The following is a 144,179-nucleotide window of genomic DNA, read 5'->3' on the forward strand; positions in this document are numbered from 1 at the left end:
TTGGCAAGTCACATCAGCTCTATGTTCACAGACGAAAAAATGAAGCTTTCAAAGAAAAGAACACCATACCTACAGTGAAACATGGAGGAGGCTCGGTTATGTTTTGGGGCTGCTTTGCTGCGCCTAGCACAGGGTGCCTTGAATCTGTGCAGGGCACAATGAAATCTCAAGACTATCAAGGCATTCTGGAGCAAAACGTACTGCCCAGTGTCAGAAAGCTCTGTCTCAGTCGCAGGTCATGGGTCCTCCAACAGGATAATGACCCAAAACACACAGCTAAAAGCACCCAAGAATGGATAAGAACAAAACATTGGACTATTCTGAAGTAGCCTTCTATGAGTCCTGATCTGAATCCTATCGAACATCTATGGAAAGAGCTGAAACTTGCAGTCTGGAGAAGGCACCCATCAAACCTGAAACAACTGGAGCAGTTTGCTCAGGAAGAGTGGGCCAAACTACCTGTTAACAGGTGCAGAAGTCTCATTGAGAGCTACAGAAAACGTTTGATTGCAGTGATTGCCTCTAAAGGTTGTGCAACAAAATATTAGGTTAGCGGTCCCATCATTTTTGTCCATGCCATTTTCATTTGTTTTCTTATTTACAATATTATGTTGAATAAAAAATCAAAAGCAAAGTCTGATTTCTATTAAATATGGAATAAACAATGGTGGATGCCAATTACTTTTGTCAGTTTCAAGTTATTTCAGAGAAAATTGTGCATTCTTCGTTTTTTGTGGAGGGGTACCAACAAATTTGAGCACGTTTGTATATAATATAAAGAAACCTACAAGAAAGATAGTTATTCACATCACGTGGAGTTGCAGCGCCTAACTATTTCCTCCTTCCTTTAGATTTTTGGTTTTGTAACACATGCATCATTCTAAAGCAGGCAATCTCCACTCCCAAACATTTGAATCAATTAAGTTGCCTTTGAATGTAATTATAATCTGGTACTCTACATGTGTGCTTTTTTGATATTTCACAGGAAGTTTTGAATGAAAATAATTAAAAAATAAATCCAAGCTTCACATATTCTTAGCAAACCACTGATTTAGCTAATCGGCTTCTTACAAAATGTCACTTTGAGTAATACGCTGTATGTGTTTCCAAGCTGCTTATGCAATTAAACTAAACAAAACTTAGTGTATCTGTGTGTATGCAGAATGTTTCCATTGTCCCAGAAACCGTGCTTTCTGATGTGTGAAATTAGTTCATGATATGGAAAATGAAAGTTGATGGCTCCCCAATGAATTTTGTCAAGGTTAAAAGAGGTGACTCTGTGGTGGGATTGAAGAATATGAACTTGGACCCCTTTCACACGGGATAGCCCAAACATCAAAACGTTTACATACACTTCATACAGTGCGTGTGCTTGTATATAACCTGCAGTTCATCTGTAAAGTGCAGTCAGATGTTATTTAACATGACACAGTATTCCAGGTCTGACTGCAGAACAGTTTCCATGTCTTACTTGTGCCCCAACGTTGTCCCTTTTTTGTTCAGTTCAGTACAGTGAAATCTATTCACAGATCATTGTTGTTGCTTACAGTATGCATATGCCCTACAGCTGACTGACTGGCCATAGATAAATGTACAGACAGAGACTCTCTGTGTTAGGATCTCACAACACGAGTAACCGTTTCAGCAATGTGCAAATAGCGCACAAAGCGCTTTACTGTTGTGGGAAGGACAGCCAGGTCGCTTTCAATGCTGATCTTGTATTTACTGTGAATCCTGTTATAGAATTTAAAGATACTGTATACTTAAAACACTGCAGTGTTTATTTCTTTATGTATTTAATTGATTTGGCAGACACCTTTATCCAGACAGCTGTTACAGGGGTTACAATGCAAAATCAAGATTTAAATACAGTATAGTTTACAGTAAGTGCAAATTATACTGCTTTATTCATCCTTACAAAACACTCATATTGCCATAGATTATATGAAATGTAGTCAAGCAGACAAATTATTTCATTTAGGACTGGACTTAAGACTGGGTTTGTTAATTATATTTTATTAGACTTACAAATCAGAGGTTAGAACATCTAGTTCCATCACAACTGGATGAGCAAATAAAAATCAAGTGTGACATCCATCCATACATCCATACAGGTGGTATTTTATTGCTCTCTCATGACACAGACACAGTGAGGCAATATAGAACGCAATAGTAATAACACTCATTTTAAGGGCACTGGCAAGCTTTGCAATTCCAAAGTCCTTTTCACACTCCCATGTAGGGGTGGTCTTTATGCAACATGGCTAGGTACAGAATAGATAAAGGTGTAAAGGTGACACAACCAAGCTTATCTGTATATACTGCATATACAGTAGAATACAACCCTGCCTCTAAAACAAATCTGCCTCAGTACTTGCTGCCCCTCTCAACAGTTCAGTTTCTCTACAAGCTCTGTGTTCCCACCTACACAGCATCAGTCTGCAGCCACTAAGCACTGTAGTTTTAACTGCAGAATTCATATAGTGCAGGGAGTCAGAGAGCCATAGTAAACCCAACAGCACGGGCCGGGAAGTTAGAACAGCAAAGATACCGAGAGACCAAATAAGGGTCAGCTTGTCTGCATAGCCCTCACAACAAGAAGGAGAACAAAGGGTTGGAAGGTGGATATGTACAGAATCATTCTTTTAGATGATTCCTTAATAGTATTGTAACATGCACTGGGTCACATGGCTTAGTCATTCTGGCCCTACATGCAAACTGTATTTGTTTTTAAGCAATAGAAATGCAAATATATTAAACTAGCAGTGAAGACTTGAATTTCAATTCATGTGGGCTATTCAAACTTAAGCAGCGAGACCGGTTTTCTATCTCACTTAAAATCAGCACAAGTCCAATACCTAATAATTCATGTCTAATAATACACCATCTATACACAGCGTCAGTGTCACCTCCACAATCTCCAGGAACTGGGCCCAGCACATTTAGGGTTAGGGTTAATCTGCATTGCCCTTTAGATTAATGATGGCTGTGGGGCTGTTCATGTCCCTTCCCCTTGTGTGAATGGTGGTCTCCATGGTGATGGTGCTGGATGTTTTTAACTGGGGGCTCCCTGTCCGGGTGGTGGTGTTGTCCAGTTGTGTTTGTGTGCCCAATCTCTGTGGCTCCCTGGGCCACTGGAGAATCTGTGGCAGCAGCATTTATGGAAGTAACATTTGTCCCATTCGGTCCTGCAGTTAGAGTTGAGTTTAAATGAAACTGGAAAAGAAAAAGCACGACCTTTAGATAAAAGTGAAAAAGACCCTTAGGGTGCACATTATAGCATTATAATCACCTTTCAGCTGATAGGACCAGAGTGTCAGCCAAGCAGGCACAGTCTTTGTATGTTTTCTATACTCTATTATAAACAATCAGGTTTCTCATTTCGATAAAGAAAAGCTCTTCTGGGTCTATGTGTTGCCTAAAGCCAGCATTTGTATTAAGAGTTTCAGCTCTGGTACTTACACTGCAGTTTCCACAGATGTCCTTGTGGTAGGTGGCAAGGACAGCAGCCTCGATGTAGGGGCGGTGAAGGAAGCTGTAAGGCAGTGGAATGTGGAACGTCAGCTTACCACACCTGCGGAAAACAAATTAAATAAAAGGGTGATTTCAAAGAGAATACATAGCATTTATTAAAGGAGGTATTTATTTAAAGCCTATTTAAAACATGCAGCATTGTTGTAAGGCCCTGGGTGCCAGGGTGCAGGGAAGTCTTTAAAATGCTTCTGTCTCCACGATTTTGATAATTGGAAGCACGCTTGTTTTGATAGAAGCCTGTCACTGGGGTCGGGAGGTCGAGGTACCCTTGCTGGTATCAGTGCATGCTAGTTGTTGTGAAAGATCAATGTCAACTTCAGCAAATATTATCACCAGTTCCCGTACTGAGCAATCTTTGTTATACAAAGATTACTCAATAAACAAGCGAGATATTCCAAAGTTTAACTTATACCTTATAGACCCAAGTTTTTTATTTACATTTTTTTTTACATTTTAAAACAGTCTTTGTGAACTCCATGGAATTCGAGAAGTCTCAGTCTCAGTCTCTCTCTCTCTCTCTCTCTCTCTCTCTCTCTCTCTCTCTCTCTCTCTCTCTCTCTCTCTCTCTCTCTCATACATACAGTGCCTTGCGAAAGTATTCGGCCCCCTTGAACTTTGCGACCTTTTGCCACATTTCAGGCTTCAAACATAAAGATATGAAACTGTAATTTTTTGTGAAGAATCAACAACAAGTGGGACACAATCATGAAGTGGAACGAAATTTATTGGATATTTCAAACTCTTTTAACAAATAAAAAACTGAAAAATTGGGCGTGCAAAATTATTCAGCCCCTTTACTTTCAGTGCAGCAAACTCTCTCCAGAAGTTCAGTGAGGATCTCTGAATGATCCAATGTTGACCTAAATGACTAATGATGATAAATAGAATCCACCTGTGTGTAATCAAGTCTCCGTATAAATGCACCTGCACTGTGATAGTCTCAGAGGTCCGTTTAAAGCGCAGAGAGCATCATGAAGAACAAGGAACACACCAGGCAGGTCCGAGATACTGTTGTGGAGAAGTTTAAAGTCGGATTTGGATACAAAAAGATTTCCCAAGCTTTAAACATCCCAAGGAGCACTGTGCAAGCGATAATATTGAAATGGAAGGAGTATCAGACCACTGCAAATCTACCAAGACCTGGCCGTCCCTCTAAACTTTCAGCTCATACAAGGAGAAGACTGATCAGAGATGCAGCCAAGAGGCCCATGATCACTCTGGATGAACTGCAGAGATCTACAGCTGAGGTGGGAGACTCTGTCCATAGGACAACAATCAGTCGTATACTGCACAAATCTGGCCTTTATGGAAGAGTGGCAAGAAGAAAGCCATTTCTTAAAGATATCCATAAAAAGTGTCGTTTACAGTTTGCCACAAGCCACCTGGGAGACACACCAAACATGTGGAAGAAGGTGCTCTGGTCAGATGAAACCAAAATCGAACTTTTTGGCAACAATGCAAAACGTTATGTTTGGCGTAAAAGCAACACAGCTCATCACCCTGAACACACCATCCCCACTGTCAAACATGGTGGTGGCAGCATCATGGTTTGGGCCTGCTTTTCTTCAGCAGGGACAGGGAAGATGGTTAAAATTGATGGAAAGATGGATGGAGCCAAATACAGGACCATTCTGGAAGAAAACCTGATGGAGTCTGCAAAAGACCTGAGACTGGGACGGAGATTTGTCTTCCAACAAGACAATGATCCAAAACATAAAGCAAAATCTACAATGGAATGGTTCACAAATAAACATATCCAGGTGTTAGAATGGCCAAGTCAAAGTCCAGACCTGAATCCAATCGAGAATCTGTGGAAAGAACTGAAAACTGCTGTTCACAAATGCTCTCCATCCAACCTCACTGAGCTCGAGCTGTTTTGCAAGGAGGAATGGGCAAAAATTTCAGTCTCTCGATGTGCAAAACTGATAGAGACATACCCCAAGCGACTTACAGCTGTAATCGCAGCAAAAGGTGGCGCTACAAAGTATTAACTTAAGGGGGCTGAATAATTTTGCACGCCCAATTTTTCAGTTTTTTATTTGTTAAAAAAGTTTGAAATATCCAATAAATTTCGTTCCACTTCATGATTGTGTCCCACTTGTTGTTGATTCTTCACAAAAAATTACAGTTTCATATCTTTATGTTTGAAGCCTGAAATGTGGCAAAAGGTCGCAAAGTTCAAGGGGGCCGAATACTTTCGCAAGGCACTGTATATATAATCTCTATATCTATATGTGTGTATTTTATTGACAAGCGTTGGCAGTTCATGGATTTGGGCTTGTGCTTTACCTGTCGTAAATGAGGAAGTCATCCTTGTCCCCTCCCAGGGTCTCCCACACGTCCTGCTGCAGGGGGTCCTGCTGGTACACAGGAACCCCCATGGGCGCTCTCTTCTTTAGCTCCCAGTACATGGCTCTGGCCTGGGGCTCCTTCTCATTGACGATCAAGAATCCCACCTCCGAGAGCCCTCTCCTGGACAGCTTGGCACGCAGACCTCCCAGCCTGACCGGGCACACGTAATCAAAAAGGCATTAACTAAGACAACTCGAACTGCAGCAGGAAATAAGCAGTCTTGTAATGTGATACCGCCAATACAGACTTGGCTAAATCATGCAACGGTACACTGTGTAACCGGAGTCAATAGGCAGCCAGGATCTGTGGTCACACCATCAGTGAGGAAAGGGTCAGGAAGTTCAGTGTTAATCATATACCCCATATTTCCTCAGGGAAAATCGTGTGCAAGCAGGGGCAAACACTAGTTTTTGAGATGCATGGCTGTCTTTGGCATTACCACCAGGGGGCAATGTTGCAATAGATCGCAAGGATGCTCACTGCTTCATGCAAACCAACACACATAATCGGTGCGTGTGCGTCCATGGTTGCTTGAATGTGGCAAATTAAAGTATGGGTTGACAGTAGTGACAATTATGGTGAAAGGTTGAGAGACGAGGTATGTGAAATGGTTGAAGATGTACCTGGAAGCCTGCGTGAGACAGAACTGTCAGCTGGCTTTCAGCAGTGCTACCACAGTCACCCTGCCCAGCTGGTCCTGCATGGGCGAATACCCATCGATCTCCCAGTTAGGCGCAGGCTGACAGATCCGCGAGACGCCCTCCTCGTCAGAAGCTGCTACAGACAGCCCGAGGAACGCCGCAAACACGGCGGTCGACAGACGCATCTTTACAGATCCAGCGCACCTGGGAAGATGACAAAATGCTTGTCCTTTAAATAGAAATAGCCAGACGAATTACATGGTAGTGGCAGATCGCCAACCTGAGAAGGTATTTTTAACTGAGATCGACCAATAATTAATTACACCAAAACCCCAAAATAGAACCTGGCCCAATACTTGGAAAAATGAGTGCCCTCAAAAGACTTTCCATTGCATCTAACTTCAGTTTCTTAAACATTTCACACACATACAATAAATACAACCAGTTTAAGGTCTGGCATTCTACTGCACTACAAATAGGCTAATTAGGACGACAGCAAAGCAAGCCTTTGTCTCGACTGCGTTTTTAAAAACTTCTCCATACATTCCTAATCGTCACACGCACCAAATTAGATATGCATTAGCATAGGATAAACACGGGAGTGATAAATATTAGCACCACCGTTGTAATCAGTAGCTGAGTTTCTTTAAAAATAGAAAAAAAGTTACCAAACATTAAAAAATATAATAAACTAAATAATAATTGTATTACGTTTTGTTCCCCTTGTACAGTATTTCCTCATAAGTCTACTAATATTAATGTTTTTGTTTTTTATAAATACCTTTCTACTCAATCGTAAAAGTTCTCTTCGGTCCTGTTAGTTTGATCTTCTGTCTTTGTGTTTTGATCGATTCTGTCTTTAAAGGGAGAGCACCTCCCAACCGGGACCCGCAGCGGCGAATCACAGCAGAACGGGTTTTACAGCCGCAGTATGAAAAACACATTCCACCAGTAAGAACATTCAGTAGAATTCTAGTACCACTTCTTAACTAGATTAAAAGCAAGTGCATCATTTGGATTCCCAAAAACATATAACGCTTTCATATATTGTGATTTTAAAAGAACCAGACACTGTACCTGACTCTCAACAACTTCTGAAATAGAGCGTACTCTGCACTGCGCATTCATATGTAACTTTACAGGCTCATTTTTTGTATGTTGGTTTCCTACAATTCGTTTAACTTTCTCGTTCAATAAGCCCCTAACCCCGCGACTGCATTGTTAGGATATATAGTGCACTTTGTGGTGCGAGAGGGATAAAGAAGCCATTGTAATTGCAATAATAAACACTGACACTTCGCTCTGGACTCGGCCACTTTGTTGCCCTCTAGTTCACACCCCTAAATCTCAACACAGTCATGGGTTATTAATGTTGACAAGGAGATATACTACATCAAAATACGCGAATAAATAAAAACAAGATATTTCATTTACTCGAATTTACAGTGACAAATATACATCACACTTTACAAATTTTACAAGTTTGTAAACTATTTTGCAAACAAACAGCAAGGCCATTGGACCTGTTTGGGGAATTGAGGTTTCACAAATGAATAAACTTGGAATGTTTACTTTCAGCCTCTTATTTGGCTCTCACTAAAGATACATAACTGCATGTGTTTGAGGGTATGCATGCATGTATGTATGTATGTATGTATGTATGTATGTATGTATATTAATGCCATATCTATCAAAAATATTACAGACAGACCTTAAATTAGTTATTTAAGCAGAATGCAATATTGCATCTAACTGTCTCCACAGATCTAACAAGCTATCTGGTCGAGATTTCTGCTGTATCTAGAAACACATTTTAGATTTGGTGTGTTCCAGCTCTCTGTTGAACAAACCTGTGTTCCGAAGGTAAAGTCCATTGGACAGAATTGCTACTGCTGATTTTAATTGTATGCTCCCTAACAGATTATAGTCCGCTGTCACTCAGAATGCAATGTACAACATTTCAACGCTCTCTTACCCAGATCAAATCAGTTATTTTTAATTGTCCCAACCATAATTTGTGTTTTTTTTTTATTTAATTCTTGTTAAGAAGTTCTGTACTTTCAGGTTGACAAACTAGCGTGAATAGTGTTTTATACAGGTAATGAAGATACCCAGGGTAGTTTTTCAAAGCTCACCCCCAGAGATAAGTCACCCGTCTCCCATGGCCTTTGTCTCCACGTACAAATGGAGGTGACATGGTTGCTAAGCCACAGACTAGGCGAGGCAAGAGCCTGACAATAAAGCGCTCTCCCTCTACAGATGCCATTCCCTTGACAATGAGAATTAAGAGGTTAACACTAACCCTGACGACAAAACTGACCAAGGCTTTGAGATGAAGGCTTCCATTGTTTTTTATTATTCCTGTTTATTAAATCAAGTGACGCAACCACCACGCACTCCCCCGACCCCCACACCCAATCCAGGCCTCGGCAAGACCACTGGTGATGTGAAACCTGGATCACCCAGAACCACGAAGACAAAAAGCATTAGTAGCAACCTACTACTTGCAGCACCATCATATCACAAATATTTATTTATTTTTACAAAATACATGTTTTCATAAAATACTGTTCAGGGTACAGATATAATATAATTATGACTTTTTTGTGTGCATTTTTTTTTTTACAGCTTTTGTATTACCCAGTTACAATTTCCAGTCCCTCAATAAAGCAGTTCTTAGTACCAACCTCTAATGGCTGATTAGTCAAGGCTAGTGAAGAACTGAACACAAGTTCAGTCAAACCAACCCAATCCCAGACAGCAAGATATGTTTTGATCTGTGCTGTTTTGCCATGTTTTGGTTTGGTTGAATCTTGTGGAGTTAATGCCTACAAGTCTCTTAACTGTAGCAGTTTTGTCCTTCCCATCCCCATATTTTAAAATTGTTGACTTACTTGACCGAACACATGGGTCACAATGTGAGAACGGTTCTCTAAGAACAAGCACAATATTTAAGAAATGTATACTCAATTATTTTGTTTTTGTTTAATATAATTGTACATTTGTTTCTTATTAAAATGCCAACAAACATCACCATGATAGCAATCACCACTGTGGTGTCACTGCTAACCATCAGTTAACAGTGCCATTTGTTCTAGGCTTTGTAGTTACTGATCTGCTGGGTGACCATGGTGACTGGAAAAGTGGATAGAAACTCCCAACCCCCACCCTGAAAACAGGATACTATATCTTAGTTTCTTTTGGGGTGAACAATTTCAAAGTGAATGAAAAACATGTTAAACATTTGCATTTCAGGTACAGCCACCCTGAAAACAGGATACTATATCTTAGTTTCTTTTGGGGTGAACGATTTCAAAGTGAATGAAAAACATGTTAAACATTTGCATTTCAGGTACAGCCTTGATATAAAAGTCACAGTTGCTGTTGTGTGTGCAGAATCGTAACCAAGGTGCAGTATAGTGAACAGATGATTGCTGATACAGGGCAATACATTGGAGGCATCAAAACGGATGGTTCCTGAGGCAAGTGGGCAATGAAATCCCAATTAGGTTCACAACTACAGATCCCTGTGGCAGTGACCAGCCAAGATGATTTAAGGTCAACTCAGGACCCGTTGTTTTATTTCACCTTTGTTATACTTGCTGTTTTTCTTGGGGACCTGAAAGGAATAATTCATTAGCACTGACAAACAGGGCAATGTACACTTTAAATGAAAACTGGACAGTACAATGATTATGAGAACAGTGAAAATGCTACTGACAATGCAAACAGGAGATAATAATTGTTTGATTAGTTTGTTTGCAATTTGTACCTCTGCCTAGAAAGAAGCAAAACAAAAATAATAATTAATCTGTAATACCTCTTTCCGCAACCTACCACTTTAAGTTGACTGGCAGTGTTGTATTTGCTACCAAGTGGCTTTCAATGCGAACCGTGTGCAATATGGGAAACAGACCATGTATTTTGTTGCAGGGAAACAAGCAGGAGGCACTAAAAATGCATGGTGACCCTGAAATGATTCAAACAGCTATAAAGCAAAAGTGTTTTACACAACGTACCTTCTTCATGGCTGTGGACACGGCTGACTGCTGGAACACAGCCTTCGTTACCCAGAGGGTGGTAGGTGCTTCACTCTCTTTCAGCACCACACCTGTGGGGTCGGACAGGCTGCAGCGATATACCACATAAGTCTGGTGTTTGTTGGAACAAAAATGTACAGCTATTGCAGCTCCCACCTCTCCAATGTGTTACAGGGCCCCCAGGCTGCCTGGGTCTCCCAGTACCCTCTGAACCTGGGCCAGCACAGCCTCTTTCTGCTTTCTATCAGAGAAGCCCCCCTCCTCCAGGGGCAGGCTGGGACAGATTCGGACTCCATGCTGGTAATACTGTATAGAATGAAACTTCAACCAGACACAATTCTATCAAGAACTAGCAAAAAAAAAAAAAAAAAAAAAAGCATCCGGCATCCACATTAGTTTCTGTACAGAAATAATGAAGGGATGTTTCCCATTATTACTTTTTGAATAGACCAAGGTTGTTTCAGAAACAAGATAATTCAAGACCATTTGAAATATTGCCTAATTAGCTCATAAACCGCAAGAATAATAGCAGTACAAACTACCGTACGTGTGAAAAGTCTCCTAGTCCCCTCCTGCTAAGCTGCCTTTATCTGTGCTGGGTCTCTGTACAATGAGGTATTCGGCCTCTCTGCCGTCACCCCTCCTGTACAGTACAGAGGCCAGGGTCCGCACCATCTATGTCTGCTTCTTCACAGGCTTCCTGGGGATGTTCATCACCCCCAGGCCGCTATCCCACAGTTCCCCAGGAGGGAGGCACAGAAAGTAACAGCCTGCAGAGGCTGGGAGTGGAGTGGAGTAGTGGTTAGGGCTCTGGACTCCTGACTGGAGGGTTGTGGGTTGCTGTACACTTGAGCAAGGTACTTTACCTAGATTGCTCCAGTAAAAGCCCAGCTGTATAAATGGGTAATTGTATGTAAAAATAATGTGATATCTTGTAATAATTGTAAGTTGCCCTGGATAAGGGTGTCTGCTAAGAAATGTAATAATAATAATAATAATAATAATAATAATAATAATAATAATAATGGCTTAATTAGGCCAACTTTTCCTCTCTGCTTTCCCTAAGTGGCTCACTGTATACCCTGGAATGGCTCAAACTATTCTATGCAATGGGAGCATTACTTCAACCCTGGTTGTGGATTATGATAGCATAGCAGATTTTTTTTTACTTGGCCTGACTTGGGTTCAATATTCACAGGATGGTGACTTTTAACTACCACAAGCTCCAGGTGTGGTATGTAAATGTACTGCTTTGTTAGTTGTGACTCAATGTGTTTCACTGTGTTACACTTCTCAAGTCGAATCAAAAGATTGCACACCTCTACTGTGTCCAAAACGAGTCTCAGTAATGAAATGGTGTATTACTGAGTAACAAACATGTTCTTTTCCCCCCATATTGGATATTAAAATGGTAAAATAGGAGCTAAAATATACTTGCTTGGCGGTGTTCAGTTTGCAAAGAATGCTCTATGGATTGTACAATGTCAGTGTCAATATTTGAATAACCTATCAGTTATTTAGAAATTCTTCTTAGTTTATCATTGATAGGAAGGTTAAGGCATGGCCAAATCGTATCTCCTGCTTCTGCCCCACCCAAAACACTGGACACAAGATACAGACTACTGGTAACTGTGGCGGACTGGAAACAATCCGGTTTAATTTATATATATTTATATGTACAACAAATTAAAGAGTGAATGGCAGCCAACAATGAAAATAACTTTGCTCACCACATTCTTCAATATCCGGAACAGAACTAGATTGCAGTGTGGATTTACCCAGAAGCCTTTCTGATGCCAAATCAAGCTGGATCTCAACCTGCAGAGACCAGAGCAAACATTATTTCACTCCCCTCCTCATCAGACACTGTACCTACATGCCAGTAAAACAGATTTACATTGTACTAAGCAAATTATATTCCTTCAGAGCTTTTGAATCAACTGCCTGAGTGACAGCGCTTCTAAAATCTAAAACAGAATATCCAAAATACTGGTAGGGGAACAACAGGCCTTTGCCAATTAAATGACATAGACCACCAACATGACCTGTTCAGGTTCATGTTTATTACAGTGAGGTTAATATTGAATTCTTAACATGCTGCTGAATGCATACAGCAAGGCGGAATTTATGCATTATTAATAATGTACAACTGTAAGTACAGTGACTGTAATGTGCTACCATTGTATTTGAACTTTTCCTGCTTTTAGTCTTTACAACTGTGCTGCTGACTCTCAGGGCTCTGCTCTGCTGGCAAAACAGTGTCTCCCAATCTTGTTTTGTCTGTCCTTATCCATGCTGAAAGATACCACTGTTTTGTTCCCTTTCAATACCGGAGACCAGTGCTGTGCAGGGAGACATCAAAACATGCAAGGCAGCACTGCCCCCTAGTGTGCAAAACACAGTAGGCATGGCCTTTAGTCACATAATCTGGAAAGAATGGAACAGACTAGCTCAATCTACCTCATGTATCAACTGCGGTCACTAGACCGTCTATATGAATGAATCGTCAGTGCAATTCCTGTACCTGCTTATAGGCCCTGCAGTGTGTCTGAATAGGGCCAAGCACAGGGGCGCTTTTGGGGTGTACACAGTGGCACCCAGCTCCATCATAGCCTGATTGAAGTCTCTTGCTCGCTTGGGGTCTACCAAGGTATTGGCTAGACTCCTGAAACCAAACACAAAACATGTCATACGCCCTTCGGACGATTTAAACTATGATATAATAAGGCAAAATGACTTCTTATTATCCCTAGAAAATGAATCTCACCAGAGAGAATCTGTGACAGAGGGGCTAGTGCAGTCAGCTCCTACAGTTAAAAAGGACCCCACTGTTGCATATTTACAGAGTGTATAATGTAAGTGAGAGGTTCACCAAGGAGATTACATTTTAGACATAACAAACTCTCAGTGGTATCAATCAATCAATCAATCAATCAATCAATCAATCAATCAATCACAAACAGCATGGAGGGCTTTACAGAAACAGCTACGATCCAACGACAACGCTGCAGCATTTTACACAGCATCTTGCTGTAAATCGCCATTTCAATCTCTAAAGATCCCCCCAAGTTTAATAATAAAAAACAAAACAAACAAACCATTGTGGAGCCTCTTTCCTCAAGAGTAGAAGCCCAGCCCCCCCCACATCTCATTCACATCCTGCATTAATAACGAGGGAATAAATTCAGCCGAATGTTCCGTAGGATTTCACATATCATCCATGCACTGAGAAGTGCTCATTGGGAAAAGAAACAGATTCACATACTTTATACAGTACTGGCATCTATATCTAAAACATAGCTGAAAACGGGGCCTGTATATTTGGTCTGCGTGTCAACTATACTATTCTTATTTTCACTATTTTTGTCTCCAGGGCTTGTTTTAAAATTCTTCCAGGACGTTTTATTCCCTCAGCCATGGCTGAGGTAAGTATCAGGAATCTCACTTTATTCTCCTGTCCCCAGCCTTTTTTAAAATGACCTCACCTCTAAAGTAGCTGCAGCAAAATCCTGTGCTGTTGGCCACCTCTGAAATAACACAAAAACAAAACACTTAAATAATATGCTGTCAATTACAGCAGCAAAAGACATCCCGACACACACACCTTGGGATTCTAAAGAGTGTGGTGAAAGCATGAAAAAAATAAGAGAACTTTAAGAATAGAAAGCATTAATGCACCTACTTTCATCCATGAAATATTCACCAGCTCAGCAGTCACTAAGTTATTGTGTGAGGTATGGGTTTTGTAACTTTCCTCAGTTATCTCAGCAGCATTCATTGTATGAACATTAATATCTAGGTACCTGCGTAGAGCCTTTTGTTTACATCAGGTTATGTTGCAGCCTGCAAACAAATGAAAAACAAATTAAGGAACGACTCATATTACTAAACACTGCAATAATCTGGGGCTGTTGAATTTCTATTAAATTGTGTGGTGCACAGTAGGGTTAAATGTTTTCCGGTCCACGTTGCTCTCTTGATCTTCCGGAGAGTTGTAGACTGAACTGTTATGCACTGAATAAAAAGTGTAAAGTCACAGGTGAACATTACTTCTGAAATACTGTGAAACTTGAGTTACCTGAAGGGACACAAGGTCCTCCAGGGAAGTTCCCTTTTGCACTCATCATACCACCAGAGCAGCTGCTTTCTAAAGGAACTGATGTCACCTGGGTCTTTGAAATAGTGGTAAGTGGAATTCTGGGAAGGAACAGGACTTAGGGGTTCTGCCAAGAGGGACAGAAGTGCAAGTTATTAGTTAGCAAAAAAAATATGTTTGATTCTTTTTTCAAACAGGTACAGTACCCATCCCTATCAGGGTTCTGGTAGGAGAGTCTAAATGCCTAGGGAGCACACCGCAGTTGCTTTCCGTATCTTATTACACATATGGTTTGTGTAAAACAATATTTTCAGTAATGTAGGTTTGTGCTACATGGACCAAGTGCATCTTGAAGTGAGCAAGCTCCCCCTGCTCTGAGAGGGAGAGTAAAGTGGCATCGAGTGATTTATTATGATACAGAATTCAGTAGTGCTGTGGTTGTGTAATCATGCTCATTTGTACCTTCTTTGATCGCTTGGGAAGATTTTACTTTCTTTCTTGGAGATCTCTTTGGCTTTTCAAGAGTCTCCTGGGCTGCTGTTCTTCCATTTTTCACAGTTGATCTCAACTGCCTCATTGTAAAACGCTGTTGCTTTCCCCTGTCATGTGGAGGAAAGAGAAACAATAGAAAGCCAACAAGCATTCTGTATTATGTAAGCAGTAAGACCCAACAGGGTGGGTGGTATCAGGCAATACTGGACCGCCTAAAGGCATAATGAGCGGCGTTGGGCCTTATAGCCCCTGGAAGGGGGAAGGTCTGGTATTTCCCAATAACGCCCACCCTGGAGGGTCTTATTGCGCTTAGAAAATGGGAAACTGTTACGAAAAAAAAAAGACAGAAAATAGTTTTGTGGTTTAGAACTTTATGAGTAGGTGGCTCAAGGATACCTGTCCAGGTGAAAAGGCACGTATGCCCATAGTTTTTTATTTCCTGGTCATCTATTGAAAGATAATGCAGTACTAGCCAATGAGATGCCAGGAAATAAAAAGCCCATTTTCTAATGAAAGATAGCGTACCGTCCTATCCCAAAGCCTACGGGTACTACGTTTTTAGTTGTATTTGTTTAACAACAAAAAACTTAATGAGATCAGAAATCTCATTTACAATGACATCCCGCATGAGAGCAGTTCATTTCAATAGTTACTGAACGTATTTACTTCTGCCAAAATTGCGGTGGTGCCATAAACAAACACTGTCGAAGATCATTTAACCTCCAAGATTCGTACAGTATTTATGTTGGGAATCAAAACACATCCCAGCACACATGCATTACCGATAAGAATTAGACTAGGTACATACAGAGCACATTAACACTGCTTGAACAAAAATATACCCGGTACGGTGCTACTCGTATCGTAGTCGATATGCTAAAAACCCTCATTGAAGTCAATCTAAAATAACGTGTATCTAATTAAGAACAACAATGATTTCCCATACTGAGGTCACCGAGTCACTGGTTCTCCCGCGGTCTGCTGTTTCCAGGGAGGTACAGCAATACCCAATTCGGAGTTTTGGAAGCTGCAGAAAGTCTCTGCTAGGAGAGATGCGAATCTGCTAGCCAGTAAAGTTACATCTCACTTTTAGAACCTTTATTCTACTTGCTTTGTAAATGTATACCCTTCAGTGATATATTCTAATATGCCAGTTGGTGCAAGTACCGGTATTTAACGTGGCACAGTGTTCAAAGATTATTTAATTTTTTTTTTTCTTTTAAACCTGTTTAATTTCTATAAACAAACCTCCAACAAATATTGCCTCAGCAACGTGTGCCTACATTGTGCAGTGATGTCAAGTCATTTCGCTAAGAAAATGTACCATTGAAAAAAGACCACACAAAGCCTTCCTGAATAGGTGCCAAGTGACCAAAGAGTTTATTATAACAGAATGGACATGCAAGTAATGATTCACAAACACATAGGACAAAACCACACTTCCCCTCAATGACAAGTTTATTTTCCAGTGTGTGTATATATATATATATATAAGAGAATGACATGTGTCTTACATAGCATAGTTTTAACACCCATCAGGTATATTACTTGATATTACACACATTGCAGAATATATTTTTTTCCATATCTCATCATTTCAAGATACACAATTTTTCATAGTAAGGTGGACTGTGTAATCCATCTTATATACCTTAGTTTCCACATTTTTTTTATACTGAATATTTTGTGACAGAACAGGCCATAACAGACACAGACAATTGTACATATTAACGTATAGCCAGCTAAGCTTTAAACATCCTCAGCCATTTACAGAAGCCAAAATGTGACAGTAATAAAAAAAAAAAAAGGTTGGCATAAAAGCATGAGCAGCAGTGATGGCTGAACTGGCGAAGTCTCAGCAACAGCAGAACATTACAGTTGCACTTTTTATTTTCTCTTTGTAACCCTTGAAGTCCCAAGCTTTTTAAATAGTTAAAATGGCTAGTCACCACTATTTCTAGACATTTTCCAATTGTTATCGATATAAACTGCCATGTCATAACTAAACATATTTTAAACATTGTTGGATTTAGATTTAAAAAGTACCCCACTCTAGTCATACTATGATTAAGGTATAATTTACATTGCTTGATATGAGGAAAATATACTAAATTACATTTCCAGCTCTGAAAGCGGTGCTCAACAGCCTCAAGTCTGAAACGTATTGACTTTAAAACTAACATTTAGTTTTTTGTATTATTTATTTATTTATTTATTTTTTAACAAAGACTATTTTTATAAATGCTCTCCATGGCTAACAGTGTTTGGAAACAGAAGAATAAACTACAGCTTCTTTGAAACAGACAAGAATGTTAATCAAAAACCTTATTTTCTTAATCAAAACTGCCTTTCAAAAAAAAAAAAGTTTTCAACAAATACTGCTCATGAATAGGGCTCTATGTCCAAATTGAATGTATCATCCTACCATCTCTAACTCCCAAAAACAGTAGCAGGGCTAGAACTTGGCAGGAGAGCAAGAGCAAATTTTTCCTGAGTTTCAGCGCAAATCTCTGCTATCTCTTCTAGAACTGCAGGTGGAGCGACAATAGTTGGTTCAACTCTGTTACACAGAGTCCTGTATGAAGGGAGTGGATAGCCTAATTCTCTTAAAAACTCATAACCTTTCCCCCCTACGGCAGCTCTGATCCGTCGAGCAGATTGTACAGTGTTCTGTGACCACACAGCACGCCTGGAACGCTTTGTTAGCGAGAGGGCACGTATCTGATCTTCAAACAGAAAATTTTGCAGGCTTTTTTCTATTTTATTCAGTTTATTTAGTTTTTTCTTCATTTCTTCAACCTAATACACAAGCAGGAAAGAAAGAGAGGAAAATATTGTGATTAGTAAAGAAATGGGATATTGTAAACTTTATCTGCCTTTAAAATTAAAGTTTTAAATTATCATCACCTATTACTTGATTTTGAAGGGGATGGTTAAATGGAATAGTACTTGAAAATTGAAATTCAAAGCCAAGTAAAAAATACCTTGTCTGTGTTGTGTTCTTCTAGAACAGCTCATTTCTACTGGTCAACATTTACAAATATCCAGATGTAGTTTATAAGAGCGTATCATTGAAAACCATTTAACTAGGATTGCCATGATACTGTATGTACTCCTGTCTTTACTATTAGTATATCTATACATGGTAATAATCATGTTTGTGTGAACACTTTATCCTACAACTAACCTGTCTTTGCAATATAGCATTGTTCAGATATTGTTGTTCCAAATGCGCCTTGAACCGATCACACTCCCTACAGCTGTAATCTTCTTTATTGTTCTCCTCATTGTTTTCAGGCTCTCCGGTTTCACTGCATAGTTGCTTCCGAGCATAACCATGATCGCCACGGGTCCTCTTACCAGCTGCATACATTACAAAGAAGAGTTAGGTTAGTTGAATGTACATATTTAGGTGAATGAAAAATATGTACCTTTTCTTAGTGTAATGGGTGGCTATACTAGTACAGTAGTGCCCTTTTTTATTTCTGCTGTGAAAAAAAAGCCCAAAACTAACTTGAAGGATGATACAGGAGTTGAGTGTTGCTGTGAAAATTCTGTATTAAGCCCATTTAGAGTTGTGAGCTACAGTACCCTTAAGGAGACTTGGTGGTATCTGTATAATAACTTCTCACTTCAAATGGTACCTTCTCCTGTCACCAGTAATATTAATAAACAAATAAACAGGAGGCTCCACCATGTTTTCAGATACATGAGCCTTAGCTTACCATAGTCCAATTTTATTTTCACTTCTTTCATAAGGATGGGTGAAGGTGGATCAGGCACATCAAACACTGTAGGGATAGCATTTGGCTTTAGCTTCTTTCCTCCTGCAGGAGATCTTGCGATTTCTTCAAACTGGCTCGGCTCAAAGTGATCCTATACAATTAAGAACCAACTCAGTATTAAGACAGAAAATTACCCTAGACTTACAATTTCTACGAAGTGTTTGGGAAAACACTGCAGTACAACAAATACTAGTTGACTAGCTTTACATCATGTCTAAAACAATGCGTTTTGTTTCACGTTTGTAACTAAACAAAGAATCAATATACTGTCCTAATACTGTGACATAGTAAAAAGTTTACAGATCACAAAGACTTTCACAATATATAAAAGAAATATCCACTATAAACGAACACATTTTTAAAAACGTCAGTTTTAATGCTTTTATAGCTCAGCCCACCTTACACAGCCATATTTACTTAAAAAAAAAACAAAACCCAACAAACAAAACAAAAAAACCCGACTGCTTGAACCTAGGTTTCCCCACACACCGGTACCTTCAATAAATAAAACTTGCCTCGCATAACCTGGAGCATGTGGTAGGTATAAAATCTCGCCGACAATTAATCACCCATTTTTTCATTCTTACTGGGTCTTTGGGAAAACGAAATAACTGTTTTCCAATCGTCGTTGAATTTGAGCAATTCGGTGCCGAGCATCCTCCCATGTTTTTACCTGATCCTACTTAACTAAAACACACAAGTTAGAAAGTGTTATCCGCTATATTAATTAAAAAAAAATGCAAATCAATATCCAGTATCACCAATATTAGACATAGAGTGTGTCACAATAGGATATTAAAAGAAATAATATAAAAAGTAAGGTAACGTTTATAAACCATGCAAAAGCTAGAACTTAGCTTTGAGCCAAAATGGCGACTATGCTTCTTCAGAGCCCCGTTTAGATGACGTATATATAAACTGCCTGCTCATGTGCCAGAGTAAAAAAACAACAACATGCATATTAAAAAATACGTAAAATATTTTATATGTATTTATTAATAATAATAAAAAATCACCTTTTTCTTGGTTTTGTGCAACTTTACTGACACTTTATTGTGCGGGCTGTTTTTGTTAAAGCGCCACACTTTTCCACATGAATGAGGACCCCAACCAAAACAGACACAGTTACTTAAAAGCATGGAGTATACAGCGTGCGAGGTACGAAATGCCGTGTTTTGGTCATATAAACCTGAATGATATAAAAAAAAATTAAAAGCCTAAAAGTCAGATTTATCTATACGCAGAATGGAACACTGCCATTTCATTAAATGAGTGTGGATTTACTAGGGTTGAGTTGCTTGACACTGGACTGGTTTTAACTTCAAATTCAATCCGTCTGTTACGTCAACTAAGACAGTGAATTGAAAAGTTCACATTGAAAAGTTTCAATACAGCCTATATCATACTAACAGAAAAATAATGTTCGACGTGTGAATTTTAAAAAGATGTAATAACTGATAGTTTTTTTGGGTGGTTGGGTCTGATCTTTTGAGATCAGAAATCTGCGTATAGTATACCTTTTTTGTAAAAGAGTGCATTTGATTTGGTAAACTTTTTTTTCTTCTCAATTTCCAGATATAATAACGGTTTGATTTCATATCCACTATCAACGAACCACCAACGAATTAAAGTACTTTCTTTTTTAGTGAGTTATCAGTCTGACAAATTGTATTTGCCTTAAACAAGATTTTTAATTTCCCGGGATTACTAGTAGAAAGTAGAATTAATTAATAAAGGTCAGGTAATTTGTGGGATATTGAAATTACTGTATATGATTAATTTCACTGAGAGATTTGGGGTGGGTGGCTATGTTAGGTAAAGGACTGTAATTCAGGGTTAACGTAGTGATTTTGTACAATGTGCAGAATTATTCAGATGCAGCTTTAATTGCAAAGGCACGATGTTCCACAGGTACGCTGACCCGCCCCTTGCATCTCAGCACTGAAAAAACCTCTAAGGATGTCTTCCATGATCGTCCCTGTAATCGATGTCCAAAATGACAACTTTAAAGAGCTCTGGCCAGCATTGGTGTTGGCGATCAAAACATCATCTTTCATAGCGCTGGATACTGTGAGTGTACAACACACCCTTCATTATGTTCTCTCATTAGGCTAAATGGATTCATACCTTTCACTTTGTACACAATTGAAATAGAGTAGTTCTCATCTAGGTCATGTTAGATTGAACACGTTGAGACTGTAGTTACTCTAGCCAGGTTAGAATAACAAGTTTAGAAAAAACTACTGTGACTCAACATGTATGTACAGGACCAGACTTTTGGACAAATAGGCATTGCCACAGCTACAGTATTCCACAGACATCATATACAACAAACTGAACTTGTATACTGTATATTTGTTTTACCCCTAGGAATTAAGTGGTCTTGGATCAAGAAAGGATTTACTGGCACAGTGAGTATTGTGATGGGTTTGTTACTGACTATTATTGTTATACTGTCTGCAAAGCAAGTACTTGTGAATAGGGGAAAAACTGAAATATGCCCTCCCCCAAACAAAAAGCCAAAACAAACACCTTGCTACAAGTCAGTTGATACAAAAAAATGTTGCTTATTGCTTTTTATATGCATGATCAAATGTGAATTTTCTGCAGATACCCAGTTATCACTTTCACATGTGCATATTCAAAATGCAAATTCATCATTAATCTTTAGATTTATTTCATTATAGATGCATTGAAGAACGGTACAAAGCCATTTGCAGTACTGCACGGACACGCTCTATTTTGTCCTTGGGAATCGCCTGTTTCAAAAAGCTTCCTGACAAGGTAAATGATACTGGGTTTATACAAAACCAGTGCAACTGTTTCCATAGATATTTTCCTTGGCTGAACTGAACTATTGGGTTGTATTTAGATCAGCTAGTATTCAGAGGTTATACCTGGTATTTTTACACTAACATTTTCTTTACTGTTGGTTTCAGGCTCCTCACACTTACCTGGTGCAGGTGTACAACCTGACCCTGCTTTGCATGCAGGAGTATGTGATCGAGCCACAGTCAGTGCAGTTCCTGGTGCAGCATGGCTTCGACTTTAACAAGCAGTATGCCCAGGGCATCCCATACCATAAAGGAAACGACAAGGTGAGTCCTCGCAGTGAGCCCGTAAGTGTAATTAGTTGTTATGGCTAAGGTCACACTGTAAATCTACTACTGATTGCAAGGGTTTTAGTAGGCAACTTTTGCAAGTTAAACTGTTCTACACTACTATTAAATGTTTGCTATTGCATTCTGCTTTAATTTATTGGGTTCCTTTTGTCTGCCAACTACTTTTTGTAAAGCGTTTTGACGGGTTCCATCATGATGTTATTTTTAAGGTTTTATTGCCTATGAGAGACACTATATAAATGTAAGTAATCAGTGGTATTGTCATGCAGGAGGATAGAGCTGATGTCTTTAAAGCCAAGTTGTTGCATCTCGATGGAATATAATCCTGGTTGAACATTTCAAATAAATACTGTTCTTCTCTTATTGGCAGGGCGGTGATCTGCAGAGCCAGAGCATGCGAGCGCTTTTCCTGGAGGTGATTCAAGCACGGAAGCCCCTGGTCCTTCACAATGGACTCATAGACCTGGTCTTTCTCTACCAGTGTTTCTACGCTTGGCTCCCAGATCGACTGGGAACCTTCACTGCAGACCTATCTGAGATCTTCCCTGCTGGCATCTTCGACACCAAACATGCTGCAGAGTTTGAAGTGCGCTTCATGGCCTCCTATCTGGAATACGCCTACAAGAAGTGGTGGGTCTCGCAGCCTTTACAGAGAATAATGTTACTGTTGTATGCCAAGAAACTAAAACAGGATAGTTATGAATATATTACTCGTAATATATTGTACACAGTATTCTTTTTTTCTGTCTTCCAGACTACATTTATTTTATTATTCCTAATTTAATGTTAAAAATTAATTTAAAAAAAAAATCATTATTATTGCAGTGATACAACCGATCAGTTAAAGTTGCTACGTGTTATTACGTAGTAGAACAGAAGATGCATGTGTTTTTTTTTTTTTAAAGTAAGCGAGAAAATTTCAAATCAGTAGAAGCGGGTGGACCTGGCCCCCACCTCTCCTTGGAGTTCTGCAACTACGCAGAGAGGCTGTGCACCTACATTGACTTCCGACAGTGCACAGAGGGGGGTGGGGAGAGAGAGACTGGTGAGGAGGGACCCCCTGCCATCTGTATGAGGTTCTCTGTGAGTATACATTCTACTGACCTACAGTGTCAGGGTCCAGTGGACCCCAGAAGTCTACTAACTAGGGATAGTGGCCAACAAAGAAGGGTGTTTAATAAAGACTGCCTTGTTAAGGTTTTAAAATACAGTACATGTGGAACAAAAATCCAACAGAGATGAGTGAATAAAATGACAAATTGTCAACATTATTTATCGTATTAGGGTGTAATCAAACAGTGCTGTTTTGAAGTAAGAAATTACATCACACTTACAAATAATGTTAGCAGCGAGCTAGATTGCCGGAATCTTCATGGCTGTTTATATGTAACACTAAATCTGCACTGGTTTCTGTTGTGCATCTACTCCACAGGCATATGGCTGGTGCCCCAACGGATCGCAGTGCACTCTGTCTCACAATACAGACCTTATCATAGAGCAAGATGAGCAGAGTAAGGATCATAAGAGAAGGAGAAAGAACAAGAGGAAATTCAAAGCTGCTCAGGAGGAGTCCAGGGCCCCCAATGAGCCTGATCGAGTTGAGCATGAAAGCAGCCCGCCAAACAAACATCTCTGTGTGGAGGATGATAAAATGCAGAAAGATCGGGGATCTGTGAAGGAGACAGCCTCTGCTGATGTGGTGGACAGCATGAAGGATGCACTTCTAGCGGAAGAAGTGGAGAGGAAGGATATGAGTGATGAGCAAGTGGTTGAGGAAGCACAGCGTTCAAATGGGACAGAAAACAAGTGTGAGCCGCAAGTGATCTTAGGAAATGGGACTGGAGATCAGAATGATGTGGTGATACCTCAAGGAGAAAAAGAAGGCAGCAAGGGCAAAGAGAAGCAGAAGATGGCAGAGGGGGGTACGCATAGAGCTGGGTTTGATGCTTTCATGACGGGATACATCTTTGCATACGTCACTACATTGAAGGCAGGAGCAGAAACTGACCCAAGTTCAGGGGCATGCCTGCCAGACTGCCTGAACAAAGTGTACCTCAGTGGGAAATCTGTCCCCCTGCAGATTGTAAAAAGCAGCTTTTCGAAGTCTTCAAAAGCCCACACTCTGAAAATGGAGTCAGTCTGGGGCAAGATTTGATCAAAATATGGTGGACAGAAACTGCCATACCTATATGTTTGAAACACAATGATTACCTTTTTAGCAGGAGTCGGTCCATGAGGTTTATTCTTGATCTTATTTTTGTGCAGGATGTCCTAGTTTTTCATTTTAAATATATTTAGGATATAATCTTTCCAGTGTACAGACAGTGACACATTTATCTAATGTGCATTTGAGTTTTGGATTTGTTAATACTCCAGTCTGAGGTTCATTTATCTTTTGTTAAATTGATGTCAGCAGCTTTGAGTACATATGTCTATTAAATAAATACTGGTCTAGTACTTTTGAACTAGGAATGTTTTGATTTGATTGTATTCTGCCACTAGGGGTCATTTAGACAAAGGAGAAAATGAATTCCAAATTGCAGGTAATGTTAGACCATGTCATTGTAAATTGAGTTAAGTTAGTCCAAGGTTAGAGCTAGTCCAGGGGACGGTTTTACAACATTTTTAAGATGGGTAAGTGATCGAATTTACAAAAAAAAAAAAATGTAATCCAGCAGTGATTTTTCTGAAAAACCACATCAAAACAATCCAGATAAAAGTAATCTCGATAACAAAATATAGGATTACAAAATCCAGATTACAAGTTTGGAAAAACCGACCCCAGGACGATGAAACCCTTCTGTTGACTTCCCTGGTGTTTGTTGATAAGTGAATGTACAAAGCACCCAGAGAGCAAGATTAAGTTTCATATATTCTTCATTTGAAGAATTGAACACAACAGTTTTCCTAGTGTTGGACAAAAAAAGTGTGTTGTATTATAAATAAATAATAATAAAAAAAATTAAATACATTTTAAAAACATTATTTTTAAAATGATTGGGAAAACATTTGTGTAAAAAACTCTTCATAAAAAGACAATTATGAAAATATTTAAACCCTGGCTGTTGTCTTTGGTTTAAAATGTAGATTTTTGCAGTTATGGTACAAAATAAATCAAATCTATCCTCAAAGACACCATCCTGGCTTGACAATAACACATTAACACCAAAATGCAAAGATTGTAATAAAATACAGAACAAGAAGGAGTGGAAAAATCAGAAAGGGGTATTTATTAACAGCAAAGAATTCAAATATTTTACAAGTTAGCAACAGAAGTATTTTAAACTCCAAGCATTTATTTACAAAATCAAAATATTAAGACATGGCAAAAACCCTTCATAAATATCAAAATAGATTTAAAAAGATGTAGAAGTTATTTTTTATTGCATAGAACTGTAGTGACACTAGAACAGCATTATTCAACAAATGCAAATGAGAGCAGGCTATACATATACATGTGATTTTCCGTTAACAAACATGAACAATGCAGTCAGCTAAAGTATCAGTCAGGGGTGGGCAATATTGGGTTTTTTCCAGTCAAGGTGTTCTAACCATGTTCTAGTTCATTTAAACCAATTAAATCTTTATATCAAGGTCCTAAATTATTAGCCTAGAGGGAACGACCCAACAGCATCAGAACTGTCCACCCTCTGGGAGACTAAATATTTAGCATTGTGGGGATGAGAAGAGCTTGTTTACTTGCCTTACAAAAATAATAATCTTTCAGGGATCTCACTTGTTGGCTGCATTTCCCAGATTTTCACAGGGGTCATGACAGTGGCATGTCAGGGTAACTAATTGTCTTTAAGGTGTGATGGAAGAGCCTGCAGCTCCATCCCTCCCAAAAGCCACTGAAATGGGAGGAGTCCCATGAAATGGCAACTTTTGTAAATCCTAACCCCTTTTAAAAAAACACATCCTATGAATATCAAACACCCTCGGCGTTACAACAGGAAACCCTTCTAGTCATGGGGTAGTAGCTGTTCATTAAAACTGTTTATTGCAATATCATTTTTTTTTTTTATAAAGAAAACACCAGACAGCACTTTCTGGCTGCAGTATTTTAACATTTATATTGGTGTTTACTAAACAAGGCAATTAAAAATGTATTAGAATTTCAAATATATATCCCCAACCCCACCTTGCCTAAAACTTTTACAATCACTATTTGTGACCTTGGTAGAGTAGCATAATAATACTGACAATGCTGATAATCATATACAGTACACAGTGCTGCTCAGCTTGTCTTCTAAATGACTGGAATTGAGACTTTCTGAAAATACAGACAGCTGTCCAACCCCTTTCTGGTTCAGAAGGCAGTGGGCATTAAGTTATTATATATAGATTTTTTTTTTTTTAGGTATGATTTCTTGTTTATTACCTGGGCTTCGCCAGACAATGTAAACAGCTTTGCTTTATTTGTTATGGGTCTTAAAAATGAGCACATTATGCTATTAGATATTGCTTAAGACATTTGTTGTTTTTTTCTTTTTTACCTTCACTTGAACACATCTGCAAGCCCTGTTTTTCAACTTTTAGGAAAAGCTACAGCTGCACAACAAAGAACTTGAGGTCTCTGCTGATGTAGGGAGTGTAAACTCATTTGTGTGTCGAACTATCTATCGCAAATTCTCAAGGAAGCAAATTTTTCATTCATTGTTTGAAACAGATGTTCAGAAGCTAGAATGCATTTATACGTCTGTGGGTTCCAAATTACATTGTCACCCTCTGCATTTGTTTTATTCATATTAGACACTGTATACACATACTTTACGTATAACCATGACCAAAACAAACCATTGGTGACTGTTTTACGATACAACACAGCCATTTAGTTAATTTCTTAATTAAAAAAAAAAAAAAAAAAAAACATTTTGCACTTATGGTATTTTTGTTCTTAGTTTTTTTACATGTTATAAAAAATAATATTGCCATTAGCTAGGTTTCAAAGAAATGTGCATTTGTGTGTGCATGCACATCAGTGTATTGTGTTAATATACTGTGTTTGTGTGCGTTATTAATATTTATCTAAAAGTTAAATCTGCTATTGTGTCATTCCACATACTTTCCAAGAACATGCAATATCAAACATGATCTGAATCTTCAAAATCTGTGCAGTCTCAGGGATAGTTGAGGGTTTCAGGTTTGATTTAACTGCACATACCTGTCAAAATGAAACTAGCCAGAGCTAGTTTTATTATGTATACTAACTTGATTATGATGGTCAGTATTTAAAATAATGGACCATGATTCCAAAGTGGATCCCTCACTTATTTAGGAACTCCTCATGTACAAACAATACAAAACAACTTCTCTGGAACTGCTATAGTTGTTTATATTAAATATTAATTATACCAACAACAATAATTAAAAAAAAAAAAAAAACGCCTGTCTGCCATCATCAATTAAACTACACACTTTTCTTCCTTAACATTTGGGATGAAAAAAGTTATAGTTTTTTCCTTCTCAATTTCTTTTTTAAATGTCACATTTGGACTGGATGTCTGGAGGTCTAGACACCACGCAGGGGGCTAGTACGATGGGGCCAAAGCTTTCCTCAGAGGAGAGAAGAGACTCCCCGTCAGAGTCAGGCTCCACAGAGATGCTGAGGCTGAAGGAAGCCTTGGCGCTGCCTATGGTTGGAGTCTGTGCCCCTAACCCCGTCAGTCCGGGCTCAGGGATGGCCAGATTGGACATATCCCTCTGCATCTCCTCCTCGTTCTCTGCCTCCATATCCTCACAGACAGAGTTCCTACACGAAGTGCCGTTCTCATCTTGTCCAGAACTCACTGGGGGGCTTAACCTGTCCACAGCAGGGTAGAACTCACAATCATCCTCCCCCGGTTCTTCTGGTCCCCCCTGGCTGTCTGAGCAATCCATTGCCTCGCCCCGATCAGACTGAGAAGCAGCCGCCTGGTGGCGATGAGGAGACCAACTTTCACCATCCTCACTATCACCCCCCTCTACTTCCTCCTCAAATTCCTCCGACTTGGACCTGGGACGAAAGGGTGGAATCTCCATCACAGAATATTTGCTTACACTGCTTAGCACCTTCTGTCGCACCTCGTTGCCCAGCACCACAGGGTCGCACTTGCAGATAGTGGAGGACAGCCCGCCGCCCCCGATTCCGAAGCACTCTTTGGGTAACAACACAGGAGAAACAGGCAGCGATCGACAGCGCCTGCCTGGAAATAGGGAAGGGTCCTGCCAGTAATCAACCCCCACCGCACCCACACAGCCCTGTCTGAACTGTCGCTGGGAGGTGATCACACCGCTCTGGGGGGAGTGCAGGTCAAACACCAGCGAGATAACAGACTTGCTAGGCATGTCAAAAAACTTGGTCTTGCCACCCTTGAGGTCCTCCCGGGCATTGAAGGGGTTGATCTTGCGGCCGCCAGCCCCGCCTCGTGTTGGGTGGTAGTAGGGGTCCTGAACGTTGATCTTGCGACTTGACTTCCGAGCGAAAATGTCCGACTGGCTCCGTGAAAGTAAGATGTTCCGTCTTGGCCTGGGAGACTTGGGAGGGATCTTGCCGTCCTGAAGTCCCATCGGGTTTGAGCGTTTAACTCCCTGTATCTTATCACCTGGACCTTGGTTAAAAAAAAAAAAAAATATATATATATATATATATATATATATATATATATATATATATATATATATATATATATATATATATATGTTAGAAATGTATTTATGTATTTGAGTGAATGTAAATTTTCATGGGAATAACAACCAACCTATGATATATAGATTGGACATAGCTTTTGGTCGGCATGAAGGGAAGATAACATGGATGATAAAATCTAAATTCTCAGTTCAACCACAAACTAATGTGCTTCTAGATCTCGACCGTCAACAATTTTGGTTCTAATTGACACATTCATAATCTGGTATAGTTGGGAACATAAGCAGGGGAAGGAGGAGACTGACACTTTGAGGCCATTTATCTGCAACAATTTAAAAAAGAACAAACTTTAGGATTCAAATTTAGAGCGATCATATAATACAGCTACTGTATGTATCATATATGAATTAGCTTGCAATTGGTATTACAATTTTAACCCCATTATTTATTAAAATGATACTCTATTAAATCTCTGTTTGACCTGGATGCCCATGGATACTGCTCTGGATGTACAGTAGCAATGACCTTTGTCTGACAGGGAACATTCAGTTTTCAATGACAGTGTTCCTGCTGTTTCTCTTGCCTCAGGCCCTTCCAGCACAGGAGCGATTGCGTGCTTACAACAATGGTGGAAATAACAGGGAGCTGTATTCTTATCTGAAGCTAGCGAGCCATACTGACTAGTGCTGCAGTTCAATGCTCCAGTTTGCAAAACAAGCTGACCCCTGGAATTCAGGATAATGACAACATACACTTTAGTCCCTCTCCTTTGAGATATTAAATGTTGCAATTCCCCCCAACTGGAGACAATATGTTAAACCTCCTTTCTGATTAACTAAAAACATCTGCTGCTGCAATAAACTAGACGATGGATTCTCCTTCAAATCATATCTGACCATTTCACCCATGGGTAGTACCTTTGGGAATTGTCTTCCTGTCGATGCTCTCCACACTGAGGTGTAGCCTCTCTCTCTCCGACTCCTCGGCTCTCAGCCGGTTCAGGATCTCCTCCAGTGTCTTCACGATCTCTGGGAAGGAAGGACGGAGCTTGGGGTCCATCTGAAACAGTGAGACAGATGAACAAATGTTATTGTCAAGGGGTGGTCTAATGAGAAGTACAATGGTTTAAGGCCACAAGTAATATGGACAAAGAAAAAAAATACTCACATTACAGCAGTTAAAAGCCAGTTGGAGGAAGTCAGGTGGGCAGTCTCCAACCATATGCTGAAAAGCATGGTAGTCCAAACCAAAATTCTAGCAGGAGAGTAAAGAAAAAAGATGCAACTTTCAATACCAGAGTAACTGTACCATTTATAACTGGCCCACCTTGGCAACCTCTTACATGATAAAAAGGTAGTTTAAATGATTCAATTCCTCCCTTCTGTGATTTCTAGAGGATCTGTAAATCCTGCGTTACAAGTTGGGTAACCCTTATTTAAAACAAATTGAAAAAGACTCTTACCTCTGTGCGCGGGAGATAATCTGGATCAGCCTGTATCCTGGCTATAATCTCACAGAGTACGATACCATAGGAGAAGACATCCGCCTGGAAAAGAGAGAAATGCACCTTTAGACCCTGCTATATTCAAATCCCCCACCTCGTGAAAATATATCACTTGAGCCAGAAGCCAAGGGTCCACTACAACTGAAATGCAATCAGAACAGAAGCAATTTGTACAGAGTTACTCTCCTTTAGCACCAAATCAGTGATTGTGCTAATTTTTCATACCGGATGGTAATGAAAGAAGATTATTATACTCAAGTCTGGGTCTGGTGCACTGCAGTCTCTCACCTTCTCATTGTATTGCTCATCTCTGAGGACCTCGGGCGCCATCCAAAACGGGGAGCCGACCACTGACAACTTCTCACTTTCAACACTGTAACAGACAAAGAAGAATTGGGTAATTCCACGCAAAATTAAGCATGTTCCTGGCTCAACCACACCTCAAGTGAGGTTACTCTGGAAGTATTTTAAGAAGAATCCTAAAATATTATTTGGAATTATGTCCCTAACAGGGCTAGCATGGAGTGGGGGCTAATCCTATGATGGCTGGCAATATTATACTGCTTACCAAGACTTCTCTTACCTGTAATCAGGGATTTTCTCAGCAAGGCCAAAATCTCCCACCACCCCTGTGTAACCGTCTTCCTCACATTTTATCAAACAGTTCTGTGGAGAGATGAACACATACCTTTAAAGCCAAATGAGTCGCAGGACTCTTTTCAACAGTGATTCCCTTTGAAATATGGAATACTCAATTTCTAGATGTTCAATTTGGGATTGTCCTCGGGCGAGATAGTTCCCTACGCACACACACCTTGGATGTCAGGTCTCTGTGGAAGATTCCCTTGGAGTGCAGGTAGCTCAGACCCATGGCAATGTCATGTGCCAGCTTGACTCGAGCTGACCAGCTCAGGTGCTTGTTGCCATCAAGAAGTTGTTCCAAATTACCACCGTTGATGTACTGTAAAAAAAACCAAAAAAAAAAAACACATACAAAATCATATCAACCAAAGTATCAACAGGCAGATCATTACATCCTTTCTGACTACTTATTTAGGATAGGCCCACAAAGGAACACCTCGTTTTCATGGTGGTGGTGTTGGTGGGATGTGGGGGTGGTGGTTTCAGTGTTAGAATGACACCATTAATTATTACTAAAAGGTTGCTCATACATGTGTGTATTCATGTTGCCCAACCAGGGCTAGCACTGTACCCTGTCCTTGCCAAGTCACAGGCACCCCAGAATGCTGCTGAGAAATTGGGTTCAACAGACGGAAGAGATGTGATCACATTACTGCAGCTCCTTCTATCCTGCACTGGCTGCAAACTGATGAACAGATTGATTACAAAACCCGATCTGATGAGCATGCTAGTTTACTGAAGTGGCTATGCAGTACACGTCTTAGGATCCTTCTTTTTAATGTTATTCTTTGGTCGCAGTGTACTGCAAGTGGAGGTGTAAATAAGCTGTTCTTGAACTCTGAATTCACAGATAAAACCCTTCGGCTCAGATTCTAACCCAGTTTTAGCAACACTTGGAAATGCCTTGATTGTTCATCTGTAGTGTTGGTTTGTTGTTTTAGATTCACTGAACTGTGTCAAACAATTGGGGTCAGCAGTGACAGTACTGACACTATCCTCTTTAGCTTAAGACCCATCTGTCCCTTCCCCCCTACTCCCCTTATCCACAACCGACTGGATTGCATTCCCAGGCATACCTAAGACAACAAGAAATGATTCATGGTTTCTATATTAAAAGACGCCAATACATATTCAACTCCATCATCACAAACTACCACGAGCAGGACAGAGTGGGTGTGTGCATTTCATTTTCCTGCACACACAAAACAAACACTCAAGTGGGGCTGGAAAAGAAAGAAAGAAAGAAAAAGAAAAAAAAGGAAAGAAAGAAAGAAAGAAAGAGACACATGAAACCAAGTAGCAATGGCAATCCCATTTACATGCACACTAATGTATTCTTGAACTATACAAAACTACTGAATTTCCCAAAGGAGATTTCAGACAAACTGATTAAAATGGTACAATCACAGTTAAGTTAGAGTTCCCTTAAACAGTATAGCCCTGCATTAACATGATGTACTATTAGGTGTGTTAAACACCAAATATACATTCTCATTTTTCTTTCCTTTTAAAATTACTGAACAAGAAGTTCTCTTGGGATATTCAAACGGCATTCATCCTCAGATACATATTGCTTTACACATGAAGCACTGCAACAGGAGACCCAGCTTTTGGTATGTCACTAAAAAGATAATGTATATCATTTGACACAGTCTATGCATTTTCATTACACAGGGTGGTTAAAAATAACCTGACCACTTCCTTCAGGTAATGCAAAGGAAATATTCAACACTGCGATAGACTGTAGCAGCACCAGTACATGATGGGGTGCTCTGTAACCAATAAATAGGAGTGCTTATCTTGAACAGGGTTTCTTTCTTTCTTTGGAACTGAAGGGGTCTCAACTTCCCTGGTTCCACTGCTCCCCCCGTTCCACAAAGGTCAGAGGAGGTTAACAGAAGTGTTATTTGTATGGCTCACAGGGGAGAAATGTCTTGATTGACAAGCATTTTTAGTTCCCAGCATGATTAACCTTGCCTCAATTTATAATTACACAGCTGGAATAAAGATCAATGGATGACGAACATTATTTGCCATCAGTCGAACAGCGTGTTTAACCAGTTTGATACAGGGAAGGCTTAAACCAATGTCTTGTACAAAATAAGACAGGATTTACTTCAGAAATGATTGTTTTTGAAAGCCTGCTACATATACTGCAAGTATGAGGAAGCAGCCAGAAACACAGTAATTATTAAAAAAAATAAATAAATAAATAAATAAATAAATAAATAAATCTCACACATCACAATAAGCCTAAAGTTTTACTACTACTTTGCTTTTTTATTTTATTTTAAAAGGATGTAAATATCTCAAATTGAAAAGATGCTAAAATCCCAATAGTTCTTAAATATATAAGTGTATTACTATATAAAATTACATTTCTAATTGTTGTATTTGTTATTGGCAAGGATATCCTTGTAGCACGCGCACACACACCCCTCAAATTCTGTCATGCTGATCTTGCAATAGTTTCATGATTAGAAAATACAATGTTGCTTAAAGTACAAAATAATAAATACATAAAAAAGGGTCTTTCTAGCAATATGTAAAACCGTGATAACTACTCTGCATTGTGTTGTGCTTATAAGAGCAATGTCTCAGAACGAATAAGGAGATTCAGAGAAGATTTTGAGAAAGCGGGGTGTTCCAAACTATCTATCCCATCTGAGCCGTTGGAATTGTGAAACATGTTCACTCCACTTTAAAATGTTTTTTTTTTATTGCTCTTGTTAAAGATGCTTAAAATTAGACGCCATATACTGTAACGTTGAAGGATGAACAGTTAAACTGTTGTGTTGCGTAGCACACAATATGTTACAAGTAGATAAGATACAAATTACAACCGGTTCAACTCATAATGTACTTTAAAGTTTACTGCATGCTGTCATTTTATTACAACAATAAATTAAAGCAGAACAGAAAGCCTTATCTTCATAACAGCAAGGAGTTGCCCAATTCCCCATGTGATTTATTAAATACAAAAAGGAAAAGCTTTCATCAGATCTGACATTTACAAATCAGCAATGACCTTGTTTAAACCCCCCCAAAAACAAGTCACCCAATTGTTTGTGCCAAGGATATTTTTCACCTGCCCATCTTTATTCCTTCCCTCTGGGAGGAGTGACAGGAAACCATGAAAGTCTGCCTGAGCAGCACTCTGCTCCATACAGGCATACTGTAGTTTTCCCATTAATAGTTCCTCACAGCAGGGTCAATTCAGTGTGTGGCAGGGGGGGGGTGACTGGTACCACACCTCACGTTGGAGCCAGAGTGCACTGGGTATGAATAGAGTCCGTCCCCACTGTGTTTTTAATGACCTCACCCACTTAAAAATAGAAACACTAAAAGATCCTTAGTTCTTTAAAAATAAACATTCCCGCAAATACAATCCCTGTGGCTCTGGAGAATAAGAAGTCCTGCGACCAAGACAAACTTGCGCTTTTCACTGAGGTTAACAAGAAGTGGCAATTAAAAATCAACACAAGACTGATCTTGAAAGGTAGCTCTGTTAACAGAATCAACAAAGTCTGAAAGTGTATCAGGGTACAATCAGGTCTGTTTCCTGAGGTTAGATCCATAAAAACAAACATGAAACAACACGTTTAAAACACAGGCCAGATAACCCTTTCCTTGCTTTTAAATGGTTTTGGGTTTATTTATTTAAAAATTATTTTCCAGGAACCCCCCACCAAGAATTTTCCAAGCAATGTATCAGCAACAATAGTTCCACCCAGTTATCATTTAGGTTAAACGTGAACACCAATACCAGGATTTATTTTTGATTGTGTAGCCACAAATGAAAGATAACCAATAAAAAACATGTTTTATTATTCCAATTGAAGCTATTATTTTTATTACATTGATTATTAATCATTATCACATTAGAAATATTATATATTTTATATTACAATATAACATTAATTTTTTGAAAATGCTGGGCAATCTTCAGAAAAAAAATAAATAAGAGAAATTTAATTAATCTGAAGTCTTTAACTTCAGGGCAGTACTAATTAAAAGAAATTAAACGAACAAAAACAACACACTTCCTCAGAATTCCTCAGGAGTCAAGACGCCTGGAGTCGGATCTATTAATAAAGCTACCACACGAAACCACAGCACAGGAATACAGGCTATATATACTGTAAAGATGTTTATCTAGAGCAAAACTCAAAACACAACTAGCAACGGATTACCAGTGTTGCAACCAAACATACATCCTCGTAGCGAAATAATGACATGGAACCTTACACACAGATAGTCACACTACACTACTCAGTGCAAAAGATAACTTCCAATTTTCACCAAAACACAGAATCCTATCCAAACTTTACCAAGTATTGTTGGGATTATGAGGACCTTCCATATGTGTATGCATGTAAAACCTTTCGTTAGTGAACATCTACAGATCATTTTAAACATATAAAAACTTTCAGAAAATCTCTTCATAAAGTTTAGATTCTACAGGAAATCTGTTTTTAGATAACATCATATCACACTGTAGATGTTCCCCATTTTTAATCCCACAAAAGGAACTGCTTCTTAGTCAAGTTTCCGGTTCTTAAGTAGCTGCAGTATAGGCTTGCTTGAGGAGTTCCTTCAGCAAGTCCTGCATAATGTAAGATGAACAAAGCCAAGGCAACAGCACTGCAATGCAAACTGCAGCCTGTTCCGCAATAGGGGAGTGCCTTTATTCCTATTACTTCAAGATGAGACCAATGGGTCCAAATGTCATAAAACAAGATGCCTGTTGCAAACTGCAGGAAATAAAACTGGTGTCTAAACTTGTGTGCAATTACCAATGAGTCAATTTTTATTCCAACACATACCTATATGGTTATTATTTTGTGTAGATAGTGGGCTGGAAGATAAGAGTACACTGTGGAAGTTTACATTTTACACCAGGTCACTAACATGACAAGACTGTAAACCAGTTATGTACAACCGATATGAATACTGCATATTTGAAAAATACACACAGGAGTTGAAAAGCCAAAGGGAGAGGCAATACAGTGCCCACACAGTATTATGGGATTGTTGGGAGAAAGCTGGAGGTGGAGTACTCAGCTTTGCTAACATGATCAAGCTACAGCTTCATGATTCTAGCAATAGAAATAATTTAAAATACAACCAACATTTTCAAGACAAAAGTTTAGTAAGGGTGTTTGTTAGAGATGTTAATGGCAGCACTATTTAGAGATCTTGAAGACAGAAGACACAGTTAAGATTAAAAGACTGACTTCTCTGTATTAATTAAAAAAAAACAAAAACAAACAAAAAAAACACACACACCTGCAGCCCATTCCCACAGGATAACCTTCACCATGGGTCATGTGAATTCAACAATATGCCTTCTGTCATCAACTTTAAAGACTGCACTTAAACAAGTGAACCTTAATTGCACTGCGTATAAATCAAAACCCACCCCACCCTATTTATAAAGACACTTAATGATACTCTCCCTTGTCACAGCTATTTGACATACATGAAGCCCTAGAGTTCCTTCAACAATGCAACATTTTCATCTGACCAACAGCACAAGGGAGACCCTGACATCTACAATGACAAATTTATATATATTAAAAAACACACAAAAACAAAAAATCACTAGGCAACTTTATTGGAGAACACTGTGTTTTATTATGCCCCATACCAATAAAAGAGAAATCTACTCACAGGGCTTGTTAAGCAGTCAGTATTACACTTTGCCTAGGAGGAGGACCCAGATTTTACAAGCCAAAACTTGCAAAGCTGAGGGTGGGCCTGTATAGCCAAGGCAGTGACTGAACACAAGAGCTTTGTATAATAGTTCAGTGCTCAAACCTCTGAGCTTCTTACTCTACAGCATGCAGGGATACCAAGTTTAATTGAAAAACACACTCCTACAGTACTGAATGCCAGAGGCAGGTTTATTTTTAGTTAACAACACAACCTCTCTTTAGAGATACTGTCGGGAGAGAGTTCAAAACAGCAAACAAATGGAAAAGTGCAGCCGCAGATGTGCGGCTCTCCCCCGAGACAGTTAATTATTGATTAGCTCAACTGTCATATAGCAAGCGAAGCACAACCTATATTAAATGGAGACAGAGCCAGTTTAGCTTAGGAAATAATGGAATAATCAACATCAGCCTCAGTGGTTTTCAAGGGTTAAACAGTTTACTCTATAAAGAGTGTTGATAGCTCACAAACTCACTTGGGGTTACTGGGTATAAATAATACAGTTTTGGGTGGGTGGGTTGCATGTCCTTTGTAGTGGGATGTAGATCCACATTACAAATAAGAGATTCCTTCATAAAACCATTACCCTAATCTCTTTGAAAACTAGCATGCTTAACAGAACTCAGGATTGTGTTTCCAGCATTTGTTGCCTTTTAATTGAAGACTGTCTGATCAATCCTTTATGTAATTAAAAGAGGAGAACAAAATAGACATTATACTATTTTATATAGTAATGAATCTCCCCATTTGATAAAACACTCCACTATATAATGCATCTTCTTTCTACCTTTTAAAGAAATTAAAAAACACACTATATGTACAGACCATTATATCCTATCTAGTTGCCTTGACAAGCTGTTTGGACCATGTGCAGAGTAGTGGCACTGCCAATTTCTGTAATGAATCTCTTACCTCGGTCAGTGCATGGAGCTGGCCTTCGTGAACACAAACGCCCATAAACCTAGATGAACAGATACAAGAAGTATTTGGATTAGAGTAGCATGTACTGAAACAAATCCAGGTCTGTTAGTAACACAATGACTTAATATTCACCCCACAATTCACAGGCAGTTTAAAGGAGTGCTAACCAATGTTTTAAAAATCAAACTTTATTAACATTGGTTCAAATATGCCCGCCAGGCCCAGGAGACCATTTTATAGGGCCCTTTAGCAGTTAACAGATTATTTATTCTGCCATGACATTACTTATTTCTCAAGTAATCTTTTTGCTATGATAAGCATATGGCAAGTCTAAAGTACCTTTTTCAAAACATGGAAGACCGATCCAAGGGCACTCATTATTTTACATGGTTAATTGTATGTTAACATGCTTTTTGTAGCAAATATTTCTGAGCTATGCATTATGAACCCTAATAAAACAAATCTACTATGAAATGTTTAGTGGATTTTGTGGCCCTCTACTACCTCAAAATTTGCCCATCCCTGGAACATGCCATCAAAACCTGGAACTCCACTACTATAGCACACCTTTTAAACAATAAGTCAATTAATTACCATTATTAAGTCAGCACTAATAGAGCAAATCAATCACATGTTCCACTGAAAAGGAAAAGCACTGAAGGTAGCATTACCTCCTTTTAATAAGTGAAGTGTTTAGAGGCTATTGATCGTTTTTCAAGAAAGCATGTATTGCTTCTGCTTACTCTATCTTTTCTTAAACTATGTACATTGTACATTTATGAACCGACAGACAGAGATACAGTAATTAATCATTACCGTTTAGCTAGTCCAATAAAAGGTACCACATCTCCTTCTCTTTGTCTATCATCTCTGGACTGATACGCCTACCATTTCACCTACCATGAACTGATAAATTAAATGTTATCTTTATTGATGAATTTCACTTTTGACCTTTGCCACTGCATATTTCCATGTGGAAGGTGACAATCGTGGACTCCAATGCAGAAAGCAGTCTATATTATATAAGACACAAGCACAGGATCTACTGTAGGCTATCATTTAAAAGTATTCTAATGCTCAATTGCATTGTTATTGCAAAGCATTCTACACAACAATGATCAGACAATAATATTAAAACACCAAGATCCATGTCTTCACATTAAATAAAAAGAAAACACTCTATTTTACCCCAAACTTGACTGACATATTGTACCCTATATGTATAGACATAAATAGACAATTTATATATATAGGCACACACACATATATTTACATACATATTATTTATATATATATATATATATATATATATATATATATATATATATATATATATATATATATATATATATTATATTATATTATATATCACACACACACACACACACACTTTCATCCTTTCAGCTATCTTAGTCTGTAACATGGCTGTAAACCCAGTACACTGGTATCGTGAATTTGAAGCTACAGCATACTGGAAGCCTTGTAAAAATACAATTCACAGTCTACTAGAAGCCAGCATGTGGGCCCCATGCATTTTACCCATAAACCTGCTACCAACAATGGGCTGTTTGTAATTATTATTATTATTATTATTATTTATTTCTGAGCAGACGCCCTTATCCAGGGCGACTTACAATCGTAAGCAAAAACATTTCAAGCGTTACAATACAAGTAATACAATAAGAGCAAGAAATACAATAACTTTTGTTCAAGTAAAGTACAAGTTTGACAAACCACAATTCAATAATACAGCAGGTAATAGTGATAGTTACATCAGGATATGATTAAATAGTGATAGTTACATCAGGATGTGATTAAATACAAAGTACTACAGGTTAAAAACTTGGCAGATTACAGTATTCTGAAGTACAGGATTAAATGCAGTAAAATAGGGGCTGATAAGAGCAAAATAAAGCACATTTACATGAAGGGTGATAGTGTCCCAGGATACAAACAGAGGAGTTCTACAGGTGCTCTTTGAAGAGGTGAGTCTTAAGGAGGCGCCGGAATGTGGTCAGGGACTGGGCAGTATAAACACACTGCTCTTACCAAATCAAATAATCAATAAAGCTCCACACACACACTGCTTGTTTTACTCAATCTCAAATACAAAAACAGATATTCATTTACTTAAGCTCAATGGTGTCATTTAATTCGGTATGCACTTTTTGGCTTTTGTACTCCTGAAGAGAGTACCAACTTGTCTCTCTATATACACCGAGAGAATTCGGGTTTCACACGGACGCCAAACTTTTCTGCTTGTTTGGAGTAAGTGCTGCATCTAGTGTGACCTCCGATGTTGCCACCTCTCAGAAAGCAAGTTACAGTAATAGCCTGCAGAAACACTGAGGAGGAAGTTAAGAGCTTGAAACTACTGTACAGTATGTGGTCATCCCATCTGTAATAAGGAAACAACAGTATTCTGCCCGTAGACAGAGACAACAGAAGATTGGGAAAACAAGAAATTGAGCTCTAGGGTGGGTGGGGTTCCTATGGAGGGGAAGCGGGGACTTCAAATAAAATCACTGAGTACTTTATCTATAGCACTGTAACAAATGTAGTTAGTGAGTAATACTGAAAGGTCAAGCAGATAATTAAACAAGATTTTCAAAGTTCACAGTACCTCTGTTGTATATTTTCTTATAAGCTATCAGTTTTGAGAAAAAGAGCCGAGTTTCTTAGCAGATGCCTTGTAACAGCTGGCCCTGGCCCTGTAAGCATACTGCAGCAATGAGGTACTACCTGAGGATGTTGGGGTGCGAGAGTCTGTTCATGAGCTGCACCTCCCTCAACATGTTAGCTCTGTTGCTGCTCATCATGTTCATCTTTAGGGCCATCACCTGGTCAGAGGTCCGGTGTCGCACCTGGAACACAGACAATACAGAGAGTAGGCATGGGAACCCCTTGAGCTAGACTTACTAAACTTTGGCTATAGTGCAAAATATATACCACTTCTTTTTCAAAGAGGAAAAATATAAGCCTTTCAGAAATCTTACAGTGTTAATGCACCAACAATAAGGGGGCGAAGCTGGAAATTGTTACAGACTTTGGGCACTACAGTAATTTTGTACCGAGACAGACAAAACACAGAAGCTATCTGATGGGTTTAGCTATTGCAACACAGGAGTTAACAGTCACAACTGTTATGTAGTAAGACTGTAATTGTGGCCTTGTCTGGTCTACTTTCAGAATTTTTTATTAACTTCTAACAGAGAACACAAACTTCATCACATCTTTTAAGATGCCACATTTCAAACTCTTAAGCATCCGATTCAAAACATGCAGGCTTAAATATTTATTCAAATAGGACAGGTCATAAGGATTTAGGGTCCTCCCTAAAGAGAAAATAACCACGGTATTGACATGTGGGGAACTACTTATTCAGAAAATACTGTATGAGCCCCACAGTCAACAAACACTGAGTGGCAAAAAAGGTGGATTTCAACAGTTATGGGAGTGAAAACATTTTTGTTTTTTGTGGCATGGGACTTTTAATGAAGGCCTGACAATCAACTAGTGGTGATGCCAAGATAAATAACACAGTGTTATGCACATCCCATCATTTCATAGCATCTTGTACATTTACTTCTTGTTTCAAGCTGCTGTCACAAGTGTTTTTGTACTGCATTCTTGAAGCAGCATATTAGAACAAGTACTCTATTGTAGTATTTTTTAGCTGAACTTTGTATTGCATGAACATGATGGAAAGTTGTAATAAAAACCTAAAACATTCATGCACTCTTCTTAACCTTTAACTGCCCTGGATCAATGTTCACTTGCTGGAGCCAGCATACTTTTACTAGCCTCCCTAAAGTACAAAGAACATTAGTTATGAAGTTCTGAAAAACACACCGACCATAAGACAGCTCAATTATTTTAAAAATTATAGATTCATTAAATCATTTCATTTAAAAAAAAAAGTTTGACCCAGAATTTCACATACAGTGGAAACTGTTTGATAGATCCCGGGTGACTGAAAAAATGGCCCTACTCTCCAGTATGCATAGGGTCAGATGGTTTATAAATATTTAGTTTTAAATTTGAGAAGCTATCACTCTGTTTGCTACAAGATTGCATTGGAAGAAAAAATAAATAAAAATCAGCAGCATGCTTGCTTAAAGACTTATCATGCTCTTGCACAAAAAAGATCAATTAATGATCAGTGTGTTAAAACTTGCACACCAAAAAAACAAAGAAAACAAAAACAAAAATACATAGAACACTGCCAGAGACCTCTCCACAAGACAAATAAATAAGGGCATTTTTAATTATGTAAATAGACAAATAAAATAATACAAAACCCCAAATTCCTCCAAATGTTTTCAAAATAATTTCTTAAAGTAGATTACTGTATCAATAAAAAATATTTAAAACGTGTTAGGGTGTTTTCACTGTTATTTCTCAAATAAAAACATCAAGACAACCCACAGAAGTTAAACTATCTCTAGAAGCTTCACAGTGCGGTCATTCATCCCGTTATGGACAACCACACAAGCACATCCTAATGGAGAAGTACTTTGAATAGGTGGCAATAGTTTTTAAATTACAGAGAAAACAATTTAAAACACCTTCTGCAGTGGAATCAAATGTGTACATACTGCTATGTGATGTGTGTCGAAAGCAGGTTTTAGTCATATTTGAATAAACGTATGTAACGGCCCATGAGAGTGGCAAAGTAACCTAGAAACAGGGATTTGTTTTCAAGGAAGACCAATTGCTGAAGGCTAGTAAACTTGACAAAGGGTCACACAATTCCCAGCCACAGCACCCAACCTAACAACCAGGGGTTAGACTGATAGGAATGTATGCAGTTAATGATTAAACATACTATTATATAAAATTTGTTTAGTTCCCATCACCAGCAGTGTTTACTGAACACTAAGGTAACTTCCAATAATACATTCTTCAGTACAGCTTTCATGCTGGATTACAAGGATATATAGTTTAATGCAGCATGTGCGAGTGGGTTTTGTATACATTTCCCTTAACTTTGTATTGTCTTCAGAGACTACAGACTGGAAAGACCATAGCTCCAATAGCGTTCTGCTCACAGGTATGCTGGATTGTATTACTTCACTACCCGTAATGATCACATTGGAGCCTATCTCAAACCATTTCATACTCCACAATACAAGAAATTGTCCAGCACCTCATCTTTCTGCCTAAGTTTACCATGGTCAGGCAGACGTTCTGGGCGAAATTCTTTACCTTTCACAAATGTAAAATGGGCACAGAATTATTATTCATTTCTTTTATAAACTACCACAAAATCTGAAGAAAAAGCACTTGCCTTGTAAACTTCGGAGAAGAAGCCGGTGCCGATTCTCTCACAGATGAAGTCGTCGAGGCGTGTGAGGCAGGAGAAGGCGCTGATGAGGGCTCGATAGGAGGAGGAGCAGAACCGGCCCACCTGGGGGGCACCTGCCTCCCCCCCGCCCCCTCCCTCTCCTTCATGATCCTCAAACCGATCTGGCCTGGACGGGAACCCCGCTATCGAATTCCGCTTGTTCCGATCCATCACACCTCCCCCCCCCACACCCCACCTTAACAGGTTAACAGTACTACTACTTTTTAAAAAAATAAAATAAAAAAAAAAGATGAAAATGTCGTTTCACATTTTTGGCATCTGTATGGAACTCCAAATCTCTTGAGCACAAATCTAAAGAGACAAAAAAAATAAAAATAAAATATATAATACTAAATTAGAAATTGCATAACAGGATTAAACAATCTTATTATTATTATTATTATTATTATTATTATTATTATTATTATGATGCCTATAATTTCATTTTAGAGGAGTACTGTTCTCACAAAGGGTTGGAGTGTCCTTGATTGGTTTAAACTGGGGAGAAAGACTCCCTTTTAGAAAACTGATGACAGGTATACAAGACTAATTATAAAACCTTTAGGCAGAGCCACCCCAGTCCAAAGACAATAACAGTTTGCTAACTAACTCTTAACCTACTTCAGTCAAAAAGTTGTATTGCCGTGGTGCACAGTGAGGGCCATTCTAGCCTTGGTACTATATTTCTTACACCCATACACTTAAATATTTAATTGAACCAATTACACCTCTATTCAGGTATTAAATCAATGAATTGGTAACCTGTGAAACCTGACGTGGAATACCCCTTGAGGACTGGAGCCTTATTGTATTAAATACAACTGCAATAGCCACAGGGGGTGTCCGTGTACACAAGCTTCAATCCAGGAAACAATTTCACCCTACAGTACAATACAAATACTGCTGGGCAAAATACACATCACCAATACTTCCCACCTTTAATTGCACCTCTAATTACAGTATAAAGATTTTATCGGTGAAAAATTAGCCCTTTATTTTTTTACTTGGAAAGCAAAACATGTATTTTTTCATCCTGCAGTTGTCTCGCCAGTTGCTGTAGTTTCATGGTCTTTGTTATACAAGTATGCCAAGGATGGAGACCGCTGATCTTTTACACAGAAAGATTCAGTCATCTCTATACAGCAGCACAGCTTACTGCGAAATTCATTTTATACAGAGTGGTACACAGTAAACTACTGAAACTAAGAATATTAACAGCATGAATACAAACAAAACAGGTCGATGGAGGTGGCTTGACAACATTTGAATTTTTCTTCACATCAACTAATCTAAAATTGGCTGGAGGTGTAAATTATTACTGTAGACTGACTTTAGCTTGCCCTGAAAGAAAAAAAAAAAATCTATTTTTAAACGTTATTTTGTCAGGGGTACTGTATTACAAACAATTCTTAAGAATACTACTTTGTTACATTATTGATGAACTAAAGTGATTATCAGACTAATTAGACCATCCTTTATTTGGTGGCTGTATTGTAAATGAATATGCCTGTCTTTTCAAACAGATCAGCCACCGTGACCCAAGTCTGTTTGTTTTCTCATCAAGCAGATCTGTTTATAATTTTGCACATAGCCCTTAGCTTAACACACTTTAATCTTCAACAGTACCTTCTGCACAGTTTGGCTATCAAGCTCATTTTATTACAGCGCTTCAATTCATACTGTGGATTGTTATATCCTTTGTATTCCTTTTACAAATGTACTGTTCAATAGTTAAGAAATCACACACTATTTATGCACAGCACCAGTTTCTAATAAATGAATGCAAATGAATGATCACCTGAATTTACAATAAATGTCATGACTTGCCATGCGCTAAAATAATAACTTTCATTATAAAGCAAAGATACTCAGAACAAATGTTTGTCTGTTAGCTGCTCCTTGTGCTTTTCAGGAGCTACTGGTATTGTACACTGTGGGGTGTGCACAAGCAAAAAGGAAGATCTTTCTAACAATCTAAGCTAGGTAAGGAAAGCTTGGATACATATCCCTCTGATACAGTACAAATGGTAGACTGCCAATCTAGTGAACAAAAAATGTTTTGGAAAGAAACAATGAAGACAAAAACATCTACCGATTGCCATGAGTACATAGAGAATTAATCTGGAAAGAACTTTACCAGTCCCAAGAGAAAACTAATTTGCATTTTTAGCTTTTAAAACACCTTACGCTTTATTATTTGGGGACTGTACTTCTTCCAATTAAATAGTAATCTCAGAATAAACAAGGTTGTCCTTTGTTTCCTTCCAGTACAAGGCTTTGCAACAAAATCTTATCAATACAATAAATGGTCTGTTGACATTAGTTGCCCTTCTCAAAGAGTTGTGTATGATTCTGGCTGAACAAATAAGCAGTTACCACACTTAATTACGGGCCAAAGGGTAGGCATTTGGACAGCCTAGATGTAACCCACCTGGCTGCACCCCAGTATGGCTTGTATACTTGGGGGGAGGGATGCTGTGTTATTACAGGAAATGCCTATGAAACTGAAGTGAATGTGTAATTTGTTGATTTTAAGTGTCACTTAAGTGGGGGTACTGAATCAACTGTGCCTTAATGTTAAAAACGTTCTACTCAAAACAAGCAGATCCCAAACACCAGAATTATTGTTCCCAGCATATTCTGGGGGCTAAAGTGGCGATACATTTATACAAAGTTTAAGATCTGAATACAGGTAACAGAATACAGCGGTTGTTCAGACCATTATAATCTAACATTCCTAGCATCTTATTATTTTTAAAAGATTTAACTTGTGATGTTACATTTTGGATTGATTTTCATAACCTTGGTATATAAATGGCTCTATTTTAATTATGTAAACTATTTAGATCAATTGAATAGACACCAAGCTTAATCCCTTAATAGGCACCTACAATAACTACCATTCAATAGAATCCTGACTGAGTGCCATGAACAGCCTTACGCATAAGAACATAAGGTTACAAACGAGAGGAGGCCATTCAGCCCATCTTGCTAGTTTGGTTGTTAGTAGCTTATTGATCCCAGAATCTCATCAAGCAGCTTCTTGAAGGATCCCAGGGTGTCAGCTTCAGCAACATTACCGGGGAGTTGGTTCCAGACTCCCACAATTTTTTGTGTAAAAAAGTACCTTCTATTTTCTGTTTTAAATGCCCCTTTATCTAATCTCCATTTGTGACTCCTGGTCGTCTTTTTTCAGGTCAAAAAAAGTCTCCTGGGTCGACATTGTGAATACCTTTTAAAATTTTGAATGCTTGAATCAGATCGCTGTGTAGTTTTCTTTGTTGAAGACTGAATAGATCCAATTATTTTAGCCTGTTTGCATATGCCATGCCTTTTAAACCCGGGATAATTCTGGTCGCTCTTCTTTGCACTCTTTCTAGAGCAGCCATATCCTTTTTGTAGCAAGGTGACCAGAACCGAACACAATATTCTAAATGAGGTCTTACTAATGCATTGTAAAGTTTTAACATTACTTCCCTTGATTTAAATTCAACATTTTTTACTATATATCCGAGCATTTTGTTGGCCTTTTTTTTTTTTTTATTTTTTTTAAGCTTCCCCACATTGTTTAGATGAAGACATTTCTGAGTCAACTTAAACTCCTAGATCTTTCTCACAGATTCCTTCTTCAATTTCAGTGTCTCCCATATGGTATTTATAATGGACATATTTATTGCCTGCGTGCAGTACCTTACACTTTTCTATATTAAATGTAATTTGCCATGTGTCTACCCAGTTCTGAATGCTGTCTATATCATTTTGAATGACCTTTGCGCTGCAACAGTGTTTGCCACTCCTCCTATTTTTGTGTCGTTTGCAAATTTAACAAGTTTGCTTACTATACCAGAATCTAAGCTATTAATGTAGATTAGGAAGAGTAGTACTAGTTACCTCACTCCGTTTTGAGGTTTCTCCTCTAATCAGTACTTTCTGTTTTCTACATGTTAACCACTCCCTAATCCATGTGCATGCATTTCCTTGAATCCCTACTGCGTTCAGTAGTGATGTTTTCAAAAATGCTATTTAATAAAGTAGTAGCCTACAGTTAGTTTGGAATGTGTTCAGTTTAGGCTGAACTCCAGACTGAGGACAGTACCTTCAGGGGGGAGAAACCTAAATGTACTACTGTAAACAAATTTCACTCTTTCTAGGAATATGCAACAGAATATACAGGCATTCTTCAAATCAACACAAATTACAATTTAAACTGTAGGCACATTCTGTCCTTCACATTCTGCAATGCCCTGTAGGCCTAATTCCAGAGGGATTTACTGGGGCAGAACATTCAACCCAAGTGAGCATTCTGAACATGTTCACTGTATTTGTGCATGAGAAACATACAGAAATACACTTAATCTAAGACAAACATTGCATGTCAAGCACGATGTGGTACTGAAGAAAAACAAAAAAAACAAAAAAAACTGTAGGACAAACACACTCCTCCACAAGGAAAGCTGGAGAATTTAACATGCTACTCCATTTGTTTCCTTTCTGAGCTACTACACTCCTAAGACAAGGAGATACAATTCAGAAATAGTTTACCCAACAACAATGGTTTAAAAAACGCTTCAGTCAGTGCAGCAGCTATATGTAATTTCAGGATATTTTTAAACGGTCGAATCATGTGCTTTAAGATAAATTAAGTAGAAATGTCTAAATAAGGTTTCCCATCCCCACTAATAATTGTAGATTAATTGATAGGCCAACTGTCATGGCTTTCACTTTAAATTTACATTAATGCTGCTGAGTGGAGGTGAAAAAGAATCTCCATATTCCAATAATGCACAAGAACTTCCGGTTCCACTGCAAGGTACTTGATGCAGTAGATTCCAGGTTTATTCTGTAATGTACTTTAAATAGTTCCCAACTCACATCACTTTATTATGCAAACTACATAACCTTCCTGAAACACTGACATATATACAGTAACCAGAGCTATGTCTAATATTGCTGTGCTGTAGTGAACAGTTCCATATAGATGAGGTGTGGTACCCAAATAGTATTGGATTGTTGATTCTTTGAATCACTGAATATATTCCCTTATCCTAACCACATCAAGGAATTTCTGTTACAGGATTTTAATTATAAGCTACAAACAGTTCAGTAATGCCTAAAGCAGTAGAGCAGCTTTTTATTAACAAGTTTAAATAACTTTTCTACAAATCTTACAATGGTATATCATTAGGTAATAAATACTGTACTGTAATTACATCTGACAGGTAAACAGTTAAACTATCTACAATTGGTAAGCATACTGTGCGGTACATCTGACATTGCAAAACCTTGGACGTACATTATGTATTTTAAAGCATTTAGTATAATAGACACATTAGTATTTGTGGTTGTTTACAGTACAAAAGACCATAAGGAGTACTATCTGCAGTACGCTATCGCTGCAGATGATTTGTAATAGACACATGAATAGAAAACTTCTGGACAGCTTGATGTAATGTAATGAAAAAAAAAACCTGATTTGAATACATGTTTGCAAAGTAATATAATTCTTACACCATTGCAATCCAAGTTATTGTTTCTGCATTCAAACACATCAGATTACGACAATGCGAAATAAAACTCAATACATCAGTAGTTATTTTTCTGAATGCACGCAGCAGTGGTTACTTGTTTTATTTTTAAATATAAATTAATTATACACTTAAAGTTACTGCTAAACAAAACACGCATTCGTGTTTTCCAGGACTCTAGCAAGGACGCTAATGTTTGTATTTGTGTTAGAAAAGAAAACACCCACATAACTATCATGTTTGTTTACATTAATGTAACTTACAGTAAAAAGTTACAATATGCTTAAATGGGAGTTGATTGATTAAATAGGAAGACAAATAGTAACACATACAACACTAATCAAATGTGTCATTTTTTTAAATAGACAAAACAATAACTTAAAAAAAGTTTAAATAATAAACAATAACTTACCTGGTCGTGCCTCAAGCCGATGCAGTCGTTATCAGGCCTGGGACCTCGGGCCTTAAGCTTCTCATTTCAGCCACTGTGATGTAAACACAACTAAAATGTAAACGCAAAGCCTATCGTCTCAAATCTTTAAAAACGACAGACACACAAGGTAGAAATGGAAAAGGGGCTAGTCGTTCATTTACTTTCAAATCTACAGAAAAACATGCCAAAATGCTTGTAAAAATAATAATAATGCAATATATATATAATTTTTGTGATCAAAGAAAAAGCTGCGTAAAAACTGTCTATCGTTTACATATTTTTGTTTCACCGCCCAGTATTTATTTACTCCACGTTAAACCACGAAGAATAGCCAATATTTTGCAAACTATTACCAGCAGGTCCTGTCTTTTTCCTGCGCACAGTAAAACTCCCCCTACGTACGCTTTACTTGTCTTGAGTTAACAGTAGTCACAGCCCCGTTTTTTGTATATGCTTAATTGACCGTTTTTCAAATTTCACCTCCCCTTTTCTCAGCCTGTCTGACCAAATCTTCCAAACACTACTGCTTTCCTTTGGAGTCAAGTATTCGTTTCTCCCCACAAACCGAACTCGAAACCTGAACCCTCAGCTCGTTTTCTTTTTTGATTGACAACACTAAGAGCCACACAGACAAAATAAAAGAGAGTGATCGACACCAATCTTCACCATTTTTTGCCGAATGAAATAAGAAGGGCGTGTAACATAGACAGGGCGTGTAAGTTAGAGGACGGGTTTAAAAACAATAATAATGACAAAAAAAAACACAGTCCTTTCATGTGATCGATGTCCATCCTAACGAATCCATAGCAAGGCAGCTGTGTTCTGGCCAACCAGCACGTTGCACTTGATGCCGTGTGGTACCGTATAACCACGCAAACGGGCGCACCATATACTTGGGTATGCACTTATTTTTATGAAAGTAAAGTTATCCCTTTGGTTTATTAACCCATGGACCTCAAAGTAGATTGAAACATGCAAGCACAATGTAGGATCAACTTGAGTTTCACACCTTGAACCACACATTACTTTAATACCATTGGCCGTAGTTAATCCAAGCCTGTAACAACAGTTATGTTGATTAAGCTACATCTGGAATATGTTTCAGGATTTCTGCTGCTGCAATCAGGGAAACAGAAATACACCAAAACAACCATGACTGCAGCAGATTTACTGAATACTGTCCCTTACAACGACTAGAATTCCTTTATTTTAACAAGGATTTTATATGGTGTGCTTCCAATATCAAACTCATACATGTTTTTTACATGGTATCAAATAATAGATGGGCAGCAGTTAATTACTGTACCAAGAAAATAATTCTGTAAGGGTATCTGTGAGATCACTGTGAGCAGGTTGAACATATCAGTGCCAGGCTCACCGGTTCAGTTTTGGGACAGTTCAAGAATGCATTCAGTGAGCTTTTACTGTCTTTTTTTGTTGAAATACAATTTTAAAGCTTAATTGAAGAAGTACTGTATGGTAAGTCCATACACTAACTATCTGATAAATATTGAGAAACCAAAGTTCTACAAGCTTGTACACTTGAATAACTATATTTTAACCATGTGTTGGCAAATGCTGTTTTCAAGCAATTAATACAATAATGCTTTGTTTTTACTGTAATATGTTTCAAATGTTGGTTCTTGAATTTAATTTATAGTCATATTACAACAACAAAAAATAAGCAACATTTTTTAAAAAAATATATGGTTAAACATCAAACCAAAACCATTCAAAACAGTACATCTTTGACAAACTTAACAATAAATACTTTTAAATTTGTATACTCTTCCACTGCATTGACAGTGATGTCATTCAGAGACTTCATGAACTGAAAGAAAAAAACACACCATATTTAGACAAAAGATTAACATTATGGATAAACACTGACAAAGACACATTATTGAGAGGACAAAATAGGGTGCATATTATAAGTACAGGGACAAAATGTTCAATTTCTTCTCTTTAACATTGACTTGAACGGTGTAAAAACAGACTGTTGTAGCTGCAGGGACCCACTAGTTTGTCAGTGTGGAAATCACCAAGGTAGTTTAATTGTTGTGCTGCCAGGACATATCTTTGGGAAGCAATGTGCTCTTACCTCCAGCAATGTTGATTTTGTTTGAAGCCAGAATATCTGCTTGAATTACATCCATCTTCATATATAAAACCTCAGAATTGTCCTGTAAATTTAAATACAATGTAAATCGTGGCAGGTTAAATTATTCTGTTTTTCAGTTTATGCTTTTTATTTCTGAAATCCGAGCGTATTACGATATGTATAAGGCACATGCAAAAGATCAGAATATTATACCAGAAATCACGTTTCCTTCTGCATTGTTTTATTTTTATTTTGTATACCAATGTTGCATGCTGTAACCTGTTCTTACTACAGGAGTTTTTCATAGGTTGTATTAATGTGATTTATTGTAACAGATTTACCTGGACCTTATACTGTTTATGTAAACATTAGTAAGGCCAAGCAACTCTGTTACTATACCTCCGCTTCAGAACTACTCAAGGCTACCCTTCCCTTTAGAGACTGTCATAAAAACCTGCTTAGAAGCACTCCATGTGAAACTCACACAATAGTCATTGGGACACAGTACATGGAGAATAGCATGCTGTCATATCCAGCTGATCTTTAAGTAGTACTTAGCCTCCAAATTGGAAATAGTCAAAATGAGCCCAGAGGAGGAACTTACCAGGAAGAGCTCAAAAAGGCTTTCTCCCATTGCTTTCTTCACATGCTCTTCCACAACAGGGAAGATACGGACAAAATACTAAAACAGGACACAGAAATAATTACAATAATGTTGAAACTGATATATAATATTTAAAAAAGCTATATGTTTTTGCTTAGTTTTATAAACAAGATTACAACTCATTATCTCTCAATGTTTTTTTTTTTAATATAAACTCTATAGACGCCAATTTATTTAATTAATTATATACAGTAGCGGGCATGCTAAAGTTAATTGATGACTTAACCTAACTTCGATGGAAAAGAAGGGTAGATAAAGGGTAAAATAAAGCAGATATCAGCTATCATTCAGGCTAAAGTATAAAACTACACCACTTTGGCTTTGAGAATTTGAACTTTCTCTTGGTTATGTCTGAATTCTGGAATCTAACTAAAAAACTGCAGTCCCTCCCTATCTGTTTCAGTCACTAACTTCATTTAACCTTTCCTTTCAGCATAAAACAGATGCAAGCATCTGGCTTTGAGAAGTATAACCCATTGTCTCTTGTCTGACCCTCAGTCCATGTATAAAATAGATTATGCTGACCTCCAGGGCCAGGCTGGCTTCGCGCTGGCTGTCTGCGTGGTCCTGGTTGCCCATGGCACATAGCAGGTGGTGCACTACTCTCAGGTTGATTAGCTCCTCCATGAACTCAGGCGACTCCCTCGCCAAGATCCTACAGGGGATCATGAGGGGGATGCCTCAATTCCAGTGAACACAGTTTGTAACGCTACATGATCAGTTAATACAATATATAGATAATATTTGTTAAACAATCAATGTATACACAGTATAGCAATATATTACATATAGCTGACCAGGATATGGATTCAATGAATGCATTATAATGCAGGAGCTGGTACGGACTTGGAAGACTGTGCTGCTCTTTATGTTACAGTTTCTTGACTTACCCAATGGCCTTCGCTGCAGCAGCTTGCTGAACAAACACTGGCAGGGATTCATTTAGTTTCTGCATTACTGGAACTGATTGAACAAAACACAAAAACAAAACTCAGTCAGCAGCCTAGTGACCTCAAAGTCTTAATCACACCTTTAAACACAATTATTATACTTTTAGAATATAATACTCTGACTGCTCTCATGCATCATGAAGTATTATAGAACACAAAAGGTTCATGTCATTTTTAAATGTGTATTTTCTCGTTGATATTTCAACCCAGATCAAACTGCTGCTACATAGAGATATACCGATCGACATGTGTTGGTCTGCCTCTGGAGGTGCAATATGTTCCTGAACTACAGCTGGTTTAACAATGCAAGTGGACCTCCAAAACAAAGCTACAGTATGCATTACTTACAAGGATAAAACCAAGAGATGAATATCATTAAAACATGCAAATTAGTTTCAACTGTGACGAACAAACAAGTTTGTGTTCCGAATAGAAAAGAAGACATAATTAACAGGCCACGCACTAACAGGCACAAGCAGTGAATTTTATTAAAACCGCTCTATTTTAGGCAGACCAGCTGTCTTTCAGTAGGATGCCAATGATTGTGGTCACAGCACCTGGGGGTGACCCTACTTTTAGAGCTTGCTTCTTTCCAGCATAACCACATGCTAAATAATGTATACTAGAAGCACAGTGGGGGGTTTCATGCTATCTTTGGGGTTTTACTGACATCTTGTGGTTTTAAGTTGTAATAACATTTAAAGCAGGGGTTCAAACATAAGGTCATGTGGTGAATGCTATCCTTGTCAGCTTGGATTGCCTCTCATTTACTATGAAATCAACTGGGAGAGAATGCATAATAGCAGATGGACATTAGAGGCATCCAATGAAATCTCACACTGGGATCAGATTATTTAAAAACCTGAATAGATGTTGCCTTCAAATGAATACGGTGTGAATACATTATGAAATAATGGAGTTAGTTAATAAATTACATTCTAAATATTAATTTACCATAAATTACATTTTACTATACATGATTATATGGGTATAAAATTATATGCAACATTGACTAGTGTTTTTGATTAATCCAGAAAAAATATTTCAGTGTTGTATTTTCAGTATTTGTGAAAAGCTTCTGATATTAATTTTTAATCTCAACTAATTTTAGGTTGTCTCAAGAAATGTGGGGTACCAACCATCTGTAGCTGTGAATTCTAAACATTAAGCTGAAACTACATAGAAAAAATATATTTTTGACACAGAAAAAAGCAGATGAGTCCTGCCTACCGTTCAAAATTTGAGGTTTGTTAATTCCCTCTCTGGATGGCTTGAGCAAAGCAACAAGGCCTTTTAGCAATGCTGGTCTTACTTCATATTGCATCAGCTCTCTGATCAGCTCAATTGCTGCAACAAACAATTAACACAGAAACGTGAATGAAAACATTAGACCACCTGGTCAGCAAGGTTACAATCCTTATCAAATAAAACACAATCATAATGGCCAACAGTGGCAGGGTGCTAAACAAATGTTAAAAGACAAAACATATTTTAACAAAACAATAACTCCATAAGCACTTAGGAACAATAATTATATTATATAAACACAATAACATGCATCTGAATAATATAGTGAGGTTCTCATCCTCACAGTGTCCAAAGGCAACATGCTTTATATCACTTTATGTTAAATACTTTACATCATGGAATTACAGAAATAGTTAGGATGTGCTATCAAGAATTCATAGTTACCTTCATATTGCACTTCAAGGTGCAATGATCTCAGCAAATTCAGAAGAGGTTCCACAATACTTGGATGGGCTGTCTTTACAATTACCTGGTAAATAAAATAAGCAAATATTATGCAGATTCCTGCCATAATCAACCGTCATGTTTGTAGGACCCTACTCAAACACAATACTTATCACCATAGAAAAAACATATTAAAATAACAACATTACTGTGTTAGACTTAAACACAAGAATTCTGGGAGAAATGCCTTGCTACCTGTGCAATCCGGAGTGTTTGCAAGGCCAGCTGCTGTGCTTTGGGGGAGGTGCAAGGTAGCAGTGCTATTAGCCCCTTGTACACCTGGTTCTGGTACTTGGGGTTTCCGTGGGCCAGTGACTCCAGAAGGAAGCGGGCCTGGTCCTGGGACTCCTCAGTCTTCGACAGGGCTAAGCATTCAGCGATGACTCGCACACCTTCAATGGACAACGAATTTAGAAATATAATATGAGTTTACACATTGTTTTTTACTTTGTTGTTCTAACACTTTCTTTGGCACGTAACAGAACAGTATGGACTATGATCATGTAGATATGCGAGTACAGTTTGTTGCTCTGGACCTATTGATTGTGAGTTGAAAATTCATACAGTTAACCAGTTCTTTATTCCAACATTACAGTTACAGCATCACATGCTATGGTACTGCAGCAAGAGCTCAATCACACCATGCAATGATAAAGCTATCAGAGGTTGATAGAAAACAAGTTTTGCAGTATTAGCTGTTTAATTTTCATTTTAAAACAGCCTTTGCAAATCCACATTTAAGAGTCCAGGAAATGTCTTTTCAATAGAATCTGCATGATTTTGTAAGGCACCTTAACCACATGGTACACAACTAGCCCAGTATAAAATGTCTTATTGTGTACCCCTGCTGTGTTCCTTTTACCATTCTGTTATGTAAGTTAGGAAACACACTACTAGAGTAGCTGATTGGTCCACTCAAGGTGAAATGCTAAAAATGCCACCTACCATAGCTTTCACAAATGAGCTCTTTGTACTTCCTCCCAGCGTTGGCAACAGTCTGAAGTAACTTTAAAGTTTCCACTTGTATCTCTTCCCTTGACTGCTTCTGTCCTAGGATCTCTAAAAGGGTTAAAACACCTCCGACTTCCAAAAACTCAATCAGGAAGTGATGGCTGAAAAAGATTATGTGCATGGCATTACCACATGAAACTCAACAAGAGCCTTTTCATCCAGCAATTTCTACACAAGGTACTCAGTTTATGCTATTACTAGTACACTGCTAAAACGGTATACTTACTTGCTTGCTGCAGAAAGAAAAACACCTATAGCCTGTAATTGCTGGTCTAAATATGTACCTGTCAAGTATCTGGAATATTACAAGTTAAGAAAATATCAATGACAATGAAGATATAATACAACTTTGACTTTGTATCATCGTAACTGCACGATGTAAATACGAGGACCAAGGAACTGACTCTCACTGTGTCAGCTCAAGCAAACCAGTTAATGGATTTACTAAAGCCACCAGAAGAAGGTTAATGTTAACAAATCGAAATCTCTGTTTTTACAGAACCAAATTTCTGCTGCTTGTCTATGAAAGGATACGTTAGTCTTAGCCAGGATGTCAGTCTGGCCAAAAACAGGCTGGCAGCCTGTGCAAATTCCAGCTCCAACTCTGGGCCGGTTTTACCGCTGTGCTGGTTTATAAAATCGGACAGCATCCGGCTGCGGACCGCCTTGCTCCCCTGGTCCCAGTCCTGGAGGAAAGCCATCACCCTGCTGATAGCTGCCTGCTCTTTGCAGAAAGACATCTTCAACTCTTTGTTCTACTCACACCACAGCCCCTGGCACAGCAAACCAAACATGATGGAATATTAAAACTACAAGAATTCCCCTTTAAACCACCCAGTATTTCTGGACCCCTTACTTTTAATGTGGACTGTATCAATTACCTTATAAAACAAACAAAAAAAAACCTTAGTGTATCATTAAAACAGTAGGCTAGTCATTTTTTTTTTTGTTTTTTTTTTTATTTTACTGCCACATAACACATTTCTATGAACAGAATTGACTGCGAATGTGCCTGACCAATATATTGCAGCTTCGTATACAGATGCAAACTGAGACAAATTATAAACTAGCAAACAATTAGGCTTTACGTTAACTCCTAAATAACTGAGACAAAAAAGCAAACCCTCATTCAACGTAACTCATACAAATGATCACACCGTATGGTACAAAATAGAATACACCACAGAGTAAGATAACACAAATAAACAGAATGACCTAAAACCCCCTCCTAAAAGATTATTTGAATTAATTGAACTGTTAAAAAAATGCAAAAAAAAAAAAAAAAAAACCAACATAAAACGAAGCTTATTCATAAACTTACTTACTTCTATTGCTGACACGCCCCGTATTTTGATTGACAGTGTTTCTTTCCAATACCGGCCCAGTAAGTTGACCAAGTAACCAATAGGAGGCCTGAGTGACTGAAAAGGGTGGAACCTATGCAATTGTTTGTACATTTTGACGGTTGCTAAGGGAGCTCTCGGTTGCTAGGTATTTACGTAAAGACGTGTGTCTGCTTAACAGCGTTTGGTTGATCAGGGCTTCCGGTGTCAGTTACGTAGGTCAGGGTGGTAGAAGTCTACTAGAGTGAAAAGTGCATTTGCAATTTCAGATGCAGTTTAATTTTTCTGATTGCGTGACGTTCATTTAACACGATTAATATTTAACAAGCTAATAAATAAATACAAAAATAAAACAGCATGGGAGATGCCGACTTGGATTACAACATTGTGTTTCCCGAACCTCATCTCGCTGGTGAGTCCAAACAGATTTTGATTACGGTATAGGCCATTGGTTCTAAATGTAATAAATAATACTAATATTAAGTGTTTTGTAAAAATCCCAAACTGTCATTAACGTTGTAAACGCAATGACAATGTTAAACTTCTGATGCATTGCTCGCTATAACTCCAGAGATGAGACTTTTGTTTCGAAGTTGTTTTTTTTTTTTTTTTTTTTTTTTTTTGTGCTATAGAACCACATCACACAAGAATGCTACTGCCCAGTACCGGGAAATGTGTGTGTGTCACACATATGTTTGCAATTGGCTCATAGAAAAGTTAATGATATTTTTAAACTGTCAGGCACAGAAGACAAACAGCTGCAGCAGCTTTACATCAAAATATTCTTATTCCTTGTTGTTTCTGTTTACTGCAGCCTTCCACAATTTAACCTTATATCCACTTCACTTACTTTTCGATATCAGAAGGCTTGGTGTTGACAATCATGTTTATGTTATGTACAACTAGTTTTAGTTGCTGGAAAACAAGCTTTCCCCTTTGCAACTGCTTGCTATTACCAATATTTCACTAAGAGTATTCTCTTTTCATTTCAGAAAGCCACTGGCATGGGCAGAAGGAACCGGTGGTGATTCTCTTGGGCTGGGCTGGCTGTAAGGACAAGCATCTAGCCAAATACAGTTCGATTTATAATGAGCAGGTTAGTGCAAAGATGGTTCCCCAGGAAGATGAGTGAAAAGTGAAAGTAAAAGTAAGAGTGCCACAATTTACTACATTCAGCCTTGAACAAGCTGTGTTTTTAACTGCCACAAACCTCATTCTGAAACACCTTTCTCGATGAACACACAATCCAGTGATTACTCAGTGTGGAGTAGTGGTTAGGGCTCTGGACTCTTGACCGGAGGGTTGTGGGTTCAGTCCCCAGTGGGGTACACTGCTGTTGTACCCTTGAGCAAGGTACTTTACCTAGATTGCTCCAGTAAAAACCCAACTGTATAAATGGGTAATTGTATGTAAAAATAATGTGATATCTGTATAATGTGAAATAATGTATAATGTGATATCTTGTAACAATTGTAAGTCGCCCTGGATAAGGGCGTCTGCTAAGAAATAAATAATAATAATAATAATACTCCCCTCTCTGTCTCTGCAAGCAGGTATGCTCAGGCCTTAGCAAAGTGTTTCTAAAAGCAGTCTTAGGTCAGGCTGAGTGAGATCACACATGGCTCAAAACAAGGAAAGATGTCATAGCATTGGCAAGGGGAAATTTAGATTGCATCTGCTAACTCTTTGCTTTTTTTGCACCTTCCCACTTTTAGGGATGTATCACCATTCGATACACCGCCCCATGGAAGGCAGTGTTCTTCTCTGAGGCTTTTGGCAGCAAGGAGCTGCTTGAAATAGCTCGGAAGCTGCTGGATCTTCTCTATGATTATGAAGTGGAGAGCAACCCTATATTGTTCCACATGTTCAGCAACGGGGGCTTCATGCTGTACCGTTATATAATTGAGCACTTACAAAGAGAGGAACAGCTCCGTGCCTTGGGGGTGGTAGGCACGATCTTGGACAGCGCACCAGGGAACCAGAATGTGATCGGTTCAGTACGGGCGCTTAATGCCACTTTGGGACCAGAGACTCACACTGTGCTGCGATACCCAATCCTAGCGGTTTTTACCTGCATGGTCTTTCTGTTACGGGTGTTGCTTTACTCCTTGACCAAGTATATCCACAAAAATCACTATGATGCCATGCTTGATGACCCCACTAGCTGGCCACAGCTGTACCTGTATTCCAGAGCTGACAAAGTGATTGCCCACAGGGATGTGGAGCTGATGGTCAGAGCTAGAAAGCAGCGGGGGGTGCGGGTGGAAAGTGTGGACTTCATCAACTCCGACCACGTCAGCCACAACCGGCTGTTCCCGGAGGAATACTCTGTCAGGTGTGTTACTTTCTTGGAGTATTGCCTGAAAAACTCTACTGGGATAAAGAGGAAGCATGTTTCTATGTAGTAAAATAAATGAATAAATAAAAGTGTGTTTTAAAAAAACAACTTTATTGCAATATGACTTTAATAAAGAAGTGAATGCTGCTGCAACAAATGAAAGACAATGATAGGGCAACCATATCATTTATGTGCAAGAAATAATTATTTATTGTGTGGCTTTGAGCATTGTTGAGTCTTTTCTAACAAGGCAAACTTATAACCTTGCTTGTCTGTGTTGGTCTGTACTTGGTAATGTGCATCTGGAAGGGACTTGTTCCAAGGTGAATGCTTCAAACAAGCCTGCTTCTGCTAAGTGTTTTGAACGCCTCCAGTTTTGTGCTTTGTGCATTTACAACCCTACCAAAGAAACAATAAAACACAACATGCAATTTGTCTCACCTGACTAATACTGATTAATACTTATTAAATTCAGTATCATTTTATTTTTTTTAACTTTACTAACGTTTTTTTTATGTTTTTAACTGATTAACCAAAGGCATTATGAACAAACTAGAAACTTACACAATTAAAATAATTGAATAATTTATTTTGAGCGTGTGCATTTTTGGTGTGAGAATGTAATACCTAAGTAAATGTAGATGCTGTGTACAACAAATGTGTCATAACACACATAAATAAACAAAATACTCAATATTCCTTCCTTCAGGTGTGCTATGTAATTTGTGTGTATTTTATTTGTTATCAAGTCATTGTACCTTTTGGAAGTATACCAGGTGTCTGCGTTATCCTCCCCGCTGTTTATGGTATTTGGGGTGTAATATGCATATTTTTATTTTACCCCATTAATACCTTCTAAATATCTTGGTATCCCTAAATAGACAACCAACCCCTTTTTTGTTACATACACCCTACAAGTGCAGTGGTGTTCCAGATGTTATCCAATTATAACGGGGTACGACATTCAATGACTTAAGGGAACTATTTTTCTACAGCCAGATATAAAATCCACAATAAAGTGCTATATGTTCACACATATTAGAAACAGTATGCTTCACATCAGAAATTTCCAGTTACAAAATGGACCGTAATTTCCAGTATTGTTAAATAAACTCAATCGCATAATGAAGAACATGTGCCACGCTGATTTTAAAGTGAAATATTAAGAACTACAATTCCCAGAGTTCACCCGTGTGCTGTTCTGAAATAACTAAAGGATTCGAGGGAGGCGATGTTAATTAACAACTACGACTCCCAGAATCCCTATCGGTATTGTTGCTACCTCATTGATTTTTGGGAAGACTGTATCGTATGAGAGCGGTATTTGGAAAGATTTATGATTATATTATTACTTTTTAATTAAATAAAAAAGCGTGACCCGAGGACAGGTGTGAGAAGTAAGTGTAGTGTCTCATAGATATATTTTTAGACATTTAAAATGTTCAATAATTCATTTTAAGTGCGCGCGCCGTTCTGAGGCCTGTGCATTTTATAATCCTTGATGTGTTTACATTGAGTTACAGTACACCATTAGTTAGCTGTAGACAGTACGTAGTAACTGTCTTATAATATATATTTATATCAGGTTTCATTTTTAATTAACGTGTTGAGCAAAATATTTTCCACATGGAAACATAATGATGAGTGAGAGAAACGTTTTTTTTTTTTTTTCTACCGGTGTAAGAGTATTCTTCCCATATTTTTTGGTATTGTCTCTTAAGTGTGATGACTGATCATCGTGTTGTTTTTATTGAAAGTAATTTCAAGCTACTGTTAAGAGTTGTATAATTGCGCATAATTTGTAATTCAGTTTATTATTATATGTCTTATTTATTTTGTGTTTTGTAAAAAATGAATTTTGCAGATTCCACTGTCGATGTGTTTTTTTCATTTGGTGACCGGGTTGGGCATCAGGTACGGTCAATTATATCATTAGTGCAAACTGGTGTCTCTGTTGAAAAACCGTTCAATTTAATTGAAAAGTAAATAGTAGTCGCAGTTTATACAAAGCGCAGCACACACTACACTCTCTTGGGATTACGTTTTTAGAACTGTCGCAGCATTACATTCAGCAGAGTGGAAAGTGACATACATCCTTTCTGATTCGCGTGTTCCACACAAAATCAGATTTCTGTTCTGAAGTGAGTATATGCTGTAATAATTTATTCAAGTTACAATAACTGCTGTTAGGGGGGACCGCCTCACGTTCACCGAATTTAAATACAGAACATCTCAGCCCTGCTTTGTACTAAAAGAGTAATGTTTTTTTCTATCCAAACGACTAAACTCAGATCTTAATGTTACTTTTTTACAGGTGAAAATGACGACAGGGGCAGATGTTCGAGATATACTGGAGCTGGGGGGTGGAGAAGTGGATGCTGGACCAATCAGTAAAAAAGACATTATCAACTCAGATAAGGTAAGACAAGTCTCAAGGTTTACCTGTGAAACTCATGGTTTTTCACAATTGAGTCTCACAGCAGTGCACATTCACTGTTAAATGTCAATTTAACTATTTCTATTTTATTTATTTAAAAGGAGCAAAAGCAGACAGTATTTTCTTTTCCTGACTAGTTACAGTTGTGTTTATATATATATATATATATATATATATATATATATATAAAAATAAATGTACTCGTGCTGTATTTGTGTCGTTTGCTTCGCTCCCAGTGTGCATAGCCCTTAAATCTAGGGCAGTGGCGTAGCTGTCAGCCATGTGCAAAAATCTTGATCTGTCACCAGCAACCCGCTTTGTTTGGTTTTACAAAATTGTAGAGGTGGGTACAGTAAGTTAAATGCTTGTCAAAACAGCTTTAGGATGTCAATTATGGATTAATACTGTATTCTTGTTACCATACTGTTGCCAGCAAATATCGAATTATCCTCATCCTCACTACCTTTCTGCCTGTTGGGCTGAAATTTCACCTCTGGGCAGACAAATGAAGCCTTTACCTTCTCCTAGAGACAGGCACTGTGTGGGCAGCAGGGCTTGAAATTGTTAAGAGCTAAAAGGAAAGCTGCTTAGTAAATGTCTCTTAGACTCACATTTGACATTAGGGAGCATTTGTGTCTGGTACTTCATATATCATTTACAGAGACTCCCTTTAGAGAAGAAAAAAATATAAATGTATATAGGCAGCTTATCAGACTGCACATTATCTGCTTGCATTCACTGCTTTTTTATTGAGGGGTCTGAATTGCTGTCAGAATTCTGGGTACTGCTACTCAAATATGTTGGAACTTAACAGCTATAACAAAATAAAATCAGTCGGCTGGGAATTACAGCTAATTATGTATGTATGTATGTATGTATGTATGTATGCACATTTTTATGTAACTTAATTGAACGTCCTTGGGATCAGGGTAACTTTTCTGGAGCCACTTGAATTAAAGTTTAGTGTTCTGCCAAATATATATTTGGTATTTTAAAATGGCAAGAATAGAGGGAGCAATCTCATTGCCTAACATGTGTTCCTACTAGGGATGTGCACGACAAATATTTTGACTATCGATAATTCCACAGCTGTTGAGGTCGACTAATCGAATAGTCGCCCCCCCCCCGCCCCGCCTCCCATTCAAAATGAGACGTACATTAAATGCGAAATAATGCAAAGTGACAATTATTGCAATTGCAATAAATTCTGAACTTTATTTTAAAATACTTAGCTAACTTTGTTAAATAAACATTAGGCTATGTAAAAAATACCTTCCTATTAGGAAACATACAGAAATGCCATAACAGCAGCAATAACATAAGCATACCGTCAACTCTCGTGTGAGACTCTCGTATTTTGCAAGCAAGTGTTATTTTTTTTACCGATATTGTCACAAGCTTTTCCGTTAATTACAATTTCAAATGAACTATAAAGGTTGTGACAATTAAAAAAAAAAAAAAAAGAGTATAATTTTTATTCAATTATTAATTTAATTTTCATTCAATAATAGTTTAGCAATGTGAGCTGCGAGGCAAATGCCTTAACATTAGCATCCTTGTGGCAATAATGTTTTCTGGTCATAACAGCGAAATACAAAATGCATTAGACTATCTAGCTAGCTAATTTATACAATCCACTTAACTAAACCACACACAACATATAGACTACCGGTCTACGTTAAATCAAATCGGCAACATACCTGTGCGTTCGAGTTCCAGTGAATAAAAAATAAATAGCCTGTATAGGCAATAGCTTGCTATGTATGTAGCTAGCTTAATAATATTAATAAATAAATGAATGAACAAAAAGGCCTGAGTGGCATTAACGCACTAGCCTTCCATGGAAGCAAAAAAAAAATCCTAACTAAAACTTTAGGAATAGTTAGGCTAGCAATGTCCATTATTATCATCATGTTCACTTATTCTTGTTTAATCAGCATGTCCATCAGGTCCGGCAATACTGCAGCAGACGGTGCTCAGGCAGAGTTTGTTGTTTTTGTTTCAACTTCAGAGCCTCAGTAGCTATTGCACTGTGATGAAAATGCGACACAAGACGGCTGGCCGCACCGACTACATTATGTATGGCACCAAGTTTAAAGCCATCGTTGAAGGCGAGCTGCAGAGTGTGCAAAGCACAAATTCGAGTCCCATTCAGCAAACTCCGAAGGTGATGTTGCTGGCATTGTCGTGAACACAGGCAGTGATCCCCCCCCTAGTTAAACCCGAATGGTCTACAGCGGTGTTTAACACATTTGCGAGATTCTCTGCTGTATGCTTCTGGGAAGCATGTCCTTTGCCACCATATTAGCAATAAGGGCTGATGTTTTTCAGCACGTACGACGTTGTCACACTGACAAGGCCTCACCGCAAAGGATGCAATGGCGGTTTGTTGCGGTCCTCTTTTCTGTCGTTGCTAGCGTCACAGAACGGTGTTTGGCTTTTAGGTGGGTTAACATACCAGTTGTAGATTTGTGGTAGTTTAATTGCACTGCACATATTTTACACTTAACAGTGTTTTCATTTACTTTGTCAGGAGTATTTCTATGCAGAACTTTTCTGTGAGTAAGCCATCGTTAGCCGAGGTACGTTCTAGTTTAGCCAATCACAGACAAGAAATAACAAATCCCACCCTCCAGTCAATCTTCATTACCGCTACATAGAGAGCCAATCAGCAGTACAGCCTTTAAAATAAAATCAATATATACATTTTTTTTTTTTTAGCTTTCGAATGTTGGATTCACTTGTCGATAGGTGCCATCGTTATCGAATGTTCGAATGTTCGACTATTCGGTCTCACCCCTATTATTATTATTATTATTTATTTCTTAGCAGACGCCCTTATCCAGGGCGACTTACAATTGTTAGAAGATATCACATTATACATTATTTCACATTATACAGATATCACATTATTTTTACATACAATTACCCATTTATACAGTTGGGTTTTTACTGGAGCAATCTAGGTAAAGTACCTTGCTCAAGGGTACAACAGCAGTTCCTACCTGTGCAGATAGGCCCCAGTACCAGCACAGTTTGGAACTTTTTTAGGACCACTTACTTGACAACCAATTCACTTTTGGAGGGGTGGGATTTTATAAATGCAATAACACACTCCAGGGTATTCAAGTATGGTCCAGAACTGGCAGGCCTAGGCTGTTTAACAGAACCACACCTATAAGCATGTAGATGTTGGACCATATTTGAGAACAACCTTTGATTTCTGTGATGTACTGTACATAGACACAAATAACCCAAGTAAACAAAACAAACAAACACAAAGAGAAACAACTTGGTGACCTAGGTACAAATACTATTTAACAAACTTCCACCAATAATAAACGCTTAAGATTCTGAGCTGCATCCTAAATGGCCACTTGGTGTCACTCTTGTTCCACACCTGTTTTTAAAAGCCAACTGTTCAGAAAACAAATTATCCAGACCCTCTAATGAAGATTTTCCTTATAACTACCATTTAATCAATATTTTTATTAACAATATATATGTTTTTTTTTTTTTCTGCACAGTAATCACATTATGATGCTGACGTTACTCTTAGATTCCTTCCGCCTCAGGAGATGGTAGTGTTTGGAGAGCTTTTGAAATTCTTCTTCTGCCAGTCACTGAAGCACTTGTTGTGAGACGGTCTGCCTGTTGTTTGTGACATCTTGGATGTTCATTCCCACGCTGTGACCCTTTCTTTTTATTTTAAAAGAAAAGTAAAAAAAATCATGAGCCTTTAACTGCACATCCCTTGTCTAAAAGAGTCACAGTCTTGCTATTTTAAAAGGTTAGCGCTATAGAATGATAATGAGATTATTTTCTTGAACAATGGCTGAGCAAATCGTTCGTGTTCTTTCATTGAAATCACTATCATACTTATAAGGTTTTGTTTTGTTTTTGTTTTCTGCTCCTTAGAAAAAGTCCAAGAAATCTGCAGAAACTTTGACGTTTAAAAGACCTGAGGGGATGCACAGAGAGGTCTACGCACTACTCTACTCTGACAAAAAGTATGTTTTCGTTAAAACAGGACAGCCCAACATTTACATTTTTACTTCTAAATAAATATTGTTTTTTTGGTAAGTAACTTGATTTTGTAATCTGTTAGTTTGGTGAATTTATTTGGTTGTCTTTTGGGAAAAACAAGGTGTAATCAATCCCAGCCGATGGTAAAAAAAAGAGAAACAAAATGATCAGGCACATTTCAAAGAGGAAACAAATAATAATTTTAAAGCAAAAACCTCATGTTACTAATATACCCCAAGTGCGGCTGTGTTAACAACTAGGCAGAGAGTATATGTTTAACTGCTGAGTGCAGTAGACACCAATAACTAATCGGAGTGTCCTGTTTCACTGGGGAAACCACAGGGAAAATGCTGACACCAAAAAGTTGAGCTTTTTTTTTTTTTTTTTTTAGAAACAGATGCATTACACAATCTCTCATCCTGGAACAATGTGACTAGCATTGTGCACATTTCCGAGGATTCTTTTAGAGATTCAAAATTCTTTTAGTTGGCTCTGTTTACAACATGAGCAGTAAAATGTGACACTGTGTTGCCAATCTTCAATTAAACCCCACAGAAGGATTATACATAATTAAATGACTATTGATTTAAACACACACAATTAGAATATGTTCTTCTTTATTTATTTATGTTCTCATTTCAGAGATGCCCCCCCATTACTGCCCAGTGACACGACTCAGGGTTATCGGACAGTCAAAGCCAAGCTGGGCTGTAAGAAGGTGCGCCCCTGGAAATGGATGCCTTTCACAAACCCGGCCAGGAGGGATGGAGCCATATTTTACCACTGGAGGCGCATGGCAGAGGAAGGCAAGGATTATCCCTTTGCCAGGTTTAATAAGGTAATTTGTATGGGCACAGTTGCATGTTGTCCTATGTTCAACTGGAATAGTCTGTTTTTTATGATATTTCCAATGTGTGTGCCCTTCATGCAGAATTGTGTTCATTTCAAAACTATAACTAGTGCACCTGTTTGTATGATTTTGCTGATTGTCAATATTTTATTGTTGCCTTCTTGTTGGACATGCAACTATGTCAATGGTTGTAGTTTAACAGGTTATGTAAGCTAAAGCAGTATTAAATAATACATTGTTCAGCATTTTCATTCTTGTCTTCACATGTTAATAATACTATTTATTATTTTTAGACAGTGCAGGTGCCTGTGTACTCTGAGCAGGAGTATCAGATGTACCTTCCTGATGAAGGATGGACTAAAGCTGAAACGGATCACCTCTTTGACCTCTGCAAGCGTTTTGATCTGCGGTTCATTGTCATCCATGACCGCTATGACCACCAGCAGTTCAGGGTGAGCAGAGGGGAAGAGATGAGATTAGTGTCTGCATCATTACCAACATGCTGCAGTTCACCAGGATATGTGTTAGGAGCAGTATCAAAACAGCCCCCCCCCCCCCCCCCCCCCATCCAATAGCGTCACATTTTGTGTGTCCATGATGCACTATAAACGCATTTGAGTCTTTAAGTTTTCTTCTCCCTTCTATTTATTAGTCTCAGCTTGTTAAGTGGCGTCATTCAAGATCCAATTTACTCACTTCTAATAATCTTTGTATTTTTTTATTTAAATATATTTTATATTGTAAATGATCTTTCTATTTAGTTCCTTATGTTACGTTATGCTAAGTAATGTAAGTGGAAAAGTATATTTTTGTGAAATTCATTCGTTTTCTGAGCTGCTCCTCTTCTGTTGGTGTTATTTGAAATAAGTAGCTTGATTTGACTTGAATCTTTCAGTTTGCTATTCATTGTAATCTTAAGGTATACATGATCCTCAGTCCTCTTTTGAAGGTTGCTTATCAAGAGTGTTTGCTATCTAGTTTAGCTTTCTTGTTGTGGTTGTATAAAGTTCCATCAGCATATCTGCAGCTTAAATTCTTAATAAACCTACAAAAATGGCATCTATAAAGAGCACAATTAGTTGTGGTCAAAGTACATGTCTCCTGGTGTCTGTTACATTAATCTGTTTCAGTAGATCATTTTCCACATAATTAGTACACTGTATACTACCTTTGCAATAATTAGGTAACATCTAAAAAGTCTGCTTATTTTTTTTTTTTTTTTGCTCAATCTATTTAGAAACGCTCAGTTGAAGACCTGAAGGAACGCTACTACAATATCTGTGCCAAACTCACCAAGATACGTGCTCCTTCCGGAACTGACCCCAAAATCTACGTGTTCGACGCTGGCCATGAGAGACGGAGGAAAGATCAGTTGGAAAGACTGTACAACCGCACACCTGAACAGGTAAGTAATGACTTAACACAAGTCAGAACACTTCACAGGTATAAAAGCAAAGAAATATTCTGTCTTCTGTGAGTTGCCTTTGCCCTCAGACCACCAGATGGCACCTTTTCCTTATCATTTCCAACACTTGCAATATTAAACCAGCTAGTTTTACCTCCGCTCAGCTCAATCCCCAGCCTGGATGTAGGACTTGTAATGAGAATGAGAGGAGCTATGAGATCATAGTCCCAACTTAATTTTGTAATCATGTGCGTTCTTGTTTCTTGGCTCTTGAAGAGAGCTACACGTCAACCGCTAACCTATTTTCCTTTTTAGATTTTCTACGTCAGTTAAACTCTAGAACAAGAGATATTAAAATTAACCCAATGCTGGATGTTGGCAGGGATTTTGGGGGAGCCAGATGCAGTCTAGTTCTATAAGGATTATTTTCAGTCAGTAGCCTGAGAAATTTGTCAGGGCAGCAGTGTGGAGTAGTGGTTAGGGCTCTGGCCTCTTGACCGGAGGGTCGTGGGTTCAATCCCCGGTGGGGACACTGCTGCGTACCCTTGAGCAAGGTACTTTACCTAGATTGCTCCAGTAAAAACACAACTGTATAAATGGGTAATTGTATATAAAAATAATGTGATATCTTGTAACAATTGTAAGTCGCCCTGGATAAGGGTGTCAGCTAATAAATAAATAATAATAATAAATGCTTAATTTGTTCAAGACCATTTCACAAAAAAAAACAATTAAGACATGGTAAAATACTTCTTGTTCCCTTAGTGGATTAAGGGAACCTACAAAACATTCCAAAATCTGTGGTAACTTATTTTCTATTGATTTCAATGTATTCGGCTTTGTTTAGTAATTGACATTTTAATATCCAGTCGTTGCCACTTATTTAGTGAAATTACCTTTGGATTGATATCTTTTAATGTGGTAGAAGAGAGGGTGAGGTGACAAAGGGGTGTATTCTCCAATATTTCAGATTTGTCCTGAAGGGAAACATCAGTAAATTATTTATGTGGTTAAGCAGGGAGAATCTGGTGTATAATAATAATCTTGGGTCTTCACTGATTTGACTTGACACCAAAGGTTTACATTAAAAAATGTATTCTATTTTTGACATGTAAAGCGCTGTTTAACAAGCTGTCTACTTCATCAGGTATTCCAGTACATGTTTTTTTTTTGGGGGGGGGGGGGGCCTCTGCATTACCGTAATACTGCTAGCTGTTCGTCACATTTATTCTAGTGTGTCTTTGCTGTTCGTATGGCCTCACCATGGTGTTGCTATTCCTTGCCCTGTTCTGCAGGTGACAGAAGAGGAGTATCTGATACAGGAGTTGCGGAAGATTGAAACCAGGAAGAAGGAGAGGGAGAAGAAAGCTCAGGATCTGCAGAAACTCATCACAGCCGCTGACAGCACCACTGAGATGCGTCGGGCAGAACGCAAAGCCACCAAGAAGAAACTTCCACAAAAACGAGAAACTGAAAAACCGGTGAGTCCTCTTGGAGATGACAGTACCTTACCATCCAACCATGGTGATTGTAATATTCTTGCTGCGGTTAAGCATATAAACAGAAGTTACCAGCTCTGTATATATTTAGTTAGGGCTGTATTCCTCTCCCACTGTGTCTCTACAAACACCACTCAAAAGTGACATCTGCTGTTCAATAAATAGGCTGGAGCTGCTACAGTGCCCTGACAAAAAAAAAAGACATAAATAAGAAAAAGAAGTCTTGCATATTATTGCAACTTGCATTTGTCAAAGAGATCATCCTGCATATTAACATTACAGTTTCTGGTTTGTTTTTGTATTAGACGTACGAAAGGCCAAAAACATGAAATCAAAGGTCATGCATATGGTGGAGCTGATTTAGCATTGTTTCCAGTCAACACATATTTTTGGCTTTTTGTAGCTCCAGACTGGTTGCCTAGATTATGATTGTCCATAACTGAAACCTCTATCATACATTCTGAGGAAGTCAAGTTATCAAACATCTTTGAAAAGCATTAGCCAATTTTAACAAGATGCCCAGTCCCTGCTGATGAGAAGCATCCCCACAGCATGATGCTGCCACCACCATACTTCACTGTAGGGATGGTGTGTCTTGAGGCATGGGCAGTGTTAGGTTTGCGCTACATTTGTATTACTTTATCTCTAACTTCTGTAGAATGCTCTTTGGTCAGATTCACAGCCTGACCAATGATCCTTCAACAGTGGGGTTTTTATCCAGAAAATGTGACAGCAACTTTAATGGTTCACAGGTGGTGGCCAATTGTAAGGTAATTGTGTCCTCGTTAGGGCAATTTCTTTCATCGGTGTAAACTGGGAGCTTCCACAGCACAGGGGTTGAATACTTATGCAAGCAAGATATTTCAATTTTTTATTTTTCTTAAAAATATTTCCCAACATAAAACCAATGTCACCTTACAATAATTGATTTTGAGTTTCAGTGTTTTAGAATAAAATATCAAACAGAACGAAATTTCAATGTACCATTTGTAATTCAGTAATATGAGAGAATTGGTCAGGGGTCTGAATACTTTTGCAAGGCACTAATATATATATATATATATATATATATATATATATATATATATATATATATATATATATATATACAATATAAATAAATATAAAAGCACTGTGTGAAATGTGCATGTGAATAATATAGCAACACCCAAAACACCCTGTCTTTCGAACACAGTTTTATTTTCTATAACACTAAAAGATTTGAAACTTTTTGACTAAAGAATAGAATAGAATATTAGACCCTTGTGTTCTTTCCCCACCCCAAAGAAAAGAAAGGAAAAAAACTCTCTGCATGTGAACAGGACCTCTTAAGAAGCCAGCATGTTCAAAGAGCCACCCTGTATAAATATCTTCAAATAAATATATTCATCCCAGCTGAGGAGTCGCATCTGGCACAGTGGGATCCTGACAAGTTCTACAAATTAGCAGGACCATACGATGTACAAAACAAACACTGCATGTCACAGCTACAGCAGTGTGATATTTGTATACCCACACCATTTTTGATTAAGTGTTTAATCTTGTTGGGAGCCAAGGTGCTGTAGCTTTGCATGAACAGTGGCATTATGAAAGAGAGCCCTTCTAATGAGGGTGGTATGTGGTAGGGTATCTGTCAGTTAAAGGTTTTGTGAAACACATTCCCGCTATGATGCATGCGGCAGAATTGAGGAGGCTGCTTTTGATACAAGAGGCGTCTGAGCTCCTTTTTATTTTTAAGCTCTGATTTTTTTCTGATGGTAATGCAGGCACTTGTATTGAAGACTCGAGTTTCTTCCTGAAGCCTGATTTAACACTTTGCTTCTAAATGACAAGTGACAACCATACATCATTCTATAAATGTCATGTGGATTATCTTTAAATCTAAGCATAGAAATCTGCATCTGATTTAAAGTTGTTTCTATTACATTACAATATGATTCAGATAAACATGTATTTGTAATTGTGATGGTAGACAATTTAATTTCTCACCCTTTTGAATGTCAAGGTGACTTAATTTGTTCATTTCACAAAAAAGCTGCCCTAAGAAAAGATAAATCAGGCCACTTATCACTGACCATTATTGCATACTCGAAGGAGCAGCCACTGTTTGTAGTTAATCAGAAGCCTGTATCAGCAATCCAAAACACTGTTTTTGGGTAGCTTCCAAGAACGGAGATGTCACCGCTGATTGAAATGAAGCCTTGCATTGTGCTGTTTGTGTTCTAACTTCCTGTGCCCTCTCTCCTCTTACAGTCTGTTCCTGAGACCGCAGGCATCAAGTTCCCAGACTTCAAATCGGCAGGTGTCACTTTGCGAAGCCAAAGGGTAGGGGTGACTAGTTTTCTTGAATATTATATTTAATTTAATTTTTTAATTTTTTTTTTAATAGGTTTAAACCTTGTTGTGTTACAGCAAATTCCAGAACTGTTTTGAAATTGATTTACATTGAATGCGGTAACTAACAGACAGCAGTTGGCATTATCACTATGCTGCAGTTCAGTTTGTTACTTATTAATTTAGTGTCATACACAAGCAAGGGAAGGTGGTTGAGTGCATTTAGAGTCTAAATTTCACTCCAGCTGAATTTCAGATGGAGTGTTTTCAAATTCTTCAACAAATCTCTTTTTATAGATGAATTCATTTCTGTGTTTCCTACTTCCTTGGTTATTTTTAGTTGAAGGATGGGGGGGGGGGGTTGGGGGTTGAGGTTTGGGGTTGGTTATTCCTAAAGAGGTCTATACACTGCTTCTTATCTCTACCTTTAAAAAAAAAAAAAAAAAAAAAAAGTCAAAAGACTTAATAAAAAAATGACAGCTGACTTGGTTAATTACATTCTAATGATTACACATCCTGTACAGTTAAAGAGGTTTAAAACGATCTGGCCTTTACTGTGAAAACAAAAGAATCAGGAAATAATTGCTAGATGCTTAAGAAGCGGTGTGTTTTACTTTACTCTCATTAGTAAAATGTTATGATTTATGCAGCTGCCGCCAGACTAATATCTTTAAAATTTAGCCAAGGAAGCCGATTTATCTTTAAGACTGATGAGAGGAGATTGCTCTCTATGCAAAACGCATTAAAGCTAAATGAGGAGTCTATTACTCAAATATGGCTGATAATCCGTTAGCTAGACTCCACTAACTAAACAGATTTAGATGTGTCACTATAGTGACAACCTCATCTCTGAAGTGCATTACATCGGAATTAACTTTGATAAGTGTTTTGTGGGTTTTTTTCTACGTTTTTCCTAACATTCTTCTAATTTTAAGACCAGCTCTTTCATAGAATGAATTTGCATTTGCTTTCAATCCAGCTTTTATTACCCTATGCCTCTTTTACTTATTCTTGTGTGCATGTTGTTTTGTGTTCATCTTCCTTTGCAAAGACATGAATTCAAATAGGCTGGTATTTGTTTCAACTCTTTCTCTGTAAATGGTGTTTTTCCTTTAAGAAAAATAAAGCTAATTAATTTTTTGTTTTTAATTTGTAAAACATGGAAGTCATGTCAGTTGAAAACTGGTTAGCACATTTAAATTCATATCAGCTTTATTTAGCTCTAAAGAAAAATAAGGCTGGACGTGAAACAATAAAAAATAATTTATTTTTGTATTTGTTAACATTTTATTTATAAAATTTGTAACAAATGTCTGGTTTGTTTGCCTACACAGTCAAATAATTATATTGGAGGACTTCTATATTTACAGCAAAATTATATTTAGTAGCACAACAATAAAAACAGGTAGGGGTAATTGACGGTTTATGTATAAAATAATGCTGTCAGAGTGGTCGGCTGGAAAAAGACTGTACATTGCAAGTTCATTTTATTTATTTTAGGCTGAATGAAGGAGCAGCAGTATTTTATGGTATGGTAGTTGTTTGCTGTCTGCTTTCCAACACTGGAACCCAGCTATATATATTCTGCTTAAATAGGGGAAGTAATGCAATACTAACTTAAAACTGAGAGATACTTGAAATATCACCTTTGTGTCCATATCCACTACCTAGGGTAAATGTATGTACACTGTTTGTTAATCTATCTATATATCTATATAATTATTTTTTTTTTTGCTCTTGTGTGATGTAGATGAAACTGCCAAGCTCTGTGGGACAGAAGAAGATTAAAGCCATCGAGCAGATTCTAACAGAACAGGCAGTCGGTGAGTATAGACAGCGAGGGTGAGAGAGAGAGAGAGTGTGTAAGAGACTGAGGCACAGACGGGCACTTTTGCTTTGTAGACATTTTCGAACCTTTTCTGCTTGACTCTCACTGTGTGCTGTTGAACACAGCGAGATGTCACTCGGGCGTGTTACAAAGAACGAGTCCTGGCTTTGATTAATCACCAGGGATGTCATCCCGCGTCTGAGAGAAGATGTTCCTCCTTTTTGTTGTTTAATTGAAAGAGGTTAAGGGGGAGGGGGGGGTTGTGGGACACAGACCCTAAAATAACATAATTAGGGTTTTGATTTTTAAACCGCTGGCACAAGCAAGCTTGCTCTCATTTGAATTTGAAAAATGAATCAGTTCTGTCTTCATCCACTAATAATGTCAATTCAGTAAGACACTATATCCAATTCATTATTTTTGGGAAATAAAAATAATACGATAGTGGTAGATTGTCTTTACTAATTAGTAGTGAAAAAAAACTATAGACTAAATTGAAAGTAATATACTTTTTTTCCGTGAAGTAAGATTTTTCGATTTTATTTGATTTAAAATAAGTACCTAAATAATTAGCTGCAGTGCACCTTTCCTAGCTGTACATTAAAAAATAAACCCTGTTGTCAGTGTGGGGGGCTGCTGCTGTATTCATGGTGAAGTACAGCATGTGCAGATTCCATTTTTTTGCCATTTGAACTGTCAGCTTAACATTTTGAATTGTTCTGTGTGATTCCTGTTCTCTAAATTTACCTGCTACATTATCCTTCCTAAAGTCATACAAGTATTCAAATTAGTTAAAGCAATGCCAGTTCTTGTACTATACTATTACTGGTCAAAATTGTATTAATATTTACTACTGAATATTTCAAAAATAAAATTAGACCCGGTAATTCTGACAAGAATTAATAAACATTGTCTGGTTTCTCTGTATATCAGTTAGGAGGCCGCTCCCCTCTGCCTTTTTCTGGTGCCCTGCCCTCTTTTATTTTATTTTTTTTCAACACATTGCCCCTTTTTTCCTTGGGCCTCTTTACACTCAAACTAAATTACGTCACACCTGACCTATAAGAAATTATTTTACACCTGCAAAGAACATGTTACTATGAAGGATAAAATTGTTTGTGCTGTTTGGACTGGATTTGTTTCCAATGTCCTTCATAAGGCCCAAGGATTTAAATACAATGTAAATGGAAACATATCTCCCTGCCAGGGCTGTTTCCCCTTCCGCAATTTTATTTATTGATTTATAATAAATGTCAGGGTAAGAGTGACACTAACATGTTTGTTTGGTCTGATCTGTCACTGGCGTGTGCCATATTGTTGCTAGTCAGGGCAACAACAACCCCTAATAATCTACAATAGGTGTTGAAAACTCCATGAGCCTGCAGTGAATGCCAGAGAGTGAATTAACTGGATATACACAGAGAAAAGCTGCACAAATATGTGACCCTTGCTATGCAGATCTTATTTTCAAGAACCACCATTGCTAATTAATGGACTAAAACTAATTTCTGGATTGAATTAAACATGAGTGCATAAATTAAACATGGGTGTTCCATCAAGGTAAAGTATAGAAACAGAGAGCAAAATATTTCAAACGTTATGACTGAGGCTGCTATTCAGAGGTAATACATTACATACCACACTTCACTTAATCCCAGCCTCCAAGTCATTTGCTACCTGTACTGTTGCCAGTAGGTTTCTCCGGTGTAGTGTACACTGAGCAAGATTGCTTCAGCAGACAAAAGGAAATTCGCAGTAATGAAGCCCCGTTCCTTCCATTACACTAAATCATCTTTTTCTGGCGTTGGTCGCTGCCAGTGCACATTTCTAAATGCTAAGAATATCATTTAAATAATAAACATGAAGTAAAACTACTGAAATTTATAATATATGAACTATCTGTAAATTATTTTGGCAAAAACATATATGGCCTAAAAATAGTTTTACAGACTGATCTCCATGTTATTCCAATTTAATCAATCCAAAAATTATTCTTTACTGTTTTGTTTGCTTATTGGTTTCCATAGTTGCTGAATCATCTAACCTCCAGTTTAAAACCCATTTTTTTAAATCTTAAAAGCTGTAATTTTTTTATTTGTGGCTACTGATAAAATATACTGTTTTTTACAAAATGAAAAACCCTCTTACTCTTATGTGTTTATTGCCTTATTGTAATTACCATTATGTGTTGAATGTTAGTGTTATCTAAAGAAGTACCCAGTTTGTAAATGAGCTGGTCCTTTACAGTTACTGCTATTGGTTCTTGCAGTCTACCCCAAAGGGAGTACATTGCTGCAAGGTGCATGTTGACAGAGCAGGTGTATTAACCTCTAGTTCCCTGTTGTGCATTTCCTTCAAGAATATTCACTTTTTAAACCCCTTTGTGCCATTTGGAAATGACCACCATTACTCAGGAAAGGCTGACTAGTACCTTGTGAAAGAAAAAAAAAATGTCAAAAAAGATCTGCTTTAATATTCACCCCCTCCTCTGTTTCATTGCCTGCAAGCCAGATATTTTTTATAGTCCCTGTGTCAAATTAATTAACACCAGAACGGTAAAGTCTTGTTAAAAAAATAAGTAGGGGGGAGATTAAGGAATAATGGAGAAGGTGGCAGCTTTGTTTCTAAATTATTTTATTTCTATACAACGCAAAGTTCATCAGCACAACAGGGCCCCTCAGGGATCTTGTGCATGTACCACATCAATTAAATCCAATACAAATGCAAAACTGACTCGCGGAGAGACAGAGAACAAGCTTCGGTGAAAGGGGCTATCATTGTTGCAAAACACATTTGTGTCAAGAGGCTTAGGCTTTCATTTTTCCCTCCAAGATGGAGATCCCTAATGGTCACTGATCTCTGCAGGGTAGGATTTTTCTCAAACTGGGGAACCTTCAACAGGTTATTTCTTTTAAATGGTTATTGTAATTATTTTAGGAAACTATTCCGAAGGATGAATGGAGAGGTCTCTTGGTGGCTTTTAATTGTCTGTTGTTTGTGTTCATATATCTTGTACCATCACTTGCATATAATTAATATATAATATACATTTTTTTCTTTGAAAATGTCTCCATTGCTTGTCTCTGATCTTCAGCCATTTGATGTTGTTGAAAATATTTTATATATAATATATATATATATATATATAAGGGGATGTTTGCAGGTAGCTATTTATTTTTTTCTAATTTGCATGATTCTTTCCCTCTGTCCCCCTGTAGATCTGAACCCGATGCCAACAGAGGAGATTGTGCAGATGTTCAACGAGCTGCGCAGCGACCTGGTGCTGGTTTACGAGCTAAAGCAGGCCCATGCCAACTGCGAGTACGAGCAACAGATGCTGAGGCACCGTTACGATGCACTGGTCAAGGCGGGCGGGGCCAGCACAGCAACCGGGGATAGCCTTGGGGCTGATGGACAGCTGGGGGTGGGGCCTGATGACATCAAGGGGGAGGGTAAAGATCAAATCATCGATGTGGTGGGGGCGCCGCTGACTCCAAATTCGGTGAGTGTGTAAAAATACCTCCAAATACCTGCTTCAGAAGGCAGGAACCCTGTTGCTGAATATGTATTACATATATACGTAGATCAGACATAATTAGGCACAATTCACTAGGAAAGTATTGACTTCACTTCCTTCTTACAGACCTGTTGTTGTAAAGTACTGTATGATTTTATGGTGCTGCTTTTTTAGTCTTTAATGAAAATTAACCATAAGTATAAAATACTTAATAGTGCTAAATTTAGAAATACTAAAGTAAACTTCAATGATAAATGTTTCTTTCTCATTTTCTATTTTACTGAAAATCAACCTTGGAAAGAAACCTGTCATAAATCATGTTGAAAGTTAATGGTGAATAGCAGCTGACAGCCAATTTGTAGAATGCCCTGTGGTGATGTAACACTTTCAAGTTTGGAATGGTTATCAATTGTGTAACCAGGTCATCTGTATCGGTTTTAAAAACTGTTCTGAAATGGACTAAACCCTTGAAATCGTCACATTTTTACTGGATTAATGTGCGTAGGTTTAGAGAAACCTTACATCTATAGTAACAGTGAATGAAGCTGCTGGTAAGGCACTTAAATAAAACAAAAAATCCAAATGTTTTCCTAGTAAGTGCAATCTGGAGGACAAAATGGATTATGCTTTCACTCAGCTTTTCATAACAAACCCTTTTGTGTGTTGGTCATAAATTTGCTTTCATTTTATACCAACTATAAAAAAAAGGGTTTTATATAAATACATTTTATTTACTTCAGTGGCAATATTTCAGTCTTGTATTGCAGTATGAGATGATTTTATTAAAGTGCTGTTTTTTTGAAGATGGTATATTCAGAACTAGCTCATTTTTAGAAGGGAACAGTGTACTGGGGATGTTCTGTCTTCATGCCATACAGGCTGGAAGTTCTTTGTTTCTGTAGCTGAAAGACGAAATCAAGAGACCTGATCCCACTTTCCAATTGCTTCCAAAGAAGTCAAATGCCAGTAGGTTTGAGATGCCTCTAATACATTCCTTTTGCGAAATGAACCACCTGGGGTTCTTGGCTTCACAGCCAGGCTCAGTGACATCCAAGGATTAAAAGCCAAGTCTTTGCACGGGTGACATGTGAATGAAACATAATAAAGGTATACTGCAAGGCAAATTCCATAGCTAAAGGGTTCCTATGTTAAGTACCGCACTGACCTTTACTGGCTGATTACACAAAGACGATACAATTGGATTAGTCCAGAGAAGAAAGGTCAAGCGCATTCACAGTTGTGACCATTTTACTCTACCTGGAAAGATTATTTAGAAACGCATCCTAAATTCCCCTTTGGGTGAGGGAGGGGAATGAGTTAGCTTTTCAGTCCACGACTGCTTCTTTTGTACCAAATGGGACCTCAAAAGGGCAAGATGTGTGAGCATGTTTTTCTATGCTTTTTAAATCTTACAAGTGTTTATTGTGCATTGTGTGTTTAAAAAAAAAAAAAAAAAGTATATATTTATATATATATATATATATATATATATATATATATATATATATATATATATATATATAATTTTGTGTTATTATTATTGAGTGAAAGATGTCTGGATAGTCAGTTTTGCTAAAAGGGTATTGTATAATTTAATAACACATCGGTGCACAATTATTAATATGCTTTTTTATATATATAAATAGTTTTGTGAAATCAGGGAAATTGATAAGAAAAGATAAACTAAATCTATTCTTTTTTTTCTCAGCGGAAAAGAAGAGAATCAGCTTCCAGTTCCTCCTCCATAAAGAAAGCCAAGAAACTGTGATTCAGAGTTTTATTTGGGGAGGATCAGGCGGATCCAGGGGCAGGAACCAGACAGGTTGTGGCTCAAGCATTGAAACCTGTGACCCCCAGTCTTCTTGCAGCTGTGTCGGGGCACCCCATCCACCAAGAAGAGGGCAAGGTGAGGAACACAGTGATACCCCACTGGGGAGCCAGCTGCTGCCCCACCCGCCCGCCTGCCTCCAGTCTGAGAGGAAGAGCTGACCAGGACTCATGACTCTGCTGAAACGGACACTGTCTGCACTTCCTGAACCGATCAAACCAGGAGAGCAGCAGCCAAGAGACTCCGAAGCCAGATGTGCACTGACTGACACAGCTGTCTATTTTTTTTCCATTCACACAAGCGTCTGGATGAACAGTAGACAACTTGGAAGCCTATTGCAACATCCCTTTTTTCTTTTTTAAAACAGCAAATTGGGTAGATAACTAAATGGTCAAGTTTGCAGGTGATACAGATATTTGTAGCTATTTACATGGGCCCACCTTCTATTACAGCATTCCGCATACCCTCCTGGAGCAGCTATGGGTTTACCACAATCTGTTGGTTCTAGATTTAGGATAATATTTGGATGATGTACGCATTATTTAACCATAAACTAGTTTCACAACTATTGTTGAGACCAGGATGTGACTTTCTCAGTATGCAAGTGTGTGGTTTATGTAGGATTCAGTCTGCTCCTTTGTGTCCAGACAAAATTACTTCCTGTTAAATAATCTACACATTTACTTGTTTTTTTACACCCCTTCCCTTTACCATTGTAAAAGTATGATAAAAGATTTTGCATATTAATGTGTTCATTCTTTCTCCAGCTCTGTTGTTGGAGGAACTATCATGTGAAGGCATTCTTAATCTTTGCTGTTGGAAACAAACAAAAAAAAACATATCTAATTAAATGTGCATGGCTGTATTTAAGGTTGTTTTTATTTAAAATGGCTGGAATTTGAATCAACATTATTTTTCTTACTGGAGTTTTTTGAGCTAGTAAATATAGGTTTATACATGAGAGGTCACCAAGAACTTGCAGAATCTGCGTAATTCAAGACACTTTCTCCATAGACAGGAAATAAGTAACTGGAATGGTTTTCGTGCATAATGTCCCGTGCCAAGCATATTGCTTCCCTATATTCAGAGAATATAGATTGTGACCTATCTGGAATTTGCTATACTCAATAACAAAAGCCTGGTGTACACTAGTTCATACTGTAAGTTTTTAAAACCTGGGGGACAAATATATTTACGGAAAGCAAAAGAAAATGTTTTTCATTATGTGTATTGAACTCTTCTGGTTTCCTGTACAATATGCCCTTGTGTGAAGTCTGCTCTTCAGTGGTGTGCTGAAAATTATATTTTGACTGAAGTTTGGCACCCTAGAGGAAGTATGTGCTATGCAGAAATACATTTCAGCCGTAATGTTTACTTTTGTACCTCATTTTTTTTGTGTGTATTTCAAAATACCCAAAAAATACATTGAGCGATGTACTAGCGTATACAGAAAACTAAAATGTGCTGATTAATTGGATGTTATCTGGGTTTATCTCCTTACTATCTGCCACTTGGGGTTAAAAAGATAGAGGGAGAGCTGGAGGGGGGAGCGCACAGTTTGTCATGTCCCAGTGGTGCCGATGCTCTTGCTGTCAGTGTTTTTACTGCCTGCAGCCTGACATGGTTAATGCTGATTGCGCGGCGCACTGCGAGGGGGCTGACACTAACGGCTCGGTGAGTGACGGAGATGATGTTAATGAGCTCTGTGAATTACTTCGTTTGGGGCCGTTGTTTACGGCACGGCGGCGCGTGGAGCTGCACTAAACCCGCCCCGGTGATAAAACATCCAGGGGACATTATCGTTAACACCAGTGCGAGGGAAGAACTGCTGCGCGTTGATTTGAAAGGGTGAGGAATTGTTAGCTTGGTAACTACTGTACATGGGAGCTTACAAATCAAGACTGTTTTATGTGATTTTCTTTTTTTTTTTTTTGTTCCCGGTTTCACTGTTTAAAAAAGAAAGTATGTAAATTAGACTTCTAATTTAGTTCAGTAATTCAGTTTAAGCCATACAATTAGATGCCCCTGGGTTCTGGTTTGACTAGTCAGCTAGGAGTAAAGCATGGCATGGCCAAAACTGGTATGCAATGCTATATAGAAGTTTTCATCTCCAGAAGGCAGTTTGATTCCAGCACTTGTTACTAGTCATGTCATTTATCTTCATCTGCTAACTGGAGTATATTGTGAAGTGAGTTCTGTTGAGGGTCAGCCCTGTCTCTGAAGCATGCCAATGATTAGATGGTGCCTGGAGACTGGACATGGAGGATCCTATCTATTCTGTATCTGTAGAAATGAGACTGTATTTCAAGGGATACAACTAAAGTTTTTAAAATGGGTAGATATTGTAAAAAAAAAAAAAAAAGACTAAATACTGTTTTGAATAACATGAGCTACTGTATCTTCATATAGGCTACGACGTAGGGTATGAGGCCATAGCAATGAATCATGGCACCAGCTCTGGCAGTACATAAGGGGACACAGCATCTTGCTGGACTCCTGTCATTATGCTTCATTAAAATGCTGGGCAGGTTTTTTTTTTCCCCATCTGCATTCTTTTTGGCCAATTTCTAATTGCAAGCAAACTATGCCATTGAGCCCATTTTGATATTCATTTCTATGTTAATGGGCACTGCATGGAAATGATTGTTATCATTCTTAATCAGTTATATTAAACATAAGGCCTGATTTTGACTTAAGAATTTTACAGTCTCTGGTTATATTGATATCCAATCATAGTACAGTATAAAACTATTGATGCAATCGATTTTATACTCTTATTCTGATAACAATCTGTAATTTGTATTTGTTGAAAGTCAATTCAATTTCTGACTGCAATATGCATTATACCAGTTAGTCATGAGCACCTTTCACTGTACAATAGGGAAAATAAATAATAATCTGCAATGCCATTGATTTTCAACATTTTCAGTGATCCAGATTAAAAAGTACTAATTTTGATAAAGTACAATTTTTGCATTAATCATTTTAGCTTGTATTCCATTTTATATAGGCCAAAACAAATCTGGCATGAAGTACTACTCTCCACTTTAATATTATGTATAAAGCCAGTTAAATAATATTTGAATGAAAAAAAAAACACACATTTGGGTGCAAGATACCTTGTGGGAGAGTTGTACAGGTACAGCGCACCACTTGTTTACAGTAGGACTGGTACTTGTTTTGAAGTTTTTTTTAAGAAACTTTTACCAGTATACCGCTGATTTAGCAGCCCATAAATACGTAGTAACAAAGAGGTATCGATATTGTAGTAACAGTTTAAAACTGAACAGGGTAGCAGTTTAACCTATTCCAAGATTCACTCTTATTAAGGCAACAGTAAAACCCAGAATGGCTCAAACTGCTATGCATCAGTACAAGTGGTAATATAATAATATGAATGAAAAAGTTAAATGTACCTACCTTCAACTTAATTCAAGTAATACATTTAAAATGGCAATTATATCCACAAAGTACTACCGATGTTGTCCTTGCTTATTTAAAAAAAAAAAGGTGACCTGTCAGGAATACATTTAAGACTTTCATATATCAGCATATATTTTAAAATTTAGTAAGTGCTTTTGAGTATGTATTTAGTTTACAATGCAAATTCACAGGTTGGTATGTAAGAGGCCATTCAAGTATTCAAGGCCAGGATTTCAACAATACAGAGCACAGCTGTTCGTTCTGCTATTCCAAGCCATTGTTCCTGGTTGGTTTTTTGTGCTGCCATCGAGGCTGTTCCAAGGGTCGTTTTCATGCCAGAGCCACCTCCTTTCCTCCAGGCTATTGGAAATCCTGATAAACTGGCCAAAACAAGCTGTGAAACGACGTGCGTCAGCAGGCCCCCGTGCCGTCTGGACCTGAAGATCACTCCTTCAACACACTGCCTCAGGTTTCCACCCGGCTGTCTCCTGAAGGCCTCCAAGACAAAGCAGGGTCCTTCTCTGCTGTCTCACCTTTGACCCAACCCATTCTTGTCACAGTGGTCAGTACAATTCACAAACATCAATGTCTTTACAATTTATTTCATAAAGTGTCAGAATTACTAATGCACTGAAAGTGAAGCATATGATAAAATACATAATTATCAATACATTCATTTTACTTATTAAAATATGCCATATTTTCCACCTAATGAAATAAGGTTTAAGCACAGCACAATACTGAACTGAACCAAGTCTGCATTGTGTACATCCCTTTTACTCACGCGGCAGTGGTCCAAATGGGATCCCACAGCTCAGTTGACCCACAAAATAAATAGGCTTAAATGACATGGCTTGTATGCAAATTCATACCAATCACTGCTTCATCTTATTAAAGTCTAAACATAGATATACCCCATTTACAGACTATGAAAATAAGTGGCTCATTCAATCCTGTATAATTCTTAAACAAATCTCTTTTTAAAAAATAAATAAATATAGTTCCTGAAATAAATGTGTTAAACAAAAAAACAGATTTTCCTCTTGGAGCAGTCTCTGGGATAGGCCAGAAATTGCCATCTCTAAGTAAGATTTAATAGCATTTGGCTGCTTGAGCAATCAATAAAATAACCCCTTCTTAAGAAACTGTTAAATAGAGGCAAATTTATTTATTTTTCCTTAAATATTTTATACCAATTGCATTTCTTTCTATTCCATGTTATTTCTCATAAAGGACAGTCAGGCCAATTTGTGCTGGAAACGCTCAAGCTTCCCCCCTCAGCCATCAACCCCTGAAGAAGATTTAAAACAAAAAGTCTAAGAGCGAGAGGGATATAGATAGCAAAGCTTGTTTTCCTACCATCAGATCCTTAATGATTATCAAGCTCCATTTTATTAGCGCACAGCAGAGCAGTGCTAAAGAAGCCGGGTTTTAAATTAGCTGCCAGCGCCGGCATCAATAACGGAGAAAATCTACTGACATTGTGAAGTCTGCCACCCATCAGCAGTTAATGAATGGATGAAGTTAAGACAATTTTTAGTAAATGCATTACTGTATTGGGTTTGACAGGGCAGATTAATAATTGGTTTGTCAGACTCCTCCTCCCCCCTCCCAAAATGACTAATATACCTATTGATTAGGGGCCCAGCAGTTGACCAAATGCTAAAATAGATCTGAAAGAAATCAAATGTATATATTTTTGTATGCCCATAATACTTTTACCTCTCAACAGTCTTTAGAATAAATCTATTTATTTATCTGCATGCACTTCAAATAGGATTATTTTTAAATAGCACACATTGCCACCAAGTGGCTAATATTGTACGTGTATGAAGGCGCTGAAACTCAAATTGGACTTTTATGAACACCTCTAGCTCTGGGGCTTCAAGTCCACTGTACCCCCTTCTCTTTATTTCTTAATCTGTTCTCTTCTGTCTTAGAAGCTACAGCCTTGTCTTCATATCACTGTTAAAGTTTCCTGCACTGCGCAATGAAAACACTCGCACAGCATAAATACTGTACCTTCAATGTGACTGTAACGGCTTTACACCAAAGCTGATAGTTGGCAGTAAAAAAGTTAAAAGAATATATAAAAAAAAAACAAGACTTTAGTTAGTTTAACCTGAATTTTACTGCGTTTTCATCCCACTGTAACATTAAATATGTAAAAATAAAACTTGCCCTAAAAAATGACACACTTTTTTTTTTTTTTTTTTTACCATCATTATAACAATAATTGCAAATGGACTTGTCTTCTCTGACCGGATTCCTTTAGGTCTCAATCCTGGGTGAAGTCTGCTTGAAAACAAAGCCTCGTCGGGCCATCTCCTTCATGATGTTAGCGATGTTTCTGCAATCATCTGTCGAGAAAAAGAGAGTGGCTGAAAAGTACAATACGATCCCAGTGTCCTCCGGTAGTGATTTTAGTAACAAACATGATTTTTCTATTTTTACTTTTTAAAGGTTTGTTTAAATCATTTCTTCATGATGGTGACATGTAATTATTGTGATATTAACATATAACTTTATTTCAGGTCATACCCTTTCTTGTTAGCTTAAGGAAGTGGAGCAGAGGGAGACTGTTAGGAAAGTGTGCCAGCAGCACGTTTCAGAAACATTAAGACACAACTGAAACCTTTAACTATGTAATGATTAGGAAAGTGGTAAATACTTTTATAAACACTGGAAGCAGGCATGAAAGTAATCAAACCTATAATAAGTGTTTCAATTGCTGTAGCACGCTGTGGCTCTAAAATGAAACAAAAAAGACAAAAAATTGGCCATTGTAAGAAAAGGGACAATGCAGCCTATAAAAGCTCTGTTCTGTAAAAAGTAAAAAAAAAAAAAAACAGGTAAAATTGATTCCCGGTGTCTATATTTCATGTTGAAAATTGGCTCGTAAATCCAATGTTTTTGATCTATGAGGGCCGTCGTCTTAAGAAAAAACCTTAGTAAATGTGTAATTTCTCCCTTGACGGAACACAGGCGAAAGGCGATCCTTCTTATTCCTCTCTCACTTTCACTCTGTATCTCTCCCTCTCTCTTCTTGCCTGTTCTGCGGACAGCTTCGTTCTTGTCGGATTACTAACCCCCCCCTCTTTCTTTTCATGCTCCTTGATGTCTCCATTTCATTACGGCACACCCATTTATCAACCTGTTACTGTAAGGGTGACTTTGCCCATACGCAGTTTTTTGGGGTGGACTCTCTGTACCACACTTTTAGGGTTTTCATTTGAGAGGGGGGAGGGGGAAAAGAGTGGGGTTGCATGCAGGCAGGGTCAAAAAAAAAAAAATCGCTGCTTAGGTATTAATAAAAAAAAGAAAGTCAAAATAAATGGGCCGGCCAGGGGAGCATTGCATTGCTACTGATGTGTAAATGATAAAGATGCCCCAACATCTATCTACAGCTACAGTATAAAGAAAAAAAGAGGAGAAAAAATGGGAGAACGTTTTATAATCAAGAGGTGGCGATAATAATGTGAAATTAGTTCTCTCTATCAAAGGCAGGGAAGGGAGGCCTTTTAATCATGGTTTAAAGGGTGTGAATGCTGTTTATCATAATTGAACTGTATCCGGGCTAATTGTAGCCATAATTCACTGTCCGGGAGACGCCCGGCGACGGATGCGGGTTGCTGGAGCGGCGGTTTGATTAAACGGAGATAAAGTTAAGACAGAGGATGTCTCTGCTGGGAGGTGGAAGGAGACAGGTACTAAGTGATACAGAGGGGCTTTCGATCTCTCTGCTAAATAGTATGGATTCCTCCTTAGTTCAATCTCAGCTGGGGGTAGCTGGAGACATGCTTGCTGTGTGCTCTGTGGAACTCTCTCTTTCACTGTTCCCTTAGATGGCATTTCATTCTGAGCCCAGGTACTGAAATGTCCAGTTGTCCATTCCTAATCTGATCGCTCTTTGGTGGTAACTCTAAATGAATTCCAGTGAAACAACTGCATTCAGAAATTAATTTATTTTAATGGAACTTATTTAAAAGTTAACTAACTGACACATATACACAAGTTCTGTATATCCTATACATAATAGATTTAAAACAGATATTAAGATGTTATTCCTATCATATTTCATAGCCATATAAAAGTGCGGTCATTATTTAAAATGTTACTAACATTTCCAGTGGCTGCTTGTATTCCAAACGACCTGAAATCAGTGTTAAGGCCTGAGAAACTAAAATGTCTGCTCTTTACCCCATGGGTGTTCCACATTTACATTTCATGGTTAAAAAAGGAGACCAAAAATTACTACAAGAAAAATGTTAACATTACAGCTTAAATTGTTATGTTAACAGTACAACTAATGACTGACAACTCCTTTGGAATTACAATTAAAAAGGTAGGGAATTGTCAAGCAAAAGTGTATTTTATTGGTACAACTGACAGCTTTTTTAACCCAGTTGTTCCTTTTTGTTTACAGCGCTGCACATTTCCTTTTATTTCCTAAAGGTATTGTTATATTACTTTATTTTAACTCAGTAAATACAATGGTCTTCTTAACCCAGTATACGTAATGTTTATGAACAGCTTGACTTGAAAATGAACACATTTTTATTCGCATTTCCTATTGAAATCTGCAAGGCTGACTCGTGTCTTTGACATGCTTTTCTTTGCAGGAGCCGGCCATCAATTTAAGGGAAATAATTTAGCTTTGGAACCCTGAGATGTGTAAGATTTATTAATAAACATTACGGAATGTATTAATCATTAATAAAGCACGAGTAATGTGAACTAGCAACTGTTATAAATTATTGATCGCATGCCATTAATAGTTTTAAATAGCAAATATCTTATTTAGCCTGAATTAAACTATTAAATGACACCTAAAGTGAGCAATTATTATTGTCAGCTGTTCAATTTAATTTTATTAACAAAGCAAAAGCTATTCCATGTGCACAGAAAGAAACACCACAAATATCTACCCAGGAAAAAAGTAAACTCAATTAAAGATATTAATGGTTTGCTATATTTACTACTTAGGTGTACTTAATTTTAATCTGATCTTCTACATTACAATCTTTGCATTTGTTTTTTCTCTGTCCTGGGCGGTTCAGTACAGTAATTTAGTTCTGTGTAAGTCTCCATTGCGTCCACAGCTCCTATTCCTATTAAACAGTAACAAGGCCCCCCTGGTACTCTGCAGGCAGAATGAATCACTGGAGTGCTGGTCCTCTGTAGCAGCTCTGCTATAATAACTTAATGAAGAAGAATAGTGAGCTGGGGCTCATTTCCACATGAAAACAAGCCCAACTCTGCTGCAGGAATCTACTCCCCATTCTTTCAAAGATCATGCTGCTTTTTATTTCCTTGCCGGTAATCAGGACTGTCTTTCAAACTGCTTCTCTCTTTCCTGGCTGAAAAAAATTGGTCACCTAGAAGGAAAAACTTAATAAAACTTCAAGCTTTCCGAGTCGCCTGGAACCCACTGGCCCTGTGCGGGGAGGTTAGAGGAATTCCGAGAGCCTGTGTCCCTGAGAACCCGCTCCAACCACCCCCAAGCAGGTACGAGAAGGAAGTCATTTCTGTACATTTCAGCTAATGGACAAGGTTATGTCCCCAATAACCATCGATGGATTGAAACCTGCTCCCCGAAGCCCATGCCCCTTGAGATCTGATACTAAATGTGGCTACTGAGCTGCCCACTTCCTCACTGCGAGGAACCTGTTTGGTTTAATAGTAATTTCTTCAACTCCAAAAAACAAACTGCACAGTAGTTGCATCATCCTTATACTGTGCAAAAGTTTTAGGCAGGTGTGAAAAAATGCTGTCAAGTAAGAATGCTTTCAAAAATAGACATGTTAATAGTTTATATTTATCAATTAACAAAATGCAAAGTGAGTGAACAGAAGAAAAATCTACATCAAATCAATATTTGGTGTGACCACCCTTTGCCTTCAAAACAGCATCAATTCTTCTAGGTACACTTGCACACAGTTTTTGAAGGAACTCGGCAGGTAGGTTGGCCCAAACATCTTGGAGAACTAACCACAGTTCTTCTGTGGATTTAGGCAGCCTCAGTTGCTTCTCTCTCTTCATGTAATGCCAGACAGACTCGATGATGTTGAGATCAGGGCTCTGTGGGGGCCATACCATCACTTCCAGGACTCCTTGTTCTTCTTTACGCTGAAGATAGTTCTTAATGACTTTCGCTGTATGTTTGGGGTCGTTGTCATGCAGCAGAATAAATTTGGGGCCAATCAGATGCCTCCCTGATGGTATTGCATGATGGATAAGTATCTGCCTGTACTTCTCAGCATTGAGGAGACCATTAATTCTGACCAAATCCCCAACTCCATTTGCAGAAATGCAGCCCCAAACTTGCAAGGAACCTCCACCATGCTTCACTGTTGCCTGCAGACACTCATTCGTGTACCGCTCTCCAGCTCTTCGGCGAACAAACTGCCTTCTGCTACAGCCAAATATTTCAAATTTTGACTCATCAGTCCAGAGCACCTGCTGCCATTTTTCTGCACCCCAGTTCCTGTGTTTTCGTGCATAGTTGAGTCGCTTGGCCTTGTTTCCACGTCGGAGGTATGACTTTTTGGCTGCATGTCTTCCATGAAGGCCACTTCTGACCAGACTTATCCGGACAGTAGATGGGTGTACCAGGGTCCCACACTGTTTTCTGCCAATTCTGAGCTGATGGCACTGCTGGACATCTTCCGATTGCGAAGGGAAGTAAGCATGATGTGTCTTTCATCTGCTGCAGTAAGTTTCCTTGGCTGACCACTGTGTCTACGGTCCTCAACGTTGCCCGTTTCTTTGTGCTTCTTCAAAAGAGCTTGGACAGCACATCTGGAAACCCCTGTCTGCCTTGAAATTTCTGCCTGGGAGAGACCTTGCTGATGCAGTATAACTACCTTGTGTCTTGTTGCTGTGCTCAGTCTTGCCATGGTGTATGACTCTTGACAGTAAACTGTCTTCAGCAACCTCACCTTGTTAGCTGAGTTTGGCTGTTCCTCACCCAGTTTTATTCCTCCTACACAGCTGTTTCTGTTTCAGTTTCAGTTAATGATTGTGTTTCAACCTACATATTGAATTGATGATCATTAGCACCTGTTTGGTATAATTGTTTAATCATACACCTGACTATGTGCCTACAAAATTCCTGACTTTGTGCAAGTGTACCTAGAAGAATTGATGCTGTTTTGAATGCAAAGGGTGGTCACACCAAATATGGATTTGATTTAGATTTTTCTTCTGTTCACTCACTTTGCATTTAGTTAATTGATAAATATAATCTATTAACATGTCTATTTTTGAAAGCATTCTTACTTTACAGCATTTTTTCACACCTGCCTAAAACTTTTGCACAGTACTGTATATTATATATATATATATATATATATATATATTTTTTTTTAACCATTAAAATATACAACAACAAATCTTGTGAAAATCACTGACATACTCACAATGCAATATCAAAAAATACAACTTTCTAAAAATGTCAGTTACAATTTTTACCAGAAAATAAATCCTTGAATCCAAAATAAAAAATCAGGTACTTCCTCATTGACTGGATCTATAATATATCATTGATCATAAAAAGGAGACAATAGTACGCTACTAGAGCCAGCAGGCAGTCTGCTCCCCACTGCCAAAGTCACACGTCTGAACTAAACTCACGAACAGGGAAAGATACTACAACTCGCATTAACACATTAACTGTATTATGTATTAAAGAGATACATATATAGCTCCACATATTCCCAAACAGCATGTCAGCGACCAAGCAAAATAAGTGGTTGCAAAAAAAAAGATTCGAGCTGGTAAACACAGGACGATGGTCAGTTTTGTATAACAAAAACAATTTGAGAAATGTTATCCATTTGATTGATAAAGACTGTTAAATGTACTAGCAAGCTAATGAATGTAATTTGCTGCATTTTTCTTCTAATGCAGTTCATTTCCCTACAGAGCCTATGCATGCCTCAGAGTGTTGGGTATGGAAGCCAGTGACCTCACTGGGAAAGCTCTATGTCTCTAACCTTTCAACATTTAAAGTCCTATTGAAAAGTTCAGGCAGGTTGTGAAAGGCTGTTTTTTTTTTTTTTTTTTTTTTTTTTTTTTTTCCTAAAAATTTAGTCGTTGCCAATTAGTTTTTATTATTTTCTCCCCAATTTGAAATGCCCAATTATTTTTTAGGCTCAGCTCACCGCTACCACCCTTGCGCTGACTCGGGAGGGGCGAAGATGAACACACGCTGTCCTCCGAAGCGTGTGCCGTCAGCTGCCCGCTTCTTTACACACTGCGAACTCATCGTGCAGCCGCCTCAGAGCTACAGCGTCGGAGGACAACGCAGCTCTGGGCAGTTTACAGGCAAGCCCGCAGGCGCCCGGCCAGACTACAAGGATCGCTGGTGCACGGTGAGCCGAGGACACCCTGGTCGACCTAAACCTCCCTCCCCCCGGGCGACGCTCGGCCAATTGAGCGCCACCCCCTGGAAGCTCCCGTCCACGATCGGCTGTGGAATAGCCTGGACTCGAACTCGCAATGTCCAGGCTATAGAGCGCATCCTGCCCTCTAGCGAGTGCTTTTACTGGATGCGCCACCCGGGAGCCCGTGAAAGGCTGTTCTGTCTGAATGCAAGCCATAGGCAGGCAGAGCCCAAGAGCTGCAGTAACAAACAGGCCTGCCTTACTACTAGATAAATGAAGGCACTCCCTGCAAAGCATCAACAATCCTATTAAACGTGCTCCATAAAGATGTCTGGTCAGGGGCTGTTGTCATAACTCACTTTATAACATTGATTTTAATCATCTGAAATGTAAACACGTGTATTATCATTATCAATACAGAAAATAACTTCTTAATATGCAACTACAGCCTGGCATTGATTTTTCAATGTAATCATCCCCTATTGATTTAATAACGCTGATACAGGCAGGCTCGTGGGATATTAGGAACATAGATTTCATAAATTTCAAAGATAACCGAACAGCTCCATTTTTTTTTCTTTTTTTTTTTAAAGGCATCATGCGATCTCTGTTTAGGGGACTATTAACAACGGAGGGCCACTAAATCAAGCTGTCCCCACCTCGTCAGAGAGCAGCTTTATACAGGCGGCTGCAGCTCCTTCAATTCTGCGCTAACGCACAGCGGGGGGTGTTTTGTGTACCCAGTCCTCCTCTTCACGTAGGAGAGAGACTCTTGTGCGGTTACTGGCTCCCCCACAGCTTTTACATTTGGAGCCACACCACCTTGAACTGTAACCTGATTGTTGCCAAGGAACAGCATGCTCATTGAGCAGGCAGTGACAATGCAGTGTTGGATTGCTATGGATGGTGCTGGAGAGCATAATCCAAGACAGAGCCTGAAGCTCACAAAGGACTCTCCGATGGGGGCTAAATTGAAGTAATCACGGTTGAGAAACCTTTCTCCTTGACTGCTGTTACAGTGTGAAAAGAGTTCAACAGAGAGACCGTATCCCAGTTTTTTAAAATGTTTTGGTCATTTTAATATAGTCGAGTGGTATTTACACTCAGTCCTGAATAACACAAAGACCCAGTAAAAACAACTAAACACACAGCCAGGTAAATTAAACAGACTTACTGTACAGCTGACTGTACTAGCACAGAGAGTTCCAGCAAGTTATATGTGATCTGCACTCACTACAGTAATATAAAGTGGTTACACTGACATTTTCCAGCGGAACTTTTTATTTTCTTTATCAAGATAACATACCATTACATGTCAAAAATAAAACCTCTTTGAAAGAAAGAGATGATTGGCATTGGGCACAAGTCACGGAACTTGCATTTAATATAAAGAGTGTTTGAAAACGTTCCCTTAGGTTTGGGTGTGTATAAAGAATAATATAATATAAAGAATAAATCCCAAAATCCCTTCGTGCAAACAATACCATCAGAAGAGTTTAATCAACATCATTTAGCCAAAAACAAATATATAATTTGGATAATTATGAACTTTGCTGACCTGCCATCTTGTGCTTCTCTTTTTTGTTACAATTATAAACCCTGCAAACTGATTAATGAACCCCATCAAATGAAAGCATGGATGTCATGCATGCGGTGAAAAACTCTTTGCTGGCATGCAAAATAAAAAAATAAACAGAACAGACCACACTAAAAGAATATCATTTTATTTGGCCTACGTGCAATAAGATTTCTAGATTTCATGAAAGTCACCAATACATTCAGTGTCAAATCCCTTGAAGAAATGAACATTGCAATAAGAGACAACAGCATGCAGAGGTGCTGGTAGATTCTGTTTAATTATTGAGGTGCCACCGATAGCCTGGTATAGCTGGGAGGGTCGTCTTGTCTTTACGCAGAGAGAGGCTATCCTGAAAAGCTGATGTGTTTTCTATGCACATTTTTCTTGTCAAGTTGACATGTTAAGTAGATTGATTTTCGTCTACATGGCTGGGTTATCAGATTACACCAGTGTCCAACACAAACATGTTACTTTATATTCAATAGGGCTCTAATGAGAACAAACTACCTTATGAAGAACTATGGATTTTCACTGTATGAAACAGAACCCTCATATTAAAATGAGGCTGCAATGTGGTCAGACTATGCCATCAATCCTCATATCCCTGGAAAATTGCTTATCGCTGTGGTAATAATTACCAGCTTCGGATTTAAGGGATACTCTGAGGTTGCAGGACTTACCAATAACCAAGGCATGTTGGCATTACTGTCAAAGTGAGATCTCCAGTATGAGGACCTCACTATGATCCGCTCATTCAGTTACAGTTTAGAAATCCACACAACCACTAGATAATAGAATATTCAACAAACAATTCACCAAGCTAAAGAACAACTGACAGGTACATTACAGAAACTCAACTATATATATATATATATATATATATATATATATATATATATATATATATATATAGATACATATATATATAGAGAGAGATAGAGATATATATCTATCTATATATATCTATATATATATCACACACTTGAACTGAGGCACCCAGTCAGGCAGAGTTCTGCTCTGTGGTTCTTTTCCATACAGGGAGATGTTCCATTATCTCCTCGCTGACACACTCCCGGCAGATCAGGCTTCTTTCTATCGACCCGTCAGGAATCATAGAGCCATCAAAGCAGTGGGGCCGCTACAAATATGTTCATTTGCGGAGCGTGGCGTGGCACCTGCGCTCTGGGGGGAGGGAGGGGGAGGGAGGGGAAGACAGATCACTGCCAGGCCCCAGCCCAGCAGGTCCATATTTAAACTGTCCCTGTGTTTTATAGCCGAGGACATGAACCAGCGGCTGGGTGCCTGGGGGCCATATATCACTGTTAAAACGGCAGATTACTGTTAATGAATAATATTTGTGTTCACTGTGTATGTCGGACAGAAGGGATAACCACAAAAATACCTTTCTCTCTCTTTTTCTCACACTGTCTCTCTCTATTTCGTTTTTCGTCTGTGCCTCTCTCTCCTCTGCTATTTTCTCCTTCACCACTTTTTATATTTTTTATATTTGAAAAGGAAATTTCATTTAGTTCAGGGTGTTTAACTGTTCTTCATACCCCAACGGTCGCTTTGCCTTACAGGATCAGCAGTATTATAACGTGAACACGAGTGATAGCAGTTTTTAAAGAATATGGGCTTATACTCATTTTGGCTTGTAAGTCTTCAGCAACAGTAACTCCTTCCAAAAGCTCTTATCTAATAAAAAGATTTATCTCTATCTGTTCTTTTAAAAGAAAACTCAAACTACATTCAGTCCTTAAATGTCCTGTCTGTGTATTCATATTGTGTATAACGTTCCAGTTTCAGAGGTTTCTATTCTGTATGAAAATACCTGCATATTGAGTTTGGGTAGCGAATTGGAAATGTCCTTAGCTGGGAGACAGGCATTCTCCCTGTGGTTTGAATCTGTCTGGTGTCCACAAGTTGTAACTGCTGTTTCTTTGTTTGGGATTTTAGCTATGAAAACAGTGCCATCAGGTGGTAAAATGTCATCACAACTACAGAAAGACTCTTAAGGGAATAGGTTATATTTTCTTCATTCCCCGGATGGAAACATTAGGCTTCATCAACAACAGCAAAAGAACCTCAGTCCTCAGCAGTGTTATTAAAAAGCCTGCAGCAGAGGGTGCTGGTTTTCAGCGCTGCTTTCTTCCCCATCCTCCTATGAGCAGGCAAAAGGCCCGGGGCACCTTTTGGCAGCCCATCAATCCAGCAGCACACCCAGCCTCCTCAGGGGTGCTCTTTATTTAATGTTTCCCAGAGCCGGGGATGCAGGGGCAGGCCGATCTATACGAAGTGACAACACTCGGGCGCAATATGAAGAGTAAGTTACATCATTATCCAGAATTGCGTTAATGCTGCTTACAGATAATTTCCTCATGAAAACAAAATGTATTATTGACTACTCCATGTCAGTGCTAGCTTCACCACTGGGCTGGCTAGGTGGTGAGGATTAAGGCCAGGTCAAGACTTTCTGGCTCATTACACGTGACTAAACAGATCCCTAGTGCAAAGAGTTATTTATTTACTGTGACCATGCTGTGGACACCCTGTGGGTCAGGGAGGGGAGCTCAGGGTGTTGGCAATTGGATCGAATACCTTTTCCTTCCAGGTCACTGGCTCATTTGTAGTCAAGCTGGTGGTTGTTAAGGGTGTGCAGAGAATACCAAATGTTGCCTTTTAAAAACAGTTTCATTTTTTTCCACAGGATAGTGCTGAACAATACATCAACAAGTCCTTAAAGGGGAACACACAGTCCTTTCTGGCTTTACAAGCTATTAAGATCAGGTGACCGCTTAGCTCTGGTGACCGTAAACACTTGTTTTATTTGTGGTTTTTTTTAGTAGCGAGAGCAGTGACACCCATTAATGTCTAAGAAATAAATAATAATGTCCACCAGGTGGTTGTTTGTGTGTAACTTGTAATGAGTTCTGGTGGGTCTCAGGTAATTCCCCATCTGCCAGGACTCATATATTACAATTCAGAACACTGGACTGAAGAACATCAGCAGTGAGTACAAGGGAAAGCTCTATAATACAGCTGCCCATGCAGCTTAATAAAACAGTCCACCCATACTGGTAAATCACGCAGATATGCTCACATCTGAATGCTGTACTCAATGAGCACTACCAACTAGAGAGAATTGATGCACCTCCAGAACTAAAGTGCTTTTAAGTCTATTTTACGGGATAACATAGCTCCAGTATGTCACTGTATGTAATTGTGTAATTGGTACTCCTCTGTAATTATGTTGACTTTGCAGTATGTTTTATTGTTTCTTCTGGCTACTGGGTCGCCTTTCCAAGAAACATGATGATTTAATCTCACTTTGTATACTCCTTTTCTGGGCTTGTGTTGAGGAGTGTCCCGCCTCTGTGTATATTTTGTTATGATTTAATAGTATCATTATGATTTATGTAAATAGAACGATGAAAAGCCCTTTTGTTTAAATGTATGTGGGCGGACGAAAACCGTCCGCTATTTAATATTGTGTTGATTCAGCAGGGAAAGGGTTAACTTCCTCTCCCTGCCTTCACATGTGGAATGCAGGTAGTCAGGAGATAAATGATCGCCAATTGTCTCATTAGCTTCTGATTAGCTGCTATATAAGCTCTCGCTCTCAGAGTGTGGGGTGCTGAGTTGGAGAGAGAGATGAGGGCATGTAAACTGTAAAAGAACCAAAACGATTGCTACTTACTGTGAACCATCCTGAAGGTAATCGTATCCGCGGTTTGTTTGTGTTTGTTTATTTCAGCTCTCAAGCCGTTTACTGTGTTTTATTTTGTTGAAACTTTTTATTTAATAAAGTACTGAGCGCCGTAGCATCTCAGTTTCAGAGCCATTCCTTGTTTTGGCTTGTGTTTCCTGGTCTGAGGTCACCCCTGCAAAGCCATCCTTTCACAGCTTGCTATATACAGTACAAGTGATCATTTTCCAAATAACATTAAAGGAATGACACAAAAATGTGCCATATACTTGGGAGTGTGCACAAAGCCAGAACCCGATTTCTGATATCTGAATAGAGGGCTTGAGACAACTGCCAGCCAATCAGCATACAGAGAGATTCATCGATCTCTTTCGCTGGACTTATTATTATTATTATTTATTTCTTAGCAGACGCCCTTATTACCAACTATCTTAACCTCTTTAATAGGTATGTTTATTTATTTTTATTTATTTTATTTTTACACATAATGCACAAATAACTTACTACAGGAAAATATGAAACATGTGGCCAAGGTATAAACAAATGTGTTTTGTAAACAGTAAAGTTTTGCCTCTGCTGGATCACTTAGCTGATCATTAAGTTTGTAATCCCCTTGGCAATAGTACCTACCTCCATCCCGGTGTTCTGAATCCAGAACTTGTGTCCTAGTGTCTAATGGATTGACTGCCCAGTCTGGCGATGGAGCAGGATACATCTGCCTGATTAGCAGCTGATTAGTAATTTGGGAATCGCCCTGTGCAGATCCCGGAACCCAGCTCGCACCTGCTTCCTTCGCAACATTCTTTTGTTCCAGCTTTATTCCAGTAAAGAGGAAAGGTGGCTTCCTTTAATCATGCATTCCAGTGGCCTGGTCTGCTAGCCTAGTGTGTTACAAAGTGTGCTAGCTGGCTCTTACTTAAAGGTGTTGGTTTCAGCTTAGGCAATGCACTGGCATATTTTTTGATCCCATTACTGTACATCGAAAACACCCCAGCGTGGAATGGGAGAAGAGGCTGTGCTGTTCACAGATAGCTGAGACCAGCTCCTTCTGTTTCCACTGCAGTCAAACCCAAACAGAAATATGTGTCTGTACTGAACTGCTGAACTGTAGTGGGATTTCATATGAAACAAAAGATGATGATGTACTGCCAGGGTCTGCAACATCGCCACAGTCCAGCTATTTGATCCAACCAAGTCCTTCGTTATTAAATTGAACCAAATAACCCCATGACCAGGTCCTAAAGCTCTTAATCATTTATTATACTAATTCAACCTGAAATGGAACAGCACGGCATCTATCTGCCTGGTTATAATGCGCTGGTATGATCTTACAGTTGGAAATGACTAAACATTTAGGTCTTGGCTCACCTAAAGCTTAATTAGGCCCTTACTTATTAAAGGGAAATATGATTTTCAGTGTTGGTTAACTGTGGGCCAGACACTGTCCCGTTAGTATGTAGATCAAACATCAAAATATGACACAGTCTTGAAAAATGTGCTTGTTTGTTTTTTGTGTTCTTGCTTCCTAAAACACTGCTGAAACACTTACAGGAACTGCCTCCTTTTTATGGATCAGTTGAATTCACAGGATGTGAGGTGAGCATTGTTATGAATTTCCGAAACCATGCTGCTAAATGCAGTTGAGTTCCAACCAGCTAATCCTCACAGTAATATCTATGGAACCTTAATTAAACAGAAACTCGAAACAACACTGCTGCTTAATAGAGTGTATGGTTATTGCTTTTTTTAACCCCTCTGGCACACAGTTGCTAACAAACTTGGGTAATGACTGCTAATTTGTGTGGACTAGTAAAAATGAACAGGGTTTATGGAAACATTCTTTGCTCTTTTTGTATTTATTGAGGACAATAACAGTTTGAAATTAAAAAAGAGGAATTACAAGTCAAAGGATTGACCTTATCCAGAGTGGAGTGGCTCTGTATCATCCCCATTTAGTAACTTGAAAACGTTTAGGCAACACTCATAGGATAAGTAGGTTACCATGAGATTGAAGCACTGCATAAGATTGTGATCTAGTCAGCTGGGTTGGTCAGTTTTTGGATTGGAAACTTCTGAGTAATTGCAGGTGGCCTAAAGGACTAAGTTAGGAATCACTCAGCTGATTTCTAATAGGAGGGTGGGCAGGAGTGTTCATGATACAGCTTTCCAGGCCCCTACACACTGGTTTATTGTATTGTATTGAACAAAATGTAAACTTGAGGTGGCCTAGAACTCCAGCCCATGCTATTGAAACTTGTTAGGAAGGTAAGTGAATTCTACTGAACGAAACTATTGTAGCTCTGTTGTTGGAGTCTTATGGTAGCAATATATACCCCCCACCAAAGTAAATGTAGCACAAACAGGGTCCACTTTGTGACAATACAGCATGGGGTGCATTCCCAAGGTGTGTTTGTGACCTTATAAAGGGCTGAATGCGGGTTTTAAGGAGCCATTCTGTCTATTAGTATCACTGACTAACTTCTGACTTAGAACTGAAGGAGTGCTCAAGCCAGCCCATCACTAAAGGCCAATTTCATCTTTATTAGCTGAAGATTTCTCCCCAGTAATGTGCAGACTTTCAAATAATTAGTGTGTTTTACGTAATAATGAAATTATGGAAATAGAGAACACTTATTCAAACAAGTCCACATTACCATATTTTTAAATATTTGACTTAATTATGCTTACGAATCGGGGAGACAAGAGCCAGAGACTTTTAAAAAAAGCCTCATAAAGTCCTTATTAAGAGTGGGCCGAGATGGACCTAATGATGTGTTTGGAAATTAAGGCAATCAAACATTTAATGCAAGGCCCTCCTGTAGGCAAAAAGCATCGAAATGAGTCAATTAGACATCCATTATCCCCTGCGCTTGGAAACAAGTGGAGGCTGATCTGCATAGCGTGTTTGTCAAGAAAGCCGTCCACTTAAAAGCAGCTAATAAAATACTAAACTAGTTAACAACAAAGACCACTAAAAAGAAGTGCAATATGTTTGAGGAGGAGGGGGAGGGGGGGATCTAGAAATGATTTAGCAATATCTGCATAAGGTTGCATCATAAATCAATATAATCGAGTTAACATGTAAAACGGATTCCTCAATATTCCCTTAAATTAGGCATCTGCATATTAAAACTCAAATGAGGTAAGGGTGGAATAGAAAAAAAGAACGAGAGGGCAATAGTATGATATAATATAGTGATTCTTTCATTTGTTAATTTTTCTTTAACCTTAAAACCCTAAAATGATTCATTAACATGTGAATAACTAATTTACCACTAATTTAGCAATTATTCATTTTGATCCTTGTTTTTGAATTTGATTTTCTCTTATTTTCTTTAACAGTATTTATGTGTATAGATACTGTATGCACCTTCTCTTCCCACACTCCCTACTGATAATGACGGTTGGTATATTAAGGTGGTTATTTTCAACTTAAAATCCTTACAATGACGCAACAGAGTGTGAAGAACTCATTTACTTAATTTAGCAATTCGTGACATTGGCTGTCTTTAATTCTTTTCTTCTCGTTTTCCTGGCTGGGATTTATGTCACACACACCCCCCTCCCTCCCACCTTCTTTGTTTGTAATGGAAGGTGACCGGGGCTTGTGGAATACAGACCTGGATTATGATTCGTCTGCCATTTGCAAATGGTTATTAATTGCGGACTGGAATTTACCGTGCATGGGATAGCGGGGCAGTTGGCCTGGACAGCCAGATCGGACACACTCACACATAGCTCTTCATCAGCGCTCTGCCGGCAGGTCTGAACAGACAATTACAGCCCCCTGATTGGTATCAGATAGGGAGGGAATTTTTACAAATTAGGGGATAAATAGAATTTTCCACATGCCGAATGGCAGGGTTAGGGGAGCGGTAATGAAAACCTATACATCACAATCAGGCGGGCAATCCTATTCATACGCCAATGCATTATGCTCACTATTCATAATAATGGTGAAATGACAGAGAGAGCCATTGCTGCTGCGTTCGAATAGTGCAAAAATACATAGCTGAAAGGACTTTGTTTTAAAATAAGTAGGCTTCCATGTAGATGTACTGTATTGGTTTTGTTGGTACAGTACTATATTTTCAACAGAAGTAATATTTTAATGCAGAACAATATGATTCTGAAAATATCACTTACCAAAACTAAAGAGATGTCACGTTAACTGTAATACAGTACAGACTTAAATCCATACGTATTGTAGTGGTATGTAAAATTTCCCACTAACGACCTAGCAGCATAATGAAATCTAAATGTTATCCATGCACAGAACTGCGTAAAACATAAAAGGCAATGCAATTTAGCAAAAGCAAAAAAAAACAAAACAACACAACAACAGTTTCCAGAATTAAAACAGTATCCCAAGTCAGTATTAAAAATTGCAGAATATAGTGCTCGATAATGCCCAAATGTCACCGTTAACCTGCAAATGCAAATCCACAAAAGCAACAAAAGACCACAGATCAAAAATAAAATACATCACAGTATCTAAAACTGTTTTCGCTTTGTTTTTGTATTTTCGTCAGTTGAAACTGGAGGAAATGCTGTGTAACTGCACAAAATAAGACAGAGAGAATTTAAAAAAAAAAGCGGGCTATGACAGACATTCAGATAAATTGTAACATTGAAGAGATGTGCTTTGTATCAGAAAACTGGTGACGGAGTCGGAAATCACGTGTGACGGGTAAGTGCATTAATTTGTTACATATATATATAATGGGGATTGATTTTATTCTTAATACAAGGGCGATGAAACGCGACTGATGTGTATCTGGGTAACGGATATCCGAGTGCTGACTGTAGTTAAGTCCTGAGCTGAACAAACATCATTTGTGAATGTATTTATTTTTTATTTTCGGAACAACCAAACAAGTCCTTATCTATCAATCATGGCCTATAACTGCTGCGCTGACAATTGACAAATGTACATCCATGTCGAGGCATCTGGCCATTTCCTACTTTATAAATCGACAAGAAAAATGGGTGGTGTGATAGCTTTTATTAGACCCAGTGCGAAACAGAAGAGGTCCACAAGCTTTCAAGTTCACAGAGGAGCCTTTCTACAGGTCACATAGCAAGTCTATCAAAGGATCCGAAGTAAGACATTCAATAAAGCAATGTAACAGGGTCACACTATACGTTTTTCCTTTGATTCTTTGAGGACAATTATGGTTACAAACATATCTGGGTATAAAAGCTTTAAGCTATTCTAAAACTTAAAGCCATCTCAAAATAGAAAGACTTTTGATAGTGATATAGTCCAAACAATATTACTTGAACATAACTTAATATTGTCGGTCCAAGACTGAAATGCAGTTTCGAATAGAAAGTTTTTCTCAAAGTTGTCATTGAATTTAGAAAGTTTCTTTCAGTAGTAGAACTACTGCTAGTAGTTTATAGTTAAGAATGAAGTTCAGAATGTGTATTAAATATGAATGAAGAACAGCATGACAAGGCTAAATTCTTCAAAAACAACTTTACTCCCCCAGGCCAGCACTGAAGAAGGTTTTTTAGAATTGTTATACAGTTAGAAACTAGCAAGAAACACATAGGAGTTCCTTACTGACTTATATGGTTTTATTTTAAATATGATTTTAACTCTGTGAACATGGCCCAGGTTATCATGTATAATATCTTCACTTCCCTCAACCAAGCATGGAAATGGGGCGTCTTTGTGAATGTGAAAGCCTGATTATAGCAATACTCTGTATAAATATAAGTATCTTCACTAGCCTACACTACCCTAGCCAGGGGACCAAGCTTCATTAGGAAGGACATGTATTGCTAAACGGCTAACCAGTATAATAATCTTCACAACAGATAAAAACAAGCTGGCTAACGACTCTTCAGGGACCTGCAGACTTCTTCACACAGCACTTCTCAGTGGAAAGAGTTCCTGTGTCCTGTCGCAAGTGCTGCCACTGCTTCAGCTTCATTAGTTCTGCTGTACAGGGATTAACAACAGCTCTGACATTTGGAGCTTTGGTGAGAAATAGTCTATAAAACCAGCAAATGAGGACAGAAGAAATCTCAAAGCTTTATTTCAGCTCATTAAATATGTATATCTTATTACATGGCTTCTTCGAATATTGAGTCCTATTTACTGACAATAAATTCCTTGGAGCGACAAGGCCAATATATTCATCTGAAGATGAGAAGGACTCATTAACTAGCCAGGCACATAAAAAAAAAAAAAAAAAAAAAACAGACGAGACTGCCTTACTTCGTCACGCTCTGATCTGCCTACCTACGAGCCAGTCTGAAGGTGTATGTGTGTCTGGGAAGCGACGTAATGTCACCTAATGTCAAACTCCAATCAAGCTATCAAAGCGCTGCTGCGCTCCTATATGCATACCTTGCCAGCTTTCAAATAAATCTCAGGTTTAATTTACTGAAAGCGGCGAGCAGCTGCCGGCACGACCTGGGGTAGAAGGTTAAATCCTCCAGATTACAGTGTTTCCTTGTGTTTTACCTTCCTTAGCGCAAACAACACAAAATGAGTGAGAGTTTCTGGAAAGTTTGAAGAAAACCAAGAATGCTTGGAGTCTTCTTGCTTGATTTACCAGCCAGACCTGTGATTGAGATTAGTGAGTTGTTAATGTGGCCTTGTGGCTAGAGATGAGAGACTAGGAGTCTGTGGAGTAGCAGAATTTAGGGACTGTGAGGGAGTGCAGTTTAGTGGTCAGAGCTGAGGGACAAGGAGGCAGTGTGGTCAAGTGGTTATATATATATATGTCGAAGGTTCGTTCGCTAGCCAGGAATTCAAAGGTAGTTTCAAACCTTCGAAGATTCATCAAGTTGCATTCACGCATTGTATGTTTGTTTTTTTTTCTGTTAACAGAAACCGTTTGACAATGTGTGAATACAATAAATTACACATTAAATGTCACTCACATGCAAAAGTCGATCTTTTGATTTGTATAATGCATATTACGTAAACAAAAGTTGTTGTATTAAAATCCACTAGCATTGTACCAAATCATAGCAACTCTATGTGGCGCCGCTGTCGTGTATGGAGCAGGGTATAGTATGCCAAAACACTGGGGCGGTACCTATAGCGGTTGTAGTGCTTCAGTAAAATATGTACTGAATACCTAGTGTACAAGACAGTGTAAGAGAAGTGCTATGGTAGAATATTTTTGAAACATACAGAATATATGCTAACACTAACAATTTTAATTTAGAAAACTGAGCACTGTCTGACCCTCCCCCTCCAGCTCATGTTATCCAGAGGCAAACCTTTAATTTCTTCATTCGTCATCTCGACAGCAAAGCGTTGTATTGACAAGCGTAAGGTCACATTATTATTAGTATTATTATTAATATTTTTAGTAGTAGTAAAATGTGACTGATAACCTGCTTGGAATGGTGACTGTTAAATAAAGCTTTGTTGTGCCTCAGTCTGCTGCAGTTGGTGCTGCTGCAATGCAAGCTTACTGTATATATCGCAAGCAGCATCAATTACGTGTACATATACAACGTGTTTTTTTATTAAAATTATAAAAAGATGATTACTGTTCTATAAAACATATTTTTAAACTACATGTGAACGTTTTCTTCCATTTATATGGGTTACATGTAAAAGAATAGGATTTTCAATAAAATATAAACTAGTAGCTATGGTGACGTCACCAGTAAATATTGCAAATTAGTACCATCGAAGGTTCGAACCGAACCTTCAAAGGCCTAAATGCAGCCATAAAATATATATATATATATATATGTTCCATAACAGAGTTTATGTGTCATAGACATTTTTCCTTCATGTACCCTCCAGTTTTCACAATGTTCCGACAATGTTGCGCAAGTTACGAATCACACCATACTGCAAATTAACTGGTATAAAGGCCACTGTCTATAGAGACCCCTTTAAACCCTTGAGTAGTCAGTATGAGATTGCCAGCACTAATGTCGATAGTCATTGGGAATTCCCAGCTTTAAGTGATGACCAGTTCTAATTGCATTGTGCTCAGAGCCCCGTTAAATTGTTGACTTAAGAATCTGCCATTCATAAGAAGCATGAAAGGAGATAAAATAACAAAAAAGTAACCCCTGTAATTGAACCTTTGTAGCTCCTTCCAAGTGGATTGTGCCTCTCTTCAAGTCTGCTTGTCTCCCTTTGTTCTCTGAGACCAAGAGATCAATCGCTTTAAAGGAACTCTGTGCTTGAGCAGCGGTGACCCCCCCCTCCCACCCCCAACACACAGATATAGAGAACCAGGACTGCAGAGCAAGGTGACAAGCGGCCAGGCGAAACAGCGATCGATGACGGGAACAGGGATCAGCGATGGAGAGAAAAAAAACAATCGCCTATCAGATTGGAACTGACTTCTCCTTGTATCTTTAGCAGGCCTGCTACAATAGATTGGCTGAGAAATCCGATGGCACGATGAGACAAAAAAAAGAGATTGCTAATACTCTCCAGCCGCAGCGTTTTAATCTGTGACAGCAAGGGGATTTGGTGAAAACCATTATCACGTACTCCCTTTCTCTGATAAGGCCCCCTCTAATCTGTTTGCTGAAGGTATTGAACTAATGCAAGTGTGAAACAAGCCCACCTCTGTCTAGGAGGGGGCGGATTAAAAAAAAGAGCGAAAGAATTTTAGAAAACTTCATGAGTGACATGGGCAGTGTATGGATGGAGTGACTGACACCTGAACTAAATATGAATCATAGACAGGCACTGAATGCCACACGCAGACACAAGCCAAATGTTAATAATTAACAATACATTAAACACAAATACTGTGAACACACAGTATACAAAATACCCTTCAAGTCTTATTTGATTGGCGTTTAAGATGCCCCAGTGGAATTACATAATTTGGCACAGCAGAAATCAACAGTCATGCAATAATATGATCAGCCACCAACCTAGACTTAGAAAAAACAGTTTTACAATCCTAGCCTGAGCACCTCAAGCATTGCAAAGAATGCATTTGAAATGCAATCTGATGGCAGTGGAATAGCTACTGGGTATTGATCTTATTGAGGAAAGCAATAGTTAATTATGAAGGAGTTTAACATGTTTAACATTCTGAGATGTTTGTTTTGTTGGAGGCCAGGAGATCAGGCGTAGCCCTGGGGGGTGGGAGGAGGGGGAATAATTTGCTTGACCTTCCTGTGTCCTAATCCTACACAGCTGGATAGCTGGATGCAAACAGGACCCTAAACACATCCAACAGCCAGAAAAACCAACAACAAAACGTCCAATGCCTCCAGATTGCTACCCTGCATAATAAAAACACTCAAATCACCATGCCTTTGTGACAGACGCAGACAGCTAAGAATCTGACATAATTTTACTGTTGCTACTTGTTTCTGAGTGGTCAACTATGTTCAAATATTATGAGGTTAGGGGGTTCAGTCTCTCCCATGCAACACGATTATATCATAAAAATGGTATAGTTGTATTGAGTACACTGGGGTCTGTTGTCTTGGTCTCAAAAGTTTGTTTTAGTAAAAAACAGGAATACAAACAAAAGAAGAGTTCCTGGTCAGGTCAGATGTTAGTGATAGTGCTGCATGCGACTGTCATTTGGGTGTAGACTATGTCAATCTACAACCATACAGTAGCTACATCTAGGGAGAGGGCTACTGAGCACACTGCTGATCAACCCATTCCATTCCACTCTCACCCCCCTTCCCCTTTCCAATTGAGTCTCCCATTTGTCACACTGAGTTCTTTTAGCCCCTGGCTACTAGTTAACCTGCACTCGAAGACCCTTCTGTAAAATGCTAAAGATTATAGAACCGTAAAAAAGAGAAGCGACATGCTGTGCAATATGTCAAACAGAAGGACTCTCTCTCTCACACACACACACACAACAAAGGCCCTAGGGCACAATCCACCTACATCCAATCTCTTAACCCTCATACACGTTTCCAATTCCAGGACCCGGGATTATGATTTTCTTTTTTTTTCTTTTCTATAATTTATTTTATTTTATCGTTAAATTATTACTGTGCTGATAAGATGGAGATGATGATGGACTGGTAAGCAGGTCCTTGACCCTTTTCTCACTACAAAGTCTCCCGCCCCCTTTTTCGAAATCCCCCCCTCCTGTAGAAAAGTATGTCTCATGTAGACAGCTGAGATGTACTGCGTTTTTAGTTAAATGTCAGTGGAGGTGAAGGGAACACCCGGGGCACAATATTCATCCCTGGCCATCACAATCACAAGTGACAGCGAGCGCAGCACGGATAGTAAAGAGCTGGTCAGTTAGACTGTCTTTACTTTGTGACTGCAGGGGATATTTTGCAATCTACTGCATTCTGGGAGGGGCAGCCCAAAGGAAAGGACATACAGGGTGTGCTGAAGAATCTGGGCAGGTTGGTTTAAGGGGGAGACTGAGCTGTGCGATGTAGTCAACCAGTAGAGGAGGATTTTACTCAGGAAGTGAGTATTAGCAGTCTCAGCCCTTTTACCCTTTCACTGTTACTGCCTCAATCAGTACAGAATATGCTGTAGTACATTTATTTGGCTTGGCCAAAAGCAGTTGGAGGCTAATTGGAGCAATTTATAAATCAGATTCCTTTCTAGAATATTGTTTGGTAACGGAAGATGATGCAAGGTGGTGCTGCTAGATTATGACCGAAGGCCAATTAGTTATGCTAATGTTGTAATGTTAATCTTTTAGGCTAACACGGTGTGCAAGCGAGCACTGGAAAGTTCAGAGTGAAGATTTAAACTCAGTTTTCTCAGTTTGTGAGACTATGCTTTAATATTATTTTCTGTTCCTCTTGTATTGGACTCAAAAGAGTGACAGCCCCTCACAATGTGAGAAAGTGGTGAAGCTCTCTTGCCCAGCCAGGGTACGCACCCCAGAAGTGAACAGAAACACGATGTGGATAATAAATAACACAGGGGTCTTTCCCCTATTGCACCAGGGACTGGCCTGAGGGCTACCCTAGCACTCTATTGAACTTTCTTCCACTCGGCAGAGTTCAAATACAGCCTGTGTCTCTTTAAATGTGGTGTTGACCAGAGCTGGCATTTAATCACACTACCCGGGCTTGGTGAATAGCAACAGCCACTTCTTCTGCTGCACTGCATACACTACACTAGCTTCACGGAACAAACTTTCCTAGTAAATATTTTAGCAATACGACAAATAAATAAATAAATAAATGAAAAATCCCCACATGCTCTCTACAGGGTTACATTCCTAATTCCTATTAATTTAAACAGAGCCTAAGCAGCTGTATAGCAAGGCTATTCATTATTTAGCAGCTTTGTTTATTCGTAGCTAACAGCTAGAGAAGCCGGGTGCGCATTGCTGGGGCCTGCCTGCAACCAGGGCTGTAAATCATTCGAGGCCTTGTTTCTAAGATGTTGTCGATTAACCTTGCTTTCTCTCTGCCCCTTATTCCTCTGTGTTTAATTAATAATGAGGAAAAATATTTGTTGTTCTAGGAGCTGGAGAGAAAGCTGGCCTCTCTCTCTCTCTCTCGTGCTCGGTATTTCAAAGAGACTTACGGACTTCCACTGTTTGAGCTGAAGTGTAAAATAAATAAATAAATAAAACAAGCAGCAGGAGCTCCGGGTGCCTCATTTATCACCCCCTGCGTACAAGATTTACTGAAGTCATTTTTTAAGGAAAACTGTACAAAACAACCCCATGCTGTTTAACATAGTCCTTTATAAATAAGCACACCCACTCCACATTTGTCACAACGACAGATCCCCTTTACAGAGTTTCACTTGTAGCATTTTTGAACCCAGAGTACAGTCCACTCTGCAATCGCTCTCTGCATTATGACATACAGACTGGGGAATCAGGACTTCTTGCACAGAAGGAATACACTATTATATGACTAAATTCCTGTTCTCATGCAAGTGTTGCTCCCTGCTTCTGTCACATCAGGTTCAATTACTGGAATTCTCAATTTGACGCGATCCATTCCATTTCCTCCTCATTTATAACAGAAACTGTGTACTTACAAAAATATCTTATATTTTCACCCCATAAATTCCATTATTTGATGATTATTTATATTTTGGGGCATTTTTGCTTTATCCAGGATAAAAAATGCACCTGTGAACTAATGCATACTTATTTAGTAATAACTATTGCAATAATTCTTGCCCAGTGTTTATTTTTAATTTATTTTTTGAAATCTTAAAATAGCTCTAGAACCAAAATTACAATCTTTTGGATCTCGATCCTCGTCAGACAAACAGGCTAATCAGTTTTGGTCACATAGAAATTTCTCAAGCGGTTCATTCGTATTAAATAGTATTAATAATAAATAGTTTGTTTATTCATTCTTCTTAGATGTATAATGTATAAGCATAATGTGATTCAACTTATATTGCCATTTTTGACACTATACCATTTCAAACGAGATACATCATCTTGACGGTTTGTGTGTGTATGCTGGTTAAAATAATTTAACAAATATGCAAATAAATAAATAAATAATAATAATAATGAATAAAGAAATTCACAGAGGCTGAGGTGTGCAGTTGGGAGCTGGGTTGTGAGAAAGGGAACACGGCTCTCTGGGAGCTGCCAGCTCGCTGGGTGTCTTTAGGCCTTGTGTTCATCATCATGTCGGCCCGCTGAATTGATACATCCATCAGGCTGCTCAGCTCATAGATCACAGAGCTGTGATGAACAATGTGAATCGTTCAGCGGACCGCTCATGAAAAAAAAAAGAAATAAATAAATTTCCCTCAACAAGTACTTCTCTTTGTGAGATGAGGTTTTGATAGACGACAAAGTAGTGATACAGCATCAGTTCTAGTAAGAACATTGACACCTATTGAATCTGATAGATTATGGTATTATTTAATACTGTCACGTACAGCATTTCTTTTTTAATTTTTTTTTTTTTGTAAAGTGGGAAACCAATTTGGAAAGCTGTCATGTGGAAGAAGTTTGCCTATCAAGTCAGTGCTAAAAATATTTGTGTTATTATAGATGAACTTCAATTAATTGATTCCAATGATATGCAATCACTGACTGGGTAGTATAGTAGATGTGTCTGTGCATTTCTCCAGTGCAAACTATATTTATCACATAAATATCAAGGTAGCTTTTACATGTAACAGTATTTTTTTTTTTTTTGACAAAAAACAAAACAGAGGTGCAACCTTGGAACTGCGGCTAATTAGACAAGCAAACATAACCATTAAACTTATATAAGTGCAATCTACTGTTGCTGAAGAACTCAGAGCAAAAAGGACCCCAGCCCACCTGAACTGGGAAGCCTGATGTGAGCTGCAGACAGTCAGGAGTGTCTCCAGGCAGTGTAGCCTGTCCCTGGCTGGCTGAGCCGTGATGTAATCCAGTGACCTTCCCCATGCGAGGATCAACGCACCAGTGAACCGAGCTGCTGAGCCACAGCGCTGGCTAATTCACTATTGATTTCTGGACACATCCCATTCTTCTTTTTTACTTTTCTTTTTTAGTAACTGTGTTTCTGATCTGCTCGAGTTCATCCACTTTTGAGGCAGTTGGATAATTTACTAGAATGATCTCAGATCTGAAATAAATACATAAATAAATAATGATGTAAATAATAACATAAATAATAGTAAGAATCTTATCTCTGGGACAGAAAACTGCTTGTAGGGGCTCAATCTATTGTGTGAGACATTCAAATGCAAAAATCAATTTACCCAAAAATGAAGATGGGACATTCCTGTCCTGTCTGTTTCTTTAGTGTGTTTGTGTGTTTCAAGTAAATAAAATATATTTTATACCTAGCTAAGTTAATAAATAGTGACCACTCTGTTTCTGAGTTTAATTCTGCCCTGCTGCATGCTGCCCATGTCGGGTGCAAAATATGTATTCTACAATATCACTTTAACAAAAAATAAGAAAGAAAACGGATTCTGCATTTAGAAGAATGATACGCAGGAGAGGTAATCATTTGTATAAATGTGAAGCTCTATAAGCAGCCACACATGGAATTGAGATTTACATTTTCAGTGGCTGGTATTTACAGCTCCCCAATGGGAAACACAATAGGTCTCTCCCACAACGCTCTCTGGCGGCAATTCAATTTATAATGCTCAGCATAAAAAAATAATAATAATAAAATAAAACATTAAAATGAATATGAAAACAGAAGTTGGCAATGACGAACTAGTCTGAATTGAAATGCTCTATAAGCAACTGAATAAGTAATAGCAGAAAATGTATCACTCTCCCTCACACACTATCGCTCCCCGGCTTATCTTTCACACTGTTCAGGTGCTCAAATAACTTGTTCCAAGGTTCTTGTGGCAAGCATAAAACAATGATGGTTGCTTTCTATGTAACTGTCATCAAGTACAACATTTAAATTACAGCACAAACCCTATCTGGAGAAATAATTCTCTTGTTTCATGTTTTTCTTTCACGATTAAAAAAAAAATAATAATCAAATAAACCCATAAACCCTTAAGATGTGAACCTTGTACTTAATCAACCTGCTGTGGGTCACGGCTTTCAGATTTTGTCTATAACACCTCTCTGGAGTTTTGTTCAACATGTTCAATCCCCCCCCCCCCTCAGAGACAGTCGCCTGATAGGTGGACAGCTCCATCTCGCTGCCCTCAATGCCTCTCTGTTGCCGCTACCTTGCCACCGTCACTCCAGCCGTTAGTAAGTCTGGCTCTTCGTTTAGCCAGTAATTAAACATTACAGCTCGTTCAGAATCACTGCGGCCGTGCGGGGAGGCAACTAATTACTTAAGAAATGAGCTAACATTTGTCTCCGTTCTTGTCTCTTTCTTGTCATGCATGGGTGTCTCTCCGCAAGAGATAAACTGCCACAGGGAATGTCTCATGCTGGGATACAGGACGGGCCTGTATCATACTTTGGCATGCCTGCACAAGGACTGTGGTATGATCTTAGCTATATGATGCAAGGACATGTTTGCCTTTAAAAAAAATTCTTGTGCATGTTCCCTGATAAATGTAAAACGTAAATTTCAAGGGAATTCACACATAATTGACAGACGTGTTCATTAAAAAGACAAAAGCAATATTCAGTTTGGCCTTTTGCAGTAAGTACCTGGACCATATGCAATGCAACAAACTACAGAGATCTTAAAAACCCAACCGAAATCCAGCAATTACACAAGTAATGTATTCATAACAATTAAGGAAATTGCCTGGATAGATCTCCTCCCTACACAAACAACATGCTACCATTAACATCCCCTTAATGTGTGCGCTGTCTCCCTCAGCCCTGACACAAGCTCGGGCTTAGAACCTGGGTATCAAAGAGCAGAGAGGCGGACGCTCCCTGGACAGAATTATGCTGACCTTTCAACCTCACCTCAAATCAGCATCATTTACTCGTCTCCTCCAAACGCAGGGAACACTCCCCTCCACTAACTAGCTTGCACTGCCACCAACTTCTCATTAGAAATCCAAGACAAGAAAAACAACCACATCTGTTACTGGAACATGTGCGGTTTTGAGAACCTGAGGTCTGCAGTTTTGATTTGGAAAGGGGGGAGGGGGGCAGAAAGCACAAAACACAAATAGTTATCTGGTGTAACATTATTCAGTTAGTCAGGGCAGGGGAAATTAAACAACACCTGTATTGGAATTTGGGATAAAACCATTTTTTCAATTGTATATCCCAGTAAATGCTGAGCGAATTGCAGCTCAGTCCAGTGAATAGCAGGAGTCAGATAGAGAAGCGTGGGTATATAGTGTGGTGCAAAGTCACTGTGTAAAACTCCAAGTGCTCTGTCCAGAGTGCTGAAATCTGAGTTCAACATCAGTTTCATTTGATCAGTTCTATCAATGAATTATATCAGTTTGGATCAATTTCCTGACAGTTTAATTTACTTACAGCTAAAATGCAGTTCTAGACAGATGATTACTGGCGCACTGGAGGTATTGTATAGAAACGAGGTAAAGAGGGGCTCACTTTTTCAAACACTGGATATTGCTATGGGATGTACAGAATAAGCACTCCTGAGATCTAACTCAATTGGCAGACTCTGTTGCAGAGGGCATGTTAATGAGCTAGACCTACTTTACTAGACACTTCTTGTTAAAGTACTGTAGCTCTCTGCAGCCCTACTCACCGTCTATACTTGAACAAATAGCTTTTTTTAAATAGATTTCATGTTAAATCAGTGAAGAGGCCCTTGCTCGCTCCCCATTCTGCTTAAACTAGGTGGCTTAGTAGCAATCTTTACATATATACACCACTGCCACCTGCTGGAGAGTTTCCGCAATACAGCTGAATGACATTTATAATATGCAAAGTGAGATTGATCTAATTCACAAGGTCTGTGAAGTTCACAGAAGTATGAACAGAGAATGTATCTAAGAAATGTTGAAAATGACTTTTAGTAAAATGCTTTTATTTCAAGAGTCAAGTGTAAACTGAGCATAGGGCAACTGCTATTGGAATCCATCACTGTTTAAAAAAAGCACAAGACCACAATGACTGAGATGATTAATATTCTAACAGCGCCCCTCTTTTTTGCCAACCATATTTAAACTTTCACCTCGGCTTTCATCCTTGGGTTGTAGACCTGAGCGATGCATGCTTTTCAAAAGTATAGTGCAATAAAAAAGGAAAGACATCCCTCCCCTTCACTAACTATCAGCCATATTCTCCTCATTAGAAAAAAAAAACATCTCTCATTTTGTTTCAATTTAACTGATATTTTAATTTGCGTTTTCCATTATTCTCTTATTGCCTTTATCTCTCTCTCCGGCGACTTTGTTTCTAACCTTGAACCAGCCGTCGGTCTGCTAATGACTTGCGTGTATTGACGAACGAAGGGGGGGTGGGGGGTGATTACACGTGCAAATTAAAAGAGAGAGAGAGAGATGGAGAGAGGGAGAGAGAATACAAGAGAAACCCTTTAAATGAGGTTCAATTATCTCCCATCTCTAGCCTTTCTCCTCTTAATCCTTCTGCAGAAGCACAATCCCGGTCCATCACCTTATCTTCCATGTCTATCAGATTGCCCCCCTTTACACACTTGCGCACAGACACACGCACACACCATTATCCCATCCGCTCATGTCTTTGGGCGGCAAGTCATTTGCATAATGTTGCCGGCACAAGTGCTTGGTACGGATCAAGCAGGGTCAGGCTTCGAACTGCCATTGCTGTGAGTGTTAATTCGACCCACGTTGATCTCGCCTCTGATTTCCTTGTCATTATGTTGGCTGCGCTTTTGATGGGAGAAAGGAAAGTGTTCAGGTCATATGGGGGGCTGAATTGAGATTGCACATGCAGATGGCTTTAAGTAAAAACTAATTCAAAAACACTGGCAACAGGTCATGACACTAAGACATCCTAATTATCTTATTCTTATGAACTCCTCCACTCAGCAAGGGGAGGGGGATCCTTGTCACCAACTAATAACCCTGCCATATCCCCTTTTTGAAAAACTAGGCCAAGGCTACAAGTTGAAAGAAAGAGTGAGCGGGTCCAAGTCTACAAAGGTTCAAACCTGATGACACACAGATCAGCTAAATGAACTGAAAAAAAGAAAGACAGAATATTAGTAGATGTACATGTGTAGTAAAAAGAAAAAAAAAGTTGATACAGTGTAATCACATAGGTCTTTATTTGCAACTGCAAATAATGCAATGTGTTCCAGATGGACTGGAGATTTCAAAGAGATTGTGCTTAAGGTTACCATTACAGGATTTAAATGTAAGGCTGTTTGATTAATTGATATCAGAAAGCCCAAGATTTGTGTGGTGTTGGGTCTACCCTGACACCTAGAGAGGGAAAGCACTTTAAACTACTGTGCTTTAAAGTTTTTTTTTTTTGTTTTGTTTTTTTAGAAGTGTAAAACATCATGATTTCATAGTGGCATTCTTTATGAAGTTAATGATGCCCATTAACTTCATACAGAAAAGCCACAAAAAAGCTGGCTACTGGCTAATAATGGCGCAGGAGATAATGTCTGTAGCTGAGCTCCAGGTCCACGCCTTTTGATTACTGTGTTTGTGGCTGCTGTGTTCTAATGAGGAATCCAGCTATGCAAAGCTATGCTGGGTTACAAAAACATGTGCCCTTTCATCTACTCAAGCAAAAGCCTCTGTCATAACAAAGGCATGAAAATCGGTGCACACAAAAGTCATTTGGAAGATATTCATACAGGATTGGCATCAAAAACGTGACGTCAATAACTCGGGTTACCTTATCCAGTGTAGAGAGCGAGAGCGCCTTACAGAGACGAGGCGGAACAGGACAAAAAACATACTTCAAAAGTCACCAAAAATGTTTCTGCTTCTTGCCCCTTTTCATGTTTCAGCCTGTTTGTTTCTATTCTATTTGTCTTTTAGCCCTGCCAGATAATGCAAACACCATTACTGTGACTACAGGATAGAGAAGTAGATCTGTCTCTAAACAGAAACAGTGACTATTGATCTCGTCACAAGCCATTGCTTCTGGCGTAGGTAGAAACTAGTGCATTCTGCAAATATCGTACAGTAGGTACTTTAAATGTATAGTTATTTGATTTGACATTACATCTTATATTATTAAAGAGTAATCAATTGTGTGATATGAAATCAGCAGATACCAGGGGTTATTTTCTGCTGGTTATAACCCAGTGCTTATTGTCCTTCTTCTGCAATGTATTTTCAGCCACACAAGTATGGCTGTAAGGTAGCACTCTTCGTTTTGTAACATGTTGTTGAAAAGACAAAGGTGCTGGCATCTCATAGGACCAACCTGTATTCGTCTGCCTAAAGGTCACTGCACCCAGACATCCTAATGATCTCAGTTCTCATGAACTCCCACACAGAGACGAGGCACTGAGTACAAATTCAGGTACAGCTATATATATTAAAAAAAAAGGGCCTGCCAATATTTATGATTTCTAAAGCTGGTCTCTGCTGTGCCCCTGCCTCTCTGTTGGAGTGACACAGCTCAGGTGTTTAATTAGGATTGTGTCACAAGGTAAATGTGCTCTGACCGGGACTGTGACAGACATGCTCTCCTCACACTAGACCAACAGGCTGGAACAATCTCTGTGCCTGACCCTTTTAACTCCCGGGGGGGGGTAGTTGGTCAGGCAGTGGTTGTTGGGGACCCTCGACAGGCTCATTCTGAGAGTTCCATCCTGACAGCACAGGAGAGTTGGTGAAGAGCACTGCTCTCTGTCTCATCAAGGGCACTCCAGTCTCGCCTGGAGCAGGGGGGGTGGAAAGCCAATTCAAGGTGCTGACGTCCCACTTTCAGGGCTCGCTAAAGGGGCCTAGATGAACTCTTTAAGTGGCTTAAAAGCCTCTTTCTTCAGGTTTTTACACCAGTGAGAGACCAGAGTAGCAGTACATTGATGTTTTTTACTTCTAGGCTTATAACAGGAGCCAGAGCCCAGGCCTACTGTACAAGGAAAACCAGCTTCTGCAGTGTAGGAAGCGGTAATGCAAGACATGGGTCACTTCCTCCTCAGCACTGAGCTGGAGGTTCCACTCCTCAGATAAGTGAGACGAAACTCATGCATGTCAAATCTCAAGGTTTACCCGTGAAACTCACCGTTTTTCACAATTGTGAGAGTCTCAAGGCCGTGCAATGGATTCTCACATTTTGCATAAGTTTGTTATTGTTTGCGAGGCTGTGAAACCCTGTATACATGATACAGCGGTAAATCAAATACAACTGTGCAAGCTTATTATTTCATTTTGGGGGAGTGGGTGGGGGCTGGGTGGGGGGATCACCATGAAGAGGTCTAAATAACCATTCTATATTTCTGTAGCTGCTATGCAAACTCCCCCCCTTACTCCAAAGATAGAATTGCCTGTTGTCTCAAACTGATGGTTTATCTGCGCGAGCCTTCTTTGTTTCTGTACACAGCACGTCATTACTTGGACAGAGTCGAAGGAGAGGCTGTCAGACTGTCACTGTCTCGTTCACGCAGAAATTACAACAGAAATAAGAGAAATGAACATCGATGAGAATGTAATTATTAAAGTCGAAAAATATAATGTTCTTTATGATGACAGTGTCAGTGGTTCTAAAGACAAAGATAAAGACGCCATATGGTAAGAAATAACAGAACAATTGGCAATTGATGGTATGTCTATCTCTTTACTTCAACTTGATTTTAGTCAGTGACGGGGAGTGCCACACACTGGTTTCGTATTTCTGTAAAGTGACGCTTCTCTGTTTAAATAATGTTGACCAATACTAATAATCACATTCACACACTAACTGAAGATTTTATCAAAACTGAAAATCAATAAAAAAAAAAAAGTATATTAAACTAATTCTCAGTATCTACAAAGCAATAAGTGTAGATGTATTCTTTTTTAATGATTTACATGTTTTTTTAGTGTGTGGTGTACCCAGACTATTTCTTTGTTTTATTTATTTTATTTTGTCTTCACAGAAGGAGGAAAAGCAGACAGTATTTTCTTTTCATGACTAGCTACAGTTGTGTGTTTTTTTTTTTATGTACTCGTGCTTTATTCGTGTCGTTTGCTTTGCTCCCGGTGTGCATAGCCCTTAAGCCTAGGTCAGTGGCATAACTGTCAGCCATGTGCAAAAACATTGCTCCATCACCAACACCCCAACCCCCGCCCCCCCACTCCGTCCAAAACTAAATCTAGTGCTCTGGTTACGGTTTTTCATCACTCCCAAGGTTTTTCAGCAGGGGTCTCACTGGTATGAACACTTAGGGGTTGACATGTATGGAAACGGATTAAATGTCTTATAGCCCCAGCAAACTTAATTTGTATTTACTGTTTGTTTTTGGTTTAAAAATAATTCTAAGTGTATATCCCTTTAAAAAAAAAAAAAAAACAGTTGAGTAACAAAACAGTAAAAGGGTTTTTCATCAGATGGAAGTGAATTTGTAAAGAAAACCTTGGCTACAGTCTGTAAAAAAGAAAACAAAACCAGAAAACATAGTCAGACCTTCCCATAACTGGGAAGAAAAGTGATGGATTTAGAAAGTGAGGTTTGTATCTAGGAAATACCTAATACTTTACCATTGGTTAGCTCTAAACTGGAATACCCTTCCAGTGTTTCCTGTTTTTTTTGTTCCAGAGAGAAAGAGAAAGCCTGACAGTGGTGTCCCTGTGCTCCTGTCTCTCTCCTTCCCTCTCTAGCCCTGACACCACTCTAGAAGCTAATTAGAATTGTGTCACTAAGTAAATGCATTGTGACCGGGGAGTGACAGGCACTCGGTCCTGTCACAGGACTGGGAGACAATCAACATCAAACATTCGGTGCGGCAGCCACCCTTTTAACAGCAGCGGACTTCATCGCGCGCTGACCTGATACTCATTTAAATTATCCAGATCGGGAGAGGCCAGCTAGTGCAGCAGAATAATGCACTGACTGACTGACTGACTGACTGACTGACTGACTTGCTCTTACTAGAAGTGTTCTACTTTTACGTTTCAGTTTCTATTAACTAGTCACAGACAGTTTTCTCTATTTAGATCTCTTCGTCCTTCTCATCTTCTTCAGTTAATTTCCTGTGGTGGGCAGTTATAGCCACCCCGTCTCTTAGAGCAGAACCTTCTTGATCACAGTCACTAAGACACCAGAACTTTTTTCCAATCATAGTACAGTGCTCCCCCTTTATAAGGCAGCCCTTTATGCTGTGGAACAGGTTATAAGGCGGTACGGTCATTGGATCCCATTTGCCCCACAGTGCCATTACACTAACATTAGTATTCTTGTTATAAGGCGGAACACAAACAGCACCGTCTCTAACAATGGCTCTCGACTACATCGTTATAAAGGGGGAGCACTGTCTTACACACATACAGCTATAGCCAAAGGTTTTGCATCATACGTTAACAAATTGAATTACATACCGCTTTGTAGTTTTCCATATACTTAATGAAAAACTGCCAAAAATGTAAAAATGTGACATTTTTAAATCTAACATTAAATACTGTACCACTATTATGGCTTCCGGTAGACTTTTGCGATATCATTTTGTAGTTGATTACATGATGTTAAATATCTTAATTATGTTCAGATATGTCCAGCTGGACCTGGTTTTGAGCATCTGGTTGTGGGAAGCTAGGGTAAAGAGCAGGCTGATATGGGGTGACCTGGGCAGACCAGGAATCAGATGTAGCGAAGGCTCGGCAGTTACCCCGGGAGTGCCATCACAGAGCGGCTCCTAATCGAGGCTGACATCTGATCAAGCTGTCCTTGCCGCTGCTCACCAGTGGCCATGGGGAAACAATCAGCCGAGACCCTTAATCTTACAATAGCTCATGTAGACTGACATGCAGATGTCCCCGGTAATGCTGTAATTAAGGGTAAAGTCTTACTCCGGGCATCAAATAACTGTAAACACTTTGCTTCAGAGCAGCAGAAAGAAGAGCACTTCCACAGCCTGCTAATTCCAGCCAAGTCTGAGTCCTCTCCTTCCAGCAACTGTCCCGAGCCAAACCACCAAATCCAACCTTGTAAATTCAAGAATCGAGTGCCAAACACGGCACTGTATATAAAACATGATATAATTAAGAGCATTTTCCTTCTAGTTTGAGTGGCCGTCTTTCTCCCCAACATACGGAGGAACCCCAGGGTTGCAAGTGTTTGCTCTCCAGTCGCTGTGTGTGGAGGGGCAGACTGTCCGTCTCCACATTGGGTTGCAGCACAGTGACAAACGCTCAGAGCGATCACATTCAGGCTGTAGCACTACAGCGCATACTGCACTAAATTCAGCCTTGGCACGCCTATATCAGCGATCCCCCAATATATACGTCTGAAAGACTCCAATGGCACAGGGTCATACCCTGCTACAGACTTCTTTATTTAGCTAGGTAGGACCCGCAGAAAACAGGTTCTCGTACCAGTGATGACCTGGGGAATACAGCTTAGTGCTCTAGTATTTACACTGTGCCGGGGCCCTGGTTGCGCTCTGGCTCAGAGGGAAGAGAGACCCCTGGTAACTGTGCACAAATTTGCTTAGAGATCTCCTTGTAACTGGCAGGTGTTTTTTTTTATAAAAGCATACATGAATATGGGAATGTAGGAATGCGTATTTGTAACATAACAGGCTCCAATACCTACAAACAACTACAAATACTGGTTCAGGATGAGTGTCCCAGTTGACTAATAATTCATAACAGTGTTTAAAAAAGAACAAAGTGTAACTGAATGCCACAACACATTATGAGCAAATGTATACATTCTATCACTGTCTGTCTCTCTCTCTCTCAGATTTACTAATTTCACTGTATCATGTCATCCTTTAGGCAATTTTTGTTCTGTTTTTCAAATAGATGTTTCTAGAGATGGAGGAGGTGGTTGGAAGAGGGCAAAAACAAACAGCCTCTTCCTTCTTTAATATTCATCAGTGTAAGTGAAGAGCAGGCAAGCTAATTTACCCCCTTCTGTGTGCTTTTAGTAATTACAAGAGATGATCAATAGTCCAACTGAGCCTGATAAACACTCCCTCAGTATATAAATAAATAAATACAGGAGCAAGCCTAGGGCACACTTCAGAGATACGCTCTCAACTTTTATATTTTTTAAAGGCAAAGGCTTAACACTTTAAACTTAGTTGCTTTTAGAGTCCATGATTCTAGATCAATTGAACTAAAATCAAGGACTGTTAAGGCTGGTTACCCTTCTACTATTACTTCAAAATAAATGTTCAATGGGGGCGAACAAAAAGTGAAGACCATATGAACAAACCTTAAAGACACTAAGAAACAAGAACATATCAATAGTGTATTGATAATCACGTTAAATAGTACAAAATAGCTAAATTCTAAAAAAAATTCTGAAGGGAAAAAAAACCCACAAATTAAAATTCTAAAACAATTAAGAAATGTGTATGATTGCTCCTGTCTGTGGTTCAGTAACGGCCGGCCCCTTTTGTCTGAAAGAATCATAAAGTTCTGTGGTTGAAAACAAAACAAAACTAAACAAATAAAACTGCCTCCATCCCACAGATAAAGCAAGACTCCATCAATATTGTAACAGAATCCACAGTTCAGGAATAGCTAACTAATTAAAAGGTGGTTTTAAATAATTTATCTCCTTAACTTGTATTGATTTGACAGTTTGGTGGTAAGAGAGTAATGCTTTAAAATGAAACAGCTTCAAACAGACACTGCTCACACGCACACATAGATTTTCTCAGTTAACTCATCACGCTTCATGTTTGCTGACAGCTATAGCTGTACTGCACATCACATAGTGCTAAGTTTACACAATTTTCATGTCTTAGAAAAACAAACAAATGGATGTTACAAAGCTCAAATGCAGCTTAGTTACTTTTTCTTCTTCTTTTTATTACTAGTTTTGCAACATCAGTCTATTCTTTTTCTTTTCCAAAAATATGACACAAACTTAGCAATGGGACACATGCTTTGTGAACATGACCCACTGTCTATGTTACGGTGAAATGACCAAGCTGACAGCAGTTAATAAAAGAACGGAAATTTCAACAGCAAAAAGGTAACTAAAAAAACAACAACTTAGTTACAAAATAAATGAGTACCATAATCGAATAGTAATTATGTACTTGTAAATGTGCTGTATTGGCAAACTGAGAATGGCTGTTGTGTATTGTAACTCAACCTTTGGTCTTATCCCTCATTCCACCATCCTCCTTTTGCAGGTGGAGTACGGGCACTCGTACACACTTAACTTAAAGTTAATTCCAGTAAATCCTACCTGACGTTAATTGCTATCATTTTGTAGATCTTTTTGTAGATTGTTCTATATATTTGATGTTTTAATGGTATTTGCTAGAAGCTACTATGAACAAAATTTATCAGTCACTCTTTCCAGGAGGTGAATTATACTTAACTTAAATACACATTTACCACAATGTGTTTCTTCTATAGGAAAATGTGAAGAGCTACCAAATGATGAGAATACATATTAGGTAAGATGCACATGAATTATTTTGTCAACTCTGTAATTTAAGCAGAGTACAAATGGATGGACATCATATATGAAGGCTATGAGGTTTACCATTGTGCAATACAGTAATATAACTAAAGTTCTCTGGATTACATTTTCTTTTTTTATATGCAAGATCAGATCCCAAGTACTGACTTTTCTGTATTAAATTTGCTGGTGCTAAGTTATTCACTACAACTACTATAAATATGCAGTTTTTAAGATCTCCAGAGTTCTGAACTCTCTCTATTGAATTTGTTGTCTCTCAGATCTACAGTTCCCCACATGCCAGTGCTGAATTCTCCATAGTTAATATCCCAGTCTTTATTTTTCTGAATTTGTCCCTGTGCTCCTTCTGGCTTCTTTACACATTGCATAGTGAATAACATTTAATGGGAAACCACAGAAAAGCACTGCACAATAAAAACTGAAAGAAAGAAAGAAAGAAAGAAAGAAAGAAAGAAAGAAAGAAAGAAAGAAAGAAAGAGAAATACACAACCAAGAGTCTTTATTCGGTTCACTACATACATTTGTATGTTTTCAACTAGTGGAACTAAAATTGCTAGGAGCAAAAATTAGAAAACAACTGAATGGCTGACGTGAGACAACAGTGTAAGGAGAAATTATGTGTTGCTAGGCGCCCATTGAAATGTGACAGCCCTCAACCGTCTGGTTCATTGGAAGTAAGATGTCACAGAAAAATGCCTCTGTAGTATAGACACAGGGTACTGTACATACATACATACATACATACATACATACATACATACATGATGATCCCTATACATGTGTGTAGGGTACCACTTTTTCAGATTAAGACACTGAGAGATAGAGAATTGTCCACTAGGGGAAGAGCTGAGACCACTCCAACTCCTTATGCCCAGCTGGTGCATCAGACTGCTGTTGAGCTGCAAAGTCTGGTGGTCTGGGGCTAATAATAAATATGAATAAATATGAACCAGCATTTTGAGACCTTCTGTGCCTCCACTTCAACGGCGTGATGGATAAATGAGCAGTTAAGCTGTCAGAGATGTTAAGTGTGGAAATTAAGAGAGTCCTGTGGCTTTTCAGTCACTGGGAAGAGAGCTAGCGCTCAAACACAAACAGAGAAAAAAAAAAGGACCCAGTCCTGTCACTCGTCACACCACTCAAAAATAGAAACAGTGAATGACACTTGTACTGCGCTTTAAAGAAGGTGATCTATAAAACACCTGCATCCTGGACATTTAAACAAGAATGTCAGTTACATGCATCCCCCGCCACAGATGCAAATTCATAATTAGAGCAGTTCATGACCATGACATACATCAACAGTATGTACAGAACAGTAAAGAATGATAAGAAGTGATTCTCCAAATAAATTCAGAAATGCAAGTGTGACATATACTGTAGAAGGATGGATGTGTTACAGACAGACAGACACCCCGACATACCTTCCGAAACTGATATTTCAATCATTTATAAATAATGTTAATAATACGTTTCATGACTATTTGTTAGCGGTTCTCCAGAAAAATTGATAAAATGTGTGACTTACATACTTACGGACATAAACTTATTATTATTATTACTTATTTCTTAGCTGACGCCCTTATCCAGGGCGACTTACAATTGTTACAAGATATCACATTATTTTTACATACAATTGCCCATTTATACAGTTGGGTTTTTACTGGAGCAATCTAGGTAAAGTACCTTGCTCAAGGGTACAGCAGCAGTGTCCCCACTGGGGATTGAACCCACAACCCTCCGGTCAAGAGTCCAGAGCCCTAACCACTACTCCACACTGCTGCCCTTCCTTTATACACACGCCTTTTCCTGTATCAACCTGCCTATTTTCAGTAAGATGAGTTCACTCACCGATCCCACTGTGTAGCCTCCCCTCCTGTTTCAGGCTCAGTCCCTCCTGCATGGCAGGCAGCCCACTCTTCGGCCAGCTCCCCATTGCAAAGCTGTACGCCTGAAACAGCAAAACAGGGCAAGGGGAGAAAATCAAAATGATTAATGTTATTTTTTTCACAATCTGAGAATTCAACTACACTCAATTTACCACATCACTTAACATAGGTTGTTAGAAGGTTAATCCACTGATCTTTTGTACTTGGAACAACTTTGAACTGAAATTTTAAAGATGAATCTGATAAACATCAGGGATATTGGATTTCCTGATTAACACTATCTGTTAAGCACCTCGGCTTCAGGGCTTCACTGTATCTTAATTCTGTTCACAGCTAACCATTCGCAAATACCTTGTTAGACTTCTCTTCGTAATCCTTCACTAGAATTGTCCCTGATCTAAATCACGTCTGATGTCAGTACTGACACTATTTAGATCATTAGAACAGAATCTTTTGTCGACCAATGTTATCAAAACCAGCACCTCAAAGAGCATATGCAGGAGTCCCTAGCGTAAAAGTACAATATGGAAAATGCCAAAGGTTTAAACAGTGACAGTGCTTGTTAAACAACTGTTCAGATCAGCTGAAAGAACCCCATTGTGTCAATGTGGCTCCACTTATAAAAGCGTACATACAGGATACATGCACAGAAGCATGGCAAGCATGTATGGTTAGACATGGTACAAAAAAATAAATAAAAAATTAAAGAAATTCTTGTGAGATGGGTCAGTCCTGGAGAATGCATTTTAATCAAAGTATCTCTCTCTGACTTTCTGTTCAATATTCACACAGATACATGTGCTAATATTGAAGGTTCAGCACTTCAGTCTTGGGTTACTCCTCTGGAATAAGAATTGCCTGACCTCTGCCACTGGAGAAAGGACTGGTTCACAGCGGCTGTTGACTAGCATTGATTATGCTGATAGTGTTTACTGTGGCACTCCAAAGTCTCATTTAAACAAGTTGAATGGTCTGTATGACTGTCTTTGTAGATTGGGTTTGATGTGCCCTCATTTGACTCACCTTTGTTTAAAGTACAATACATGTTTATTAAACTTGATTGGTTACTGTTACCAATGGGAGGCTGAATAGAGTTTAGAAGTCTTAACCACCCGTTACTGACATTCCAATTCAATATAGTGCCTTCTACACATGCATCTTAATAAGAACTGAATGTTTGCCCTTGGTTATTGATCAGTGATGGGATTGCCCCCCAAAACGACTACAATACCAAACAACTTGAACTGCTATAGGAGAAATTCTCCAGTCTACCAGCTCACTTTTGTCGTTCAGAAAGCCAAATAGAGACAATCAGAACAATAACGACCCCTATCCTAACACACAAACACACTGTGAGCCATCTTGTCTAGACAACTCACTGAATGACAGACAGACAAGCCAGTAAATACCATAATTACAAGTAATACAATTACACTATGTTTAAACAGGATTACAGGAAGATTACAAGTGTATATTGGGGGAAATAAAGAATTATATGTATCTGAAGGACCTTTAAAAGCAACATTTTTTTTCAGACATTCTTCATTCTAAAATGGTACAAACTTGGCAACCAAGAGTAATACAATCAAGTATACCACTGGGTGCAGGTTATATATAATCAGATGAATACAATACACTATCTGATGCTGGTGGTATAATAACTGTGATTCTCATAGCACACACGTTTGTGCACCCATCACATGAGGTGCCTGGCACACACTATTCTCTCAGTATGGGGTTTCATTAATCATTCCTTCCTATCAAAGTGAAATCTTCGAGGGCCTCGACATGAGTGGCAGACAAGCCCACGTGAACACACATTAACACTCTCACACACACCCAGACGTGTCAGAGGCCTGTCGCTATAACTCTTCCATCATCCCAGAAGTGCACACTGGCACAGGCAGCCCCGATACAATGGAATGGCTCAGAGAAAAGGAGCAATGAAGCTGAAGAGATGTTAAGAAAACGTGATAAATGGCAGCTTGTGCCTCGTGCAGTGCACAGCTGTACCGTGTCGACTTGGAGCTGCCGAGCTGGCTGACAGAAACCCTGTCACTTTAGCTTAAGACAGCCCTGCTCCCCCTTGCCATGGCAGCAGTGGAAGCTCACAATGCAGGATCGGGATGCTGCCACACTGGCTTTAACTTGGGTTGAGAAGTAACAAAGGACGTGATACAGCAGTGACCAAAACTGCCAAGCTGATTTCAATTGTTTACAACGGCTGAACCACATGATATGACACAATATTGGTCTCACTTACGTATGTCTTACGTATGTCTTAACAATTCTGCAAAGCAAGGAACTATTACACAGTCCAGACTGGATCCTTACTGTGGCTTTTTGTAGCACAGTTAAAACTATATGTTTACTGCGGCTAGTATTTGGTATCAAAGTCCAATCTGTGTATTGATCAAGGCATTTGGTAGCACGGGCCTGCACGGTCCTAACTGTGGTACCTATCAATCTGAACTTTATGGCATCAATTCGGAAGTTTCAGAATACATTTGCCTTGGGGGCAACTGCTTTCCTCATCTCTGAGGACAGAGGAAAAACAAACGGTAACATCCATAGACGGCCACAAAACGGTATGCTTAAGAGGATTCAGATTAAGAAAAAAGCCAATCCTCCAGTGAAACATGTTAGCTGACCTTTGGAAAAGGTCTAAAGCTCTCTCCCAAGGGTGAATACTGTCGGATGAGCTTGTTTCTGCTGTCTGTGGATAGGTGGGAGGAGGGGGGCTCTACCACCTTTATGCTCACATTCTCTGGCACCTGGGTTGACTTTAGCTCAGTGATTATCAGTTCTGACCACACAGTGTTAATTATTAGTCATTATAAAACAGATTGTTATAATGCTGCATACTGATTGGCCAATCAGTGGTTCTAAACTGTGATATAATCCCCGGTATAGTAACTGTTGGGTAAATCACTAGACTCGTGGCACTATTGTATCACTGTGCCTATGGAAATAATGGTAATAAAAAAAAATAGAAAAAACTGTCAAAATACCTGGCAGTCATGGAATATACCACTGTATAGCTGTTTGCACCGATGATAATCAATAAATGGGTAGAAATAGAAGCTGCATCGGCTCATATTTGCAAGTCTCCCGAAGCAAAGAAAAGAAAAAGTTAAACCGTCACGCTGAGGTACAGAACTCTAACATTGATGTGCTAGAAAAAACTAGAAATGAAATGAATACCACCAAACAAAACAGTTGGGTTGTTAAACGCTTTAATGACTGGCTGTCAAAAAATTATATATTGCAATCACACAACTAACAAAAGAAGAGCTAAATAATATCCTTAGAGATTTTTATGGGACAGTCCGAAACTGTAAAGGCGATCAATATGGAATCAGCAGCTATGTTGGGCTCCATGCTGGACTGAACAGACATTTAAATGACCCCCCGTTAAGTTTATCCTGGTGTCTAATGAGCGACACAGAATTCACAAGTTCAAACAACGTGTTTGTGGGTACAATTAAAAAACTTAGACGAGAAGGCCGGGTTAAAACACAAAAATGTCATTATGCAATAACTGAAAGAGATTTTCAAATAATCAAACATTCTGACGCCCTGAACCCTGACACAGCTGTTGGTCTTGTGAGTAAAGTTTAGTTTGACGTCCAGTTACATTTTGGACACAGGGGAAAAGAAGGAAACAAACAACTACTGGCAGATTCTTTTGTTATAAAAACAGATGAAAACGGAATTAAGTATGCCACCATGACCTTTAACGAAAGTACAAAAAATCACAAAAATCCCTACGAATGGAACAAAGAATGTCACCGCGGATTCATGTTTGAGGAGCCCGGAAATCGCATGTGTGCAGGAGCATCACTAGAGAAGTACTTGTCAAAACTTCCAGCAAATCCGTCTGTCTTTTATCTTCACCTTAACAAAGGAGAACAAAACACGTTTAATTATCGCGGTGTATGGTATAGGCTAGAGCCAATGGGAGTGAATTACCTAGCAACAATATTGCCTAGAATATGCAGAAAGGCGGGCACCACACAAATATACACCAAACATTACATCCGCATCATCATTGGGAACTGTCGTTAGAAATCAAAAGCGCTGGTTGACGGAGGAATACTCCACAGCATCGCCAAACCAAAAAATAAGATCAGATGAAAGCAAACCCCCTTCCTGCACTCCAATTCCCCCTTCTGCAACAACTGACAGTCACTTTAAGAACTGTACAGTTAACGGCAACATTCAAATTAATGTCTATGAACACAAATAAAGAAAAATCTTACCCGAGTAAGATCATAGGAACTATTTTCTGTTGTGGAAGGTTACCCTTCAAATTTCTTAATAAATCTACCTATTTCTCTTGTATTTATTTATATTTACTTTAGTAAATCCATTTTATAACCCCAACCCTAACTCTTGTTCCTTAATGCTTTAATAACATCTGGGGATATTCCAGATGAACACAGTGAAACAAAATGAACTAGTTCTCAGGGATTAAACATTTGAGGCTGTGGCATTTGGATGGTATGAAAAGGAGAGAATGGGTGGGTCACAAGTTAGAGGAATAAAAGGGCTTACTGTCATGCTATAGGACCATGACTTGGGCCTAATTACAAAGGAATAGGTTCCTTAGGTCAGGATCTTCACCTTCTGGAGAGGCTTGTGGATGCCCTATGTTAATCCTGTCACTCACTGTTCCTGTCTCAGTGTATCTAGTATACTAAAGTCTGCTCACAACAGTTTTTTGCCACCACTGACTGTGTAGCACCATTGTGAAGCACTTCAATAGCTTGACAACTTCTGTTTAGTGACTTATTTTTGTGGCGTGGCCTAACTGCATCTAATTGAACAGGTTGTCTCATTGGATATAGTGCAAATCAATCTGACAATAGGTGTATTGTTTACACAACAGTGTCTCTTCATTCACTAGTTCAAGACTATAATAGATGAGACAAGACTATAATAGATGAGACAAGACTATGCTTTCCAAAATCCCAATACAGTATTGTGTTGACAATATACATTCAAATAAATAAATAAATACATACATATACACTGTACATAAATAGCAAACATAATTTTGTGAATACATATATCAGATATTTACATGGTATTTCTGCTTTCATTAATTTTAAATACCAATTTTATACTCCTTGCAGTACAAGTATTCGCATTGTATGAACTTCAACTAGCCATAGGGGTTACACAGGTTTTGAATATAAACAAGATGCTATTTTATATTCGGAGAATCAGATTGAACATCTAGAAAAATTATAATGCCTGTCAACAAGGCCCTTTAGTTCTTGTAAACACCTGCCACTGAGAGCGAGAGAGAGAGAGACGCCACTAAGGAGTCACCTGGCCCCTCTAGTTTTGAAGGTCAAGGAGAGGCTCATGCATATTCATGGGACTCGTCCGGGATCGATTGGTTTTAATTGTTTTTCCTGGGTCCTGGAAGGAAGTGCCAGGGGCTATTGATCTGCTGGAGATGAGGCCACTTACACATCAGGCTGAGAGGCCGTCGCTCGACACTCTGCAGACAGGGGGAATGTGACAAGACAAGGTGCCGACACCAAACACAACATCAGTGTCAATCAGGGTCTCGCTGCTCGCATGCCAGGCCTGCTTACACACTGCAGTGCGGGACAGGGGCCCAGGCTGCTGTCTCACGTTCATTGCAAGGTGGCATGATTGCTTAATGCACAATCCCTACACCTCAAGGGGCCTGGGTTCAAATCGGCTTTCAAGTTTGGTGGTCTCAGCTTAGCCATCAGTAAATCGTAGGTTTTTTGTGCTTTTAAGCATTTTTTTTTTAATCAATATTTGCCATCATATACTACATTTTTCAGGAGAGCAAAAGCTTAAAAGAGAAGCCAGATCAGCTTTTTTTCTTGTTTCCTGTATGATGACTGAGTCCAGCTTGAATTTCAGAGCCCTCCAACCCTCTCCACAGTTGAGACTGGCAACTACCAAACTGTGCAGTGTTTTTGTGATGCAGACATATGATTCAAACCCAGGTCAAAACCTAGTAAATGAGTCAACTTCATCACCAAGACCTTTACATTTGAACTTCCAGTCCTGGGTACTAAATTCCTCCTGCAGTGGATTGACAGTCTAGTCTTTTATTTCTGGAGCTTGAATCACAAGTGAAATTAGTATGATAGTCTAAACCTAGCCTTTAGTAAGCAATGGTCCACATCACAAAACCACTCTGCAATTTAGCTTGATTGATTGTTATTTTAAGAAGGTTCCAGGGCTAAATGGCAAAGTCATGTCAGGATTATTGGCTGAGGTTTGTTGTGGACTACACCATACTTGTCCCTCAACTTGAACGAGCAGTAAAATTGAGTTCAAATAAATAAAATAAAATAAAAACAACAACAAAACCAGGCATTTCCGCAACCATATCACAATACAAAAACCCACATTCTTGTCTCGACAGCGACAGTCCACACAAACTGCAAGTAGTTGAGGAGTTTTAGTTTTTCTTTATTTCCTCTCTCTGGCTCTTTTCTCTTTCCCTGCCTTCTTTGCTAAAAAAGGGATAATCAGCGTTTACTCAAGCACAGCAAAAAAACATTTAAGTGAAGTGGGGAAGGGAGATTGCAGGAACTACTGAAGAATAACACCGAGCTGCTTTTGCTGTCAAATCACACAAGATTTTCGGTAATAGATTCTCCTCCAGACACTCAATTCGATTCAAAGGAGATCCTCCTTTATCCCAGTGCATCAAATATTTAAACACTCGTATTAGGCGCGGTGTCATCTCCTCGCCAGGAACTTACAGTGCCAATCTCTTCTGGATTTTTTTTTCTGTTCTCTCTTCCATCCCTGTTGTAATATCCACAATGTTATCTCTAGAAACCTCCATATACCCTCTTATCATTTTATTTTCAATACTTAAAACGGTATTAGTTTTTTTTCTATTCCTTTATTTCAGTCATTCTTGCTTTCTTTTTGTCGCTCGTCAGGGTTTTCAATTTTAAGAGGCAAGGCTTAGAGATTGCGCAGAGAAGGAATAGGGAGAACCAAGAAAGAAAGACGAAAAAAAGGCACAGCAACAGCAGCGCAGTGTTTGACTGATGCCTTTCAACTGAGGCAGTCTAGCTTGTCAAATCACAGGCTGCAAAATGAATTGGCATATCTATTCAGCCTGCTGTGAGATGTCATTCAATACAGTTTCATATTCCTAGGTAAGGTGCGATAAAGCAACTGCCCAGCAGACACCGGTGTGTAGCTTCTCCTGGTAATATTCTCCCTTTCCCCCAGCACGGATCCTGACATGGAGAATGTTCCAGGCTGAGGAGCCTGGGTAGTCTCCCAACTAGGACAGGAGGGGGTAGGAGCAAATTAGGATGAATTGTGGGGCTCATGAAAGGTGCAGGGCTGGTAGCAGTAGAGCCTAAACTATTCTGTTTCAAGTGATATCCCAGTTTGCACAGCCCGTCCTGGAGACCATCCTTTTTGGGCGACAGGAAGCAGTTTAGTTTCCATGCCTATACAATCCTAGGCCTCTTTTGAGCTAAACTGGAGGATGGTGCTAGATGGATACAAAATGGCATACATCCTTGCACTGGTTTATAATAATTTTTTTACTATCCCAGTTTCACATGTTCTTATCTTCCAAACAATATGGTAATGTTAACTACCTTCATGGCCAGTTTAATGTCTTGTTGGCATGTACATTGAAATGGCTGTACAACCGGTTTCAACCTGGAAGAAGAAATGATGATGCAGCTGACCCCAGAAACTACAAGCGATAAATACACAATTGCCATGATGTATGCTCTTTCAAACCATAGAATGTGAGATCTACATAGCAAAAGGCAATAACAAGATAATATGTATTAAAATATATCATTTAATTTGAAGGCTTTAATACTTTAATTTTACTATACTATAATAATATATACAATGCACACCTTTTAAAATCTTTTTAGTGCAAGAGGGCACTTTACACCTGCAGAGAACATAGCAACCGATCATATAAAGTTTCAAAATGGATATGTGACGTTGTATTAAGAAATCACTGAAGGGTGGGAGAGATAGCTCGAGCCCTCCTGCAGACTGTGTTAGTTCATAATTGGCAATGATCATGGGTCATCCTATGGCACCCCAGAACAAACCTCCAGTTTGTTATATAAAATGTCAAGATTACTGCTGGAAGTAGCATGACAAGCTGCGTTTCAACTCTGACCTGCAGGGACAGTCCGTTCTGGTTTTTAAATTCATAAATAGAGTGCCAAGTTTTGCTTTTGCGAGAACCACAGTGAAAGTTGATGGTTCACACCTACTTTGAAAGCTTCTGCCCTTTACAAGTGTGTTGTGACCGTGTTCTCTGTCCTAACAACTCAATCCACAATGACAAGTTTTCAACTGTTTTCTACCCATTTATCAGTCCTCTTCTCACAATTCTTTCCTCTCTCCATCAAATTTCCACTTTTACACTCTCTTCTTATCTTCTCTCCCATTTCTTAATAGTTTTTAAACCCTTATACCTTATACCTATACCTGCGGCCGTTAATATGCTCGAGTGCATGCAATGCAATAAGTGCAGTTGTTGTTTGAATAGAAAGTTACACACAGAACTGCATTATGGAGCAAAGCACAAAGTGAAGGACTTATGAATAGGAAGTTTTTTTTAACAGTTCATTGGATAGACTGTTACTTGTATCTGTTAGTTTCAGTATCACAGAATGCATCTAGTCTGCTGTACAACCTTCACTTCTCAAAATACAATTTCTAGCAGTTATTCAGCTACAGAACAACAAATGAAACTCGTCAGTTTCAACACAGTACTTTTTTTTTTTTTTTTTTTGAAATTCAGGGTCTCTGCAAACCTGTGGATCAAGCTACATCATGTAAGTACGATACAGGGTGTCCCACTTGAAAGCAACCCGTAAGTATTTCAGTTAGATGTTGGCATTCAGTCCATGTCCACGTTGGGAGCGACATTTCTGTATTTGTAATAACGAGGATTCTTGTACATGCCTGTGCTGCTCCATCATGTGATTATTGATTTATTATTTATTTGTACGTTGTAATACTTACTGGGCTACCTTCAGTGGGACACCCTGTATTACCAATGCTGTTACAACGTGGATAGCTACCGACTTTTATTTTTATTTAAATTAAATATTTAAAAATGTATATATATATATATATATATATATATATATATATATATATATATATATATATATTTAAACAGCAATGAAAAACAGTTTATGAGAAATTGATTTTTCAAAACAATTGAACAGCAAATGTTGGAGTTATTTTGTATAATTCTGTGTAAATAAATACAAAACCATAAAGCGGGGCCAACATTATGAATCCAGAAATAAGAAAAAATATTTTTTATGATTAGCTGTTAACAATAATAATAATAATAATAATAATAATAATAATAATAATAATAATAATATCAGTAATAAAACAAATTTGAATGAGATTGATGCAGTAATTTTATCAATTATATGTGATTAAAACCAAGATTAACAGATAAAAATGTTTAATCTCAATATTGCCTAAGTAACGTCCTTTCTCTTGCATTCACCATTTTTACACCTTCCATCAAACCATATATGCTCCCTTTTTCTATACCTTTCTCTCATACGCTACATTCTAATCCTCTCACTTCCCTATCTCTCAGTTCAAATTCAGAAGAACTTTGCTGACATGCTAAGATATTAGTACATCAAATACAGAAAACTAATTTTGAATGAGGCGGCAGAACAGCAAGATATGTTGAATCTATTTCTGACTTTTTTTCGCCAAAATGACAGCGTGATATTCCAGATCACCTTTCAGTGAGGAACTGCTATGGTTTCTTGCCTCCTCCCTCCCAACTCTCTCTAACCCCCTTCTCACCCAGTTGTTCTCCCTCACACCCTTACTTGTTCTGTCTTTCCCTTTTCCTCTCTCTTCTCTCTCATCTCCCCTCTGCCCCATTAGTCTAGTGACCAGCGCGCTGTGACAGTCTCCAGTAATGGTGTTCCCATGTGAATCGAGGAGCTTTTCCATTAGCACGTCTAATATTCTGACACCTAACACAGCCCGCTATTACATTCATACACTGATCACCGGCTGGAAATTACATCGCTGGGTGGCAGAATGGAAGAAACTGCAGCAGCATAATCAGAGTGTGCCATGCACTGTCAGTCCTGTCACAAATACATACCAAAGCTGGCGTGCACAGGGGGCTTAGCGTCTGAGTGTGTCACTTGCTTTGCCTACAGTATGTGTGTGTGTGTGTGTCCCTATGCTAGTGTTGTCATGTAGGTATGGCCTTTTCCAATGCTTAGATCCTCCAAGACCTCACTCGAATAGGATTAGAAAGATTAGAATAGGACAAAAATACCTGTTTTTCCAATTATTGTCTGTTTAGGTTTAGTTTTTGTAAGAATGTGATTATATAGATAGCAGAAACTGTGTTGCTTCTTTTCTCTGAAATCGGAGTTCATGATTCCAAAATCTCATTGTACTGTACATGAACAAAACATACTGAAATTGTATGAAATAAGAATACATTTACTTTATTACTATTACAAATTATAAAGTATTGCCTGGAAATCAACTTAGCCTACTCATAGCTTCAAGCACTCAACCAAGTTTGGACACTTCTACTAATGTAGTTTTGTGTTCAGGGGGTATTCTTATTTGCCTGGGAGTCAATAGCATCACAAACCAGGGAAATAACATGTTTCATAAATAGTGCTGTATTATTTTTCAGTGGATATATCCTGAATTATCTCTGGTTAAATTGTAGAAATCATTTTTGAGGGTGACACAGATCTCCCAGACTTTTTCAAGCACTTAAAATTGAATTAATTAGAAACAAGGGCTAGAAATGCAGGAGTTTGTCCCTCTTTCTCCTTTTCTCCCCCCTCCCTCTCTCCGAGGCACAAAGAGCTGAGGGGGCGGCTGCTGTTGCTCTCAGTTGTTCAGGATATTGGCAGCCAGCACGATTCTTTGTGTTCCCTGCAATTTCCTCTGCCGCTGATTATTTTTAGCCCCTCGCTCCCCCCCTAGAGGGAGCTCTGATTGAATGAAACACAACTCTGCGCTCCAATAAGTGTATTTCAATTACAATCTGTCATCGGATAATAATATAATGATCTATCGTGTGATATTAAATCTATGCTAATCATATTGCATTATTATTATTATTTTCTGTTTTGGAACAGGGAGCGGGGGATTTTTGGCTTCAAATCTTGTGTTAAAGTAAGATTGTTATTGCTACAAGAAAGTGCAGGTAATTAAGATCCACTGGTAAACAACAAGTACCCCGTTCGCCTGAATGTTAGTAAATATGCATGAGAAAAATACTCTTTATTATGACAAACTGTTAACGTATATGCTGCATGGATATGGGTGCCATGTTTTAATTTGTTAATACCCTCAGATCCCATGAGCGTTTTTTATTAGCTAATGTTAGTTTAATTTAAATAACAATCTTTTTAGACCAATAATCTAGAGCACTTGGTTAGGGTTAGGGTTAACAAGACTTTGAAAAGAAGCAATGTGTGTCCATATGACTTTGTTAGCCAGCAACAGAGAGTTTGACTCTGTTAAAAATCTCTCTCAACAGACATATATGTATATGTATATCCAGCAGTGGATTTTACTCTTTACTCTTTCTAACATCATAATATAGTCTATGTTTTGAGTAGGTTTGCAAGTTGTACAGGATAGGACATGAAGCTCTTAAGCAATACACTTGACACATGAAAAGCCTGGAAAAAAAAAAAAAACACAAAGATTCTGATGCGCAAAAAAATGTAATTTGAAAACATCCCTGATTCCTGAAAACACCTTCTCGGCTGGGTGCTGAATCCTAGAGTGTGTCAAACTGGTTCTCTGTGCTTCAGAGATCCTGGCTAGTCAAACTCACGCTGTTCCCTGTCTTAGTCCACAGTGACACTGTATACTCGGAGCTCTTCTTCCAAAAGCTGACACTTGTTTTAATAGGTTGGCTTGGTTTCTATTAGGTTGTTCGCGCTAAAATTAATGTGTTATCTAGCAGCTTCTAAACTGGCATATTTTAACGCAGTGATGTAAAAACCCATTCTGGTTTGTGTTCCAAAGTGTAAAATTGTATTTGTTCAATACGTTGAAGCCTGTGGCTAAATCTATGGGGCTATGGACTTAACACTTTAATGCCCCAACCATTTTCCAACCATGCTAAGAAAAGAACCAAGCAACAGCAATATGATTAATCTGTAAAGCCTCCTGCCTCAGACAGCTGACATCACATACAGTCATTTAGTATCAGGAAAGAGATTCCGGATACAGGTGAACAAACTGGAGAATTCTCGGTTGAACATTGTTGGTTCGGATTGCAGTCTTCAGTATGACATTCTACATTTTCCTAGCAGTAATGACAAAAACGAAGAGTTACTATGAAGGAAAGCAAAGAAAGACAAGATATAGAAAATGAAAAATGAGGAATGACAGAAAAACAGGAAGAAATAGAAAGAGGAAAGCAGAGACGAGGTAAAGAAAGGAAAGACAATGAGAGAAATAATAGAATCAGTAAAAGAACAATGAAAGTGAAAAAGGAAGAATAAACAAATAAAAGAGAGAAGGTGAGATGAGAGCACAACACGTTCAGAGAGAAAGAGGGACGCAAAAAATGAGAGGACAACAGAAAAGAAGAAAGAGGAGAAAGTGAAAGCAAGACAGAAAGAAATACAATTGTGACGAAGCTGCTGAGAGCTACAAAGATATAAAAGAATGAGTCAGAATGAAATAGAGTATTATGAAGAGAGACAGACAGATAGATAGATAGATATACTTTATAAGAAAGGACTCAGAAAAGCAATGAAAGTAAAAAACAAACCCTTTAAAAGTGAATTTGAGAGAGAGAGAAAGAGAGAGAGAGAGAGAGAATGTTTGTGTGTCTCTCTCCGCTGTCCCTTTGGCTCTGTGACTGGGCCGCGCAGGGTGAGGGGTTCTGAAAGCGGTGGCGGGTAGGGGAGTGAACGCCCCAGCAGCCTGCCAGCCAGCGCCAGTCACTTCGCCCTGCTCCCCATTCATCAAAGAGGCACAGGCCACTGGCCAAGCGAGGACTCCTATCATTACACCTCTCACAATGCGATCCATACCACTAACCCTGCCTTCATTCGCCAGGATTAATAATATCTCTTTCAACCTTCACACTGTGATAAATAGGCAAGGGGAGAACAAAAGGAGAGCGAGAGAGAGAGAGAAAGAGAGAGAGTGGGGAAAGTGAGAGTTATAAAGAGACTTGAGTGAGGAACTTCAGGAAGAGGAAGCTAGGCCTTCCTGGTGTCGCAGACTACAGTACAAGAGATTAATGTACTGTACAACAATTTCTCTGTTTCTTTTCCTTTTGTTTTGTCTTTTTTGCCAAATCTTCTGGGGGTAAAAAATGAAGTTACATATTCAGAATCTTAATAGCATCTTGATTAAGTTTCACGGTTTTGAAGGTTCACAAAATGCTTTTTTAACACAAGCTTGTTATATTTCTAAACAGAGGGAGCCCTTTTTTCCCCCGCTGTTGTTACGGTTTTGTAATTATGTAAATGTTATGTGCTACACTTAACAGTTAAATAAAACTACATCTTCTGTAATTTGATCACGATGCTTTGTATTTGAGTTTAGCGGTTCAGTAGGATTAAACTAAACCAACACGCTTTCAAGGAGGATTTACTATCTTGTTCTATCGGTCTAATAACATTTCACAAGGTAAAAAAAAACGAAGAAGCAATTATGAAAATGAAACACACATGAAAAAAAAAAATTAGTAAAAACTGCATTAATTCCACCAGAACAACAGTAAACAAGACAAAAGGCAAGGGCTCGGGTTATATAATGTTTGTGTATTTCACACATGGTTCACAGCCTGCTGCTAAGATTCAAAAGATGCTTATCTTGCAATGAGGGACCACGAAGAATAGGACAAGACAAAAAAAAAAAAAAGTGAAAGAAAAGGAAAGGGCTAAACTGAGAACCAAAGGACATCAGTAACTAATGAAAGTTTGTTAAAGAACATCGCTTGGCACCTTTGGCCCTCCGTGCTCTCAATTCCCTCCTTCCCCCTTTTATTCCGGCTTGATTTAAGAGTTCTTCTCTCAGCTCTGACAGTAAGGTATTTCTATCCCACAGATTATAACTCACTCGCTGTGATTATTCAACTCCAAAGCCCTGGCCCCAACTGCTTTTAGCCCAAACATAATATCCTTCATGCATACATTATCCATCTTCCTTATTATGTGGAATCATTTCGGAATTAAATTTCAGCCCTCTAATATTGGCTCAGAGAGCCGCCTGCTTTATAGGGTAGTCAAAGGTTAAAATACCAATCAAAATAACCCTGGCGATGCAGCGAGACATTTTAATATTCAGAAAGCTGGTAATTGTAAAAGGACGTTTTCTTTTTCTCTGATTACCCCAAAGGCAACACATGTTAACACGACAGGGGAAGAAAGGAGTGAGCAGTAAGGTTCAGATGTTAGGGACAGTACCGTGTGGGGGTAGAGGTGGTAGGGGGGGGGACAGACATTTCAAAGGGGGACAGTCAGAGAGGGATTTCAACTAAATAGTGCCCCTCCCCATGAAAAATAATAGAACACATGTATGTGGTCGGTTATCAGCTGCTTTAAGGGCTGTATTCGCACAACTATGTTCACCTCAGCCATAGAATACTGTCATATGCATTCCAGTCGAATCAAACATTTTTATAAGACAAAAAAAATAACAAAGAATAACAAAGTGTATGTGTTAGACATACACTTTTTTACCTGCATGGTAATACATTCTTATTACCATGCAGGTAAACTGTGAAACTGATGGAACAAAACGGCAAAAAAGATTAGAAAATTGAGACACATTCAAACAAACTATGTAGACACAATGTGACTGCGAATGAAGTGAACGGTAATCACATGGTTTAGGTAGTGTGGCTAGGGTAATAGAAAGCTTGTCTACTGTTTATTTAATTACAGCTTTAGCTAATTAATGTATATTCTGGTGAGATGACTTACATGCTTTTATAACCACGAAGATAAATGCAGTTTGACAAACTGTTACTAAATACAGAAAGTATCAAGGAATTTAGGAATCGGTTTAGACAACAGTTTCAACAAGAAGTCTTTATCAATGTCACTATATGTTATAAATAAATACACACGGTATTGTGAGGGCATGTAAATTATCAAATGAATATTAAAAAATATATATCTTACGGATCACTGGGGGAAATTAAATGCCTTAAATCTTTAATTAACAATAAAACAAAAAAACACCTGAAGATCTCTGTCTAACAGGAAAAGCTCTCAATTAAGACAATTGCACTCACTTTTAAGGTTGGAATAGAGGGATTCACTGTAATAATAATAATAATAATAATAATAATAATAATAATAATAATAATAATAATAATAATTTGTCTAAAAGATAACCTGTGTGTCCAAAATGAACAATTTCAAGGGCACATGCTGAAGGTATCTGAAGGGACCTTTTTGTTGTTGCTACAGTGTAGGATGTCAGATAAGTACATATGAAATGTTTAAGTGATAGGAGACAGTCAGAAAGTATAGAAAATAAACAGAGAACTTTTAACATAAAACACCTGGGGACATCCTGTGCTAGTTGTGATGTAAGTGATCTGGATGATTTTAAATTGCTACACTCTGTTCTGTATCCTCTCAGTGCTGTATTTCGCTGTGGAGGTGCTGTATGTGGACAGTAGTTTGCTTGTTAAGTGGATTGTCTGCTGTCGAGGTGTGGATCAGCACAGTGTTAACAGATCAATGCTACAGGAATAAATTGGCTTACCGTCCAGGTGAGAAGTAAACTGGCTTAAAGTTTCAAAAGCTTCAAGGGACTTACTGCCCCTGTCTGACAGAGAATTGTGTTCCCTTAAACACTTTCTGCTGAGCCTTCAAGACTCAGCACAAGGTGCAGGGCTTTTAGTGACCCCACGGCTTTTTTTTTTTCTCTCAACCTGCCGTCTTCATAATGATATTACCATATACCCATACCGGTACTTTACATTTTATGCTGCCAATGATTGCCACACATTGATCGCTACCCCGATGTCACCTGCTGGACACTTAGATGTGTAATGTATCAGAATTTTACATAGTAAATGAGCCCATGTTGAAAATATTAGCACTGTGTATCCAATAAAAAATGTTATGAGTAAAACAAAACCACCACAAAAGTCTGCCTCCTTTTCAAATTTCGAGGTAAACGTTTCTCCTAAAGTCTTAATCAGTGACTTGAACTATAACATGCTTCCTTATATGATAGAGGCGTTCGTCTAGTCCACTTGATTGGTTTCTTATTTTTACATCAGTATTTATGATCAAGTGTTTATTGTGATGAACGTGTATATTCTAGGGTTTTTAAAAAATAATAGATCGATTAATCTAGTCTACCTGAGGCATCAAAAAATGGTGAAAAAAAAAAGAAATCAAACAATGGCAGAGGGTACTTTAAAGATCTTGGCTAACCTCCAATTACATGTAAGCAAATATTTTCAAACTGTAAAATGACATGCAAATAAATATATGTATGTTAAACATTAGCTGGCATTATGAAACATATGCAGTAAATAGCATTATGGTAATAGTTTGTATTACTTGGAATTGTCTTTCAATACAATTTCATATCACTAGCAAACAGGTGTGTGTAATTTATTGTAGAAAATGTCACAATTAAAACCCTAGTATATTTATCTTTAAATTTGAGCGTTTGTTTTGTTTTTATATAAAGTCTGTGCTAAAAAGGTAAACTCAATATTTAGTGATAATTCTGTGAGATGCTTCATCACACATTTATGAACTAGTACTGTGTAGTGAAAGAATACCCAATTGTTCGTATAGCGAGGCAGGATGGGTGTGATATACACACAAGTACAAATCTGCAAAGTTTGTCTTTGACTTCTATCAAGAAAATAAATCTATCACAGAGTACATTTTCCTGCTGAGACACCATCATCACTGGACACACCAGACCCTATTTGAAAAGTGGGCTGACCCCCTTTGTGTCTCTGACTCAGCAGAGTGATAAACTGTACAGTGACCTTATCTGTGTCTGCCTTGTGATCCTGCATTGGCCCCAAATGACCTTAGAAACCCAACAGCAGCCTTCTCTCTCATGTACAGCTCACTTTCAAGGCTCTTTCTTTCTAGATAAGGAAGTGACATTTGTTCCATTGGTTAAGTTAGTGTATGCTATCTACCAGCGACACAAAGGGAAGATCCTTACAAAAAAGAAAATAGATGGAAGATTTGCAACAGGCTTGAATAGGAGGGGGGGGGGAGAGAGACAGAAAATAATAACTCATTTCAATGCAAATAGGATCGGGCTCTTATAGCATCTCAAAAACAGCGATTCTCCTTTTTGTTGCTGCTAACAAAAGTACCTTTTTGAGATTAATCCACTGCTTGAAGTAATCAGGAGCCTGCAGTCCTAAATGCTGGCATTGTCCTGGCAGCCTAAGAGGAGAGAAATAAAGCAGGTTGATTCTATTAGCACCACTCCTGACAATACAAAACCCTCTGTTTTATTAAAGCTGCTTTCAGAGTGAGCGGTGACTGCTAGGACGATGCAGTGAAAAGATTAGGGCCTTCCACTCAATTCAACACCAGCATACCACCTCAATCGACCCCAGCAACAACCACAGTGTTTCCTTTAACACCTTCAAGATTTCCAGGTCTCTTTCCCTACCCTTCATAAGCTTCGTAAATTATGTCTTCTTGTCTTGGCAGAGTCACTTGCCAGTATGAGAGCGCTTTTGGAGACCCTAATACTTGTGAACTAGCACGGAGTACAGAGGCTTGCTCTACTGTGCGTACCTTCAGAAACGTTTAAAAACCTATTTGTAATGAAAAACTTAGCAAGACAAACATGTTCAATAGCATTCTTCCCAGCAAAATCTCTGTCCAATCGCCCATTAACTAAGGGGGTCATAGGGGGACTTTCTGAAATTTGTGCACTTTTTGCAGTCATTCATCAAATTTCAAGCCATTTAAAGAAAAGATTTATCATCATTTATCAGTATTACAGAAGCAGGTAAACGAAACAGAATTTGAAAGAAAGAAAAAAAAAATCCAATAATGTCAAAAACAGTGTACGTCATTCTACTTTGACAACCACTACTGCAGCAACCTGAAAACAACACCTGCTTGTACAACCCCAGAACTAAACAAACAAATCCATGTGAACTATAAATACAATAATAACCAGTGAATTTATAACCTATCAAAGAGACTGGACTGACGCAGTGTTATAACAAGTTACTAACTCCCGTCTGTGCAGCTAAATAAGTGCATCAGCAGCGAACAGTTAGAAATATCAGCAGTGTGTGTGCGTGTGTGTGCGTGTGTGTGTGTGTGTGTGTGTGTGTGTGTGCTAGCTGGAAATACGCAGCGTGTCAGTCAGTGCTGGGCTAATGAGACACAACAAGCACTCACACACGGAACACCACCATCTCAGAGGTTGAAATCTACCTCAAACACACCTGAGCCTGCTGACACAGCACCACTGTACCCTCAAGCACTGAAACTGGTCTGAATCATTTTGCCTGGATTTTACCTCAGGCTGCTTTAACCTCAAACCACGATACATTAAACAGAAGAAATATCCAATTTCTATGAAAATATTTAATTTATTGAAATACTTCAACAAGACTCAAAGATGCAGTATAAAAGCATAGCTTGAAATATGACTGAGACACAGCTGTCTAGTCACTTAGTGTACTGTAACAGCCATTTTGAACACGGGACCTCTTGATTACCTGTCCAAAGTTCACGATTCAATGTATCGTGATACTACATTAAACTTAATGCATTGTGAAACAACATGAAAGATACTGTGCAGTCCAGCCAGAGGCTCCGGAACAACGAATGTGAGTTACAGTGTTACTGGTAGAAGTGCATGTTTACAATGTCTCATTAAAAGTTCTCTATTATCTGTAATTATGTTGTGAATAAATCCGTTTGTCAGGACAGCCATTTGTATTGTATTGTAATATGTATTGTATGAAGACCTGTGTATTGTTAGAAGTACTGTATCATTGCATACGTATACTGTATATATATTATTATTTGTTTATTTAGCAGACGCCTTTATCCAAGGCGACTTACAGAGACTCAGGTGTATGAACTATGCATCAGCTGCTGAGTCACTTACAATTACGTCTCACCCGAAAGACGGAGCACAAGGAGGTTAAGTGACTTGCTCAGGGTCACACAATGAGTCAGTGGCTGAGGTGGGATTTGAACCGGGGACCTCCTGGTTACAAGCCCTTTTCTTTAACCACTGGACCACACAGCCTCTTAATATATATATGTGTGTGTGTATGTATATATATATATATATATATATATATATATATATATATATATATATATATATATATGGGCTTGGCTGTTGCAGTATATACATACTGTAACAGCCAAGCCCTTTTCCCCCACATATTTGCGTGGGAAAACTACACATTTAAAAGAAACAGAAAAAGAAAAGAAAGCCATTCATGCCGACAGTAAAGACGCAGCTTCCCTCTGCAGTCAAAGCTCTCCAGAGCCCTGGCCAATTCCTGCTATGAAAATGTAAGAGTGTCCCAGTTAATTGGCTGACCCCCTGAGGTCAAGCCAGTGACTCTCCGCTCCTCCATAAATATTGTATGAGCCCATCAAAGCAGTTCTGTCACCCTGTCATCCAATCCCACCCACCAGCTACCCAGCACAGCCACACAGCACATCAGCCACTCTCCACGCAGTGTGCAGGCTACTCTGTGATGCAATCGGATGCCATCAATTTACAGCATTTTCTGTTTACCACCAACCAGAGAGCATTTCAAATTGTTATTTTTAATGTAATCACAGATATTAATAATCAGTCGTGGTAATTATTACAAACTTGTGATTTTATTATCAATATTTTATGTTATTTGAAATCGGTCGGTAACGAAAATTAAGTAAGTGAATAACTAACAAGGTTAAATTTGGCAATAAAATAAATCCATTTTGCATTTGGTAATATAACTCCGTTTCGTATCAGACATTTACCAAAGTCACTGAAAAAAAAAATTCAATCTACCAGTTTTTTTTGTTTGTTTGTTTTTTTATTATTTTTCCTAAGATTTAGAGGAAAAAGCACTGTCAGGCTATTCGGTTTTGAACAGCCAAGGGTCACTGTAAGTTTAACATCTTTCACACACTTTCTGTATAAATAAATGGCTAGAAAGTGGATTCCACTCCCATTTCCATTCCGCATCTCCAGTTCTGAGAGCCACTTGTTTCCTCAGGAACAGCGGGTTTAAGGACAGAGGGAGAGGTCCGGGGGGCCAGAGATGTCTGTTTACAGCAGCCAACAGAGCCAGGTGTCACTTTCCTGTGTTTACTTCTCCCTGTCCGGGGGGCTTGGCTGGCTCTCTCCCTCCCTCCCTCCCTCTCGTATCTCCCCCTCTCCCTCTCGCCGGGAGATGGCAGGACCCATGCTAATCACTGGTGACACATCATTGAGGAGAGCAGGCTGTTTGCAGTCAGCAGTGCGTTTTGTTAATAATTATTTTAAGAGTGTCATGTCACTGTCACCCTCTCTGCTAACAAAGAGACAGGCTGCCTGCAGGGGAGTGGAGACGCTTCCAGTGAATGCAGCTCTCTGTCTGTCACTACATCTCACTGTTAGCCACTTTGCTGCTAAAGGGGAGGACTTTTTTTTTCTTCTCTTCCATCAAAAGCCATGTCTCTTTTCTGCTGCTGCACAGTAACACTAGAATATTGCTCGTACAGCCCATTCGCTATCTCTTTAAAATCGCTTAATCACATGCACTCTTGGTTCTAAATAATAATACATTTCTAAATAATAATACATTACTTACTGATTCACCCATGTATTTGATCCTTTCTCTTTTACAACATGTCAGATGTGACCATGTGGTGGCACTAAGGCCAAGTTTAAAATTACAGCCAAACAAAAATGCAATTATAACATTTGACCACTAGTGGCTCTGTGTGTCTGGGTTATTTTTCACAATGCTACTGCCTACCTGTAGAAATACTACAGTATGTCTTGAAAAATAGAGAGACATTAGGGGACAAAACTATGTCTCTGTCTGTAATTCGCCCCATTTAAATCTGTTCTCTGTAATGTGAGGACTACTGCACAGTCGTTCACAGAAGAATGCCAGCCACAGAGGACTGAGCTGAGAGCACCTGCAGACGTTATGGATTTGTGGGAATAATTAATTAGTGCTAATCAATCCATACACAATTTTGGTGTTCTAGTTACCGGTATTCATATTTGTAGCTACAGTTTCATTTTTAAATTTCAAATGTGATTTACAGTGATAAATATATATATATTTTTTTTAAAATGAGCACGGACATATGGAATAAATAACAACAAAGAGAGAAAAAGAGTTCTGTTTTTTCTAGTTCCTTTTTTTTTCTTTTTTGGAGGATTGCGTCAGGGCCAAAGGCAGGAAGCAATCAATGATTTAAACAATAATGCTGCTTTCTGTATTCCTTGTCACACTCCCAAGCTCCCAGCTGCTTTAGGGACTGTCACACACTGTCACCGACAGACACTGCTATTCCACCTTCTAGCTGTCTCCCCGGCCTCCCTCTTACTACACTCTCCTAGTGTCTTATTACTACACTCGTACTACTCTTCTACTCTCTCTTGAAGTGTGTCTCGCTCAACTCTTTATCTCTGACTACTCTGCCTTAATTGGCCACCTCTCTG

General features: G+C 38.6%; 8 protein-coding genes across 15 annotated transcripts in view; 3 read left to right on the forward strand and 5 right to left on the reverse strand.

Annotated features, from left to right (window-relative positions):
• Positions 1 to 1,779: 1,779 nt before the first annotated feature.
• Positions 1,780 to 7,605, reverse strand: LOC117403995 (selenoprotein Pb-like). Its single transcript, XM_034006579.3, has 5 exons — positions 7,309 to 7,605; positions 6,510 to 6,731; positions 5,824 to 6,036; positions 3,463 to 3,574; positions 1,780 to 3,216 (listed from the first exon to the last, which is right to left on the reverse strand). Exons 2-5 carry the CDS (start codon positions 6,710 to 6,712, stop codon positions 2,977 to 2,979), a joined length of 768 nt encoding a protein of 255 aa, XP_033862470.2. The 5' UTR covers positions 6,713 to 6,731; positions 7,309 to 7,605; the 3' UTR covers positions 1,780 to 2,976.
• An 8,903-nt stretch (positions 7,606 to 16,508) lies between these two features.
• On the reverse strand, positions 16,509 to 19,831 carry LOC117405926 (52 kDa repressor of the inhibitor of the protein kinase-like). The gene is made up of 4 exons (XM_034009464.3): positions 19,456 to 19,831; positions 18,881 to 19,031; positions 18,343 to 18,518; positions 16,509 to 17,954 (listed from the first exon to the last, which is right to left on the reverse strand). The coding sequence occupies exons 1-4, from the start codon at positions 19,603 to 19,605 to the stop codon at positions 17,586 to 17,588; spliced, it is 846 nt and encodes a 281-aa protein (XP_033865355.1). The 5' UTR covers positions 19,606 to 19,831; the 3' UTR covers positions 16,509 to 17,585.
• A 202-nt stretch (positions 19,832 to 20,033) lies between these two features.
• Positions 20,034 to 24,527, forward strand: LOC117408414 (target of EGR1 protein 1-like). Of its 3 annotated transcripts, none has more exons than XM_034013391.3 (9): positions 20,034 to 20,098; positions 20,516 to 20,585; positions 20,852 to 21,010; positions 21,311 to 21,351; positions 21,628 to 21,724; positions 21,880 to 22,038; positions 22,433 to 22,692; positions 22,968 to 23,145; positions 23,495 to 24,527. In XM_034013391.3, exons 3-9 carry the CDS (start codon positions 20,900 to 20,902, stop codon positions 24,215 to 24,217), a joined length of 1,569 nt encoding a protein of 522 aa, XP_033869282.3. In that variant the 5' UTR covers positions 20,034 to 20,098; positions 20,516 to 20,585; positions 20,852 to 20,899; the 3' UTR covers positions 24,218 to 24,527. The 3 variants fall into 3 exon arrangements, with proteins under 3 accessions (XP_033869282.3, XP_058887616.1, XP_033869272.3); XM_059031633.1 differs by having other exon boundaries at positions 20,516 to 20,570; XM_034013381.3 differs by lacking the exon at positions 20,516 to 20,585 and having other exon boundaries at positions 20,045 to 20,098.
• Positions 24,528 to 25,266: 739 nt separating this feature from the next.
• On the reverse strand, positions 25,267 to 49,595 carry LOC117408405 (dual specificity testis-specific protein kinase 2-like). Its single transcript, XM_034013369.3, has 12 exons — positions 49,131 to 49,595; positions 48,757 to 48,829; positions 42,763 to 43,131; positions 40,215 to 40,336; positions 37,464 to 37,512; positions 31,009 to 31,155; positions 30,778 to 30,860; positions 30,483 to 30,567; positions 30,153 to 30,236; positions 29,858 to 29,944; positions 29,608 to 29,749; positions 25,267 to 28,652 (listed from the first exon to the last, which is right to left on the reverse strand). Exons 3-12 carry the CDS (start codon positions 42,988 to 42,990, stop codon positions 27,541 to 27,543), a joined length of 2,139 nt encoding a protein of 712 aa, XP_033869260.3. The 5' UTR covers positions 42,991 to 43,131; positions 48,757 to 48,829; positions 49,131 to 49,595; the 3' UTR covers positions 25,267 to 27,540.
• A 791-nt stretch (positions 49,596 to 50,386) lies between these two features.
• Positions 50,387 to 56,637, reverse strand: LOC117401436 (armadillo-like helical domain containing protein 1). Its single transcript, XM_034002155.3, has 12 exons — positions 56,581 to 56,637; positions 55,790 to 56,028; positions 55,482 to 55,550; positions 55,190 to 55,356; positions 54,440 to 54,636; positions 54,185 to 54,269; positions 53,723 to 53,839; positions 52,433 to 52,505; positions 52,068 to 52,197; positions 51,483 to 51,560; positions 50,879 to 50,960; positions 50,387 to 50,608 (listed from the first exon to the last, which is right to left on the reverse strand). The coding sequence occupies exons 2-12, from the start codon at positions 55,993 to 55,995 to the stop codon at positions 50,589 to 50,591; spliced, it is 1,224 nt and encodes a 407-aa protein (XP_033858046.1). The 5' UTR covers positions 55,996 to 56,028; positions 56,581 to 56,637; the 3' UTR covers positions 50,387 to 50,588.
• A 130-nt stretch (positions 56,638 to 56,767) lies between these two features.
• On the forward strand, positions 56,768 to 59,632 carry LOC117413279 (transmembrane protein 53-like). Its single transcript, XM_034022228.3, has 3 exons — positions 56,768 to 57,010; positions 57,591 to 57,694; positions 58,314 to 59,632. The coding sequence occupies exons 1-3, from the start codon at positions 56,956 to 56,958 to the stop codon at positions 59,001 to 59,003; spliced, it is 849 nt and encodes a 282-aa protein (XP_033878119.2). The 5' UTR covers positions 56,768 to 56,955; the 3' UTR covers positions 59,004 to 59,632.
• Positions 59,633 to 60,165: 533 nt separating this feature from the next.
• On the forward strand, positions 60,166 to 79,567 carry LOC117401643 (DNA methyltransferase 1-associated protein 1-like). Of its 3 annotated transcripts, none has more exons than XM_034002424.3 (11): positions 60,166 to 60,333; positions 61,251 to 61,355; positions 65,292 to 65,383; positions 66,042 to 66,237; positions 66,543 to 66,701; positions 67,487 to 67,654; positions 68,950 to 69,135; positions 71,407 to 71,478; positions 73,238 to 73,310; positions 76,534 to 76,817; positions 78,541 to 79,567. In XM_034002424.3, exons 2-11 carry the CDS (start codon positions 61,257 to 61,259, stop codon positions 78,598 to 78,600), a joined length of 1,389 nt encoding a protein of 462 aa, XP_033858315.3. In that variant the 5' UTR covers positions 60,166 to 60,333; positions 61,251 to 61,256; the 3' UTR covers positions 78,601 to 79,567. The 3 variants fall into 3 exon arrangements, with proteins under 3 accessions (XP_033858315.3, XP_058887617.1, XP_058887619.1); XM_059031634.1 differs by lacking the exon at positions 60,166 to 60,333 and adding an exon at positions 60,714 to 60,850; XM_059031636.1 differs by lacking the exon at positions 60,166 to 60,333 and adding an exon at positions 60,904 to 61,077.
• A 3,506-nt stretch (positions 79,568 to 83,073) lies between these two features.
• Positions 83,074 to 144,179, reverse strand: part of LOC117413324 (ERI1 exoribonuclease 3-like) — a 72,940-nt gene continuing 11,834 nt past the window's right edge. For 2 of the 4 annotated variants that reach the window (XM_034022354.3, XM_034022363.3), the window contains exons 6-8: positions 139,852 to 139,924; positions 122,440 to 122,539; positions 83,074 to 84,443 (exon numbers count right to left, since the gene is read on the reverse strand). In XM_034022354.3, the coding sequence (XP_033878245.2) occupies positions 84,355 to 84,443; positions 122,440 to 122,539; positions 139,852 to 139,924 (262 nt within the window). In that variant the 3' untranslated portion in view covers positions 83,074 to 84,354. Of the gene's footprint in view, positions 84,444 to 107,647; positions 109,253 to 122,439; positions 122,540 to 133,003; positions 134,827 to 139,851; positions 139,925 to 144,179 lie in introns of those variants that run through there. The other 2 variants (XM_059031638.1, XM_059031637.1) reach the window with 2 other exon arrangements.

The sequence above is a fragment of the Acipenser ruthenus genome, chromosome 10 (assembly GCF_902713425.1).
Source record: "Acipenser ruthenus chromosome 10, fAciRut3.2 maternal haplotype, whole genome shotgun sequence".
Classification (NCBI taxonomy): Eukaryota; Metazoa; Chordata; class Actinopteri; order Acipenseriformes; family Acipenseridae; genus Acipenser; species Acipenser ruthenus.

What these genes read in the sequence shown, in the direction of transcription:
- LOC117405926 (XM_034009464.3), bottom strand. Translation starts at nt 19,605, where the DNA reads ATGGGAGGATGCTCGGCACCGAATTGCTCAAATTCAACGACGATTGGA. An exon ending in CATGCTCCAGGTTATGCGAG is followed by an intron (nt 19,032 to 19,455) that starts GCAAGTTTTATT and finishes TTAATTGTATAG; the next exon opens with GATCACTTTGAGCCGAGCCA. An exon ending in GAAAATAAAATTGGACTATG is followed by an intron (nt 18,519 to 18,880) that starts GTAAGCTAAGGC and finishes TAATGTATGCAG; the next exon opens with CTGGTAAGAGGACCCGTGGC.
- LOC117408414 (XM_034013391.3), top strand. Translation starts at nt 20,900, where the DNA reads ATGTCTTCCATGATCGTCCCTGTAATCGATGTCCAAAATGACAACTTT. An exon ending in AGAAAGGATTTACTGGCACA is followed by an intron (nt 21,352 to 21,627) that starts GTGAGTATTGTG and finishes ATTTCATTATAG; the next exon opens with ATGCATTGAAGAACGGTACA. An exon ending in ACCATAAAGGAAACGACAAG is followed by an intron (nt 22,039 to 22,432) that starts GTGAGTCCTCGC and finishes TCTTATTGGCAG; the next exon opens with GGCGGTGATCTGCAGAGCCA.
- LOC117408405 (XM_034013369.3), bottom strand. Translation starts at nt 42,990, where the DNA reads ATGGATCGGAACAAGCGGAATTCGATAGCGGGGTTCCCGTCCAGGCCA. An exon ending in TCGCACCCCAACATCCTCAG is followed by an intron (nt 37,513 to 40,214) that starts GTAGTACCTCAT and finishes CTGTTCATCTAG; the next exon opens with GTTTATGGGCGTTTGTGTTC. An exon ending in CAGGAAGACAATTCCCAAAG is followed by an intron (nt 28,653 to 29,607) that starts GTACTACCCATG and finishes TTTTTAACCAAG; the next exon opens with GTCCAGGTGATAAGATACAG.
- LOC117401436 (XM_034002155.3), bottom strand. Translation starts at nt 55,995, where the DNA reads ATGTCTTTCTGCAAAGAGCAGGCAGCTATCAGCAGGGTGATGGCTTTC. An exon ending in CCTTGAAGTGCAATATGAAG is followed by an intron (nt 53,840 to 54,184) that starts GTAACTATGAAT and finishes TGTTTGTTGCAG; the next exon opens with CAATTGAGCTGATCAGAGAG. An exon ending in GCTGCAGCGAAGGCCATTGG is followed by an intron (nt 52,198 to 52,432) that starts GTAAGTCAAGAA and finishes GATCCCCTGTAG; the next exon opens with GATCTTGGCGAGGGAGTCGC.
- LOC117413279 (XM_034022228.3), top strand. Translation starts at nt 56,956, where the DNA reads ATGGGAGATGCCGACTTGGATTACAACATTGTGTTTCCCGAACCTCAT. An exon ending in TCCCGAACCTCATCTCGCTG is followed by an intron (nt 57,011 to 57,590) that starts GTGAGTCCAAAC and finishes TTTTCATTTCAG; the next exon opens with AAAGCCACTGGCATGGGCAG. An exon ending in GTTCGATTTATAATGAGCAG is followed by an intron (nt 57,695 to 58,313) that starts GTTAGTGCAAAG and finishes TCCCACTTTTAG; the next exon opens with GGATGTATCACCATTCGATA.
- LOC117401643 (XM_059031634.1), top strand. Translation starts at nt 60,788, where the DNA reads ATGAATTTTGCAGATTCCACTGTCGATGTGTTTTTTTCATTTGGTGAC. An exon ending in TCACTTTGCGAAGCCAAAGG is followed by an intron (nt 71,479 to 73,237) that starts GTAGGGGTGACT and finishes TGTGTGATGTAG; the next exon opens with ATGAAACTGCCAAGCTCTGT. An exon ending in CGCCGCTGACTCCAAATTCG is followed by an intron (nt 76,818 to 78,540) that starts GTGAGTGTGTAA and finishes TTTTTTTCTCAG; the next exon opens with CGGAAAAGAAGAGAATCAGC.